We start from the raw sequence: 144179 nt of genomic DNA on the forward strand, positions 1-144179 counted from the left end.
GTGGGAAATTCAATGACAATACATATGATAGTGTGTGTATTAACAACGTGATTTAAAACAGAACTGGTTCAGACGTGACACACATCAGCCTACAGGATAACGTTCACAGTTGTATAGACGTAATAATTGTAATAATCTACTCAATCGACGTTCAGGACAATTGATTAAAAAGTTACCTGTATTGTGAACAACTTAGAGTGACGTGCTATAACCTGAATGGAGAACAATACACTTAGCGAGTTCGCTTACTTTTATCCGCATCGAGTCCAGCTCAGGAACGACGGCTTTTGTGAGTGTGACATCTAATTTGATAGTGAGACTGTGAACAACCGTGACGTATATAACAAACACGGGTGTGAATGACATGTCTGGCGTGATCAATAGAAAAATGTCACGATTTATTGCTACTATAGGTTAATTTCGCATACATTTACTATACACGTTCAATAGCACTTGTTTACGATTCTCTTACAAATTAAAAATGTTATGATAATTTGGTATAGTTTCAGTAGGGATGGTATGACTTATACAAGTGGATGAAAATATTTCATCTTAAGTTTTTAATCCACACTGTCCTTTAAGTGGCTCCGTTCCTTTGACAAGATGATTTGAATTAATCCCACAAATCTGTACACAGTAGTTTAAGCTATAAACTGTTTTGTTTTGTTTCAATATTTATGAAATATGACACAAACTATTAACCGCGAGGCCCGATATAGGATATTTCAGGATGTAATATTAATATATATATTATATATCTTTGGTTTAACATTTCATTTGTTTTTGTTTTGTTGAGTGTATTGTTATATAAATGTTTATATATATTCGATATCATAATGCGATATCCCGTATAAAGCACATGGCAGGTTGATTACATTATACGGGCACTAATGCATCAAAGACCTGTGGTATATACATATCTGTGTTTGTGATTGCATACACACATATATTTCTATAATAATACGTATTTGTACACGGTTGGGGCCTTTTGTTCACTGTACATGTATAATGTGTGTTCTTTATCGTCATTTTTAAATGGAGAACATTTAATCACAATACTCACGGAATATCTTAGTCAACATGTCTATGGAATTGGATTAATATGTGTAATACACTTCTTTCCCCGTTTAGTATGTTACAGTATGTTCGATCAAATGAATAAATGAATGGTTGTAGTTTCGTTGTCTAATTTAACAATTAATATAAAATGAAAAAAGTGTCAAATCTGACAAAAATGAAACAAAAAGCAAAAAAAAAACAAAAAAAAATAAAATGCATTCATGTCCTTGCTGGGATTCGAACCGGTTTTCATCGGATGTAGGCAATGATGGATCCCTTTCTCAATCAATGAATGCTCCCCGTTGACGTCAACGGATGTTAGCCGTTGTACCACTTCCTTTTAGTAAGTGAACGGTACACAAACAAGTCTAAAATGTTCCAGGTTACCATCAATAAATAACATCGTTTGGTTGATCATTTTTGGAAGATTCAATTGAAAATATGGTTTTGCTTTCGGATCAAAATTGATTCATTGTTTGAAAACTGCAATTATTTGTTCTTATAAAACAACACCGTGCAAATAATATCTCTGCGCCACAAAAACATAATTTACATATTCATTAGAAAGATGGATGGAAGAAAATAGCAGACGGATACTGAAATATTTTACCCGTTTACATAGCCTGCAACAAAAATGGACATAGCAAAATCCGTTTTCGGTAGCAGAAATGCTGAAGGATACAGCAGCAAAGCAATGACAGGTAATAACAAATGCGGACTGGTCTTTGATAATTCTGTCAAGCATGGCGTATGCCACATTGACAAGCCGAGGTGTTGTATTGTCGGATGCCTATTGCCGACAATATTTTAACACCATTCTTGTGATATTGATCAAACTCTTTTGTTAAAACGTAAAGGAAACATTTCTTGTTTCGAACAGTATAAAATAATGAATTTCGTAGAAAAAATAAGATAAGATATCAATATGAAACTATTTGTTTATAAAAATATGTATCGCACAGAAGCCTCACCACCATGCAGTAGACAATTCAATAAAAAAAAATCGAATCAGAGTTGTACATGTCAGCGTGGACATATTATAGTTATCAGCTCACAAGACTGCCTTTGAAATATGGAATATAATTTATTGTTGCAAGACAGTACATTCGTAAAAGTATTAGAGTACAGGTCTCTCATAAAAAATAGCTCGGACCTGTTTGTTATTGCACACAAAGCGGTTCTCGGGTACTTTTGAATGTAATATTTCAGCAACTTGCAAGTACATTCAGGCCTCAAAATATTCTGTCGGAGCTTCTCAGAAACTAAAAGTGTAGTCAGTATGTCCGTCACTATTTCATAACTGAACAACCCGGTCAAACTGATTTAAAAAAAAAGTGTGGCAAGTGCTGAATATCATTCTTTATTGAACATCATGGTGTCCGAATGTTTGGAGAAAATATCAATTAAATTTGGTATTATGATGAAAAATTACTTGGAAACATGAGATGTTTTCATATAAAAGTGATCAGTGTATATTTGTAGCTACCATTTGATGATAATTTCCCTTATGTAAACATAGATATTTAAGATTAACTGTTTTGTTCAGATGGCAGTACTTTGTTAAGTAAGTCATTATCATGGGCAAGCTAGTTTTTTGTTACCCCTATATCCTTTTATACATGTATAACATGGCAAACACAATTACAATGATAGTCTAATTTTTTTTCATCAATATTTTGCATAGACCTCAGTTTTCAGTCTAGAGAATGTAAAAAAACTTTCATGCAGTTATTATAATAATTAAAACCTTCCCAATACCAATTCTTATTATTCTTGCAATTATGAACCAGAATTGTTGCTTACTACAGGCAGTACTGTTTCAGTGTCTGTAAGAACGTGACTTCACATTATGAATACAGTGCAACTTTCCCAAACCAGTCCTTTTCAGTACCAATTACTGCAGGAAACCAAATGGAATGGCCATGTAGGGAATGATATCGTCATTATAGTAATTAAAACATTCCCAGTACCGATTCTTCTCAATGTCAATTACCTAAACAATTTTATGTAAAAATTATTGAAATTTACTGAAAGTAAATTCTGAAAAACTGGCCTAACCTACACAATCTGATCTGTTGTTTTCAATAACAAACTGAAACCATATTACATTATTTCAGAAAGAAATAGCTACAGGTAAAGTAACAATAAGTATTGATACAGAGTTAGAATGCTGCAATTTTGCATCTAAATTGTGAATAATTGAATAATGTTATTGTAACACATACATAATGGAAATATTGACTGAGTGTTATTTTAGAAGATAAGCTTGTATATTGATCAACTAAAACACATACGGGTATTCATCAAATATATTGGTTGGTAACACCTTTGGATGAGCTGACAAGCTGACTACGGCTACGTCAGGCCATATGAATTGTTGTTTCCAAGATCGCCAGGCAATGTGTAGATTTCTTTTCAACTAAAGCCACATATAGTATACAGGTATCACTCTTTTTTCTGTTTACTGAACTATTTTATTTTATAAAAAAAATTCTGTATTCATTTGGACATGTGCAGTGTAAATGCTGAAAGCAAACAGAATGGTTAATGTAATGTACAGAATGTAATTAGTTAAATTATATCAAAGTCCATACTGACTTGAATCACTTCTACAAACTGAACCCTCCATAAACCGGCCAAATATCTGTGTCCCATGCATGGTTGATTGGGAGAAGTTCCCCTGTATTTGATTATGACTATGTTTAGAGTAAAAAATAATTGATCAAAATAGATGTCTATGAACTCTCCTCATTTTTGTCACAATCAGTTTGTCAACATTACAAGATGTTGCAAATTCAATTCAGTAACTTCACACAATCCAAGCTGATTAAGTTATGATTCTCCAGCTGTGTCCTGGGGTGATCTCTGTAGTGTGTATTGTCAATCTTGATGACACTATGTTACTTGATGGAAAAAGCATTTAGAATCTTACATTGTTACTCCATTACTGTTCAGTGTTCACTGTGTTACTTGAAATAGTCAACCAAGCATCACATTGATAAATATAGAAATGTTGCGGTTTTAGGCAAATAAATTTATACCAATTTATGTTATTTCTCTAACCAGGACATACCTTAATTAACACTTTGGTTGTGTAATATAGGACATGCATCATGATGTTTAGCACATATTAATTGAAATATACATATCCCACATATTATTTATCCTGCAGTGGGGCTATCACATTACCTGATCATATATGTATGGGTTGATTTATTTCCAGGCATGATGAGATATATACTGTTCTGTAAAAATTAAAAATGTTGTTTCCATGTATAGATATTTGTCAGTACAACCTGTAGTATTTGAATACTGATAATGGAATTGTTTGTATGGCCAGTGGACACCTTGTCTGAGGATGAAGATGAAATTGTTGGTGCCAGTGGTGAAGGAGTTAGTGTATCATCTACAAACTACATGTCCAATAGCAGTCTGGATTTCACTCCTACCCCAGGTGGACCCTTCTCAGCCCTTACACCTTCTATGTGGCCAGAAGACATCTTATCCAAACTAAGAAATCAGGTAATAAAAGCAGCTACTTTTGAAGTCATTCAATTTTGTTATCTCCAGTTTGATATTGTAAACACTGTTTCATTATATCTAGTATTGTCAATTTGATGAACTTCTGTTTATTTGACATGTGTTTTGGATGGATCCATGGGAAAGGCAGTTTTATTTGTTTTTTTTTCTCTCCTAAATTACAATTTGTGATTTAAGAGAATTGCAATGATACAAAATTGTTTGTCAGTGGTATATGCCCTTGTTGATTTTGGGACAGCAGATCGTGTGTAGTAATCAATAATATTTCTGTTATATGGATATGTTGACAATTCTGTTACATCTGTAAGAATATATAGAATAGTATCTCCATATGCAATGTACCACTGTATACCTAATTCACATGTAATGTTTGTAGTCCTGAAAGTAGAAGTGGTAGCTGTCTTCAATAGATTATGAAATTCCTGCTTAGTTCATTATAGGTTTTTAGCTCATCTGGTCCAAAAGGGTGGGGCCCAAAACAGGAAATTTTGCAAGTTGTGTAAAATTCTACTCCACCTGTAGGAATGAATAGATATTGCCCAAATTTTGTGTGAAGCATTCATGTGTGAAAAGGAATCATCAGTTTTATATGAACAGTAGGTTTCAGCCCCTTTGAGGGGAGGAGTGGGATATAATAGGGGAAATAGAAGTTTGAGAAATACAAATAATTTTTATTCTTTAAAAATGCTTGGGTGTTGTCCAATCTTGGTCTGAAACATCCTTGACTAATGAAAGTCAACTTTATAAACTGTGAGTCTTTGCCCCATGGGAGTTGGAGAGGTGTGGCCCAATAGGGTAAATAGAGATGTCTGTATTGGATCTAAAGTCTGGTTGGGTGAAAGGGAAACAGTTCAATGGGTCTTGAGCCTGGGCCCCCACACCACCCCCAATCCTGGAATTGAAAGGCCAGGCTCAATAGGGGAAATAGTGCAAATTTTTTAAAATTCCTTTTCTTCTGTAGAAATATCAGGATTCTTAAATAATTTGGTCTGAAGTGTACATGTACTTTGGTGTTTCGGGTGGGGCCAAACAGTGGATATAGAGGAAATTCTCTAAAATCCATCTTTTATGAGAATGCATTGATTCTGTTCCAATTTGGTCTGAAGAATTCCTCGTTAAAAAGGAACCTGATTTTTTATTCTATATCAACCAGGAGTCTAACATATCAGAGATGTGGGACCCTATACGGGAAATGTAAGTTCTTAAAAATCCTTCTGTTGTAGAAGGATATTGTCAAAGTTAGGTCTGAAGCAATTCATATATAAGATGATATGACCACTGTTTTGACGAAAAGACTTTGACCCAATAGGGGCATTATTTCAGAAGTTACTTGACGTAAATTTGAAATTTTTGGTTGAATGACTGAACAGCTGAATTAGCCAGGTGAGCAATGCAGATCTCTTGGGCCTCTTGTTTTCATATTAACTAAATATAAGGCCTGTTGATTGTTTAAACTTAAGATAAAGGTGTGTGTTTAGAGTGATTTCCTGTGATGTAAATTCAGCAATGTTTTGGAGATAGTTGCTGTATTTAACTAAAGAGAATAATCAATACTTCATCTTAGTTATCTCAATTGTAAAGTGTTGTTTAAAATCTTCCAGTGATGTACATGTTACCAGATTTCCTAATTGTAGTGTTAAGGTTTGGGATGTTGTTGTATCATTATAAATTATGAACTATGATTTCATTCTTTTAATTTGAAGCATTGATTTTATGAGCACTATATGAAATATTTCACTTTTGGTTATAAATGTGAGTGGCTCCATATAATACCAAGTGCTTTGTCAGTGGGTGTGCTGTTAAACGAATTCTTCTACTGAATGTGTTATAACAATTTTGTTCTATTGTCATCAGCCTGAATAAAATGTTCTGAAATACCATGAATGAAGATATACATTGATATGTAGAAAACAGTTATAATAACAGTCCCTTTCTATTGTTAAGCCTGAAGATCCAAATGGCCAACTAGACTACAGATATGATGAATTTGGCTTCAAAGTTGAAGAAGAAGGTAAGAATGATAAAATACAAGTGTTATGAATTTTGACAGATTAGAACATTCTAAGTGGAAGTAAGAATGGAAAACATGACATTTTGAGATTGAACAGAAGAACAAAAGAAAAGTTTATGAGACAGGGATAAGAAATACCTTATTTCATATGACTATTGTAATTTTTTATGGTATAGTATATCATGGGATAAATTGTACTTACAGTGGACACCCAAAGTCCCTTTATGACCACTTGTATTAGAGAGGACACTATTTATTTGAAGGGCAATTAGTGATAATTTAGATACTTGTAATTGAATATGGTGAGATAGCATTATATACATGTATCATCAGTATTAGCCACTGCTTTATATTTAAACTTTGATAGGAATACTTTTTAGTGTCATGCTGGTATGAAAGAGAATCAATTTGCAAACTAAATGAATACACATGGGGTATTTATAAGTTTCCAAAAAGGTTTGTCTTACATACCAGCATGAAACTAATAAATATTCCTATCAAAGCTTGAAATTAATTTTTTAGATAGGTTTCATGAATCAATTAAATAACACATAAATGAATAAATTTGATACCAGTAATTTAATGAAGGATTATTTGATAGTAAATCACTACACTAATTGCTTCCAAAAGGAAATGTGTTAAAATATATAACATATTTTCCCCCTGATAAATCAGTTCTATATTCGTTGTTTATTGTTTGTGTACATTTTAAGATATTTGAATATTTTATGATGTTGTAGTCCAATTTTTGTTCACATTATTGAATGACAACAATCCACACACCAGATGAATGTGAAAACAGATATTCCATTCATACAAAAAAAAGTTCCAACAGACCTGCCATAATGTGGCATGTTGCCATTGACTCCTCAAATCATTATCAAGTTGCAATTTTTGCTTTTTTTTTTACCAAGAGGAAAAAGCAACAATATTGATAAATCAGAGAGCAGAATTTTGAGTACAAACAAAGAAAACTAATACTCTTTAGTTTGAAAGAAGCATAACACGATTTATATAACTCATATGTGCCAGTATATTCACCTTATATGAAATTAATGTATATCAATGAAAAACATAATACAGGCATTATGTAAGTTGGAATCTGATTATAGTTGTTTTCAGTTTGATCTGTATTCATTCTAGATGGTCCTGAAGAGAACTCAAGTAAGTTGCTCAGTACACCATTTATAGAGGATGCCCAACATCGCTTGAAATGGACAGCTTATTTAGAGTTTACACACAACAATGAAGTGGGTGACCTGACCTGGGATAAGGTAATGGAAATTAACAAAATTTATTTTGACTAGATATTTATGTATTAAAAAGAATGTGACTGGTAAGTTACGTATATGTATAGTTTTATTGTCATTAGATATAAGTTATATATAGAGTACTTTTCACTGTTTTATGTCATTCTTTCAGTGATTATTTTTTTCTGTATTTTATTTAATTTTTGAAAATTGATGTACATGTAATAACTTTCCAGTTATGGTCTTGACAAATAAGTGTTTAAGGTATCTTAACAGTAAGATCCAATCATCTTCAAACTGGACGAAAAAAATAACGTTTTACAAATGTATAATTTTTAAAATTATTCTCTTGACAACTTTTAGAAGATTTAAGAGAGAGAATGAAAAAAAAATGCTTGGTAAAGAATGACATCTATTTCCCAATCATGAATCATAAGTGCATGTCTTAAATGGGAATATAGTACATTTTATTACAATTGGAAAAGAAAATGAATCATTTCGTAGTTGCCACATGTGCATTTTGAAATTACATATTAGAAGTTGGTGTTCCAGGTTGAGCCACGCCTGCCACGCTCAGAAAAGCTGAGACTAATGGTGCGACAGGGAATCCCACACTCTCTGAGAAACCAGATTTGGATGAGGCTTTCAGGAGCTCTAGAGAAAAAACAAAAATCAGATCTTACATACAAGGATATTGTAAAGGCCAGTTCAAATGATCATCTCATGACATCAAAACAGATTGAAAAAGTAGGTCTTTCTAGGAAGTTTTACATAAGCTGTTGATAAAGGTACAAAATTGGACTTATATCAATGTAATAGCATAACATTGCTAATTGTTTAAAAAAAGGTTTGGATGATAGGATTCTACAGTACTTCATAGTCCATATTGAAAAGACTACGTAATTGACATCTCCCATGAAACAATTATTGAAGATTAACTTTTTTTTTGTTTAGGTGATCAGAGAATAGGACTTAAGTACTTGAAGCTGGTTGTAGTTATCCCCAATAACCTAGCCATAAATAGAAAGTTAATCCCTATGTTTACAGTTTTTCTTCATAAAGGACAGTTTCCCTTTTATCCATTCCAATGTTTTACACACACAAAATGACAAAAATACTCTGTTTTCCGGCTGAAGAACTACCATTATGGAATAGTCTACTTTCAGTCATTCTGATACCACAATAACTAAACTATCAAAATATATTCATATATGATTTGCGAGATACAAAATTCCAACATTTCTTCTACTGAGATTCTGTGAAAAAAAAACAACTCAAAAGTTTTATAAAGATTGACGTAAGGACCGTATCTCAAACTGACTTTATTTCATGGAGGCATTTTTTTTATAAAACATGCAGAATTTCAGCACATGGTGTGATATGATGATATCACCAGGAGTCCTTCATTCATGACGTCATATTATTAAGCATGTCAAAGAGACTATCATTATCTATGTATAAGTTATAGTGTCATTTACAAACTGTAAATATAAACAAATAATGTGGAGATGTTAAAAGAGCTAAGATTTCATGGCTTTTTGGATTGAAAAAAGAGGAAAGAAATCCTGATGTGATTATATCCTTGAAAGGTTGTATGCATTACTTGTTGGATCACTCTGGTAAACATCTGTGCATGTACCCTTGTGGATTATGCATCATGTCAGTGCGTACATTTTTTCCTTGAAATTTATTTTGTGGTTTTAGAATTCAAATTTATTTAGATATGGAGTTAAATGCAGACCCAAACATTAGACCATTTAAGTTATCATTTGTTTAATTATGTGTATTAATGACATTCCAAATGATAGAACTGATTGTCATGGACTTTAGCTACTGTCTGTACTATGGGCTTTTACAACTTCATTAAGCATGATAAATGTATATACTTCTGTTACCTAAGTGATTTCCAAGGTTTTAGTCATCCCATTTATTGATTTCACAGTTACTTATTTGCAATAGTGGTAACAAAGATACTGTGTAAATGTTCCCAGGATCTTCTGCGGACTATGCCAAGCAATGCCTGCTTCTGTAATGTACACAGTACAGGGATACCACGTTTACGTCGAGTTCTACGGGGTCTTGCCTGGCTCTATCCAGACATTGGGTACTGTCAGGGAACTGGTGTGGTAAGTATTTAAAGAAATATTCCAGGGCAAAAAAGAAGACATGACTTGATAGGTCTGCTTAATATGCAGTTCTCCACCAGCTTTGAGCTCGCCTCTTGACGAGAGGGGTAGCTTATGTTGTCACCTGGTCCAAAGGACTGGTGAGATTAAGCAATGGCACGATGTCTGGCATCTGTCAACTTTTTACTAATAATTGCTACTAGTCATGAACGACTAAACAGATATTGCCCAAATTTCATCTGAAGCATTCTTTGGTGAAAGGGAATCAATATTGTATAAAAGTTAGACCTTGGCCCTCTGGAGCAGAAGGAATGAGGCCAAATGGGGATCCTACTCCTCTTACAGGAATGAATCAGTATTGCCCAAATTTGGTCTGCTACATTTGAAGTGAAGAGGAATCAGTCATATATGAATATTAGGTCTCTGCCCTCTGGGGTAGGAAGGGCAGGGCCCAAGAGGAGAAATAGAATAAATTATTCTAAAACTTATTTTCCTCCCGAAGGAAAGATTGGATTTTGCCTAAATTTGTTTTGAAGTATTTATAGGTCAAGGGGAATATCAGTTTTGTATAATTGGCAAATCTTGACCCCCTTGTGAGGGATGTGTTGGGCCAAATAGGGGAAAATAGCGCAAATGCTTTAAAATTCTACTTTGCCAGTAGGAATGGTTGGATTTTGCCTAAATTTTGTCTGAAGTATTCTTGTTTTTGTTTTTGTCAAATACTTTGGACCCCTCCCCCCTCCATCTTCTCTAGGCTATGATATTTTCTTGGGTCTCATTTTCTCCACTAAGGAAGGATAAGTTTTACTATAGTGAATGGTTTTTATGAAAATAAAGATAGAAAAAAGATGCAGATCCAACCCACGATCCAGAAAGGCTGGGCTCAAAGGAGGAAATTTTGCTTAAATTTCAAGATTTTTTCTAGATTGATACTTTAAGAGTCAAAAACTCCATAGATTAACAGGTACTAAGTTACTTTATTAAAAAAGCAAGAGTGTAAAGTTTGATTACACTTGGGTTTCCCATATCCTTCTAGTGAGGGGGTAAATTTTACTGTAGATTTTAGTTTGATTTTGGTATGAAAACTAAGATGACAATGCTATATGATTAGATATATTGCATGTATAAACCTTGCTTAAATTGCCCTGCAATGTGTACAATGGAATTTAATACTTACAGATAGCCTCATCTCTGCTCTTGTTTATGGAGGAGGAGGATGCCTTCTGGATGATGTGTGCTATAATAGAGGACCTGTTACCAGCCTCCTATTACAGTAGCACTCTTATTGGGATACAGGTGTGTAAAATACAATGATTGCAGACATTGGAAAATCTTTTGCATATACATGGTAATACAAAAAAAATGGAACTCCTATTCATTGTAATATGATTTGGAGCTCCAGGACACCCTATGTAAAAATACTGAATTGTTAATGATTAGTGATTTTACTTCTACAATGAAATTAACAGGAGCATATTGAAATCATCCAATGTGACAGTCTCTCAGTTATATGTTGTGAAATGTATCATATAAGGTACTGATGCCTTTCAAACTGAGTAAGGTCAGTTCCAGTGTTTCATTATGTGGCTTTGCTTTTTGTCAAATTTGGAAAGAAGAAAATCTCAAGACCAATGGCTAATGTGAAAAATTATCCTATACATGTGTTTATACTCTGTCACTATTTTGCAGACTTACACAATGTGTTAAAACTAGTGATTTTCAAGTTTATACCAATTCAGTTTGAGTTATTTCCCTTTGTGGTTTTATTTAAGCCTAGCTACTATCATCTCATTTCAGTGATTGTGTAGAGTTTTGTCATTTTGGAAATGATAATGCATTTGATCTATCTAATCAAAAAAGAAACATCAAATGCTATTTATGATAGTCAAACATGATTATTGTGTTTTTAAGATTATTTATTGATTGAGTCTTATTTCTATTCTACAGGCAGATCAAAGAGTGATGCGACAGTTAATCATCAGTTATCTCCCTGATACAGACCTTGTAATGAAGGAGCATGATATAGGTACAGCTTTTATATACTGCACTGTAATTTAATTAAGATTATAGAGTGCAGGAAATACACATGTATTGTTTTGGGTCTGAAAATATCCACTACAGTACATTATACTCAGTTTTACAAACTGGTGGCATGTGTCTCTGACAGCAGAAGATGGAGTTTACAGTTGTTGATTGTGGAAAACAATTAATTTGGAAACAGATATAGAATTAAATGTTTAATTTTCTGTTTTTATTGGCAATGAACAACTGTTGATTCTAAACTATGATCATGGTTATTGATCTGATTGCATCCAGTTTTTTTTTCAGTGTACAAGATACCTGTTCAATGAAAAGATAATACATGTTTATTGTTTGTTTTAACTCCTGTCCTTGTTTTAACTCCTTGTTGTTTTTAAGATACTAAATATTTTAGTATCTAACATGCATGTTGATTTGCTGAGATGCATTTTGGTGAATACTAACAAATGTGTTGATTGGCCTGCTGCGTTACAGAACTATCCCTGATTAGTCTACACTGGTTCCTTACCCTATTTGCAAGTGTGGTACACATGAAGGTCCTGCTGAGAGTGTGGGACCTCTTCTTCTACGAGGGCTCCACTATCTTATTCCAGATGACCATGGGCATGCTCAAAATGAAGGTCTGTATCTACATGTAGTTTACCCATTTTGAGAACTTCACTACATGCATGCACAGTCTTGCCAGTATTCTTGCTATATTTCAATATTTATTGATGTAGATACCTTTTGCTTCCTATTTTATGTTTCAAGATTCTTTTAGAAGAATTTCTGTACAAAAACTCCAGATAGATGTAGCCTATGTTGTTTTGTTATCTTGTTGTACAAGAGGATCTGAGGTATGTTTTGTAGTATCAAGTATTTGTATGGTTATTGGTGCACGGGATAATGGCATTGCTGCGTGTGTCCATCAGTGCATTATAGATTTTTAATGAGACTTCAAATATTTGTTCCTTACATAAGGCTTCAGATATTTTTTTAAGTGTCAAGGTCAAATAAACTGAATGTTTAGTGTATGTTACATAGGGTCTGCAAGGCTTTTGAAAACCTACTCAATTTTTTAGAGACATTTCTGGTAGTGTGGTGTAGTGCCCTCTGTCTACTAAGTTGATCCATCTGAAACTATATATAACTAGGTATGCATGATTGTCTTGGTCTATACTTTGCCTGAACCCATTTGAAATGGATGCAAAAAGCAATATGGCTGACCATCTCAATTTCTACTAGTTGTGCATGCTTTAGATCCAATAGACTTGAAAACAAAACCCCAAAATATCTCTACAGAGTGTTATCAATGCATATGTGTTCCATGTAAAGTGCATTTGTATACTTTATCTGAAGGAAAATATTGGATCATGATAAAATTTGGTATATTGAATGCCTTTGTCCTGTACATGCTTCATTTTTATTTGTTATGACTATCTGCCACAGAACAAGGGCCTCAAAACCTGGAATTTGAATTGCATAATCACTATTAAGTCTGAATGAGCTTGTGAATGGAAAAACTAAGTTGAGAAGAGAACAGCATGATATTCATCTCACTCTCTTACAGTAATATCAAAAGAGATTGAAATTGGCATTACAATTGTATTTAGCTCAAAAGTTTTAATTTAAGATAATTGTGGCATTGATCTAAAGTATAATTTTTTATAAAAAGATTTTTGATGGAATTGACTTTAAAATAAGCCAAAGAAACTCTAGAGTAAGCATTACGTTGTAAAACAGACTTTGATACCAGTGGTAGAAATTATCAGTAGTAGAAGAATATGGACTAGAAGGGTGAATAAGACACCAGTATGTGATTTTTGACGGTGTAAGTTCCAAAGTACCACATTTGATATACTTTTAAACTCATTGCAATGTTGCCGAAAGTAAACTTATGTTAATTTAATGATTGTCAGAGTAATGATTTCACAACATTTATCTTGTTTTGTTTAATTACCACTGCATTGTCAACATGAAGTATATATAGGTATACATATGTAGTTACTGTATCCTTTCAGGTAAAGGTCAAGAGTTTAAACAAGCTGTATATGTATATTTTTAATAATTGTTCTAATAGACTCAATTGTGGTAAAAAAGAGGATCATGTAGAGAAATCGGACAGGTTAACCAATGTATGTTGATAGAATAGATAAATTATAACCAGTCATCACATGGTATCTATTTAACCTATGCTACAAAGAAAGAAAGAAATCTAGGATTGTCAGGCCCGTTACTTCATAATACTGAATGATGTTGTACAACTAGGTTTTTAACTCCTAGTATATGTTAACACGCTTGGAGTTTTGGGTTTGGAGTGATGTGTGTCTTGTTAAAGCAGAAAAAAAAGGATTGAAATACCCAGAATGACATGAGTTCAGTGTACTGTAACTTGACATTTCAGATTTGGACAGAATGGATAAACCTCTGCTACAATGATATGTATTAAGTCCCATGACATCAACTCACATCACTATTCAACTATTACTATGAAAATCCAAAACCACAACCCGTGCACTATACATTAGCACTGTACTATAAATAAAATAATCTCACGAAGGAAAACCTAAATAGGGAAATCTCACCTGTCCCATCATCTAGTGTGAAACATAACACATCATATCACAACACAACACAACACTCAAGACATTGGTAAGAGTGGTATTTTTCTATCTGTTTATACACTGCACAACAAGCATTTAGAATCTAATAACACACATACTAAGCATGCCACAGAAAATATGAAATTGAATATTTGTCAGTGTGTTGTCTTCCTGACCGAGATAAATGGGTATTGCTGTATTTACCATTACTGATCGCTCTTCCTGAGCCATGTCAAGATGTCACAGATATACAAGTATAAAGAATAACACATCAAATCAATACAGAATATGAATACCTCAATATAATTGTATCTTGCTTTTGAACAAAGACAAACACAACAAAAAAGGATACACGATAGAAGATTCTGAAATTATTGATTACTAAATAATTGAAGTAATTGAATACTCAGTTGTAAACCATTAGCATTAGATTGAACAATTAATTTGAAAGCTTTATTTTCTATAACAGGAACATGAACTGAAGACTCTTGATAATTCAGCCCAGATTTTCAATGCCCTTTCTGATGTACCAGGTGATGTACAGGATGTTGAAGACTTAATAGATGTGAGTATATGCCTTTATAAATAGATACATCAGAAAGTGAACATGTACCACACTTAGGTGTTGTTGAAGGATTGAGTTCTGTTAAAGAAGATTTTGTGACAATCTTTTTTATATTTCAGATATCCTTTCGTACATGTGGATCACTGACGGATATGGTGATAGAATCTCATAGAAGGAAACACCTGGCATATCTTATGGCAGATCAGGGGGTCATTGTCAACCCAGACTCCACAAAGAACCTTCCCAAACAGGTACATTTTCTCTTACAGTAGGTATTGTATATAAAATATTTAAATGAAATAATGAATATATTTGCACATTTAAAAACATATTGTGCTATTCAACCGTAATAAAACCTTCTGCTTAAACACTTCTGAAAAATGTGTAAACCTCCAACTGTCTGCAACGAAAGTGTCCATGTTTACTGTGACTTCTAGGTAAAGACCTAGGTGATATTTTTTAAGATTCTCAAGTGTGATGAAAGATTTCTATATTTGAACTTAACAGGACAATCTCAAAAACATATAATGTATTTGTAAACCTTCATTTTGTTTTAAGATCATGTAACACATCAGAATATATCACATTCAGAACATACAGTTAATTAATGTAGAAAGAAAACTTAAATATTTCTACCTTGAAAATAGCTGTGGTGACATGATTAGCAATTCATGTACAGAGACCTCTTTGTTCTTTATAAGAGTACACCGAGACCAGAGGCGAAGTAAATTCCAATGTCAAATTATGAAAATCACTATGAAGTGTTTTTCTTCATTTTAAAAATTTGGGTATTGAAATTAATAGCATTGCCAAATTAATGAAACATATCTGTTGTAAAGATAGCATTTTGATGCGGTGCTAATTAAATCAGGCATAACTTGTCTCATATTACAGTAACCTGCTAAAAGGAAACTTTCTTTCTAAAAGAAAATTTATTTTAATCAAAATGGTGTCGTTTTTCAGCAACTCAACAAACGTCACATACGTCGATCAAGAAGTTTGGTGTCAATGTTGCTATGGGGTGATCAAGAAGATGATGATTTTGGAAAGGCCAAAAACATTCGTCAGACAGAGCTGCTTGTGGACATGAGAGAGGCCATTTTACAGTTAGCACGGCATTTTCAGTCACTTGACCCAAAGAACAATAAAGTGGTTAGTAATAATCTATTAGGAAGAGTAAAGGTGAATAGCAAAATACTTAGAGTTATCTTTCTTGGGCCATTCGTTGTACCACCCCTTATCGACAGTGCCAGTAGAATTGTTTTGTGGTGCCCTATACTTCAGGATATTGATGCAACTGAAATTGTTTTGTTGATTGCAACATTTTGTTAGTGCTAGGATTAGTGTCACTTTTCTCTAATTATAGATACCTTTTTCATTTATAACTTACTAGATAATTTCCTTTCTGCTTTGTGTTGAGTGTTCATTAATTGGAAGAAAACATGGTTCTATTAGTCGTTAAATTTGGTACTTACTGTCTGGTTGACATTTAGCTTTAAATTGTGATGATGATTGATAAGTCAGCTTTCAGTATATTTTGGTGGAGTTTTATACTACTATGTAAATATTATGATTTGAGAAGTCACTTTAAAATGAACCTCAGATGTTGACTTTGTGTTCATCTACTGTTTCAACCAAACAAGATAAACAAGAAAACTTGGGTTTTCACAAAATCCTCATAACGTTGACACGAATCCTATGTTTTCAACTGACTTTCTTCTATTCAACAACACATCATTGTCATCACATGGAAAATATTATCATTACAATGAAATATTTTAAGGATTATTAATTTGTTGGAAGTGATTGATAGTTAACAGTCAGATTTGCTTCAGGTGTGCTGTGCCAATGAAAGTGTGGTCTTCATATTATCTCCCAGGAGATCATCCATGTAGATAATTATAAACTTTCTTATCAGGTTGTGAGATATAATGTGTATCTTTCACTTGGCTTGGTGTCATCCTTATCTTGGTATGAAAGACAAATGAGATCAGCATCAAATTACATGATGGTTTAAAAATTACAAAGAATTTTTTTCAATTAAATGTCCTGATCTTCACATATTTTAAAGTTACAAATTTTGTTGTGGTTATTTTTAAATTCTTTAAAAATTCCAATCATTAAAACGAATAATTGTTTTATTTTGATGAAACAGAATCTGATAGCAGATTACACAATGGATAGTCATGCCAGGGACTTGGAAAATTATGTGAACGTGGCCAGGAACAAGCGGAGAAGAGCAAAAGCATTACTAGACTTTGAACGACACGATGATGATGAGCTAGGTTTCAGAAAAAATGATGTGATAACAGTAAGTGTATTTAATCAATACTGGTCTATACATCCTCTGGTCAGTTTATAATTTTGTTCTATATTTTGAAAAGTACTTGGTCATTTTATATGAACTTTGACAAAAGGTTAAAACTGGTTATTTCTGTGAGAAATCACAATTAAACATCTGAATTACTAGTTAGGGAAAAGGTGGATGAATTTTCATCCTACATACGATCTGTATGGTGTTATCATTTTATTCCACCACTAAACCTTTTGTATATTTGTGAATGAATTGGTTTCTTCCATTTTTTTTTCAAGATCATTTCACAGAAGGATGAGCACTGCTGGGTGGGGGAACTCAATGGTCTCCGGGGCTGGTTCCCTGCCAAGTTTGTGGAGCTCCTTGATGAGAGAAGTAAGCACTACTGTTCTGCTGGAGATGACTCGGTCACAGAAAACATCACAGATCTTGTTAGGGGCACGTAAGTATTTTTACTAGTCTATCTCATTAAATAAATGATTTTCACTTTGTAAAAAAGAATTGATGATCATCTGTAATGGCTTTGTGTCATTGGTCTATAAGTTTTTAAGGTCACCTTGTCCAAAGGACTGTGAACCTATATGATGGCATATGTTATTAATTGTATGTTTATCTGCCACCTTTTCTTTAATTGTTACTCCACCTAAACACAATGGCAATAATTAACCCTATCTGTCCAAAACATTCTTACAGAAAGGCAAGCTTATTGTGCATCAATTAGTTTTTGGCTCATATTTTGCAGAAAAAAGTGAGGCCAATAGGCTGAATTTTAGATTTCTCTTCAAAATGCAATCCCTCTTTTTCAATGGTTGAAATTTTACTGTTTTTGTTATAGATTATGCCCAGCATTGAAAGCAATATTTGACCATGGTCTGAAGCGGTCCTCCATACTGGGCACCACTTGTCATCCATGGCTGTTTGTAGAAGAGGTAGGAGAAACAAACTTTACCTTTCTTTCACTCACTGTTTTCAGATATTGGGCCTTTCTAATCACTTCTCATCCTCGGTCCTTCCAAGTATTCTACATCAGTTTTTTTTTTTTTTTTTTTTAACATGGAAAAAAAACCTGCTGGGATGAGTTTATTTTTTAAGCATGATCAGTATTCAAGAAAGACACTGAATATTTTTTTGATTTAACTAGTTTTGGAGGAGTTATTGCCCTTCATTCTGTTTAGCTTTTTGATCTGGAAGTTAGATCTTCTATCTCAGTATCCAATTAGTTTCTTTCAAACTTCATTGGATTTAATCTATTTATGTGAAAAAGGAAGGTTGGGAGGGGGGGATGACTTTCATTTTGACAAAATGCTTATTAATTTTAATTGACTCATGCACAAACCCTGTACATGGCTTGATTCCGGTGGGTGTGTCTGTTTCCCTAAACAGAAAAAGTCTGTTGGTGTAAGGTTATCAGATCTTGTTTATCACATGTTAAGTTAATATATGAAAACCATATTTTATTGTAAGTTTGTCTTAAAAAATTAGTTTCTGCACAATAACATGAGCTCCCTTAGGTTTGTGAAAATAGGACTTCTGCACAATAATATGAGCTCCCATAGATCTACGAAACTAGGACTTCTGCACAATAACAGGAGTTCCCATAGAGCTGTGAAACTAGGACTTCTACACAATAACATGAGCTTCCATAGGTATGTGAAACTAGGACTCATGCTCAGTAACATGAGCTTCCATAGATCTGTGTCATAGATCTGTGAAACAAGGACTCATGCTCAGTAACATGAGCTTCCATAGATCTGTGAAAGTAGGACTTCTGCACAATAACATGAGCTTCCATAGATCTGTGAAACTAGGACTTCTACACAATAACATGAGCTTCCATAGGTATGTGAAACTAGGACTCATGCTCAGTAACATGAGCTTCCATAGGTCTTTGTCATAGATCTGTGAAACTAGGACTCATGCTCAGTAACATGAACTTCCATAGGTCTGTGAAACTAGGACTTCCTAAAAATGCTTTGTTACCAGATATAGAAAATCAGCTTTTGCAAAATAATTCAAGTTCAGCTTCTTTACTTAAAGTGCTAGTTTCAGTACAACTACATCAATAGGTTTTGATCAGTGAAACTTCATTAAGAGCTTGTTTGCTACATATTGTTACAGATTTCTATTAGCTATGTCTCATTTTACATTTCAATATTTTTGCTGTGAATCTCTTTGATGTTACCCCTATGATTGCTTCACTTCTTTAAATCAAGATTTGACATAAACCTTGCTTGGACCAGGTCAGGTTGTGTGAAATTTATGTGAAATATTAGAAATACAGTGATTACTAAGTTTAAGTTAACATTGACAAAACCCAAAGTTAATGAGTTGCAAGTAGGGCAGGTTTACAGGTCCTAATTTTACCTCTCCTCACCCCTTGGGTATGGGGTACATGATAAGTATATCATTATAGAGATAAATTTGTCTATGCTTGCATGAATTGTGTGATAAAATTGTATACAAGATATCTCATGAAGTCATGGACAAATTTAGTTCATATTAACCCCACAAAGGTCCTCATCTGATCTAGATTTTGGTGGTCATTGGCCAAGGGGTACATTTGATCATTTCTCAAATAAAGATTTTTCGTAGTGAGCCCCTGCTCACTCTGTTTTTGTTAATCATGTCCAAGCAAATATTTATTTTCATATGGCAGATTTCAAATGTTTAAAAAATATGGCAATAATTAAGTTTGATGGCAGGCATGATGAGTATAAATCTGTCTTCGTTTTGGTACCATCAGAATATGATTAGGAGAGAAAGGCACAAAAGCAGCAGTATAAAAGGGAAGAAGTTATATACTAAGCCCTTAGTTGAAGGACAATTTCCATGATCATGATATGATGAAGAGTCTGACAAGATGTTTTGTGAACCAAGGAAAACCAAAACCTAAAGCTAATTGAACTTTTCCTATCTGTGCTCTTGTTTTAAAGATAATATATCAGACAAGTCAAAATAACATTTAGGCAGGTAAATTTGGATGATCACATGTTTGACTCTCTAGGCAGGAGCATGTACACTTAAAAAACAGTTTAAATGTCGATCCCTGTGTAAATACAAGGGTGGTTGAATTCTTTTGAGAAATATGTTTTCTGGTATCAGTTGATTACCAGCTGAAGTTTTATTTTAACCTTGATATGAAATTCAGTATGGCCTTGAAAGGTTGTGATTATTCTCTTATTTGTGTTTGTTTTCTTCGTTTGAACGTGCATAATTTTTTTTTCTGCATAATCCAATTACATTTTTATCATAGCTGTAGGCAATTCAGACAATTTATCAACTTCTACAGAATATTCTTTCTCACTTCAATCATTGCACAATTTTGTTTGTCTTGAAGTTTCTTTCATATCAGAATGATGCAGTGCTTATATAGTTCAGGATTACCTGTCAAATTTTAAATTAATTGACATCTTTGAATAGACATCCAGTTCTTAGAGGAGATTCATTCATATTATTGTCTGAACATTGGCTATTATTATGTACATATGTTTTGATAAAACCTGAGATTTTCTTAATAGATATTCTTTGAAGAGAAATTTTTCACTAATGTTGAAATAAGAAATCTTTAGTTGAGGAAAGTTTGGGTCTGAAGTTGTTTAATATAGAAGAGAAGCCAGAAGATTAGGATTTATTTGTGGTAAAGGATATAATTCTGCCAGTAAGTAATTATGGCTTTGTTGGACAGTCATTTCAATCTGCATCATACAATGCCTTCAATTTAAAGTATATGTTAATATAATATGGTACAATGCTTAAATATCTTGATAGCTTAACTTGTTTACATGGCATTAAAAGTGCACACATTTTCCAGTGTATTGGCGTCATGCCTAGAATTAACTTCTGCAGGTGTTCAATGAGTAAGGGTTGTTGTGAACAGGCATTGTGAATCTCCACAATCTCATATTCCACATGTCTATAGAATAGCCCAAAGTTTATCTTAAGTGTTTAGGGGCACATTCCAAAGCCTTGTATGTGCTTCAGGTCAACATCATGAACATAAAATCTGCACTAGGTTTTCTTGAAGAAGAAGTATCTTGTCATCTTAATGAAAACTGAATTTTGAAAAATGAGTTTGGCTTGGTAAATTAAAATGGTGACAATGTTTCTAGGTTGGACAAAACCCTTAGGAGACTAGATCAAAATGAGATTCAAATATCTATTTCATCGTATAAATATTGGTATCACTACATGCTCTGTTCTAATAAAATGTGACATATGCAGCTGACTATGCACAAATTTAAGTACACGAGTGGTTCTTAGCTAGCAGTGGCATCACCTTTAGGATACAGCACAATGACACAACCTGTGGTTAATTATCAGGATCTGCTGAAAAATCAGTGGGAACCTCGTGCTGTTTCACCTGTTGGTAAAAATACAGTGTTGAAAGGTCATCACCTCTATGTTACACCAATAGTGTCGTAACAGTAGGAATTTCATTAGCCTTGTTAATATTGGAGCTTACACCCAGTGGGTGTATTATATCAGAAAAGGTATTGCCTTACCCATACAACAGCTAGTGGCAGTCTGGTCATCTTGCATGTTCAAGAGACTCCAGGATGCAGTCAGGTTTAATGAGTTACAGTAATGTTATTCTATGCATTAAGGATATGACATTATGAATGTACTTAAGAAACCTATACTGCATCACATAGTTAGTTCAACCAATCAAGTATGATTTGGGATCCAAGAAGTTCTTGTTAATTTATCATAAAGTTAACAGTGTGTTAGGGCTGCAGGTAAAAAAGCCAGATGGCTGCAGCTAGAAAAGTCTCATAAGAATGAACTTTGTAGTCTGTCATTTGCCTTCATTGACAGGGTGCAGGTGTGTAACTGAAATTCACTCAAGATTTATAATTTGCATAAAAAAACTGCTGCATATATTGTTATTGTTTAGCACATGTTTCTCAGGTTTTCTTAGAGAGGAAGAACAGTGTATAAAACTGACAAGTACTTAACATTGTATACCATTCAAAATAAACAATTTTTACAACTAAATGGAGATTTCTATAATTTTCAATTTGATATGAGGGCAGTGTCATTATAAATGAAAACTGTATTTCCCATGATGTGCTGCATGTAAAGCATTCAAGTTGAATTTAATAAAATATTGTACTACAGGATGTAGTATTTTGAAGATGGGAGATATTGATCAGGAGAAGTTTTTTCATATTGGACTCTTTAATATTGAGTTACCATGGCCATTTAGGTGTAAAACAACCAGAACCTGCTAATCCGTGCTGTACCTAATATAAATATTTTTTGATGGCTTAAGTAACAGTGTTGTCAATGCCTTGGAATGAAATATCTGTCATCACCACTAACACAAGGGAAAAAGGGTCGCGATAAGGGTCAGGTGTGTAACAAACTTTTTCGCCTCAATTTCATGGCAGTTTTTTCATTCAAACATGGAGCATAAAAGATCTCGACAAATAATTAAACCGCTTTATATTGAAAGTACTTACATACAATACTTAATTCATTACATCTTTATAAATTTTCTACATAATTATTGTAGCTGTAAATGACAGCTTTGGCTGCTAGTAACTCTGTGGATGTTTTGTTATCCTAGGAAGTATTAAAACAGACACAAGTCATTGTTCCAATCTCTAAGCTTCTCTACCTAAATTTCTATTTAATGTATTGTTCTCTCCTTTTTGCACTCCTTCCCAAGGCGACATGTAGGCATTACTATGTCAGCGGTGGCTGATCAAGCTCAAACTTCATACAGTGCTTCCTTACCAAAAGTACTTCCTTGGGATTGCTTTTGAGGTTTGAAGGTTAAGGACAGACTTACCATATATAGGAGATTGGTTTTCATGCATTAACTTGAGTTTTCTTTCTATAATTACTCTCAAACCTATGCAGTGCTTCCTTACCAAAGGGGCATGCTCTTTTGGGATTGCTTTTCAGGTTTTAAGGTCAAAGGTCAAGGCCACTTACTATAGATATAAAAAATTGTTTTCATACAATAACCTTACCACAGGTACTTGCTTGGGATTGCCTTTCAGGTTAAAAGGTTAAAGGTCAATGTCATTGTAGCTGTAAAAAGACAATTGGTTTTGTGTGATTACTTGAGTTTTCTTTGGACAATTAGACTCAAACTCTATACAATGCTTCTTAATCAAAGGCGCTTGTTTGAGATTGCCTTTCAGGTGGGTCATCCCTGTTCCTGTGAAAATGTTTTTCAAACTAAAGATAAACGATACTGAATATTTCTTGAGGAAAATGTTCAAAATATTTTGTGAATATTGTCCCAATTAGATGATTGTTGAAATTTTTATAGGAATATTTTTTAAGTTTCATGCTGGTATGAAAGAAAACATATTTTCATACTCTTTGCTTTAGTTTGCAAATCAGATTTTCTTTCATACCATCAAGGAACTTGAAAAATATTCCTATCAAAGCTTAAATGGTACTCTACAGGGTCAGTATTTATAAAATTAATATATTTCTTAGTGGTATCTTACAGGGTTGGTGGTGACAGAAATATATACATGTCAAGGTTGTAAACCTTACATTTTTGGTATAACCTGTCAGTAGTACCCTACTGGGTGTATTGTTCACCTGTCAGTGCTTCCCTTCTACACTGATGTTGACAGTACTTTTTACCTGCCAGTGGTATAGTGCCCAACTGGGAGGATGTTAACAGTTCTGTATACCTGTCAGTGGTATCCGACTTAGATGATGTTGACAGTTCTGTATACCTGTCAGTGGTATCCTGCTAAAATGATGTTGACAGTACAGTTTACCTGTCAGTGGTACCCTGCTAAAATGATGTTGACAGTACAGTTTACCTGTCAGTGGTACCTTGCTGGGATGATGTTGACAGTACAGTTTACCAGTCAGTGGTACCCTGCTGGGATGATGTTGACAGTTCTGTATACCTGTCAGTGGTATCCTGCTAGAATGATGTTGACATTAAAGTATACCTGTCAGTGGTACCCTACTTGGATGATGTTGACAGTTCTGTATACCTGTCAGTGGTACCCTGCTAAAATGATGTTGACATTAAAGTTTACCTGTGGGTGGTACCCTGCTGGGATGATGTTGACAGCTCTGTATACCTGTCAGTAGTACCTTACTGGGATGATGTTGACAGTACAGTTTACCTGTCAGTGGTACCTTACTGGGATGATGTTGACAGTACAGTTTACCTGTCAGTGGTACCCTGCTGGGATGATGTTGACAGTACAGTATACCTGTCAGTGGTACCTTACTGGGATGATGTTGACAGTAAAGTTTACCTGTCAGTGGTACACTGCTGGGATGATGTTGACAGTACAGTATACCTGTCAGTAGTACCTTGCTGGGATGATGTTGACAGTACAGTTTACCTGTCAGTGGTACCTTACTGGGATGATGTTGACAGTACAGTTTACCTGTCAGTGGTACCTTACTGGGATGATGTTGACAGTACAGTATACCTGTCAGTGGTACCTTACTGGGATGATGTTGACAGTAAAGTTTACCTGTCAGTAGTACACTGCTGGGATGATGTTGACAGTACAGTATACCTGTCAGTAGTACCTTGCTGGGATGATGTTGACAGTACAGTTTACCTGTCAGTGGTACCTTACTGGGATGATGTTGACAGTACAGTTTACCTGTCAGTGGTACCTTACTGGGATGATGTTGACAGTACAGTATACCTGTCATGTTGACAGTACAGTATACCTGTCAGTGGATGATGTTGACAGTACAGTTTACCTGTCAGTAGTACCTTGCTGGGATGATGTTGACAGTACAGTATACCTGTCAGTGGTACTATGCTGGGATGATGTTGACAGTACAGTATACCTGTCAGTGGTATCCTGCTGGTATGATGTTGACAGTACAGTATACCTGTCAGTGGTGCCTTACTGGGATGATGTTGACAGTACAGTTTACCTGTTAGTGGTACCATGCTGGGATGATATTGACAGTACAGTATACCTGTCAGTGGTACCTTACTTGGATGATGTTGACAGTACAGTATACCTGTCAGTAGTACCTTGCTGGGATGATGTTGACAGTACAGTATACCTGTCAGTGGTACTATGCTGGGATGATGTTGACATTAAAGTATACCTGTCAGTGGTATCCTGCTGGTATGATGTTGACAGTACAGTATACTTGTCAGTGGTACCTTACTGGGATGATGTTGACAGTACAGTTTACCTGTTAGTGGTACCATGCTGGGATGATGTTGACAGTACAGTATACCTGTCAGTGGTACCTTACTTGGATGATGTTGACAGTACAGTATACCTGTCAGTGGTACCTTACTTGGATGATGTTGACAGTACAGTATACCTGTTAGTGGTACCCTGCTGGGATGATGTTGACAGTTCTGTATACCTGTCTGTGGTATCTACTGGGATGATGTTGACAGTACAGTATACCTGTTAGTGGTACCGTGCTGGGATGATGTTGACAGTACAGTTTACCTGTCAGTGGTACCTTACTGGGAGGATGTTGACATTAAAGGATACCTGTCAGTGGTATCCTGCTGGGATGTTGACAGTACAGTATACCTGTCAGTGGTACCTTACTGGGATGATGTTGACAGTACAGTATACCTGTCAGTAGTACCTTGCTGGGATGATGTTGACAGTACAGTATACCTGTTAGTGGTACCCTGCTGGGATGATGTTGACAGTTCTGTATACCTGTCAGTGGTACCTTACTGTCAGTAGTACCTTACTGGGATGATGTTGACAGTACAGTTTACCTTCAAAGGATACCTGTCAGTGGTATCCATTAAAGGATACCTGTCAGTGGTATCCTGCTGGGATGTTGACAGTACAGTATACCTGTCAGTGGTACCTTACTGGGATGATGTTGACAGTACAGTATACCTGTCAGTAGTACCTTGCTGGGATGATGTTGACAGTACAGTATACCTGTTAGTGGTACCCTGCTGGGATGATGTTGACAGTTCTGTATACCTGTCTGTGGTATCTAGAGTGTTGAAGTTGACAGTACAGTATACCTGTCAGTAGTACCTTACTGGGATGATGTTGACAGTACAGTTTACCTGTTAGTGGTACCGTGCTGGGATGATGTTGACAGTACAGTTTACCTGTCAGTGGTACCTTACTGGGAGGATGTTGACATTAAAGGATACCTGTCAGTGGTATCCTGCTGGGATGATGTTGACAGTACAGTTTACCTGTCAGTAGTACCTTACTGGGATGATGTTGACAGTACAGTATACCTGTCAGTAGTACCTTACTGGGATGATGTTGACAGTACAGTATACCTGTCAGTAGTACCTTACTGGGATGATGTTGACAGTACAGTATACCTGTCAGTGGTACCTTACTTGGATGATGTTGACAGTACAGTATACCTGTCAGTAGTACCTTGCTGGGATGATGTTGACAGTACAGTTTACCTGTCAGTTGTACCTTACTTGGATGATGTTGACAGTACAGTATACCTTTTAGTGGTACCCTGCTGGGATGAAGTTGACAGTATTGTTTACCTGTACAGTTTACCTGTCAGTGGTATCTAGAGTGTTGAAGTTGACAGTACTCTTAACTTGTCAGAGGTACCATACAGGGATGATGATGTCATACACTTAAGTTCTCTTCTCAAAAGGGCCCTACATTTATGATGCAGGTACCTGATAGTAATCAGGTCTGTTTGTGTATCTGTCTGTCCATTTTTTATATTTCAGCTTGCACAATGTGTCAAGTTCTGTTGGATCAATTGCAGTGGTAGATGATTGTATATATAAAGAAATACACAAGAATTTAACACGCAGGTTTAGAATCAAGTGTCATTTGCTGTGCATATTATCCCACCCTAAGTTGTCATGTTACCTAGAGCTCAAATTTACATGGATACCCATTTTAATAAACATAGTCAGCTTTTTACATATGTAGCCGGTCGGTTGGTTGGAAGGATGCATAGGGTATCTAAATTCTCTGCTAGCATTGTGATTATTTTGTTTCTCTTTCACCAGTCATTGTTTAACCTTTCTGACATCTGTATATTTGCAGTAGTTAAAGGTCATACCTGAAAATATCCTCACTACCTGCAGTGACATTATGTTAGCATTGTTCCTGTAAGTGGATATAGCAAACCTTTTTTATTTTGTATCTAAAATAACTCCACCTGACCTGCTGGTGTTTTAGCATGAGAGCATTGGTCTTGTTTCTCTGTCCACCAGTAAAAGTATTCCTATGTTTCTAGAGATCAAACTAAGACTGACCAAAAATGTCACTATTTTCTGTATAAATCTGATTATAGATAGCAGCTTTGATACCTTGCACAAATCATTACAATAGTGGATAGATGTAGAGTTAATTTATGTAAGAACACTTATCGTTTTGAGTACTCTAGCTCCTTCGTTCCCTGAGGAATTTTGATCAAACTTCACACAATATTAAAGGGTCATTGGATGAGTTTGAATTTCAGGCTTCTAGGTCATTATTACTAATTATATAGATTGTGTGTCAATGCTTGAGTGGCTTCATTTCTGAACAGATTTTCATCAGGCACTTATAAAGGACCATAATACCTGGACAAGTTCTAGTTTCAGGATTGTACAGTCAACATCACTTTTACTTTCTTTTTTTGAAAAAAAAAAATCTTTACGTCTGGAGAGATTTTGTTAAAACTTTACACGCTTATGAAGGATTATAATATCTGCAGTAAGTTTGAGTTTCAGAGTTGTAGGGTCAAAGTCAAGGTCATTGTTACTTGTTTCAAGAAAATCTTTGCCAGCATGTATTGGCTTCATTCCTTTAGGTATTTTTATAAGATTTCAAATTCATTAGAAAGACCATATTAGCAGACAAGTTTCCAGGTAAAGGCCATCATTACTGTTGTTCAAAAATCCTTGTCAGAACTCTGACATCTTCCTTCGTTGAGGAATTTGATTTAAAAAAAAACCCTTCACATTCATAGAAGTACCATAATATCACAGTCAAGTTTGAGTTTCCGAGTTGTAGGGTATTGGCAACCAGGTTACTATTTTCAGAAAACACTTGTCACTGGCATTCTAGTGACTTTTAGTGACTGAAGGGATGTCAGTCAACCTCACATTCATATAAAGGACCATGATATCAATGATATAATATCACAGACAAGTCTGAGTTTCAGGGTTGTAGGATGAAGGTCACTGTTACAAGATTTAGAAAATCTGTGTTGGACAAGAAGACCATACATTTCATGATGTAATAAAAATGTTTTGATTCTTCTTGTATCATGTCAGTTGACCTTTCTGGTGCATGCTGTTTGTGTATTAACACCACAGTCTGTTTAAACAGGTTTATTTAAAGGAGAAATGCCCCTCCTCCTAATCCATGTTGCTTTCATCACAACATTCCTGGTGTAACAAAGTTAAGGTCGCCTAAATCACATACCTGGTGGCTACATCTGTTTCTCATGCATGCTGACTTCCACTCATTATGGCACATTGCCTCCTGTAATATACTTAAGATACATTCTTAAAACAATTCAGTTCTAAAGACCATAAAGAAAATAAATAATTTTGGTCTCTGGGATTAAAGTGAGTCTCTGTAATAATCAAATGAATGAGCATCTTTTTAGTCTACTATCATTAGATGGTGGGCTTATCTGTCCCTGACATTTGTGGACTCTCTATAAACAATCCTGGTATTACTTTTTCTTGTGCTGAAATGGAGAGATATTTTTCCAGCTTCAAATGTAGGTTCTTCATGGCATCTAGTTGTGCGTAATTCATTATATTGATCAGAAAAGCAAAATGGCAGAAAGGTGAATTTGCCAGCTAATGATTAGAAATTTTCAAATTTCATATTATTATGAGCAGAAGAGAAAAGAAGGCAAAACATCCAATTTTTAAAGAACAAATGAGGATCAAACAATGGTGGATGACAAGATCCTTCTGAGATCTCTTGTCTGACATAAACAATTGATATGCTGAAGTTTGAGAAGCATTTAGTTGAATTCTTGCAATGAGTCAGAAAAAAACTAGAATTTTGGAAAGAAGTTCATGGTCATGACAGTGCCATCAAGATCTCAAAGTGTGATAAAGTCTTAACAAATATTGTAGTTCATACTTAGTATCAAGCTGCTTTATTAGGTAAGGTTGGGCTAGAGGAGATGCTAACAAAATCTAAATAATGGAAATGACATTCTGTTTCTGACTAACTCTAAAAACCATTTACTGTACATGTATTATAATTTTTTATTACTCTTGTATTTAAGTTAAGCAGCCAAAAAGAAATTTGTTGATTTTGGTTTCAATCCTGAAGTTTTCTATTATATTTCATTACACGAATGTGTCTATGAGTAATGCTTTTCCAGATGGACTTGTATTTATACACCAATAATTGAAAACAAGTATAAACCAAAATTAGCTCATCAACAACTTCTTTTTTCAAATTCTGACCTTTTGGATTTTGATGTGAAAAAAAGCAAAAATAGGTCACTGGCACACTTATCTTGACCACTGGTATTACAAATATGGATGTCACACTTTTTATATCAGTACATCTTACATATAAAAAGATGCTGTATCATGGGACTAATGTAGGTATTCTCAGTGATGGTATCAGAGTTCAATTGGTGGGTGTATGGTTACAGTAGTATAGATTTACATGTAGGAGTTGTAAAAAGGTAAAATTTGCCTCCATTGATATTTTCACCTTTGATCTCAAATGAGTGACCAAATAATAAATATACTGATTGGTCAACAGATACTGAAACCAGGTAACATCAGTTTTTTTATTAATCAGATATTTTAATAATATAGTGTTAATTATTTGTTTTTAATTACTCCCAGGCATTTTCTGATGGGTAGTTTGATAGTGTGAATATGGATACAAGTTCATGTCCAACTGGCAGTGTTGATCTAGTCAAAGTCATAGGCTAATGAATCCTGCAAGGTGAAGAATTTTGAATGAGTCCTACTTGAGTAGGAAAATCAAAGCTATGGTGTTATTTATGTTAAATATCATCTTGTTACCTTGAACTGCTCTGCTTGACTAATTGAAAGTTTTATTTGTAGGCAGCGACACGAGAAGTTGAGAAGGACTTCCAGTCAGTGTATTCCAGACTTGTGTTGTGTAAGACCTACAGGTATGTTAATTACATTTTATCATGGGATGAGACAACAACAATTAACTTTTAGATCTTCATAACCCTTTTTCAGCAAGAATTTTTTTGCAGAGTACCCACATCATTTCCTTCAAATTAGAATCTCTTTTAAAATATGTACTTATTTCTAATTTTTTCATCAATACCTCATTTATCAAGGAATTTTGGTACAAGATAAAAGATCAATCTTTTTATCTCAGTATTGATTATGATCATACTTTAACCCTTCCTGATCAGCTGTTTGGCTGTTACTTTCCATGGTTTATTATCCAGCCAATGGTTGTCTCTATAGTATTTGTCATTACCTTGCTTAAGTTAATGTACCAGCTTCTAATTATCCCTTGCGAAACATGTTTGCGGGAGATATTAATTTAGGCTCCGTCCATATTTGTCATCCGTCTATCTTAGAGCTTTTCTGGCATATAATTTCAAAACCATTTCACTCAACTCCACAAAAATTTCTGTATATATTAGTTTAATGTCCTAGTTGTGCCTTTTGCTAAGAAACAATAGAAAATTACAAATGGAAATCACACTTGTTGTAATATTAACATATATATATGATTGTGTGTCTTTCTTTTAAACCATGGCAGTGAGGGATAATGTCATGCTTTGTGTTATCTTGTGTTAATGTTGCTGTTTGTATCCAATCAGTGTTGTTACGTTGTTTTGTTTGTGCCTTATAAAGTGTAATGTTGTTCTGTTTGTCTTATCAAGTGTTGTAATGTTGTTATATTTGTGTCTTATCAAATATTGCTCTCTTAAGTTAGTGTCTTTTCAAGTTTTGTGATGTTATCTCTGTGTCTTATTAAGTGTTTTAATGTGTTTTATATTCATGTCTTATCAAGTTTTGTAATTTTATCTTATTATTTAATCTTGTAATGTTTTTATGTTTGTGTCTTATCAAGTGTTGTAATGCTATATTTATGTTATATCAAATATAGCAATGTTATGTTTGTGTCTTATCATGGTTTGTCATGTTTGTGTCTTATCAGAAGTTGTAATGTTATGGGTATGTCTTATCAAGTATGATAATGTTATGTTTTGTGTCTTACCAAATGTTATGATGTTATTATTTTCTCTTCACAGATTGGATCAGGATGGGAAAGTGTTGACACCTGAAGAAATCTTGTATCGGGTTTGTATAATTTAGTTGTAGTGTTGTTCTTAATTTTTTATCCAGATAAATTATTTTGTTATCCTGATTCCTTAAAATGTAGTGGATTTTTCAGGAGGGAAATGTTGATGATACACTGACAAACATCTGATTTTTAGTTCACTAGATGATGGAGATGTTATTATATGGCTAATTAAATGTATTTCTGTTTTGGAAATGTCTGCATATATATAAAAAGTACTTTTGTGTATTGTTCCACAGGCAGTTCAAGCTGTCAACATATCCCATGACACATGCCATGCACAAATGGATGTCAAGTTCAGATCACTGATCTGCTGTGGGCTAAAGTAAGTAAAATTTTAAGAATATCTTTATGAAATTTATTGTCACTTTCCTTTACTGGAAGTTTCAATCTTGTACCTACATTTCAACACAATACCTCCTTGCAACGAAGTTGAGGGTAGGAGGTGGGGGAGTGGGGGATGGGGGTTGTGGTTACTAGAATCACCTTGTCTGTTTGTAGAAAATTTGGTACTGGGATGTTGGCCAATGAAACAATGGTTCATTGAAATTTAACAGTGCTACAGGAAGTAGAGGGGAATTAGTTGCCCATCCTAAACTTTGATTACTTTCTAGGTCTGTATAAAATCATATCCAATTTCAGTTAATTTCTCATAATAATGTTTATGATTTTCTTGTTTTGTATTTTATTAGGTGCAAGTTTTGTAATATTTTATATACAACCTTTGTGTAATGATAGTTAAGACTCATTTTTTTCTTGCTCTTTAAGTGAACAAGTATTGCACCTTTGGCTGGAGACGCTGTGTTCATGTGTGGAGGTCATCAGTAAATGGTATCACCCTTGGTCCTTCATGAGAAGTCCAGGTTGGGTTCAGATCAAGTGTGAACTCAGGTAATTTTTTATGACCATTTACTGTTGTTGGTATTGCTCTTACCTGTCATAAGTGTTGTAATTACCTTCTTAGTTCATTCTGTTTGTTGTGCTTTTTGATATGCATGTGCTTAATATTTCACTTAGTTTTGCATGTCTCTGTTAATCTCCTTTGGTTTCAGTGGTCTGGCCTGGTCACAGAATTGATATTTTGATATATCCCAAAGAATAACATCATCAAAATGCTTTGGTTGAAAATTATGGATGTTGGAAACATGAAGCATGAATTGGAATTATTTGGAAAGAATTTGATGGTTATGAAGATTTATGATAAAAAAAGGTGTATTTTACATGCACAAAAAAAATCATATTTCCTAAAATCAGTACATTAATTCTGATTTTATAAAAGCATAATTCTTATGCTCTCGAAAAATTTTCAGGGGAGCATGTAGTGGCCGCTGCCATTTCATTTGTCTTTCCATCCCTCCTTCAGCATAACGTTGCCCACAGTTAAGCAAGGATCATGAAACTTGGTGTATACATTAGTCTTACTAAGATGATGTGCAATGTACCAAATTTAGTGCCCTCGACCCCTCAATTACTTGGTATTGCCATTATTTCGAATTTCTTTTCGAAAGCATATCTTTGCTTACAATTAAACTAGAATAATGAATCTTGATGTATACATTGGTAATACTTATATAAAATGCAGTGTACCAAATTCAAAGCACACAACCCCTTTATTACAGAGATATTGCCCTTTGTATCCAGAGCACAACTTTGAATTGCTTGCATTTAAACTAAGATGATGAAACATGGTGTATGCATTGATCATACAAAGATGATGTGCAGTACACCAAATCCAGGGCCCTCAACCCAGTCAGTTACAGAGTTATTGCAATTTGTTAATAAATTCATTGTCTTGAGCATAACTTTGCCAGGATTAAAATCAGGATAATAAAACTTGGTTTATATATTGATCATATTAAGAGAATATGCAGTGCACAAATTCAGGGCCTGCAACCCTTTTATTACAGAGTTATTGCCCTTTACTGAATTCTTATTATCTGGAACAAAACTTTTTCAGCATTTAAAGTAGGATAATGAAATGTGATATATACATCAGTCAAAAGCAAAGTGCAGTGCAGCAGTATCAGGGCCTGTGAACCCTCAATTACAGAGTTATTGCCCTTCACTAAAATTTTAGTGTCATGGGTATAACTTTGCTTGCATTAAAACTAGGATAACGAGACTTTGTGTATACATATTAAAAACAAGTTGCATTATACCAAATTCAGAGCTTGCAACCCCTTAATTACAAAGTTATTGCCCTTTTGTTAAAATTTTATGTCCTTAGCATAACTTTGCTTTCATTTAAATAAGGATAATAAAACTTGGTAGATACATTGGTCATACTAAGAGGAGGTACAGTATACCAAGTATAATGCCTGAAACCCCTTAATTTCTGAATAATTTTCCTTTATTAGAATTTTGTGTAAATGAGTTCTTTTTTGGGGCGCATTCAGCAGTTTCACCGATACCTTTTTTGAAAAAGATATGTTTAAAATCCTGCTGAATTACTGGCACTAGATAAATTTTGGAAATGTCAAGGGCAAAACAAATCAGTGGAGAAGATAAATATTTCCATACATGAGGAATGTGAATACCTTTGCGATGCGCAGAAACAAATATCTTAGTACGACATATTATAAGAACCTGCAAGGATGAAAATTGGATATCTTTTGACTTTTGTAATCATTTTCATCAGAAGCAAAATGTAAGAAATGCTGCCAATTTTATGAATTTATGTAATATTTACTCATTTGTTGAGATTTTTATAGCATTCTTTCATGTGGTGAAGAATGTACAGTAGGTGTTGGAGGGGGATACCTCCATCATGTGATGTGAATTACAGACCTGTTACTTTATTGACACCTGTATGTGCTGTGTTATGCGGAATCGGCCCATTTTGTTTGATGTAGGTTTGGTGGTGTTTTAACAGGCTGGCAGCCTGCAGTCAGAACTAACACAGTTAAGACAGAGGACTAGGAGAGGCAAGGGCATGCTTGCTTTTTAAGAAACTTTGATTAATTATTGTCTTTTTTTAGCTGAAACTAATTATGTAAGAATGTGATGAAAACTCCAATGTACTTAATCAATGGTGTAAGCTAGTAACTTTAAGTAGATTTTGGGAGTTTTATTATAATAATGTTAGTTAGGAGAGATTATTGTCTACTGCTATTTCTTTAGAACATCATTATACAAGTTAAAACAAATGTATTCAAATGATTGCTAACGAGTATGATATCAAGGTGAACCTGTATTTTTTGTCAAAACATAAAGAAGCAGAAGTGAAACTAGCATCATTATCCAGATAGTTTAAATAGTAGAATGCACTAATTCAGATTCAGTGGAACTTCTCCAAACCGGCCTTACATGGGACATTTGGTCAGTTTATGGAGGGTTCAGTTGACCTGTCCAAATGTGATTCTGTAATGTACAGTAATATCAATTTATCCATGTTTAACATTTGTTTGATCATTTATACTCCACATATCCTAATGACATGAAACTTTGTTATATAGAGTGAAAACATTTTATTTTGATCGAGTGAAAAAAATATAGGTTATACAACATGTGATTTCACATTGAAAGGGAGAAATGATTACACACACCTGGCCACCTTTGGTTGGTCTGTCTGGAAGTGGTTTGACCTGATAAATTTGATGTTTCATTGATCAGTACATCCAAATTATTTTTCAAAACATCATTTCATTAACATTTCAACTTTGTGTGACTTAAAATAATGTGTTCTGTAACGCACACAAATAAGATAACATACAAGGGCTTTCTAGCGGTGCATGATTTGCCCTCAAATCAAAATGTCTGTAGCCCTTCAGTGAAACAATAACTTAAGCTTATGGCTTTCATCACAAGTGTTGATTTCACAGCCTGCTCAGTTTTCAGAAGTAATTTTCAATATATTTGAATCATTTCGGACACAAAATCAGATTGGTATTCAAAATTGAAAGAGAACTGTACTGGGAAGTTTTTAAATGCTGTAGTAAAAAGAACACCATTTTGTACAATGCTATTTTATTTGATTTTAACAGGTGATTGGTTTTTAGAAGGATCAGTTTAGAGATGTTATACTGTATAGAGATTTGTAATACTTTGATCTGATTTCAGTAGGTTTTAGAATGAATAAATACTTAATATTTTAGATTTTTTGATTGTCTTTAAATGTTGTACCTACCCTCAGTATAAATATATGTTAGCATATGTATCTGGTGTTCACTAATATTCAACCAAATGGAAATTTCTTAATACCTATGAAACCATTTTCATGGTATTGTATTTTTGCATACATCTTGCTATTATACCTCATGATTAATTAGGCAATAACATAATAAGTTCTTGACTAGAGTTATTATACTTAGCTGGTATTACACATGTCAGCACAAGGAGTATATTTATTAGCCCTCATCACCAGATGGGTGGCTGTTTAAATAACCCTTCATCTATCTGTTCTTCATACATTCATAAATCCATAAACAATTGTTAACACTATTTCTGATGATGCACTGGATGGATCATTCTCAAATTTCAAATAACAGTTTGCTTTGGCCTATTGCTGTGCCTTTTACATTTTGGGACTGATCAGAAAAACAAAATGGCTAATAGGGGGCCATATTTGAATTACAAAATACAAAACATAAAAAACGAAAGCATAGGGTTGGTGGTTCTCAAGCTTCATACATAGGTACACCTGGGTCCTTTTTAGACTAATCAGGATAACCAGGCAGTTGACATGTTACCATCTTTTGGGGTTTTTATTAATTAAAATCACTTTTTCTGAAGAAGAATTTTATTTTCAAATTTTGTTTAGTTAAGAGCAATTACAAATTAAAACTTCAAAATTTTTAAAGAACAGATAAACAAAGGTTGGTGCCAAGGTCGTAGAGAGATTGTTAGTTATGGACATATATACTATTTTGTTTCTTTTTACTAATTTTACCTCATAGTTTTTAGTTGAGGAATATCATACTGTTTGCCACTTACATATATATATATATATATATGATAGTTGCTAAAAGTTTTTCTAAAAATTATGAGCAATGGATCACATAAGAGATTGGCTGTGCTGATGAGGCTGTATGCTCCTAAAGCTGTCCAGGATGACAAAGTGTAATATGTTTTAGTGTTAATACCCATATGGTAAAAGTATTAGTGAGGTACAATATTAAAACCAAATGAGGATGCTAGCTCTACATGATTCTCTGGAGGAAGTATAGGTATGTTCCTGCCAACTTAATCTTTATGAAGGTATGCTGATGAAACACCAATAACCAAACAGCCTTCTTTGATTAAGGGAAGGTAAAGTGTGCAGCCTTTAGTCTCACTGGGCATGTAGTGCTATTTGTACCGTTCAGTACCTTGAGCGATGCACCAAAAGGCTGATTTATACCTTTTATAAATTCCCTGTACTCCCACCACAGGAGATGATGTAAACCTGTGTCTTATCTATTATTCATACAAAATTTGTTTGGTGAGAAAGACAACACGATTATATGAAAGATGTACTTCTGAAGAGTCTTTCTTCAAGGTTCTTGTCTGGCATTTATTATCAATCATGGTCAGGCATACTCTATGTGGTATAAATTTGGTTTCCCTTAGATATAGAGACTGTTGATGACCTTGATCAAAGTTCACTTTTACTGCATTTTTTCCTCTCATGATACCTTTTGGCATTCTCTTTGCTATTTAGTCATGTGATCATCACATGGACAGTGAGTGATTGGGTGTTTATTATAACAGTGCTATGTTGTTTTCATTAAAAACATATTACAGGTGATCAGATATTATGATTGAAGCAAGCCATGCCAAAGATGTCTGGCCTCCTGTTGATTTTGTACAAAAAAATTCTGTTAGTTTTATGTAATATAGCTTTATATATTTCCTTTACACTTGGAGTCTCTTAAATTGAATGAAATATATATATACATTTCTTCCAAGCTTAATTTGATCTTGTTAAAAAGTTGTTGGCAGTAGCTGGTAAAAGTTGTCTCTTATGGTAGCCAGCCGTTACATACTGGCAACTGTTAAAGTCTACATCTATGTCATATGGTGACTATTTAGTTAAATACTTGCACACATTATTGTCTAGTAACTTGTCATGGTAATTAGTTGCTGATATCTCTAATGGAAACAGGAATATTTTACCTATTACAGTTTCTAGTCGTTGAATACTTATTTGTAAGTGCACAAAAGTTGTCTAGTTTTCTAATGCAAATTTAAGAATATTTTGGAGATTGTATATAAAGATTTCATTTCAGTATATTTTTTATTTCACTTACGATATACAAATTTAGATATCTTATGTAAGTTTACTGTTTAAAAAACTGATAGAACAAAGTGTTTGAGATATGGGACTAGTGTCAATTCCAAAGGAGCCCAGATTGTGTCAGTGAAATTTATGTGTTGTTGAGTAGTTGGCCAAAGAGGTACAATGTATGTTATGTGGAATTTGGCTGGAGGAGTCACTAGTGGCAGCATTCTGTTCATCTCTCACATCGTTATGTCTAAGGGGTGACATGTAAGTTACGCTGATTATCCTCCACTAATCCACTGGTATTAGTGTTGGGAGTGAGGTGATTAGGTAGCATTTGACATGACCTCTACAGCACCCACATCAACAGTGTCAAGGACATCACATTGTTGGCATTTATGCTCTTGTTTACCATAAATATATTATAATACATAATATATATGATATATTTTCACATGAAAGGCGATATGAATGTAAGAATTCTTATTAAAATGTCTCAAAATGTTAGAACAAAAGATTTCTTTTAAATAGGGGCATATGCACCCTAAATTTTGTGACGTTATGTACAACACTAGGGTTCTTTCAGATTTAAGATAACAATTTTCTGCTTTACAGTAAAGAGTTGATGAAATGTTGTGATTGGAAATATGATGATTCAGCACTTTAAATAAAAAAAATAGTTGTAGGTTACAAAAAATACACCACAGTTATAGATAAACAGATACAACTATTCATTGGATATTTCCCAATTTCTAAAGCTCCAATAGGAGGTGATATTGTAGCTATGAAAATATTTATTGTATGCTGTACTGTTATGATAGGAAACAGAACATAAGTATTTATGATGTTCCAACAATAGCCCCTATCATGTAACTCTTTTACATAAACAACTTTTTAAATTCATGTATGATAATGTTTGTCAATGGTGCCTTTATGTTTTAGGATAGTGGTCTAGATTTTCACACAGTAGTGTAAAACTTGTGAATGTCAAGCCTTCCGGTTTCTCTGACATTTACTGTCTTTTAGAATCCCAAGGTGATGGATAATTGTCACACAACACTTGTCGGTAGTCAGAAAATGCCACTTATCAACGTGCTTGAATTTATTGGAGGCATACCACATCTGATTCAAATGCATTAAAACTGCCTGATTTCATCTATGTGAAATTAGGAAGGTGTCAGAGTACACAGGAGTCACTAGGGAGACTTGTAGATGTATAGAGATAGGTGACACAACAGTTTCTTACAGGAACAGCTGCCAACATATCTAGGCAGGCAAGCTGTCACAAGGTGTTCAGAAAAATCATGGTAGGGCAATGAATTTGAAATTGGTCAGATTTCATATTCCATTCATAACATTGTCATAGTCCATTTCATGTGATAAGATAATTAAACTAAAGTATTTTGGGTGTGTGTAATTTGTGTCATGTTTGCTATGAATTCTAGCTAGAATTACAGGAGGAATTAGAAGTAAGAATTGACTTTCACTACTGAATGTGTGTTATGTCAGTAATCACCACTGAAAACCTGTTATTTTAGTTAAGCGGTAAATAGTATTCATATTTTGTGTGTATTCAAATAGAAATGAAAATATTCAGTGGCAAAACACTTCTTGTTTATAAGAAAAATAATGATTATAAAACAAGTTTTCATAGTAATTAGATAAATTGTGATTCAATTCATCACAAATTACGTCATATGATGTAAAATATTAATTACAATGTTTGAAAGCAAGTTATGCAGGAAACGGGACCAGATGAAAGAGTCTGAATATTGTAAACAGGAATAAGATTTTTGCTCGCTATGAGCATTGTGTTGGCAAACATCTCGCCAATAAATGATAATTATGACAGCATGTCAGTGTATACAATGAATGACATTAGCATCAGTGGTCAGTACCTTATTCCTACACACCATTTCACAGATGTAAGGTATTATCAGTACTCTAGTTCTATACATAGATTTGGTGACTACTTTAAAGTCAAGCCTTCAACAGATTCAGTTCATATTCACATCATTGTAAAGTTTTACCCCTAGTTAGGTTTTGAAGTTCATTAGTCAAGTTTAAGAGTCAAAGTTCATACCAAACTACATTTGAAATGAAAGTTAATGTACAAGACATCTAATAAACCCACAGCATATTTAGTGTTTGTTTACAGTTTAGAATTTTGATATCTACATCTCATTTAATTTAGGTGGTGATTTATAATCAGTAAAGGTTGCAAATTATTCTTTATTGATAAACTTTATTTTAAGGCTATCATAGTCTATAATTTCTACTGAATTTTATCAGAGGATTCTCCAAGGGTCACAATTTTCAGTATCAGGAGTGTCTGATTGCCCATTTTTTTTGTGTTCCTTCATAAGTGAATTGCTCAATGAAATTCCAAATTTGTCTTAACAGAAATAAATTGATGAGTTACAAGATTGAGTTGAAAATTTCCCATTGCAGACAGTTCAGGAGTAATTATCTTTTCACGGCCTACAATAAAAAAAATCCTGCATCCTGATTCCTAATTACTAGTGTTCTTACTGCTGTAAGCAGGCTTGGTGCCAACACAAGATACATGCCAAAGTCCAAATAATGTCCTTCCCTGTCAGATTCTGTAATATGCTGCAATATTTTTGGTAAGAAGTTGTTTGAAGGGAAAGAAATATAAGTATGACATTTTATAATTGGCATTTGGTTGGGTTTTACCTACAATGTGATACTGATTGACGCCAGAGGTCATTACAGAGCAATAGGAAGGCCATTTTTTAGTAGAATCTGTGCCAAGTGTCAGCCAAGGCAATGGATTAGTGGGAGCCGTTTTCTGACGTTGGTATCACACATTGTTACAGTATAAGCATGCCACATTCATCAATCCAAGCACAAGTAACACATTAGAGATATGCCATACCTTGTTTTTATGACTGCTAATCATTAAAGCACACCAATGGATTATGCAGAAAGCTGATTATTTTCATTGTAGATATCAGCAGGCCTCAAGTTATCTACAACGATAAAAGAAATGGTGGTATGGGATTAGGCTAGTTTCCTGGTTATAAATAACCTGTTGTTGCTTGTATAATACTGGAATGTCAAAAGCAGAACATATGAAGCAGAATACTGCATCATGGGTAAATATTTCCACCAGGATATTTTTTAATGTTGATGCAACAAGTGGTTGGTTTGAATTTCTACAATTCCTAGCCCATCTGTAATGCATTTGTGTTGGAAATGAGAACATGATGTCTATAATACACTTTCCATCTAATTATTCATTAAACAGCTGTTTACATGTAGTTTCCATTAAAGAAATTCCTGAAGAAATCTTTTTATATCAATTCTTAGGAGAACAACATAGTACAAAATCACAAACTATTAAGGATGGGAGGGGGGTGGGGTGTTTCCCTTAGGTGATTCCTTTATAGAAATTCCTTTTGTGCTTAAAGGATTACTAACTACATATACATTAATATCAATGGAACAACCTGAAGTGTATATGGTCACATAATCTGTCTTATCATATTAGTTTTTGTCCACCAGGCTCTGACTTTTTAACTGCCAAGTGTTATGGGTTGGAATTTCTGATACAAATACATGCTAATCATGATGTGTCATACATATATATGGCACACCAAAATGTTTGCTTTTCAAGGTCAAATTCACAGTAAGAAAGCAGAGGCAAAATCACTTAAAACTATTGCTTACCAAATGAAACGTATAAGTCATAACAAGGAGAAGCATGTGTTTGAACCATTGAAGATTGTGCATATCATACCATACCGATCCTTTTCCAACAAATATCAAGTTTATAGCACGGTTTAAAGGTCACTATGATTGTCTGGATACATATTTGGTGCTGAAACCTAACTGTTACTCAAAAGCCTCTTCAGCCAAGGTCAAGGCATTCATTACTGCTTAAGAAGCACTGATCATGTTACTGTATCCTAGAGGTAAAACTTATAGTGTTACATTATTTCACAAACTTCCCTGTAAATGAAATTTGTTTCAGTGATTATGAACTTTGTTGGCATTAACTGAATGATTTTTTCATTATTAACTTAGCTGTTGGTAAGAGGTTATTGATAGGTAGGTAAGTTAATTGTAGGTGAAAACTTTTACATTAGGTTCAAGATATAACAAATGAAGGTGAAAGTATTTACAACACTGCATGGAAAAACAATGAAGCATTGGTAATACATTGGCTATATTTCTAGTGAAACACATGGAAATGTACAAGGTGGAATATAACTGATGAAGTAAACATGACAAATCTAGATTAAATCTAAGTATTAAAGGCAGAACCATGGTAGTAATACAAAAAACACAGAAAATAGAAAGTTTGTAGATTATAACATCATGATTATAATGATACAACCTGTCTGGCACCATACCTGAAATCAATTTTATTAGGTTTACAGATCAATACTATACAGTAGAACAGAAATTACAATATTCAAAGTAAGTGTGAGGTCTGATGATTCAATCAGTAAGCTGGATTATTACTATCAAAAATGGAAAAGTTTACAATTGGACAATAGCATTTATCAAAGCAATCATACAGCTTTAAATCAAGCCATCTATTTTGTCTTTCTTTTTTTTAAGTGAAAACTGAGTCTACCCAAGAATAATTACCAATATACAATGTGGTTAATTCTTTGAATTTACTAGATAGACTTTTCCTATCTCTACTCTAGGACTGCTCTTTCAGGTTTCACCATTGTGTGCTAATAAAGTGCATTACAGAAGAGTTCTAAACTTACATGTAATTTCTCTGATTTTCAGTTCTGCTGTGGTATGCACAATTAGTACATCATTAAATCTAATTGTATTTGGTTAAAGTTTGAGATGAAAGTAGGCCTTGATGTTCAGGCTAGAGTAGGTGTTAATACAATGGGGTTTATTTTTGCTGCAGAATTCTAGCAAGGTATGCCTTCAACCTTAACATCGACTGGGAATTGGACAAGAGGTTACCTCCTAAACCTGTACGGGACATCACAGAATCTGTATCAGATATTCTTGTCAAACACCACCTGTTCAGCTGGGAACTCTAAACTTTTTCTTGAGGACATCAGTTGGAGATGGCTTCATTTTATAGAGTTTCTCTTTAAATTTGATACTTGAATGTACTTTAATACTAGTACACTATCCTGAAAACAAAGTAACTAATCTCTGCACCAAACCAGAGAGTTTGTTATAGTTTTGTCTACTAATTCAAATTCTGTAACAAGTGAGGGTGTTTTCTTGTCATTCTGTCATGTAATTCAAAGGCTTCCTGAAACTTATTTGTTTCTGTAGAGTTTCTAGTTTGTATTTACCTTATATTGTTTTTTGTCATTTTTCTTCAAAGATATGTCACTATTAATGATAAAAATAAAAATCCAGTCTGATAATAATGAAATTTTGTCTGTTTTAGTTGTAGTTAAATGTTTATTTATATACTGAAATATGCATGTACATTTATTTATTTGCTGGATTTGGGGAAAATGCACACAGATCTCTTGCTGTAATACTCTCTCATGAAATATGTATTGTCTGCATTGTATTAATGCATGCCTTTTTTATATCAATTTATATACAAATTTTTGTAGTGGTATGTACAAGGTGTGAGTTTGTTTCACACATTTTTTACTGAAAATTTATTGAAGAGATGACCTTTCATGGTTTTGAAAAGATTTATGTTCACAAGTTATCCTATTTGTAGATTTAAGGAAACATTGCCGCTTTTATTTTTGTTTTCTGATTTGACAGAGTGTTAGCGCAGCTCTCATTCAAGCTGTCCATGGAACGGGAATTACCAGCTAGGAAAAAACATTGTGATCACAATCTGAAAGAGAGCGTCCGCGACATGCTCTTAAAGCACCATCTCTTTAGCTGGAACCTTTAAAATTAATATTGCATTGCCATCACATAGCCATGCAAGAATAAAAACATCACTTGAAAAAGACAATCACATGAAAATTTTGAGTTGTTATCTAAAAGCAATTTGCTTTCCATGATGTTCAGTTTGCATATTTTCACGTTTTATATAGTAAAGGATTTTTCCCTTTCAAATTATGAGAATCTGTTAATTTTGTTAACTTCAAATTAGAAATGGTTGATATATGTTTTTCTATTGTAAAGTACATTGTTATCAATTTCACATGCCCCTTTTATGGCTAGCACGCTATATGCCTTAATTTTATAGAAAAGGATATTTTGTCTTTGAACAATGGTATTATTAGTATGTTTTTCATTTACCTGTTCTGGGAGGAGTGCTTTACATTGAAATCCACTGTTACAATGGTATTTTCCTGTTTATTAATATTTTTTTCATTATATTCTTGTTATATAGTGCTTTTATTGAATATTTACTAAATATTTATTTACATCATAGGTAGACATTTTAATTGTTTTGATTATTATATGTCCATATGTCATAATGAACATATGTGAAATTCCTTGTTAATTAACTTGTAGTTTGATTGCTTTTTACTATTATGATATTATTTACAGTGTTAAATAAAACTACAATAATACTCTGTAACCTCACTCTGCCATTTTACTCTATGTAATGCCTATAAAAAAAGTCCCATCTGTCGGCTCAAGGCACATGTATGTTTACTGATATTGGTATGTACGTTATAAATCTACTAATATTGAATAGGATAATCAATTATGGTAAATTATAATCTACTTTAAAAAGTAGAAAAACCAGATTCAGTTTCATAACAACTGATTTAAAATTACACAATTAACATACAGATCAAACGAGACCAGTGGTGCTACATATAATTACTATTGATTTTTTATATGAGTTAGAAATAACATACTTGAAAGGAACTTTTTACCAAAATTGGCCTGTACCACTTGATATTTGTCATGTTTGTCTTGGTTAAGAATTTTTGTTGTTGCATGTTTGTTACAAAGTAAAGTAGTCTTTATGTGTCTAGTTACATGTAGTAAAACTCTGATCTTTGGTGTTGTGATTTCATTATAGATATAGAAAACAAACCACCTTCCCCATTTTCTGTTAAAGGTTGCTTGGCTGTGTGTGAACCCATCGTTTTAGTTGTGGCCTTCAATAGTGTTGTGATGGCCTTTACTTATTACATTTTTGTTGAGTGCAGTTTTGGTGTTGGTGTTTAGATATATAATGTTTTATGTTGTAATTTGGTATTTCAAAGAAATTTCCAACAGCAGATTGATTTGGCTTTTTTAGCCTATGTCTTTGTATTGTCTATTGTTACATTTTGCCTTTTTATAATGTAAAGATATATGCTTGTGATTGTACATAATTTCATACATGATATTTTGATCCCAAGACACCATTGTATATTTGATGTCCTTATTAGGAAAATATGGTGACCTTGACTATTCCTGAAAGGTTAATAGTTAACATTTATGATTGCAGTTATTGCTTTAAATAATTTTAGTTCAGAATTTGTTACAACATATATGAGATTCTTGTTCTTATTGAATATAAGAATGTAATTTTGCTCATTATTATCATATCAGCATCATGGATCTGGTTATTATTTCTACATCTCTCTCAACTCCTGTGATTTTGACACGGTTGATTACAAGTTATTTAAACAAGTTTCTCAACTTCCTGTGTAATTTCTATATGCACTTGTATGTATGAGGTGTAGGGATTAAATCTTGATTCTCTGATTATTTTCATTATGTTGTTAGTCAGGTTTTCCTACTCCATGCATGACTTCCTGTCACGAAGTAAGACAATACCTAGCGAAAGGAAGAGTCATGGAGATGGCAAACCTCTGGCTAAGTTACTATGCTAATGAATATTTCAGTGTATTTTCTATATGTGCCTTTCCATGTTAACACGGTGGAGGGATGGAATCTTGCTTCTTTAAATATCTTTATTCTTTTACTAATGCTTGCTAACCTACTCTTTGCAGACTCTTGTCCCAGTTTTCTTTCAATTTGTCCAAGGATTGGGAAATCCCCAAACAGACGACAGAATCTTACAAGCCCCTGAAGGAAGGGGTAAAAGACATGCTGGTCAAACATCATTTGTTCAGCTGGGATATATAGTCCTGGTGTGACATCAGCTGGAGACATCACCACTAACACATTAACACTACTTCTAGTTCTCAGGCCAAGTAGTCACACATCATTCTTTAGAATGTATTACCCCGTGTGAGAGTGACCCTTATCCATATAACTTTTTTGATGAAAATTATATCATTTTTGCCAAGCATGTACAATAGACATCCAATTGTTACATGAGATGTATGTTGGCAAAGACATGTGGATTCAGAACCAAGAAACCCATCGTGTTAATAGCATTTTGATTCAAACACAAATTCAATGAAAGTATGTGCAAGACTCCTGTAAAGGTACCAGGAGAATAAAACCAGCTGTTTCAGAAGAATTAGAATCTTCTATTTCATCGACAACACCTGCCATGTAAATCTTGGTATCTAAGTAAGTAATGTCACATTCCATGATGAACAGAAGTTAAACAACATCGCAACCACCTGGCACAATAACAAGCTTGAAACATGAATTGATGATGAGAGTCATAGAATGCCTTGTAATCCTGTGTTGAGTGATTATGTGTGATACTTTACCAACAACACAACTGGACATTTGTCATTTCATTGAAATTAAGAGATACAATTTGTAATTAATTTTGCTTTTGGGAGTAGAGTGTGGGGTATATAGAATACAAAAATATATCATAAAGAATTGAAATTTTGAATAAGATCTATGTGATACAAGTACAAATAAGTCAAATGTTGGTCGGTATAAATGGCATGTGTGCAAAGGCATCCTATAGTTTATGTTCTGTGAAATCCTTTGAATCTCAGCTTAATGTACTTGTACAACACAGCTGTACAATTTGTTATTTTCATTTACGTTTTAGAAAGTAAGTGAACAATTATGAAAATGACAAACAAAAAGATGACGAATCACTACAAGGGTTAACTTTCCCCTTGTAATAAGGATATAGGTTTGGTTTTCAACAAAACTATTCATTTTTCTCCCTAACTTTATTTATTGTTTCGTTGAATGTTTTAATCCTTTTGCTCACGATTGAATTTGTCAGTGTGAATGGTATGCAATGTCATTCATTGTTAACATAGAGCCAAATTGACACCATCTAATTTATGGGAGAGTGATATTGATATAAACCAGTTAATCAAAATCATCCTTGTTTTAATGATCTTTCTGTAGTGGCAATTATCGCAAATGTCTCTCAGGTCAGCATCAACTTGCTGTTTGAATTCTAATATGAACATATCTGTCCTGGGCGAGTGGAATGTAACCTTCCTATACACTCATGAAATCCTTACTCTAATAATAATTAAAAGTCCCTCATATATGTCTTTGTGCACTTACTAACTTGCTAATATTTCAAATATGAAATATTAAATGGTTGTCATCGCATGCTTGCCAATTATAATTATAATTTTTTGACTTTGCTTTTCTGTCAAGTTTTATGTACACTTCATCAGCTTCATCTTAATGAAGTTTTGAAAATGCTTTAAATCATTTTCGATATTTTCTTTTATTTTTCTTTATAAATAATATTGTCATGTATTATTAATTTTACTTTTGTTATAGTTTATTCTTGTAGTGTACCCTTTTGACCTAGTTATCAAGTATTTGCCAAAACATGTCACAGAATGGTTTTCATGCCATTGGAAACATTTTTAAAAATGTGTATCGGTGATGCATGTAGATGTGTGTGAGATTTGTTTTGTATCAGGAGATAAAATATTTTCACATCATTGTCATATGATGTTTGAAATGTATTACAATTTATAAATACCATATATACAGCAGTCATTTTTGCATTTAATGTAATACATCTTAAAAGATCAAAGTCTTACCACTACCAAACATTGTTTTAGTGTTTAATATCCATGAAAATTTCTAAAGAAAATGTTCAAATATTTACTCATTATCTTCTTCGTGGACCATTTGATTTCCATTTTCAATATTATTGACATTGATAAAGGTTGCTTTCTCATAGAAAAGCATTGTGATGCTGAAATATCAAATGCTTCACAGTTGACCATTGAATATAATCATTCAGCATTGAGATTTCAGATACGATAGGATGAAAAAGTTGTGTGGAGAAGAAAGACTACATGTATTGGTAGAGAGTGATGGAAGAATGTGAGTATATGAATGGTTTTACAGCACACAAATGATTGCATGTATGTTACACGGATGTTTTCTGGAATTATATAAAACTATATAATATTTTACAAAGAAAGGCACCATGGTTGCCATTGGTGATAAAGAATTACTTCTTGTGAGCTTTCATCTTTTTATGATGTACTCTTCTAAGTTGTTGATTCAAAGCATGGTTTGCTACTAAACACTGTTAGTGTCAGGTTAGTTGAATACAGTCCTGATTTTAAAGTGGCAGACATTTTCAGTTTTACTACAAAAAGTTATGCATGTCTTGCATTTTATATTTGTTCACAGACAGTTTATGATATCTAGATTGCATTCTATTACATTGCTACTGCTAGTGCCTGGACGTGATTGAGAACATTTATCAAACAATTTTGAAAAGTACTGTTCAATAAGTTATCTGAAAATGGAATCTCAAAAACTTACAATTATTAAATGATTTTAACAAACAATAATGATTGCCTATGTTTAGGAAGAAACTGAATAGTTATAAAATCTTCTCATTTGTTCATATCTAGAGACAATGCTATTATTTGGCAATTTTCCATACTGGCAACTGTTTCTGTGTCAGTTTTTCATGTCCAATAGGCTGCAATACATAAGCCAAACAATAAGAGGCGAGTGATAATGGTGACAAATACCTTGGCAGACATGATTGTTGTTGAGTTGTCTATGTCTGTCTTGTCTATCACATCATCTCTGGTACCCAATATGTTTTACTGGCTCGTAAACAGGAGATGGCAGATAACGGCCTCTGTAGATAATAAAACATGTTACCAACTAATTAATTTGAGTGCAGGAATACAAAGTGAACAGTAATAAAGCTGATGTTATCGTAAAGAGCGCTAAACTGTCGGAAAAGTCGTGCTGTTTGGCAAGCAACTTTATTAGTTAAGGGCTAGTTACCAGCTATATCCTAAATCACAAAATGGGAATTGAAGCTAAACATTATAAATAATTGTCGGTAAAATGGTTTTGGACCTTTCGAAGTTGAGATCGGTTTTTGATACAAATCATGCAAGATTGGCATGGTTTGAAATTCTGTCTCTTTTCACTGCTGGATATGATTTTCCCATACTTCTTTAATGTTCTTAACATGCATTAATGCACATCTAGTTTGAGAAGAGCTTTGAAATTAGTCAAATGTGCTTTGGATACGAATTGTAATGGTAATCATGGTTCAATACTGCTTATGCCTTCTGTTTCATAATGTATAACAACACTGCTACATATGTTTTACAGTGGTTTATGGTGTTGTTTACGGGCACGAAATACAATTTATTGTAAATATTGTGCAGAAGTGTTTCTCCGATTATTAATGTTGTGTTGGCAACGAAGTATGCTGGAGTCGTTGATGGATTGCGTAAGTTTATGAGTATATTGAAGGTGAGAGTTGAAACGTCAGTACTGAAGACGTTGTATGTGTATATTATACACTGACATAGATTTTATCAATAGTAGTAGACGGGATGCTGCCTTTTGTCTGTTGTCATTTGTTTAACTGATAGGAGTTATCTCCCATTAAAGGATAAAAAGTCAACATGATCAGTTGAAGTCCCTGATTAAGTTCGAGGATGGTGTGGGATGAAGGATTATACATGCATATATACTTGCATCATAAGCTATGATCAAATGTTTTTGACAAGTGACTGAGACCCAGCATCGTTTGATTTGGGTCTATCTATTCCAAATATGAGTATAAGGCTTAGATTTCTATATGGCTATATGCTAGGTCTCTGGTCCTATATGGCTCTATGCTAGGTCTCTGGTCAGTCTGGTTAATGTTATGGAAAAGATGTGTGCACAAAAATTGTTTCTGTTTTGTTATGTTAGCCGACATTGTTATTTCTAATATGTAGTCCACCGAATGATAGTTAATCAAATGTGATTGTTCCCAACCCTCTGTAATGATAGTTCTGATGACTATTGATACACATCACACACAGGGGTTTGTGATTTTATGTTAGTAGGTGACTGGGATGAATTATGCAGACTGTTGTTTGTAAAGCTTCTTCACTTTCATAATTATTATTAATATTTGTTTAGTATTTAGTAATTACCCTTATAATTGTTTGTGTTGATTTGTTGGGCTGTTTCTGTAAGGAAATTCATTTCACATACAGTATATAGTTTAATTAAATGGTACTGTAATACCTGTAGGGCGGTTGGTTTGATACAATTGTATCATTAATATTCCTTAATAGGTTGTGGAAGTCATAAGAGGCCACTCGAAAAAGTTTAGTGTGTTAGCTGGATTAAAATCTGTGTCACATAAAACTGTGTTATATGCATGATTGGGTCAATGTAGTTCACTGGCGAAATGTTTGAGAAAGTAAGATGGTGTAAATAACTAAATTATAACAAAAAAGATGAATATTGATTTCTGTCAAAATGTATGGAATGGTCACATTATTCGGAGACATTGATAATATTCAAGTGTTTTGTTGATCTAGATTTTGTGAAAATTCAATATTTTGAAAAAAAAATTGGGAAAGGATAAAATATGAAGGTAATGAATTTTGCAGAAACGTTTATTTGAAAGTCCAAAGTGAAAAAAAAGGATTCCTTATTTTGCAGTTGATATAAATTATAGATGGAAATAGAATTAACAATAGCAAAGGTAAAAAAGCAAAATAAAATCTTAAAACTTGTAGCCCCGAAGGTCAATGAGCCTTGTCAAAGACACGGGAAATTGGAGACAGGTAATGTTATTTTGCAGTGTCATGGTACATGAGCCATCAGTGGTGTTTATGTTTGGGATACTCCTATGGCTTGAGTGGCTATCAGATGCTAGCTGAGCTGTTATTCCAACAGAACTTACGACACAAAGGGAGGCCTTTATTACACGGTTATTTCCGAACCCTCAATTACTGGCCATTACTACAACCCATGATTAGCACTAAGCCTTTTGTTGTCGCCACTTTACAGGCCTATCAGGGTGAGAAAAACAAACTTACTACAGGGGAGGGGCTGAAACCGTCAACTAGTGTACATCCAACTGTTGACTGTTATTACAGGCAGATGGAAGAACACATTAAGGAAACACACACAAGAGGTACTAAGTATCCTCAAGATTTGGGAGTGGTAGAGGGGAGACAAGATAATAGGCAGAAGAAACAGTTGTTGGCGGGTTTTGCCAGACTCAGGTCATGACTTTGCAAAATTTAACCAAACATTGACAGACTGCACAAAGTAATAGTAAACACTGTCCGCAAAATATAGTATAAGCTGTCACAAGATATCAGGATGATTATCTGTGATTATGTCGAGCTCAAACATAATTATATCATGATGTCTTGCACAAAGGTCAATGTTAAGGATACACATTTCTTGTGACTATCAGTTAATCTCGTCAATGGTGATGATAGGGTTTAACTGGGTCATTGTTTAGTTATGATGGTTTTAGCTGGGTCATTATATAATTAGTTACAAAGGCTTTAACTGGGTCTTTAGTTTCAAAACAAAAAGTAAGATTTAGGAGATATAAATGAAATATGAGTAAGAATTTTTGAAAAATTCTGTGTTCATATTTTTGTTTGGCTATTATATTTATAAATGAATGTATGCAACTTGGACCAAATTTATTTCTGTAATATCACAAACATTTTGTCGTTTTCCATGTGTTTGATAGATCGACAACATTATGGTTTAAGATGTCTCAAACTTATGTTCATATGTGTGAAATTATACTTGCTGGTTGGTGGGAATACTGTAGTATTATATATCATTCTTCTGGGCTTTGTAGATGATCTGTCTCCGTAAGATCTGTGTGATAACTGGCTAATTGTGTTCATCACAGCAGTATCACACAGGCCTATGGTGACGTGAGTGGTGATGCAGCCATCGACTAACACTAATATACAACAGTACTCTTCCATTCTGGTTGTATGTTATACTCTGTGCAATATTTCTTTGTTGTATTCTCGATTATATATGAAAGATATATGTATAAAACTAACTCAGAAATATCATGTTGAATTAAAATTAGTATGAAAAACAAAACAAAAGGTGTTGTTATTTATCTACCGCTCATGACTGGTAAAGAGAAATAGGAATCGTAACATTGCAGTTAAATATGTGCATTACGTTTTATTTGTTCCAGTTAAAAAGAACAAGAATTTTATGGTAATGTCAATGAAAAATTCAACAAAATGTAATGAAAAAATTAATTAGCAACACAATGGTTCTTATTGCATCACAATTTGCAACACACGTATAATGGCTCATTTTGTAACAACTGCAGAAAAATGTTGTAATACCAAAGATACCTGTAAGTACTTCAAAGTTACCAACTTCAAAGTTACCTGTAAGTACTTCAAAGATACATGTAAGTACATGTTACTAAGTAGCGTTACAATATCCTATTCTTTATTAAGCCCGAATGTGTAGATTTAGCAAAACAAATTCTCCGCAAAACGTTTTATGACCTCAAATGCATCATGATACTCTGGTGAGTGAAAAAGGTTTGGATGCTACAACATGCAATATTTCATCAAAGGTGTTGAGGTGTAATGAGGAAGTCGACCTGGACAGCTACATTTGTGTATGAAACAGAAATTGTTGATTTGTCGCCAACTTGTAATCTAAGCTATGCGACACTATTATCCAGAACACATGCAGGTGGATTCTCTCAATGCTTTTCCTAATAGTTTATACACATGGAATCAAAATATGCATACTATGCGATTAAAAATGATTGCTCACACCACTTAAATCATTGGTGCCCACGTGTTTGAATTGTTGAGTGGCCTATGCTAATGAAACTTGCTACCACGGTGTCCGCCCGATCACAGGGCGTGCTTAAGCCCTCTCGCCTTTCAATTGTAATTCCATCGATTACTGGCACCAATAAAAAAGCACCAGTTCGGGTGTAACGTTTACAACCATTATGATTGGTGGGCAGACCATCCATGAAGCAGCGGATGGGAAGGTTTTATTTGAAACTCAATCATTTCATAATGAGAGCTTAATAACTGCGCAGTTGACATCATTGTGACATCCACATGTGTTTATATATCCTGGCACGCATTTAGTGCTTGAATGACATTTTGTGAAAGCCGTCACATATATTCATACTTCCTTATTCGGAAATTCCAGCTCTAGTAATTACGTATAATTGCCTCTATATGGTATGCAAGGTAACCTTTCTGAAATATTGTGTCATCAATTAAACCAATACACTATGACATACATACTCCTGCTTTGTGTAACGAATTTTTTTTTCTATTTTACGTACCACCGGAAATACTTGGTTCACACTTCGAGCTCGATAAGTGACAATTAAGTAACTCTGTGATAAATGTTTCAAATGGAAATATTGGCTTAATTAGCGTAAACTGTGAATTACAGAAAATGGCGGTCATTTTATTTGACTTCAAATAAAGTTCAGATTCCTCTTTACTCTATGCCTGACGTGCAGTGCCCTTAGATTTTCTTTCAAAGTGTATTGTCACATGGGACGTAAAAAAGAAGCTTCTCGGTTTCTCAAAGTCACAGCATACAAAAACAAGACCGACCTGAAACTTCTCGTATAATAACCATCAATGGCAGGTCTATTCTTTTATCTACAACTAATACACACATTTCCTGGCATGTCTATTCTCATACACACCACTCCTGAAAGGTTTGTCGTCGTATACACCACTCCTGAAAGGCCTGTCCTCGCATACACAACACTCCTGAAAGGTCTGTCCTCGTATACACCACTCCTGAAAGGTCTGTCCTCATACACGCCACTCCTGAAAGGCATGTCCTCATACACACCACTCCTGAAAGGCTTGTCCTCATACACACCACTCCTGAAAGGTCTGTCCTCGTACACACCACTCCTGAAAGGCTTGTCCTCATACACACCACTCCTGAAAGGCCTGTCTCCGTATACACCATTCCTGACAGGTCTGTCCTCATACACACCACTCCTGAAAGGTCTATCCTCATACACACCACTCCTGAAAGGCTTGTCCTCATACACACCACTCCTGAAAGGTCTGTCCTCATACACACCACTCCTGAAAGGTCAGTCCTCATACACACCACTCATGACAGGCCTGTCCTCATACACACCACTCCAGAAAGGTCTATCCTCATACACACCACTCCTGAAAGGCTTGTCCTCATACACACCACGCCTGAAAGGCCTGTATTCGTACACAGCATTCCTGACAGGTCTGTCCTCATACACACCACTCCTGAAAGGTCTGTCCTCATACACACCACTCCTGAAAGGTATGTCCTCATACACACCACTCCTGACAGGCCTGTCCTCATACACACCACTCCTGAAAGGTCTGTCCTCATACACACCACTCCTGAAAGGCTTGTCCTCATACACACCACTCCTGAAAGGCCTGTATTCGTATACAGCATTCCTGACAGGTCTGTCCTCATACACACCACTCCTGAAAGGTCAGTCCTCATACACACCACTCCTGACAGGCCGGTCTTCATACACACCACTCCTGAAAGGCCTGTCTTCATACACACCACTCCTGACAGGCCTGTCCTCATACACACCACTCCTGAAAGGTCAGTCCTCATACACGCCACTCCTGAAAGGTCTGTCCTCGTACACGCCACTCCTGAAAGGCTTGTCCACATGCACACCACTCCTGAAAGGCCTGTCCTCGTACACACCAGACCTGACAGGTCTGTCCTAATAAATACACACCAGACCTGACAGGTCTGTCTTAATAAATACGCAACAGACCTGACAGGTCTGTCCCAATAAATACGCACCAGTGCTGACAGGTCTGTCCTAATAAATACACACCAGACCTCACAGGTCTGTCCTAATAGATACATACCAGACCTGACAGGTCTGTCCTAATAATTACACAGCAGTCCTGACAGGTCTGTCCTGATAAATACACACCAGCCCCGACATGTCTGTCCTTATTAATGTAACCAGCCCTGACAGGTCTATCCTAATAAATACACACCAGACCTGACAGGTCTGTCCTGATAAATCCGCACCAGTCCTGACAGGTCTGTCCTAATAAATACACACCAGACCTCACAGGTCTGTCCAAATAAATACACACCAGTCCTGACAGGTCTGTCCTGACAGGTCTGTCCTAATATATACACACCAGACCTGACAAGTCTGTCCTTATTAATGTAACCAGCCCTGACAGATCTATTGTTTATGACTTGTGATAATGTAAATTATCTGCTTTGATTCTACATCCGATGGTTTAATTAGTATCAATGTTTTACTCTGTTGTGATAAAAGACGAATCCGACTTTGGATTCCGAATACTGTTGATGTTTTGTTCTGTAAAATTATAACTGTATCTCTCGATAAAGGTTGGCTGAAGAATGCGTCTGTCACTGTATCTGACGTTTAGTATATCCCAAGATACATGTACACGCAATGTCTATGTAAGGTCATCATTTCTGTGACGTTTTGTCAATATATACACACCAATTAAATAATTCACTGCCCACTAGTTTTCAAAATGTATGATCGTCAGCCAGACATCTGACAGACTCTCCCCCGCACATAGACAGTACAAACACTCCTTCCAAAATTCTCATCAAAACTTATTATTTCTTCTGACAGTTCATTCTAAAAACTCAATCATCTTTGAATCCCACGCGAGCGTTCGATGGTTCCGTTTATATTATATCTTTAAGGCTCACACACTTATGTATCATACGTGTCGATCAAAGTGGCGTTCTAATGCATTGTTGTTGTGTCTGAAGCATTTGCTACTGACCAATAAACGCATTGGGAATACCTTACAGAAATGTCTACCTAATCTTACCATTTCTTCGTAAATTTACACAATGTGTATTCAATTATTGTATTTGGAGGAACGATTCTATCACAATAATAAAAGTTAATCATGTTGTGTTTCATAAGGCCACCGCGCACCGGTGTAAACTTGGAGTGAATGTCCTGATTAATTCACTACGTTTAAGCCTCTGTTTCCCTTCAATTGATTGTATACACTTTAAATAAACTGTGAGAGTCGGTCAAAAAGTTCAGTACCAATATTATTTCCATCGCGCATTCGTTTGGAGTCATTATTTCTCCTATTAAATAACCCGGATTTGTAAACCGAGTCTGTTGGTACCCCATTTCATCCATGATATCGTAGTAAACCCTAACGGGATTTTTTTGCATGTTAGTATTACCCAGTATAACTTTCGTATAGAGCTGGTGATACCTCCTGATCAGACTGTTGACACTTTCGTTTACCAGATAAACCTACACGATTTCTGACAGTAAAAACACACATTTAACACCGGAAATCTATTCCTTATCATCCAAATGGCGTTGAGGAAACACAATATATATAGCATCCAGTCACAACCAAATCAACTTTGCAATGAGAAATTAAAAGTTAATCTCCTTGGTAGGTAGATTCCGGTGCGAATCGGTATAAACATCTAGATGAATCATTTTAAAGTCTTTTCAAGGGGATACCACCGACATGATGGAGGTTACTAATGTACTGACTGACCGCTAGGGGCAAGTCTGTTCCGGCACCTCGCTTATCTCTACATTGAGAAACACGATCAAGCACTCTCTGAATGAAATTCGCCTTATTAATTTGTAAACATATTTCTTACTTTTAATTTAAAATTCCAATAATTATAGCGTTACATATTGTATTTAGATAATTACTAACCAATGTTAAATCTAATACTAGTGATACAGCATTCATCTAGCAATCGTCGGCCATGAACACCTCATACGAAGACATGTTCGATAGGAAATTGGTAGAATGAACGAGAAACTATCGGAAAAATAAAGAAGACATGTATCCTAAGTGCTGTCATGAGTTCATCTGATCACGTTTGGTCTCTTTAATGTTCATTAAGACACATATAAGTAACGCTCCAGAAAGGAGCACATTAGTCGCTTCTCACGAATACATCAATGGGGTGCGGCAGAAAATCCTACTACTAATCTCCTGGAGTGCTCTGGGTTGTACTTACTGGCAATGGTTACCTGAAACTCACGTTTACTTTACATATTAGAACGGGTCGTTGAACAGAAGTTCTTACAACACAACTAGTTAGAACGTTGCCAGGAGAAAAAAAGGTATCGGACCATCCCTGTTTGCCGTGCATCCTCGATATTCCAGGGGTTACGATCACTGCAACCCTGGCAAAAAAGAAGGTTCCACGTGCGCCAGCGTATGAACAAGACGATAAGACTAGTTTGATACTTTGTTGTACATCAAACGAATCTCGTTGTCGCATTAGGGTATATCGTAATAGGTTTGAAGATAGGTGTCGCTCCTTTGTAATCTTCAAACTACTTGGCTTGTGCCTTTAATTTTGCTATCAAGGATGGTTGGCGTGGTGATCTGTAGTCTGTGTATACTGTCACAAACATTTATATGACCTTTTAGGTTGTCTCTTGGTGAAGACATGGACAATATTTCTGGTAATTCCGTAACAGCGGACCATTGCTCTTTAGGATGTACTATTTAGAACAAAGCATGAAGGCCACTCCGAGAACGGATATCTTAGAACAAAGACTGTGACGCGAATAGTAAACGCTGAATAAATGCCTGGATTATGTTGGTAGATATATCACATGTATATTTATATATAAATAAATGTCAGTGATTTAGATAATTTGTTACGGAGTAAGAAATCTTAATAATTACGACATGATGTTTATCTTGTCGAAGGTCTGGGCATATCTGTGTTCAATTTGTAATTGTGGTGATGGACTGAAATGTGACTGAGCTATCGTACTAAGCAGTATGAAGATGTTTCAGACAACTGTACAGATCAATAGGACTCAACATGGAGACGGTGTTTATGTGTGTATTAAACATAGGATGAAAAGATAACACATATATAAAGATATAATTAATTTTGAAATGGCAATAAAAGAAAAGGTAAACGACCGAGGCAGAGACATTCTGCCACCATACAGATGTATACACATATGACAGGTTTTCCCTTATCAGTAGTCACGTGGAATTGTATAGGATTAGGTCACTGACAGACAGTAGTTCCGGTATTTCCGTCAGTAAAACAAAGTTTGAGGAATTACCTGTGACTCACGTGCACACGTTTGCTGACATCACCTCTGAGAGTATATCTGTGTCGAGTTTAATGCACATGATAAGCATGTTAGATTGTGGACCAGCCACCGTGAACAGACACATCAAATGGTGATCTGGTATAAAACTGATTCATGCTATTAAACGACCTTCTATACATGTGCTGTTACCATTATCATTTCGTCCTTGATCTCGGGTTCCTTGAGTTCAACACACGCTGAAATACCAGCATCAATACAGAGGTTTTATTGGTGATGTTTCTAAGTACCAAAGGAGATTGGTGAGAAGTAATATGGTTTGTTATGTAAGACTGACATATAAATAAATATCATGACACGTATTCCTGATGACTAAACTGTTCAAACAGATCAAAAAAAGCTGACGGTCGTTGACTCACTGCAATCAAGGTATAGATAGTTATGGGTGACCCTGCTGATTGTTATCGTAACCAATGACTTTAACACGCCACTCGGAACATTTTGTTATTAATTCTTTAAAATGTATCTGATGTCATCGCTTCCGTATAACATGAATCATACTTTGACAAAGCTGCACGGCCATGGTGACGTCACTTCCTGAATGGTATTTACCTGGAATTATCGGAGTGTTTGTGTGATGATATATACACGACAATTGAGTATCACAAGGTGTTTGTAGGTCAATGACAAATCCACATATGAAAGTCAGTTCGTAAATTGAGATAGGAAGAAGAGCCAAGACCTTCAATAGGAATATCTTACACCAAACAATGGTTCCATTGGACCATAATTTCCCAGACCCCAATTGAAGGTACCTTATCTAAATGTAAGCCCGGAATGGTGACACCCAGAGGTGCAGAGTAGCAGGTTGTTTTAAATACTATTTTTTTAACTCCGTTACAAATCGATCTCTGAGGATCTAAACAACACTAATTATAACTGACACTGAAATCGATCAACATGATAAAATCGGTAATATTATTTTCTGAGGCGTACGCACAGGTAAACATTCTATAATGAAATGTCACGTGTCTACCATGTGATGAAATGTCACGTCTACCATGTGATGAAATGTCATGTATCTACCATGTGATGAAATGTCACATGTCTACCATGTGATGAAATGTCACATATCTACCATGAGATGAAATGTCACTTATCTACCATGTGATGAAATGTCACATATCTTCCATGTGATGAAATGTCACATATCTACCATGTGTTGCAATTTCACATATCTACCATGTGATGAAATGTCACATATCTACCTTGTGATGAAATGTCACTTATCCACCATGTGATGAAATGTCACATATCTACCTTGTGATGAAATGTCACTTATCCACCATGTGATGAAATGTCACATGTCTACCATGTGATGAAATGTCACATATCTACCTTGTGATGAAATGTCACATATCTACCATGTGATGAAATGTCACATATCTACCTTGTGATGAAATGTCACTTATCCACCATGTGATGAAATGTCACATATCTACCTTGTGATGAAATGTCACTTATCCACCATGTGATGAAATGTCACATATCTACCTTGTGATGAAATGTCACATATCTACCATGTGATGAAATGTCACATATCTACCTTGTGATGAAATGTCACTTATCCACCATGTGATGAAATGTCACATATCTACCTTGTGATGAAATGTCACTTATCCACCATGTGATGAAATGTCACATATCTACCATGTGATGAAATGTCACGTCTACCATGTGATGAAATGTCACATATCTACCTTGTGATGAAATGTCACTTATCCACCATGTGATGAAATGTCACATATCTACCTTGTGATGAAATGTCACTTATCCACCATGTGATGAAATGTCACATGTCTACCATGTGATGAAATGTCACATATCTACCTTGTGATGAAATGTCACATATCTACCATGTGATGAAATGTCACATATCTACCTTGTGATGAAATGTCACTTATCCACCATGTGATGAAATGTCACATGTCTACCATGTGATGAAATGTCACATATCTACCTTGTGATGAAATGTCACATATCTACCATGTGATGAAATGTCACATATCTACCTTGTGATGAAATGTCACATATCCACCATGTGATGAAATGTCACATGTCTACCTTGTGATGAAATGTCACTTATCCACCATGTGATGAAATGTCACATGTCTACCATGTGATGAAATGTCACATATCTACCTTGTGATGAAATGTCACATATCTACCATGTGATGAAATGTCACATATCTACCTTGTGATGAAATGTCACTTATCCACCATGTGATGAAATGTCACATGTCTACCATGTGATGAAATGTCACATATCTACCTTGTGATGGAATGTCACATATCTATCATGTGATGAAATGTCACATGTCTACCATGTGATGAAATGTCACATGTCTACCATGTAATGAAATGTCACATATCGACCATGTGATGAAATGCCACGTCTACCATGTGATGAAATGTCACTTATCTACCAAGTGAAGGAATGTCACATATCTACCTTGTGATGAAATGTCACTTATCCACCATGTGATGAAATGTCACATATCTACCTTGTGATGAAATGTCACTTATCCACCATGTGATGAAATGTCACATGTCTACCATGTGATGAAATGTCACATATCTACCTTGTGATGAAATGTCACGTATCTTTCATGTGATGAAAGGTCACGTATCTACCATGTGATGAAATGTCACATATCTACAATGTAATGAAATGTCACATATCTACCATGTGATGAAATGTCACTTATCTACCATGTGATAAAATGTCACATATCTACCTTGTGATGAAATGTCACATATCGACCATGTGATGAAATGTCACGTCTACCTTGTGATGGAATGTCACATATCTACCTTGTGATGAAATGTCACTTATCTACCATGTGATGAAATGTCACGTCTACCATGTGATGAAATGTCACGTCTACCATGTGATGAAATGTCACATATCTACCATGTGATAAAATGTCACATATCTACCTTGTGATGAAATGTCACTTATCTACCATGTGATGAAATGTCACATGTCTACCGTGTGATGAAATGTTACATATTTACCATGTTATGAAATGTCACATATCTACCATGTGATGAAATGTCACGTCTACCATGTGATGAAATGTCAGATATCTACCATGTGATGAAATGTCACACATCTACCACTTTTGATGAGTCGCTCATGGCATTGAGACATTTTCTGCGGTGATTGCAAGATTTGTATAGTGAATAAGATACATAGTAATTTTACGTAGATTTTAAAAACAAACGAGCTGATTAAAAACACATATTACGTAACACACGTTATTTCATATTATGTAGATAGAGGATTTTTCATTAGGGTCGATGTAACATAGAATGCATCAAACGAGTTCAAAGATCTGATATGTCACGAGCCGTTAGTAACGTATCAATTATTGAACGAGCGTAATTAATCACATATTACATCGACACAGATGTAAATATAGGAAAATAAGCGAAAACTCTCAAATCAATTTCTCTGTAGGACAGACTCGTTGCTACTCCGACTGTGCGTTGTTCACTACGTAGACAATAATTTGACGTCATCAAGGCGTCACTTACTTGTATTTATGATGTAACAATAACGTTATCCTACACGTGTCTTTGGCATACGATATTTATGATTTGGGCTGTAATAATATGACACCATGGGCAAGTTATGAGATAAAATGAAGATACCGCAAAAATTAGATAGCAGGTTTGATACTATAAACTTCCTACTTTTAACCGAACGAATGTTTATATAGCAATGCTTCACAGCAACGTAAGGTTAAAAGGTGAAACATGACTGGTTTTCATAATAAATAACGAGATTTGATAAACGTTCGCCTTAGATTGCCGCTCAGGGGATTGTACAAAATATTCAAAAACACAGACTTTGATGCGGTATAGGCAAATCATGACCTAAACTGCATTCTAAGCTGTTTCGTCCTTCAAGCGGTCGTTAGTGATACTAAGGGTCTAATTACTGAAACCTAAGAGATGACTGACGAAAACAAATAATGGTGGAAATACACAATGCTTTGATGTAACTTTCTTTTTTCTACCTTTCATTAATTGTCATTCGAGAGTAAATTCTGGTTATACTTTATTGGTTTAAAAGACATTTTAGTGTTCCAGTGGATATCCATGTTTAAATATTACATATAGCGCTTTGTCACGTGAGGTTATTGTGTGTCGCGGGGTTTACATATACACATTGTGTCTATATGTATGGAAACTCATTCCACGCTACATAAACCTTGCGAGACTTCGACGTAACAAATTAAAACCTCACGAGACGTGTAAATGTACTTATTGCGAAACTAGCCAGACGAGGCGTTATATTCCAACGAAACATACACAGACTTTAAACTTTAGTTATAATGAAACAAAATAAAATCTCGTTAAAGAAACAGATCGGGCTGTTTATCTGTTGACAATGTTAAAGAACTTTTACTAGAAACTTTTTTATGATTATGTTGAACTGTTGTTTTACATGCCAATCCATGAAATGTTTGCCTTTCCGTTGTATCAAAACTAATTATGTGTTGACCGTAGCCAATATGGTGCACGACCCTGCCCTACCTCAATCTTGTCTGCAATTACGTGTTGGACGTGATCACATACGCGTGCACAATTAGTCATTAAGGAAACTACTGTCTGCTGCACTTGAGGCCTATAGTGTGTTTAATAAGTCAACCTCAAATATGATTATGTAGAACTCCAATAATCTACTCCTAATTCTGTGTACGTGCAACATCATCATAAAGCATCTCGATTTAAGCGTTTTCCAAATCCTAACAAATCTCACCATTGTAGCATTTATCTTGTACAATGTCAAGTTATCTCTGTTTATACTCCTGTGAAGAGCGTTAAGTGTTTGTTGATTGTTTTCGTATCGCCTCGTTTTCGACTTTCATCACAATTATCTTTTTCAATCATGAAATATGTTTTCCGGTGATACGTTTCTGTATGTTTATCAGATCACCAGGAGGCACCGAGTTCAGACACGGATTATCACTCACGACCCTTTAAATCTACATCACGTAGTCGGGTTTAACGCACCTGCAATGTACGTGCATGGTCGAACATCGTGACTTCTCGAAATCTATTTTTCGGAAATGACGTCATTACAGCTGTGAAAAGCTTTATTGCAGGGTTGTTTTGACCGTGAGACGATGGACGATAACAGTTACCGGGAACTTCAGCTGGAATAGGATCAGGGTACCAACATCAGACACCGAAAAAGGGTTGTACAAAGCAGTGTATAGTGTTTAAGGGCAATAGTACTGGGAAATTATCAGAGATCAATAGTTTTCCCAACAGATAGCGTTTGGTCATCTGCCATTAATGTACTTGGGATCTACTTTAGAAGTATCTGTAATCATATGCATTACTATCGTTTAATGAACTAAGATAGAGTCTTAAATGAGTTTTCATTTCAGACGATGTTTTACGAAAGAAGCATTAAAGATTTTTACTTTTGCGAGCTTTTGAGCAAATTTCAAGACGAGCTTCATAAAAAAATTTCTAACGATTTGAAAACAAATTGAAGATACGTGTGTGATGCCTCTATATATGCCTGGTGGTTCCGTAGCTTGTCTTGTTCTCATTTGGGACATGGCATTACTTACTTAGATTGACCAAGACGAAGTTAAATGATGGGTATCGTTGGTGCAGCAGTAGACGCTTACTCTCCTGGAACACATGGTCTTATTCGCCTTGTACCTTTTCAGAATTTTCCATATAAACATTTCTTTTGTTCATACTTCAGCATCGTTTCATTGAATATGAGTTCGAATTAACATTTTGTTGATATGTCGGTGCTTTTGATCATATCATTATGAAAAGTGAAAATGTAGAAGACTAGATCAAACGAACACAGCAGTCCTGCTGGGCCATCTTCATTTAATGACGTAACGTTAGTTTCGTATCGTAACATCACAAGTGATAGCATGTACGTACGATGAAATGGTGCCTGTCATGTGACGTAGATATGATAACATGGACGTACGATGAAATGGTGCCTGTCATGTGACGTAGATATGATAACATGGACGTACGACGAAAGGGTACCTGTCATGTGACGTAGATATGATAACATGGACGTACGATGAGGTGGTACTTGTTGTGTGACGTAGATATGATAACATGGACGTACGATGAAGTGGTACCTGTTGTGTGACGTAGATATGATAACATGGACGTACGATGGAATGGTACCTGTCATGTGACGTAGATATGATAACATGGACGTACGATGAGGTGGTACTTGTTGTGTGACGTAGATATGATAACATGGACGTACGATGAGGTGGTACTTGTTGTGTGACGTAGATATGATAACATGGACGTACGATGGAATGGTACCTGTCATGTGACGTAGATATGATAACATGGACGTACGATGAGGTGGTACTTGTTGTGTGACGTAGATATGATAACATGGACGTACGATGGAATGGTACCTGTCATGTGACGTAGATATGATAACATGGACGTACGATGGAATGGTACCTGTCATGTGACGTAGATATGATAACATGGACGTACGATGGAATGGTACCTGTTGTGTGACGTAGATATGATAACATGGACGTACGATGAAATGGTGCCTGTCATGTGACGTAGATATGATAACATGGACGTACGACGAAAGGGTACCTGTCATGTGACGTAGATATGATAACATGGACGTACGATGAGGTGGTACTTGTTGTGTGACGTAGATATGATAACATGGACGTACGATGGAATGGTACCTGTTGTGTGACGTAGATATGATAACATGGACGTACGATGAAATGGTACCTGTTGTGTGACGTAGATATGATAACATGGACGTACGATGAAATGGTACCTGTTATATGACGTAGATATGATAACATATATTTGATTACGTACGGTTAAATCGCTTTCTATCGATGTATATAAGGTAATCTATCCTTATAAGAAATCTTTCTGCTTCAGTGATTTGTCTCCCTCTATCAATTTTTTTATTATCATTCTCTGTTACATACAACACTGTAATATTACATACTTATGAAGGAAATGTAATATAATGCAGGTATGATTACACACATGTATATATTTATTTTGGCTCTACCTGTTGACAGCAGTGTTAGTGTTTTAGCCAGACGATGACACTGTACTTGTTTATTTTTATGATAGTTTCGCCAGTTTGTCTGTTGTTTGTTACTAATCTGATTTTCTGTCCTAATTCTGGTATCGGAGTGGCCTCATATTTGACCAAGCATTCCTACATGTATTATCGTCAGTAAACATGTATACTGGGGTCTTCAGGCTGATAATCATCTGTATAGTTTAGATATCACGACAGTAAACATTACATTGTAATGTCAGTATTGTATTTCACATTCATCACACCTATATCCAACAATAAATGTACTGTATGTTCTTGTCCTATTTCCGTTAGATTTTTTTTTTCATTTCTTGATAATAAAGTGGACGGGCGAATCGCGAACTTATCAACTTTTGTGAAAATTCAATGGCTTCAACGGTCTTTTTTTGGGGAAATGGTATGCTTCCGTTTGCGATGTTTGCCTGGCAGTTTAGTTGTTGTTTGCCTTGTTCTCAATTTGAGAACGTGACATTACTTAGACTGAGCAGTATCTACATGGCGGTTGTCGTCGATGAAGCAATTGACTCTTACTCTTCCAGGTCAAGTGGTCTTATTTTCCTGGTATCAGTGTATATATCTTTTTTTTTTATTTTGTCCTCGTTTCTTGGATTGTGGATTTGGATTAAAATTTTGTTATATGTCAGTACTTTCTTGGGTTTTTTTTTTCAAAATCGATTATATGTAGAAATTTCTTCCCTTTAAAATCAGCACCATTTCTTTTAAGAAAATTGGTTCCAAAAAACTTCTTATGAGCAATGAAAGTGAACTTCATTTATCTATTTAATGATAACATGGTCAATTTTTTTTAAAATAATAAAAGAAATAAAAAAAAAAAAAAAAAAAACACAGTCTGTCACTGAATGAATATAAAATATATCTCGGACTATCACAAATATGAAAAAAGATGATAAAATTCCAAAACTAACACAAACGTGATTAAATATCACAGACTATCACCAATATGATGAAATATCAGACTATCAGAAATGCATATAATTTATTTATATGTATGTACATTGTATAACAAAACGCAAAGACTATCACAAGCAGTAAAAGCACAGACTCATCACCAATACAAAAATATCACAATGTTCTTCGAAAACATCACAATTATTTTCTCACCGGCCCGAAGGACGTCCTTTGTCCGTCAGTCAACTTTTTTTTACAAAGCGCTAGTAATCATGAACGACTGAGGGGATTTTGACCTATTTTGATCAGAAGCGTCCTTGGAGGAAAAGGAACATATTTTATCAACTGGTGTGTCCCGGTCCCTAGGGCCTGAGGGGTGGGGCCCAATAGGGGGATTTTACAAGTTCTTCAAAATCCTACTCCTGTAGAATTTATTGGATTTTGCTCCAAGTTTGTCTGAAGCATATTTGGGTAAAGAGGGAATCAATTTTATATAATTGTTGGGTCTCAACCCCCTGGGGCAGGAGGGGCGAAACTTAACAGGGGAAATAGAGCATTTCTAAAAATCCTACAAATTTGGTCTGAAGGATGTTTGAGTGAAGTGAACTCAGGTTTGTATAAGCGATGCGTCTCGGCCCATTGGGGCGAGAGGGGCGGTACCCAATATGGGTAATAGACCAAAAAAATTTAAAATCCTACTCCTCTTGTAGGAATAATTGAATTTCGCCAAATTTAGTCTGAAGAATGTTTGGATGAAAGGGAATCAATTTTGTATAATAATTCGGGTGTTACCCACCTCTCGAGACCTAATTTCTGGGTCAAGTTTATGAACATATATACTCTAACTGGGCATCAAAAGAGAAAAACAGTCGTGTTATAAGAATTTGCCCATTGGTCTTGCCCTACCAATGAGGTTAAGTGACTGAGCTGCAATTTGTGAAAAATTTGAATTACCCAACTTTTAGGTATGCATTCCACTCCTAAGATTTAAAATCCAGGTGAGCGATACAGGCCCATGTGAGCCTCTTGAATCATTGATGTAAAAATGTCTCCAAGCGCCACGTTTGTTTCAGAAATTGTAAACAATTATATCAACATTTTTGTACAATTACGATCGCAAAATGCACCGATATGACAATCTTGGAGATGGTAAAATATGAATGAAAGCTATCAAAGTTATTAGAATTTAATCTGTGACAGTAAATTGTGTGATAGACATCTTGTAGAGGCAATATCCTCTGATTACATACCAAAGACCCTGACCAATACATTCTAAACTCTGCCAACGCTTTCATCATTTATCGGTAATGTACGACCTGATGTTTGAGAAAAAGTATTGAAAGTCAATTTGACGGGAAAAAATCCGCTGTTCTTAAACTACCACCGGATGTTGTACCTGGCGATTACATTTCATTATTGTGTTTTCTTTGTGACAAGATGGGTGTATTGAAGAATTGATCAAGATACAAATCTTTTATAGACAGAGCCATTGTAATAAAGATGTATAACGTGATACTGGATCGACTTGTCAAACATATATCCGTTCTATACCTACCTTATCAGAATAGATGGGATTTAATCCATTAAAAGCGGAAGTATTTTATATGCAAATTTCACGATAAAGTGTTAATCTTATGGGTGGGACATGATAAAATCTTATGGACGGTAGGTGACATTATAATACAAATCACAGCCAGTCTGAGGTAGCTAGGTTTCTACTGTGTAGGACATAATACATGATATTATGGACGGTAGGTGACATTATAATACAAATCACGGCCAGTCTGAGGTAGCTAGGTTTCTACTGTGTGGGACATAATACATAATATTATGGACGGTAGGTGACATTATAATACAAATCCCAGCCAGTCTAAGGTAGCTAGGTTTCTACTGTGTGGGACAAGATATATAATATTGTGGACGGAAGGTGATAACACACATCACAGCCAGTCTGAGGTAGCTAGGTTTCTACTGTGTGGGACAAGATATATAATATTGTGGACGGAAGGTGATAACACACATCACAGCCAGTCTGAGGTAGCTAGGTTTCTACTGTGTGGGACAAGATACATAATATTATGGACGGTAGGTGATAACACACATCACAGCCAGTCTAAGGTAGCTAGGTTTCTACTGTGTGGGACAAGATATATCATATTATGGACGGTAGGTGACATTATGATACAAATCCCAGCCAGCCTAAGGTAGCTAGGTTTCTACTGTGTGGGACAAGATATATGATATTATGGACGGTAGGTGACATTATGATACAAATCCCAGCCAGTCTACGGTAGCTAGGTTTCTACTATGTGGGACACAATACATAATATCATGGACGGTAGGTGACATTATAATACAAATCCCAGCCAGTCTGAGGTAGCTAGGTTTCTACTGTGTAGGACACAATACATAATATTATGGACGGTAGGTGATAACACACATCACAGCCAGTCTGAGGTAGCTAGGCTTCTACTGTGCATGACAAGATACATAATATCATGGACGGTAGGTGATAACACACATCACAGCCAGTCTGAGGTAGCTAGGTTTCTACTGTGTAGGACACAATATATAATATCATGGACGGTAGGTGATAATATAACACACATCACAGCCAGTCTGAGGTAGCTAGGTTTCTACTGTGTGGGACAAGATACATAATATCATGGACGGTAGGTGATAACACACATCACAGCCAGTCTGAGGTAGCTAGGTTTCTACTGTGTGGGACAAGATACATAATATCATGGACGGTAGGTGATAACACACATCACAGCCAGTCTGAGGTAGCTAGGTTTCTACTGTGTAGGACACAATATATAATATCATGGACGGTAGGTGATAATATAACACACATCACAGCCAGTCTGAGGTAGCTAGGCTTCTAATGTGCATGACAAGATACATAATATCATGGACGGTAGGTGATAACACACATCACAGCCAGTCTGAGGTAGCTAGGCTTCTACTGTGCATGGCAAGATACATAATATCATGGACGGTAGGTGATAATATAACACACATCACAGCCAGTCTGAGGTAGCTAGGTTTCTACTGTGTGGGACAAGATACATAATATCATGGACGGTAGGTGATAACACACATCACAGCCAGTCTGAGGTAGCTAGGTTTCTACTGTGTTGGACACAATATATAATATCATGGACGGTAGGTGATAACACACATCACAGCCAGTCTGAGGTAGCTAGGTTTCTACTGTGTGGGACACAATATATAATATCATGGACGGTAGGTGATAACACACATCACAGCCAGTCTGAGGTAGCTAGGTTTCTACTGTGTGGGACACAATATATAATATCATGGACGGTAGGTGATAACACACATCACAGCCAGTCTGAGGTAGCTAGGTTTCTACTGTGTGGGACACAATATATAATATCATGGACGGTAGGTGATAATATAACACACATCACAGCCAGTCTGAGGTAGCTAGGTTTCTACTGTGTGGGACACAATATATAATATCATGGACGGTAGGTGATAATATAACACACATCACAGCCAGTCTGAGGTAGCTAGGTTTCTTTCCTGATGATTCCGCTTCGTCTTGTTAACATTATTTCTAAGTCTATGAATACCAGTATAACAGATGTAGTTGTAGGATATTATTCAACATAAAACTTGATTATCACCATGTTTTCGGAATAAATCTAGTAACCTAAAACATAGTTACTTATACGGTACAAAACTTCCTAATCTAGATGATGTTGTTGAATGTGACTGTCCCCGTAACTTGCTATGGATACTTTTAATGATAAAATACTAATTTTGATTTCTTCGTACTAACAACAGCAACACTGAAAATAGCGACACGTAAGCATGATTTTAATTCGAACTCAACATAGATGAAACGGAGGTAAGATTTTCACGTGAAATCCTTGAAAAAGTACAGTGTTAATAAGACCACATGTTCCTAAAGGGTAAGGTTATTGAGCTTCCTCGACGATACAGACCAAGTAAGTAATGTCACGTTCCCAAATGTGAACAATGTTACCAACCATTTCACCACTAGGGTGGTCGGGTGTCCGGGTGGCCTTTCACCAAGCCGTCCGGGGTTCGATTCCCGGAAAAGGTATGGGGCCACTTGCCCTGGTGCGCTTCCATCCAGGCCAATAAGAGTGATTAATATACCAGTATAGTAACGAACATTGAATACTTTCAACTTCACATTAAGCAGGGCGGTAGAATACATGTAATTCTTGATTAGATCTTTTTCACGATCGTACAACCTGCCGTAGTCTCAAAATGTTCGTCTTTCAAAAAATGTGTTGTGAGTTTGTCGGTTGCCGATATCTTGCACGGAAAGCATTACATTGGAAACAAATAATTGAATATCGAATGAACTCTGACATGTAAGCGTCACATGGGCGAGAGACAATATCATTACCTTCTAGAGACGAAAAAAAAACACAAAATCGGAATAATCACTTATCCTACAGTTTGGTGGAGAGCTGTCCCTGTTGGTTTCGTTATTTAACAAAAAAAAACAAGAAAATACCAGCTTGTGAACATAATAACAATCCAAGCTTAATTTCAATAAAACTGGGCAAAATGTAAACACAAGAAAGACTTATACGTATACTCCTGAATATAGTACAACGAGAAAAGGAACAGGTGTTCCGGTGGAGCAAGCGTCTCATGCTTCGTCGAGATAACGGCTGAGTCCCAGAAGAGTCCTAGATTTTTAATTCTGGTGTGTGAATACGATAGACATGATTAATACATTGCTTATTGTATAAATACAAGATATCTGGAGGTATAATTGAAGGACTTAACAACATCTGTTTAAATAACCTGCTTGATAAATACATCCTCGTGTGAAACCAAAACAAATTATCGAAGGGACCGACGAAGTTTGCTTTCTTTGGCACGCAAACGGTCCCGTTCTAGCCACCCAACTCGTCAAAGATATTGTCAACCAGCATTTGTCAGTCATATCCACGATTTCCTGGGTACTTTATTTTATATTAAGGACGATAGGTTTAATATAACTAGTAATAAAACTATATTTAAGGTGACAAATGATTTCACCTATCATTCATCTTATCTTACAGATACATCATTATAGCTGTGACTTTCATAGTCAACGTTTTCATGTAAATACATTAAAATAACATAATATTTCCATCTTTCCTCAGAATACAGTACTTAAGTGAGAAAACTAACCATTTTCTTATCATTTTACCTGTGGTTTGACATATGTCAGTATAATGCTTTAATTCACATCTGTATTGGTAGATTTAACATTAGCCCATAATCCGTTGATAGTGTTGAACGAACTGTAATAGAAACGATAGTAAAACCTAGGATCATTTCACGTAACATACAAGGTACTCTCTGCACTCGCCAGGTGTGACTTGTACCACAGGCGACATGTACCATCTGATAACTGTACCGTATTGTCTAAAAACATGTTAGTTCTCAACTACCTTAACCTGTGCACGTGGTATCGCACCATCTTTTCGTTCTGGGATTTTCTTTAGTATGTGTTGCTTGTAGTAGTTTTCGGGGAACGCAGTGAATTTCATTTTTAAGGGAAATATTTGATCTAAGGAATCGTTCGTGTATTTCGATGTCGCTTGATTTGTTTGTTCTCGTATTAATTGATGTTATACGTAATTAAAAGAAAAATGAATTTTATTTCCGTTTGAAAAGTTTCTGTTGTCGCTTTTATACACTCTTGTATTATTTCTACAGAAATATGCTACTTATTCGAAGTATGCGCGATTTCGCATGTTTCTATGCTTTTAGTGGTGAATGACATGACCTTACGTATACCCTACGCATATTTACATGGTAAAGCCGCTATATATGTCAACCAAAAAACAAGTCAACATGTTCAATGAACAATTGTTTTAAATTGAAACCAAATTGTTATCGATATATGGCAGCTACTTAACTAGGGAATATAGATGTAAGCATTTGACTGTTTTGTTCCGACATTTATGTTCAGTACAAGTGACATTTATGGTAAATATGCCATATTGCGCTGACACATTACGATCTTTGCATGCAGAGCTATGTCACTTATATCATCGATAAATGCCATATCTCGACAGGTCAAGGGTTAGATGAAGCGCACGTACCAAAACAATCTCATTTGATATTTGATATTATCAGTAATATCATCCTCGATACTCGAGGGCGCTATATTTTACTTTCTGTATAATTTTATTATATCGATATCTCAATGTCAATTTATACAGCACGCTGTTTTCCAGTAGAAGGACGTGTGGCAGTAGGTGAAAGTAATAATCGGCTATAAACCTATTAGCCTTGACCTCTCTTTGGACGAGGAAGAGATTCAATACTTATGGCCCTATTGTGACCCTACCCTCGGTTCATTACCCGTAAAAAGTACACAAGTGTCGGCTCACCTTTCTTGTCCAGCTACATAGGTAACACGATTAACGTGTAGATATACTACTATAGCAGAACTCTATAAATAGACACACTTACATAACCTTGACACTGTCACGTTCAGAAATTTATTATGTATCATAGAGTTTCCAAACAACGTTGTATTTCTGCCAGGTTTTCGTCTTAGACCTATCTATACACTAGTGTAAGTATAGTCAGTGTTGATAACATTACATCTGTCTGATATGGTGGGTGCACTTTACTGTGTAGCATTGTAAAAAATGACAAAGTAGCTGGTATGCCATACAACAGATATTTACTTACAATCTTACCTCTGTAGGATTTACTATGTATGTCCTACAGCTGTCTACTTGTAATTTGCTGTGATCCAACAAGCTGTAAAACTTTTAGAATCAATTGACTTGAAATCGAACTTTATGGGGTACGAGATTATCTGGCAAGATTTTCCCAATCACCCGATATCGCACTTCTGTCAGGGGTCAGGGACTTTCAAAGGACAGTCCGTGTGGGGCATTGGTGATAATGTACTGGCATAACTATACACTCCTGAATGCGTACGATGATTGCATTTGGCCGAGGTGTCGAGCATAACGAGAAGTAAGAACTGACAAAATGGTACACAGAGGTCACATGAGCTTGTTTATATTTATATCTAAAACAAATGGAGATATGATAAGATTTATTATACATTGACGGATCGACACCATTCTTCACTTTATTGTTTAACCTTAATTTTCTCAAAACATTGACATGGCGATTCTGTTAAGATTCGATGTGTATTTATCTACTTTGTTTGTAAAATTTAATAACTTTTCAATAAAATGATATTCATTTTTGACCTCAAATGAAATCTTATATCATATAAACGATAAGTTGGAATGCATGGTGTACGAGTTGTCTTTGTGTGAAGATTACCCTATACTATACAGGCACCGACTACATTCAATAAAGCGCAGAGATAACATCAAATATTATTGGTGTCTAATCATGATGACGTCATTTTTTTGTTACCAGGTTACTATTATCAGTATGTCCAATTTATGACGTCATCATATTTTAAAGTTTATTATCAACTTTGTGAGGTTCAAGAATGTGTAGTTTTTACGACAGTTATGAGACAAGATAGTCCCTTTACCGATAACACAGGAAGCCAGCGACCATACCAATTCGACCCGTGAACTCCACAGCACTTTTTCTTTGATGAACCGTGTGATGTATGCTCACTGTTTAGATATCAAACATCATTATTAGATAGAACAAAGACAAAAGGAGAAATATTTCACGTTTTGTAACATACATTCCATTATTGTACTTACCGGACGATTTACATCGACACTGTATCACACGAACGCTAACTGGATTCGTTCGTTGTGATTGTAGTCAAACTGCTTGTTACATCGCACCAGCAACAGACAGTAAGTAACCTAACAGACAAATACAACGTTTCCCCAGAAATAACTAGAGTTGGGGAGTAGTTGTTACCTTCCATATCAACCGTGTCTTTCCATTAGTTCTCACTTACCCTCTGTATAAAGAAGGCGGGTCTTTACAGTATAAACTAGATCGGTCTTTACATTACAGGGATTGTCAAACCAGAAAACGTGTGATACTCTACACTAGATCGGTCTTTACATTACAGGGATTGTCAAACCAGAAAACGTGTAATACTCTACACTAGATCGGTCTTTACATTACAGAGAATGTCAAACCAGAAAACGTGTAATACTCTACACTAGATCGGTCTTTACATTACAGGGATTGTCAAACCAGAAAACGTGTAATACTCTACACTAGATCGGTCTTTACATTACAGAGAATGTCAAACCAGAAAACGTGTAATACTCTACACTAGATCGGTCTTTACATTACAGAGAATGTCAAACCAGAAAACGTGTAATACTCTACACTAGATCGGTCTTTACATTACAGAGATTGTCAAACCAGAAAACGTGTAATACTCTACACTAGATCGGTCTTTACATTACAGGGATTGTCAAACCAGAAAACGTGTAATACTCTACACTAGATCGGTCTTTACATTACAGGGATTGTCAAACCAGAAAACGTGTAATACTCTACATTAGATCGGTCTTTACAGGGATTGTCAAACCAGAAAACGTGTAATACTCTACACTAGATCGGTCTTTACATTACAGAGAATGTCAAACCAGAAAACGTGTAATACTCTACACTAGATCGGTCTTTACATTACAGAGAATGTCAAACCAGAAAACGTGTGATACTCTACACTAGATCGGTCTTTACATTACAGGGAATGTCAAACCAGAAAACGTGTAATACTCTACACTAGATCGGTCTTTACATTACCGAGATTGTCAAACCAGAAAACGTGTGATACTCTACACTAGATCGGTCTTTACATTACAGAGAATGTCAAACCAGAAAACGTGTAATACTCTACACTAGATCGGTCTTTACATTACAGAGATTGTCAAACCAGAAAACGTGTAATACTCTACACTAGATCGGTCTTTACATTACAGGGATTGTCAAACCAGAAAACGTGTAATACTCTACACTAGATCGGTCTTTACATTACAGAGAATGTCAAACCAGAAAACGTGTAATACTCTACACTACTAGATCAAACCAGAAAACGGTCTTACACTACAGGGATTGTCAAACCAGAAAACGTGTAATACTCTACACTAGATCGGTCTTTACATTACAGGGATTGTCAAACCAGAAAACGTGTAATACTCTACACTAGATCGGTCTTTACATTACAGAGAATGTCAAACCAGAAAACGTGTAATACTCTACACTAGATCGGTCTTTACATTACAGAAAATGTCAAACCAGAAAACGTGTAATACTCTACACTAGATCGGGCTTTACATTACAGAGAATGTCAAACCAGAAAACGTGTAATACTCTACACTAGATCGGATGTCAAACCAGAAAACGTGTAATACTCTACACTAGATCGGTCTTTACATTACAGAGAATGTCAAACCAGAAAACGTGTAATACTCTACACTAGATCGGTCTTTACATTACAGAGAATGTCAAACCAGAAAACGTGTAATACTCTACACTAGATCGGTCTTTACAGGGATTGTCAAACAGAAAACGTGTAATACTCTACACTAGATCGGTCTTTACAGAAAACGTGTAATACTAGATCGGATTGTACAGAAAACTCGGTCTTTACATTACAGATTGTCAAACCAGAAAACGTGTAATACTCTACACTAGATCGGTCTTTACATTACAGAGAATGTCAAACCAGAAAACGTGTAATACTCTACACTAGATCGGTCTTTACATTACAGAGAATGTCAAACCAGAAAACGTGTAATACTCTACACTAGATCGGTCTTTACATTACAGTGATTGTCAAACCAGAAAACGTGTAATACTCTACACTAGATCGGTCTTTACATTACAGAGAATGTCAAACCAGAAAACGTGTAATACTCTACACTAGATCGGTCTTTACAGGGATTGTCAAACCAGAAAACGTGTAATACTCTACACTAGATCGGTCTTTACATTACAGGGAATGTCAAACCAGAAAACGTGTAATACTCTACACTAGATCGGTCTTTACATGTCAAACCAGAAAACGTGTAATACTCTACACTAGATCGGTCTTTACAGAGATGTCAAACCAGAAAACGTGTAATACTCTACACTAGATCGGTCAAACCAGAAAACGTGTAATACTCTACACTAGATCGGGCTTTACATTACAGAGAATGTCAAACCAGAAAACGTGTAATACTCTACACTAGATCGGGCTTTACATTACAGAGAATGTCAAACCAGAAAACGTGTAATACTCTACACTAGATCGGTCTTTACATTACAGGGATTGTCAAACCAGAAAACGTGTAATACTCTACACTAGATCGGTCTTTACATTACAGGGATTGTCAAACCAGAAAACGTGTAATACTCTACACTAGATCGGTCTTTCAAACCAGAAAACATTACAGTCTTTACATTACAGAGATTGTCAAACCAGAAAACGTGTAATACTCTACACTAGATCGGTCTTTACAGGGATTGTCAAACCAGAAAACGTGTAATACTCTACACTAGATCGGTCTTTACAGGGACTGTCAAACCAGAAAACGTGTAATACTCTACACTAGATCGGTCTTTACATTACAGGGAATGTCAAACCAGAAAACGTGTAATACTCTACACTAGATCGGTCTTTACATTACAGGGACTGTCAAACCAGAAAACGTGTAATACTCTACACTAGATCGGTCTTTACATTACAGGGAATGTCAAACCAGAAAACGTGTAATACTCTACACTAGATCGGTCTTTACTTTACATTACACTAGAGAATGTCAAACCAGAAAACGTGTAATACTCTACACTAGATCGGTGTCAAACCAGAAAACGTGTAATACATTACTAGAGGGATTGTCAAACCAGAAAACGTGTAATACTCTACACTAGATCGGTCTTTACATTACAGGGAATGTCAAACCAGAAAACGTGTAATACTCTACACTAGATCGGTCTTTACATTACAGGGATTGTCAAACCAGAAAACGTGTAATACTCTACACTAGATCGGTCTTTACATTACAGAGAATGTCAAACCAGAAAACGTGTAATACTCTACACTAGATCGGTCTTTACATTACAGAGAATGTCAAACCAGAAAACGTGTAATACTCTACACTAGATCGGTCTTTACATTACAGAGAATGTCAAACCAGAAAACGTGTAATACTCTACACTAGATCGGTCTTTACAGGGATTGTCAAACCAGAAAACGTGTAATACTCTACACTAGATCGGTCTTTACAGGGATTGTCAAACCAGAAAACGTGTAATACTCTACACTAGATCGGTCTTTACATTACAGAGAATGTCAAACCAGAAAACGTGTAATACTCTACACTAGATCGGTCTTTACAGAGAATGTCAAACCAGAAAACGTGTAATACTCTACACTAGATCGGTCTTTACATTACAGGGATTGTCAAACCAGAAAACGTGTAATACTCTACACTAGATCGGTCTTTACATTACAGAGAATGTCAAACCAGAAAACGTGTAATACTCTACACTAGATCGGTCTTTTTACAGGGATTGTCAAACCAGAAAACGTGTAATACTCTACACAGAGAATGTCAAACCAGAAAACGTGTAATACTCTACACTAGATCGGGATTGTCAAACCAGAAAACGTGTAATACTCTACACTAGATCGGTCTTTACATTACAGAGAATGTCAAACCAGAAAACGTGTAATATTACAGGGATTGTCAAACCAGAAAACGTGTAATACACTAGATCGGTCTTTACATTACAGGGATTGTCAAACCAGAAAACGTGTAATACTCTACACTAGATCGGTCTTTACATTACAGAGAATGTCAAACCAGAAAACGTGTAATACTCTACACTAGATCGGTCTTTACATTACAGGGATTGTCAAACCAGAAAAGAAAACGTGTAATACTCTACACTAGATCGGTCTTTACATTACAGGGATTGTCAAACCAGAAAACGTGTAATACTCTACACTAGATCGGTCTTTACATTACAGGGATTGTCAAACCAGAAAACGTGTAATACTCTACACTAGATCGGTCTTTACAGGGATTGTCAAACCAGAAAACGTGTAATACTCTACACTAGATCGGTCTTTACATTACAGGGATTGTCAAACCAGAAAACGTGTAATACTCTACACTAGATCGGTCTTTACATTACAGAGAATGTCAAACCAGAAAAAGTGTAATACTCTACACTAGATCGGTCTTTACATTACAGAGAATGTCAAACCAGAAAACGTGTAATACTCTACACTAGATCGGTCTTTACAGGGACTGTCAAACCAGAAAAAGTGTAATACTCTACACTAGATCGGTCTTTACATTACAGGGATTGTCAAACCAGAAAACGTGTAATACTCTACACTAGATCGGTCTTTACATTACAGAGAATGTCAAACCAGAAAACGTGTGATACTCTACACTAGATCGGTCTTTACATTACAGAGAATGTCAAACCAGAAAACGTGTAATACTCTACACTAGATCGGTCTTTACATTACAGAGAATGTCAAACCAGAAAACGTGTAATACTCTACACTAGATCGGTCTTTACAGGGACTGTCAAACCAGAAAAAGTGTAATAATCTACACTAGATCGGTCTTTACATTACAGGGATTGTCAAACCAGAAAACGTGTAATACTCTACACTAGATCGGTCTTTACATTACAAAGAATGTCAAACCAGAAAACGTGTAATACTCTACACTAGATCGGTCTTTACATTACAGGGACTGTCAAACCAGAAAACGTGTAATACTCTACACTAGATCGGTCTTTACAGGGACTGTCAAACCAGAAAACGTGTAATACTCTACACTAGATCGGTCTTTACATTACAGGGATTGTCAAACCAGAAAAAGTGTAATACTCTACACTAGATCGGTCTTTACATTACAGGGATTGTCAAACCAGAAAAAGTGTAATACTCTACACCAGATCGGTCTTTACATTACAGGGACTGTCAAACCAGAAAACGTGTAATACTCTACACTAGATCGGTCTTTACATTACAGAGAATGTCAAACCAGAAAACGTGTAATACTCTACACTAGATCGGTCTTTACATTACAGAGAATGTCAAACCAGAAAACGTGTAATACTCTACACTAGATCGGTCTTTACATTACAGAGAATGTCAAACCAGAAAACGTGTAATACTCTACACTAGATCGGTCTTTACATTACAGAGAATGTCAAACCAGAAAACGTGTAATACTCTACACTAGATCGGTCTTTACAGGGACTGTCAAACCAGAAAACGTGTAATACTCTACACTAGATCGGTCTTTACATTACAGGGATTGTCAAACCAGAAAAAGTGTAATACTCTACACTAGATCGGTCTTTACATTACAGGGATTGTCAAACCAGAAAACGTGTGATACTCTACACTAGATCGGTCTTTACATTACAGAGAATGTCAAACCAGAAAAAGTGTAATACTCTACACCAGATCGGTCTTTACATTACAGAGACACTGACGTCCTTTATAAAATTGACCCATCTTGATATCACAGTGACCATCAAGGCAAAAATGATCATCACTCACAGCAGATCCAACCATCTACCTCACTTCTCTTACGACTGTTCGTTGGAATCGCCATTCTCAGGTACGGGGTCACCTTAACGATCGTTTTCGGGTAAAAATTGGAAGGCATGAATGTTTTAAAACGTGCGATGGTAACGTACCCAATATGGCTTCTTGTAAACGGCCCCACCAACAATATTAAATTTTCAGAAAAACATGTAATATATTTATCTGATTATGTATCAGCTGTAATCGTTATTTTGTCAAGGATCAAAAATGATTACTTGTTGATGCCAAGCGGACCATTTGATTGGTCAACAGCAGCTCATATTTTATTGTTATAAAAGGTCATCGTCGGAACGGAAATTCCGAACAGGCTCCTTCAGATCATCATGAATAGACGCACAGAAAACTTGGTGAAATTAGACCCCTGGTTTTAGTTATATTTATATAGATGCGCAAGGGTAAACAGAAGAAAATGGGTCGCCATTTGATTATATAAAATGTTAGTCTGACTCTCAGCCCCTAAGTTTGTTGTAAAGAACTATTCAGCCTCATTATTACATAAGCTTATCTCCCCTTGGTAAAACTGAGGAATAGGCATTATTCAAGAGTTCCAAATTTTTAGTCGTATTTTATCTTTATAAATTCAAAATTCTAGTTGATTCAAAAGTTAGATATCATCTATACCTCGTTATTTATTGATAAATTATCATTATTCTTCCTTTGATTTAGAACAAAATATATTTATTTAGGCCCCCAGCATCGCTAACGAGTCTTTCGTTTTCTGTTCATTCAATAAATATACTTCCTTTACGAGTCATACATTGACTTCTCACAGCGCACGCGGCCGACTTACTGTTAGCTGTGAAATAGCACGTGTGTTTGGGTGAGTTCAAAGTAATGAGTGTCGCAACAAAGTCTAAATTAAGAACACTGAGATAGGATATCTTTAGAAACACATGTTTTCTGGCCTGTTTGACGACGTGCATGGTTCTGAGCATACTAATTTTCACTAGCATGCCGTACCCCTCGTCTCCAGCCAGCGTGTTACGTACTTTTATAGAGATATAATTTCCTTTCTCGATAACTTTAAAGAAAAGAAAACAGACGACACTAAAACAAATGCAACACTTAGATATTTCATTAACGCCTGCTTAATGTTGCACGAGAAAAACACTTTGTATCACTATAGCAAATAGGTATGACAAAGTATGGAATTGCCTTCAATCGGCAACACAAATTACAATCATTGTGAAAATCTGAACGGCAAAATAGATCGCACATGTACCTGATGTTTCTAGTATTTGATATTTAATTCGAATAACAGATGAAGATCTGTACCAGAGATGGTTTCCTAGGTGACTGATGTTCACTTACCGTCATATGCTGCTGTGCCGGTGTCTTTTGGCGAGAGACCTACCGCTGTGGAGAGCGCGCGACTGGCATCCTGTATGGTGTTCGGTGAAGTAGACACCAGGCGACTCTGCCACAAACGACACTGCTAGCTAACGGATGATAGAGCATACAAAGGAAATAACAACATAATTATATGTGAAATGCTGTTAACGAGGAAGAAAACGTTTAAACGTTTAACCTAGACCTTGGTTCGGCAATGGCGCCTACTACTATAATACGATCTAAAGCCGGGCTACTATCGTTACATGCCTCATGCCACTTTTCTTATAATCCTGGATATTTATTATATAGAACTTTTTGCAAACAATAATTATTGATAAAGGAAACTATTTATTTAAATGATTTGAAAAAAAACATGTAGTGAACACAAACATGACCAACATATTGTTGGGTAAATATAATGGCTTGTTTCCTATCGGTATAAGTCGGTCAGGAGTAATTCTGGTGTTCAATCAAACAGTTGGAGGTTTTTTTCTGTGATGTCGTACCGCACTGATCGTACTACACACAATGTTGCTGTGTTGTTATTGCTGGCGTTGTGCGCACCCTCCCCTACTGACCGAATTCTAAACCTGTGGAAAACTACCGTCCTCTTGTTCTCTGGTTTGTTTATATATCTATAGAGCTATCTATATAGGTCTATCGAAATTCGGGATAGATGCTCCCTGTCAAATTCTCGCTCATCAGTCATACAGCGCAGAGTTGTCATCGTGTTGTAGAACGATTTTCTTTTTTCTCATAAAATCAAAACTAACGAGAAAATTACAATATTTTACAGAGCACGTGGCCGATAACTGGTCGCACTTTTGTTGTTGTAGTGAAGTTCAAAACATTTATACTTTTGAGTACATGGTAACCTAGTTGTACTTGTTTGCATACAAACGCTTTACCGTATGTTTGTTACGATTTGTCAAAACACGCAATCTTTATCAATTTCCATTCTTAAAGATTAACAACCATTCTCACACGAAAGGTATCTTTAAGTACTGTACTGTTATATTCAGTTGTTACATATTGTTTCTAAATTTAAAAAGAAAAAAAAACATGAGTAAGAGTGCGAAACATGTGGCTAGGGACTTGTTTAAATCTAGTGCTTCACCTATAGACTAGAGTTCCCTTAACACCATATCAAACTATAAATGTCAACATCCATAGCGATCGTTAATGTACATAAATACAAACCCCAGCTTCCATTCCTTTGTACGCTGGAGAGATAAGTCATTGTCTTCTTGTGTTTGTGTGTTAATATATATATAATTTGTAACTGGTCAGCAAGTTTGCAAGTTTTCATTTTCACACCTACAACACCAATAAATGTTATAAATATATATGTGGTGACAAAGTTTACACAGCAAATTACCGTTCTTACGGTTATAGGGATATGTTTTCTTCAGATACAATTTCTTATTACAATTAAAAGAGTATATATGAATGACAGTTCAGATAAGATATAGAAAACATTCAGTCATTCACACAAGAAAATATTTTTTCTCTGGAGAAACATAATTCGTTTCTCAGCACCTGCGTCATTCCTAGTGTGTTTACACTGCTGACATTGTGTCAACGGGTGCAAATGGGAACAAACCCTCGCGTGAAAGTTGTAAACAAACCCAGGTGTCCTTGAGCACTTCTATTTCCCGGAAATGGGTCAGTGTGTAAATGAATTACAATTTTCATAGCGTTTTTTTATAACACCCTTAACCGATATCTGTTGGTAGCTAACGCAGGAGTTCGGAGGAAAACGACAGACGGTTTGAAATAAATGAAGATAGAGTAGATTTTCAAGCTGGCTAGTTTTACCATTAAATGAAGATAACGAGAGGATGTCGATTGTGAAATAAAAATGACTGTGTCAGCATCTCTGAATGTTTACACATCATATCTATGTTAGGATGTTCTCTGAAGTACATCCTAGATTGATAACGTTACCATATTGAGTGGCATTATCTATGCTGAAGTTGATTGGGGTTCAACTGAATGTCCGTGATTTACAAGCAGTAACTAGGGAGCGCTCTCATTTCATATTTACATAAATTTCACCACTGGCATTTGTGCCGAGAGTTACATGTGGTGACGGGAGACATTGCGACGAGTGTTACATGTGGTGACGGGATAAATTGTGACAAGTGTTACATGTGGTGACGGGAGACATTGTGACAAGTGTTACTGTTACATGTGGTGACGGCAGACATCGTGACTAGTGTTACATGTGGTGACGCGAGGCATTGTGACAAGTGTTACTGTTACATGTGGTGACGGGAGACATTGTGACGAGTGTTACATGTGGTGACGAGATACATTGTGACGAGTGTTACATGTGGTGACGGGAGACATTGTGACGAGTGTTACATGTGGTGACGGGAGACATTGTGACGAGTGTTACATGTGGTGACGGGAGACATTGTGACGAGTGTTACATGTGGTGACGGGATACATTGTGACGAGTGTTACATGTGGTGACGGGAGACATTGTGACGAGTGTTACATGTGGTGACGGGAGACATTGTGACGAGTGTTACATGTGGTGACGGGAGACATTGTGACGAGTGTTACATGTGGTGACGGGAGGCATTGTGACGAGTGTTACATGTGGTGACGGGATACATTGTGACGAGTGTTACATGTGGTGACGGGAGACATTGTGACGAGTGTTACATGTGGTGACGGGAGACATTGTGACGAGTGTTACTTGTGGTGACGGGAGACATTGTGACAAGTGTTACATGTGGTGACTGGAGACATTGTAACGATTACCACATGTAGTGGCGAATGACATTGTAACGGTTTCCGTATGTAATGACGGAAGACTTTGTAGCGACCGCCTCATATGGTGACGGGAGACATGGTGACGACTGCCACTTACGGTGGCAGACACGGTGACGCATTCAAAACATCATTACTCCTTCGGAACACTTCAAAATTGGCGATATGATTGAACGTTTGAATGTATGTTTACGTTCAGTTGTTTTTTTATTTTCTTTATCAGTATTACCATTCAATAAATCTTAAAGGCACATGTTTATACACGAGATTCCACGCTTAGACTGTTGGTTTTATACAAATAGTTTTTGTGAAACAATCAATAACAAGGTCGAATTAATAGCACACGTGCAATCACCACGTGACTATATAGAAATCCAAATTTAAAACGTGAGCATGCTGTTGTTATTATATATACGTATCTTCTATGAACAGGTATATCTACATTGGTGTAAAGAGATTACCGGACCCCGACGTGTCGGAATTATGTGATCGGGGTATTTATCTAGAGCACACACACTTCACTGTGGATGATAATACCTATAGATTTATAAAAGTAGTTTGACCTAATTACTGTACGCTTAGCTGTGGATGAAACGATACCGGACAAAAATATTTTCTGATATGAGCTCCAGCTCAAGATAACATTACTTCATAAATGTTTATTTTTTTACTCGTGAATGTACATCAATCCCACCGCGAGAACATGATTAAATTAGGTTATACACTACTCCGCGCCGACATTAAACAGTAAGAAAAAGGGTACTAAAATACAGCCGGTATCGAACGGGATACGGGACAAGTATTTAGTATAAATCAATAACTATTATCATTATCAGTAATGATGTCACGATAGACATAATGATACATTATATAATTTATGGCGTCATATAATAACATTCCTTGTCTTAACATGGTGTCCGTGCTAGTTTGAACGTAGATCGGTTTTGTTCTACGAAGTCAAGTCAGCTACACATTAAAAAAAATATATCAGAATTTTTCTCTACAATACAACTATTATAAACAAAAAAAAACATCCTCATATCATCAAGAAGTGCGCAATCTTCTAAACTTAGAGGTTTTATATAGCACGCACCTAGTAGTTGTAAAAACTAGTGTAAATAACTTCTAAATGATTATAGTGATGATAAAAACACGCATATAAGACTACTAAAACTGACAAATTAAAAATTGAAATGTATCTATAAGGTATGACTATTTCATGTCTGTTACATTAGACATCTTAAGTAAATATTTATTATGTGACTTATAACGATATCAACTTTATTTCAATTTATACAAAAGATGATTGATCGCCAAAAAATAAGTGTATATACATGTATATTTATTTATAAATTGTCTGTGTTATTTCACTTTATTGTGCTCGACGTTCAGGTATCATGAATCCGGAGATAGCGGATAAGCACTGCCTACACACTACCTATTCAATACGTAGACGAACGTAATTGTGGACCGGGTTACTGAAAAAAAATATGCCTGAAATTTGGTAGATGGTAACTTATCCTCATCTGGTTACCTTTAATATGTTAGAGGTTTAATGAATAGTTTAAGATATTGATGTTTATATGTTGTGATAATATATCTTTTTATTCATAACGCTCTATTGATGTCCACCGTTCATCTTTCATGGAAAAGAAACTACTGTAACAAAAGCGTAGGTGTAGAGAGAGGATATATCAAATGTTTTTATAGAAGAAATGCTTTTATAAGAGGGTGTTGAAGATTGATTAAAAGCTTTTTGGAATTCTTTAAAGCTCACATCCTATTAATTCCACTTTTATGTACACACTATCACAGTAAGACTGTAACCTTAATTAGATCGCTTTAAGAATGGTATAAAGAAGCTTTGACAAAGGTTTGTTTGAACAACAAGACAAGCCGGCAATGAAATTATGTTCATATGGAGTCCTTTGAAGTTTCTGAATCCAATATAAACGAGGCAGGTACGTATTCTTATCATCAATAGGCAATGTAAATTTTTGTAATACTTAAGCATGATGAGGAAATATTTCTGCTTTGGAAAGACTGCATAATGTGTAATTAAGATGTCATTCGTTATCAGGTAAGCCTTGTTCATCAACGAATGCTATGGATATCACTTAAAACACTCACACACGCTCACACACCCGTTTTGTGTTATATAAATATTTTGTAGAGAGTCATATGTCTACCTGTATTTATATTATCCCATGGGCCTGATCAAAAGTGACCTATCCTTTCAAAAAGTGATCTACTTGAAATAGTTTCATACTTGAAATGTCATGATGTTCCTATTTGCCAAACAGTTTGAATTCCAGTCATTTACCTTTGATGAAACAAGCTGAATGATATGCATGCACTTAAGTAAAACTGTTTTACTAACTAACTGACTGACTGAAGGACGGACGGACGACAGTACGGACATGTGAATTGTCAAAATTTCGAGGCAACCTGACCCTTTATCAAGACAGATATATTACATAAATTACATCACATACATAGAACATAAAACAAATACAAAGTTTTCAAGTTAAATCGAGAGCGATGGTGTAAATAAGGTGTCTCGATAATCCCTTCGGCCGACGGACACCGAAGGCCCTTTATAACGGACAAAGAACCATCCTAAGTTGTTGTATGGAAGTCCGAAGATGGTGGTTAAAATACCAAAAATGTTTTATATATTTATATGTATACATAACTACTTAATCGTACTATCATGAAAGAATCTTCTAGTTTAATTTTAGACATGCATAAAGCATCTAAACCGAGACTAATACAATGTACATGTTGTGGCCTTCACCTCCCAATTTCCATCCTCTTTCATCTTAGGGCGTCTTAAAGCGACCAATTATGATATATGTATATATCATCATAAATCACAATTATAATGTACATTAAAGTGTACTTTACAATGTAAAGTACACTCCAAGGTCACCATTGATAACGTCGTTCCTGTGCCACAGTTTGATAATAAGGCCCTCGTCAGGAAGACTATTTGGGCTCGCTAATAACATGATTACTCTGCTTTTGTTTGGGTTTATTAATAGCATGTTATAAATTTTGCAGCCGTTTTACAATAGAAGGCCTAACCATCACCCACAGATACTCCTTTAGATGTTGCCATCAATGAGAGAGAAAGCCCATTGTGTTTGTTTTGAGATGTGTTTTATATGTCAGTTCAAAAGATAGACATGGCCTTCAGGAACGGAGGAAACGGATTGGGATTTTAGAGCGCTAACTGTTCAGTACTATCTTTTACGGCGTGTGTGAATCTGTGGCCTTTTCTATGTGAGCCAACCAATGTTAAGGTTGGATTTTCAACGAACCATCAAAAAGTTAGACTGCTAAACGAAAATATAAGGACATGCATGTGCATCATACATAAATATATTTCAATGGCCACGTGCACATTTTGAGTAGTAACCCATTGTATCAGCGATCACGGGTGTTTCATTCGATATGTAAGTCTCCCATTAAATTACAGATAAAATGGAAATGTGTTCTGCTTACAAGATAAAAATGCTGTAAAACATTGGTTGGAAACTGTTGACTCATAGGAACAAACCGGGCATCCAAGAGTGCAAAAAACTTCTGTATCCTGCTTCTGATAAAACAAAATATAACGATATACATGTACTTGAGTTACGTGTGTGAAATATATCATTTTACCCTCAAGGTCATCAATAGAGTCATCACTCCAGCAGATGGGATACAGAAGAGTCAAGTTTTATGATGAAACAAAAACGACTGTGAAGCGATGTCGCGATCTTTACAAATGATATCAAAGTGAGTAGCAGAAGATTGAATCTGATGACGTCAGTATGAACAATGTATATAACATAAACTTATGATGAGGTAAAATGGCGGCAATTTTGCGATGCGTAACAAACATCCAAAAGATGCCGATTTTTGTCACGTAACGCATAAGATCATTTAAGTTTCCAGATGTTTACGACAAAATATCTTTTTTTAAAACAGACATGTTCGTTAATTCTGATAAAGTGATGTGTTTCGGTTTCTTGTAAGTAAAGACCGTTACCTTATGTATTGCAGTATTTTGATAAAAAGCTGCTGACTAAGTTATGTATTGAATAAGTAAACAGATAATGACTAAGTCAGAAAATATTGGCTGTGTAAAGAATGGCTAAATAAGTATATATTGACAAACCAAGTAATTATTGAACACCTAAGTAAATTTTGACTAAGTAATTAAATGTTAAATAAGTATGTATGAGTTGACTAAGTAAAGAAATATTGACTAAATAAGTAAATATTGGACAAATAAGAAAATATTGACCACGTGAGTAAATATTGGTTAAGTAAGTAAATGTTAGATATGTAATTATTGACAATGTAAGTAACTTTTGACTAAGTAAGGAAATGATGAATTTGACTAAGTAAGTAAGTGTTTTAAATAAGTAATATATTGACTACCTTACGAAATATTGGCTAATACATGCTGAAGTAATGAATTGTAGTGCAAATTCGCAAGTTGCGAGAGCTTTTCTTTTCAAAATAATGTAAGGACGGTGCAAACTATACTCGAGTATTTTTATGAATATACAGAGATTGAAATCGTCAACATGGTCGATTTGATGGTTAAGAAAATCTTAGTGTCGAGATTAGTGGTAAGATTATGAGATCGGAAAATTTTGCATACTTATGAGAAAAAGCAATGCTCCTCTCTTGTTCTCTTGTTTTTGTTCTCATACAAAGCTGAATTTATCCGAGAATTTACCAAAACAGGTAACGAATACCTTGTAAATTTTATTTTAGTTTAATTGATCATGCGAAGAAATTAATTGACCAAATACCTCGTTTATCTCCACCAGCATTTGAAACCAGAGACATGACAGACCCTTTCTTACATCAGCCACTTAATATAGTGAGCCCACCATTAACCGCTTTTCACCAAGCTGTGTAAAAGGTGTGGTAATTTCGATTTATTTCGTGTGAATTTTTCATCTTAGATAACAACAAACCCACTTCTTTATCACATAATGTGTTTGCGTGTGTCGCAGTTTATTTAACATTCAATGGGAAGCTCCCCAAATCAACATTTCCGTTCAAGATGTTGGGAACTGGTAGATAAACTCACAGCATTGAGCTTCGATGCAGGTTGATAGCGATCATAGAGAAGTCTTATAATGGTAGTCAGAAGGTATCGTTGAAAAGCATATTACTTGTTTTTGCGATATGAAGTTAGATGCTCGTTAGCACGACTAGTGGATCCATTGACGCTAGTATATATTTTGCTTTAAAATGCTGCTTTTCGTTGCGTGGGTGGATTTCATTCAAATTTTGTCTGAAACACCATTAGGGACGGGCAATAAATTGTTAAATTCAGAAAGTTTAATTCAACCCATAGGGACTTAGAGGGCAGGGCACCAAAAGGGGAAGTAAGAAGTAATGTTTTTCTTTAAATTTCTACTTCTCCATAATGCCTGGGTAGATTTCAACCATATTTGGTCTGAAACATCATCTGAGTTGTGTTGGCGGATCAGTTTCTAAATTCAGAAAGTTTACTTGACCCCTAGGGACTTCAGAGCAGGGCCCTAAAATGAAATGTTAGGAAGTTGTTTGAAATGCTACTACTTCTTAATATCTGGGTAAATTTCAACAAAAGTTGAAGGATTTGCATGATGATTTCTCTTTCCCTATTGAGAATTTTCCATTTCTGGATAGCAACATCCCTGCATTCCCAAATTCAATATTCAATGACATGTTCCCATTATCAAGATTTTCGTGCAAAAAGTCGTCATTTGACGGACAAGCTCATAGCACAGGGTTTCAAAAGATGCAGATTGATGAAAATTATGGGGAAGTTTTATGGTTCTTATATTGATCTGATTAAAAAATATTCTATTTCTGTGTGCGGTATGAAGCTGGATGTTTTTGGTGCTCGTTAGTGTGCCAATTGGTTCCATTGTTGTGAATCTGTTCTCATTTGAGAACGTGACATTACTTACTCGGATTGATTGACTAAGATATAAATAGTGGGCGTCGTCGATGTAGCAGAAGATGCTTCCTCTTCCTGAAAACGTGGTCTTATTCTCCATGTACGTTTTTAGGACTCTCGTGTAAATCTTTATTAGTTCATATATTGTCCTAGTTTTAATTGAATTATTGAGGTTTTGATTATGATTCTGTTGACATGTCAGTTTTTTCTTGTTGTTGTCCTAGTCTTATTGAATTTGAGTTTTAATTATAATTATGTTGAAATAATGGTATTTTCTTGTTGTTTTTTGGACTGAGCCATAATTGCATTTTCTTAAATTCAGAAAGTTGATTAGATCCTCAGGAGCCTTGGGACGGGGCCCCAAAAGGTGATGGGAAATCATTTTGTTTACTTTATTTTGCTTTAAAACGCTACTCTTCCTAGTTGCCGAGGTAGATTTTAAATAAGTTTGGTCTGAAACATTACTGCGGATGATGAATCATTTTTTAAATTCAGAAAGTTGATTAGACCGAGGACGGGGTCCCAAAAGGGGGAGTCATTCAATATTTTTGCTCTAAAACGCTACTCTTCCTTGTTGCCTGGGTAGATTTTAAACAGATTTAGGTTTAGACTTTTTAGACAGATGCGGGGTCTCAAACGGGAAGTTAGACACTATTTTGCTTTAAAACGCTATTCCTTGTTAATTTCTTGGTGCATTTCAGCCAAATTTGGCCTGAAACGTTATAAAGGAGTTGCAATGATATCAAACGTCCAGCATAACACATCTTTAACTAATAGCCTAAAATACTTCTCGAGTTTCATTCGCAACATTGAGAGAAATGCAGTGTTTAATTTCTTGAGGTGAAGAAACATGTTATGTTGTTATTCCCTTTAGCCCGGTAAAAAGTTCGACATGGAAGCTGCAGTAGCCATTTTGTAACATGTCTGCACAACGGTTTTTCATTGACAAAACCAATGGTTTATGGGTTTCTGATGCTTTCTAAGAATGTCCAAACTTTGAATTTATCAAATTTGTTAGACTACAACCATCAGCAAATTCTGAAGTCTGTTTGTCCATCCGTCGATTGTCAGATGACCGTTAAGGGCCATAGCTCTGTTGTTAGGAATGCTAACAAGTCTTGTGGACGGAGATAATTTTAAACTCATAAACCTGGTCTGCATTTATTTCCAAATTTTCTCAGAAATTCAGTACTAGCTTGAACATAGTGCCACATAAAAATGACATCGACATCATGATTGTATGTTTAAATTATTTATTCGAAGTCCCTGTTATTATCATAAATATGTTCATATTCGTGTTGATTCGAGCTAGAAGAAAACTGTGAACGTCTAGGACAATCATCAGACCATTGTTTATAATACGGCCTAATCGATCTTAGTCAATAAGTATGAAATATCTAGGACAGAATATATAATCATAAGATTATTGCTCATGATACGACATACCCAAGATGAAGGAAGAATTTTGTATCCACTTCTCATCAGCCAAGCCACTTCATATACTATATATTGAATTCTATTGATCCGATGAAAAGCAACCAAATAATAGCTTTAGTTAAATTAAAATGTTTCGAAACTAAGGCTAGTGTTATATAAATAAAGAAAAGCATCAGCAAATCCTTTGAAGAAGTTCAAAAATTAAAAACAAATTCAGTGAAACATGAGGCAGTGATGGCGACCCAAGATCTGCATGTCTCATTAAATCCGGGTGTTATAACATATGATATATTGTTAGAAGAGTCAAGTGATGAATAAATCTGCATCATACATCAATTTCACCCCATCCAAGACTCGTCAGTGATGCTAAGGACATAGAAGCCTAGAAGGCAAAATAGAAAAATCCAAAGTTACCGAAAAAAATGCCGAAGTCTATATAGGGAGGTTGAAGTAGCCTATTAATTTATTCAATACATTTATTAGCTTAATCCATATGTCTCATACTTTCATAAGAACGGTCGAGAGTACATGTGTACATTCTGAACCGCGCCTGTATATGAATGAATTAAGAAAAGTCCACAATCAGTGTCTACTGCCTTCTGTTTCGGAAATTGTACACAGAAGTGACTCGCACCTTTAAACATAATACAGAATTGGACACAGTAGTGTCAAATAATGAATTAAATTGTAGTACACAGCTGTTTCCTCCTCCAAGGACTCTTCCTAGATATTAAGGCCCTAAATTTGGAAACCTGTGAGGTGACTGAGGAAAATTCAAAGAGATCAAGAAAAATGTCAAAATCTAGATTGAGAGATGCACTTGTCTGCTATCTAGAAGATTATGCAAAAGTCGCAAAAGTGAGTAGTACCTTTTAACACAATTTAGAATTCGATGTAGTAGATTCAAATAATGGATTTAACTTCAATATACAGCTGTTTCGTCCTTCTCGGACTCGTCAGTGGAAAACAGGAGGTGATCGACGAAAATTCCAGCGTGGCATGCAGGCTACCGCAAACCTCCATCACTTAAGTTTCACCAGCAGTGTCTACCACCCGCTATCTACAAACTAGAAGTAGCCTCACCGACCATGATTTAATAATGTTGGAAGTTTAGTAGGGTTTATACGATTATCTCTGATTTAGAATTGAATAACTCCTTATTTGGTATCTTGATGTTCACGTCGGAAAATCTAGGTCACAGTATGTGTATTTCAACAGGATATCGTATTACCAAACTCGGCAAAGATGTTTACACTAGAATTGATATTCTTGGTTTATTCTTCAGAATTTTAACATCTGTTCATTTGTAATAGCCTTCACAACTTTACTCAATCGATTTTTCATATTTCTATTTAAAGTACACAATGTCGCGAAGACTTGTAAATGAAACAAAATGAATTTTTTAAACTTGTTTTCACAGATAAAATGTTGACCAAAGTAAATAATGCAGAGTGCATTATTTACCTTGATATAAAAAAAAGATTGCTATCTGAAGTTATCATGGATTAATGACCTATAAATAATGATTATCAGTGAAGGTCTTGTAACTCGGTCGTGATAACACAAACAGCTGTAAATCATCGAGAGACGTTACCCACGGTAGGACATATGAATTGATACATTACTGATTGTAGTTATCCTTGTTCCTTAAGTATGATAAAACAATAACAAAGTTATCTCATTTAATATTTGATTAAATTTTATGATAAATCAATTTTGACCCTTAAAACTTGACACACAGTAAGTGCAAAACGGTCACAATACAATAATAAAATCCAGATGTAGATATACTTCACCAATCGTCATAGACAGTTTTCATCAAAGAATATCGTACAGGGCCATAATACTCCACATCATCCAGCGAGTAACTAAAAACAATTGTGAGAGTGTATAATACTTTATATACTCAATACCGCAAGTTCATGGTAGTAATAGTAGTCGTCCTCAATACTATCTTCATACTATTGTATACATATTGTAGTAATAGTAGATAGGACATGTAGACATTTGTTGTGTACACGAAGGTTGGACATATAGACATTTGTTGTGTACAAGAAGGCTGGACATATAGACATTTGTTGTGTACAAGAAGGCTGGACATATAGACATTTGTTGTGTACAATAAGGCTGGACATGTAGACATTTGTTGTGTACACGATGACTGACAGACATTTGTTGTATACAAGACGGCTGGACATATAGACATTTGTTGTGTACAAGAAGGCTGGACATATAGACATTTGTTGTGTACAAGAAGGCTGGACATATAGACATTTGTTGTGTACAAGAAGGCTGGATATATAGACTTTTGTTGTCTACAAGAAGGCTGGACATATAGACATTTGTTGTGTACAAGAAGGCTGGACATATAGACATTTGTTGTATACAAGAAGGCTGGACATATAGACATTTGTTGTGTACAAGAAGGCTGGATATATAGACATTTGTTGTGCACAAGAAGGCTGGATATATAGACTTTTGTTGTCTACAAGAAGGCTGGACATATAGACATTTGTTGTGTACACGATGACCGACAGACATTTGTTGTGTACAAGACGGCTGGACATATAGACATTTGTTGTGTACAAGAAGGCTGGACATATAGACATTTGTTGTGCACAAGAAGGCTGGACATATAGACATTTGTTGTATACAAGAAGGCTGGACATATAGACATTTGTTGTGTACAAGAAGGCTGGATATATAGACTTTTGTTGTCTACAAGAAGGCTGGACATATAGACATTTGTTGTGTACACGATGACTGACAGACATTTGTTGTATACAAGACGGCTGGACATATAGACATTTGTTGTGTACATGAAGGCTGGACAATGACATTTGTTTGGTACACGAAGGCTGGGCAATGACATTTGTTTGGTACACGAAGGCAAGAGGCAGACATTCGTGTAAAGATATCTATTGTGTACACGAATACCTCACATGTTGTGTAGAAAGGCTTAATAAAGACGTTTACTGTGTATACAAAGGCTTCATATACACATTTGTTGTGTACAGGAAGCTTGAGGTAGATATTTGTGTTAACAAAGGCTGGACAAGACATATGTTGTGTACACGAAGACGGGGTACATACCTCTGTTGTGTACACAAAGACTGGAACTATACATTCGCTGTGTACACGAAGGCTTCACATACCCATTTGTGTATTAGTTGTGTACACGATGGCTGGACAGACATTTGTTGTGTATATAAAGTTGTGGCGTAGAAAGTTTTGTGTACATGAAGGCTGTATGCAGACATTTGAAGTGTAAACGAATTTGAACAAAGACATATATGGTGTACACGGATTTTCAAACGATGTCATTCAATTTTTTCGTCCTTCTTGGACTCGTCAGTGACGACTACACGTTCTCGTGTTCGCGAGACATCGATACATACCCCGATTAGTACTTGCAGCATTTCGTGTTTCTCACCGTTTTTGTATCTCGATATAATCGTCCGATGATGAAATTGCGTAAAAGATGCCGAGGCTAACCAACAATGAACATGGCAGTGTAGTTACTGTTGGCTGAAAACACCCATAACGCCTTGGCAAGGGCTCTTAACGTCTTCAAAAGCATAATATCTTGTCTTTTCCGCCGTCTTAGACTAATTGTACAATTGCCGACCGACCGCGATGAGGTCGAACGAAGATTATCGCACCTCATCATGATCGATTCAAGAGGCTGCAGCACTTGAACAACTGCTTTAGAACTTCTTAAAAAACATCTACAAATAATTCAAGAATAAGCTGAGATGCTGAACTGAGGTGTATCCGCTCCTACAGGATCAAGCCGCATCGCGTTTCAGTGGGAATTCCCCTTAATAGACGTGACGTCAGACACTAATGGCTACATCGTCAACGTGCACGTGTGTTTCCTTTGCAAAGGTGACGCCTGACAACCTTTCTTGACGGTCAGAATTCACACTGTACCGTTAATGTGGTTTTCAGTGTGTTTTTCGACGTTTTAGTGAACGATGGAACTTGACAGGTTTTGTGGTGATAGGGTTATATATTTGGGTGACAGCTCAACGATACATTGAACACTGTTCTGCATCCTGTTCATTGTCATGTAGCGCGACCTGCTATGGAATATCTTCAACAAAACGTCACTTTGGCCCCATACATTCTCGATCCCTCGCAAATAGAGAATGTATGAAACATGTAAGATGGACGCATTCAAATGCGCCGAAATCCACCAGAGGCTCTACACGATCTGCATCAAGTACTTCTGAAAGATTAGCAGAACATTCCTATAGCATTGATAAATCGTGTAGGAAACGTTATGTATAAGACAAATATCAAATAACAACAAAAGCTTACAGTGGGGATACTCCACACTGAAGTCAGAAAATTTCAATGACTACGTCCTCTTCTGTCTTGACAAATCTAAATTCATAAATATGTATCTTCCTTTAGTTGTAGAAGTTAAAGATACATTGAGATAAAATGATAAAGGTATTACCAAAAAATGGAGGTTTCTTTTGTGTGTATACATCATTTTTCACCTGGTAAAAGCCAAAAGGTAGAAATCCTACTTATTACAGTGAATCACTTCAGAAGCATATCAAAATCACAGCCTTCATCATCCTTCAACCCTTCATAATCTTGTAATCTTTCTTCTATCACTTAAAAAACAAACAAAAAACCCCACAATCATCACCTCAACATCAGCCCTCAACCCTTTTTTATACAGCATTCTATTACCCCCCTCCCCCCAAGAAAAGCATATCAAAATCACGACCTTCGCTGGAAAAGGGGGCTTCAGTCTCCTGTAAACACTCTTTGCATCACCATACCCCTTTCTAAACTAATAGAGCTTTGCTTTCTCTTGTTACGAGAGCTTTTTCCAAGAAACGTGAACGGCGGTACACGTGCTGAAGTGTATTTCGTGAATATACGGAGGACGAAATCATGAGAAATATCGAGATGCTGATTGATAACATCGTTGTAGTGTTTGGTGATCAAATCTACCAATCTACCAATTCCCTTGGGACGTAACTATGCACTGCTTATGGCTGACGTATGTAAGGATAAAGTTATGAAGAGCTTATCAAAACAAGTCGCAAATCCTTACAAAGTCCTTCAAGTTCACTTTCTCATATATTGATGATTAATTGACCACGCTCATGGTATTACCAACCAGATTTGGAAATTAAGGACATGACTGACTCTAATTTCGATATTTTCCTGCAACGAAACCAACATGGACAGCTTCCCACTAAGCTGTGTGATGAGCGTGATAATTTATTCCAATTCAGTTGTAAATTTTCCATTTCGAAGCAACATTCCCACATCCCCAACCATTGGTGTTTCGTGGTCGTCATAGCTATCTCATTGAGAGATATTCTATTTCTCTGTGCGCTATGAAGATAGACGTGTTTGATGCTCGTTCGTTTGCAGGTCTTTTCCGTTGTTGTAAACCTTGTTCTCATTTGTGAACGTGACAGTACTTACTCGGTTTGACCACGATTTACATGGTGGGTGTCGTCGATGAAGCTGAAGACACTTACTATTCTCTTGGTCTTATTTTCCTTGTACTCTTTCAGGGGTGTCCGTGTAAATCTTTCTTTTGTTCATATTTTGCTCTAGTTTTATTGAATTAGAGTTTGGATTATCCATCATTCTATCACCTCAGAAAAAAAAAGAAGACCATCACCCACACAGCGTCCATCTCTCTATCAATTCAGAGACAAACCTAAACCACTACCATCACCAAAACAGAAAGCTTCAACCCTTTATCATTCAGCATTCGTCCTTCTATCACCCCAGAAAAAACGAATCACGACCATAGCGTATGTAGCCACCTCCGTCCTTCTATCATCACACTTGAAGGCCGTCGTGTCAACTAAGCTGTATATAATAGGATGCATTTTCTGCCAGGTAGGTTATTTTGAAGTTTTAATATTCCTTTCTGCACATTTCACTTTGCTTCCGTTGATAGCTGATTGTGGGCGTTCTGTGTAATTACAAATCATAACTACAAAGAGCTATTTCAGTTACGTTGATACTTCCAAGGTTGCATACACAGCCCGCGTAATCCTTTCAAGGTTACCCATATCAATCACACCGATGGCAACCTTCAGTAACAACAAAATCAAATCAGCCATGCTGTTTGTTTTTCCGTCACATGTTCGTCTCCTTGTTGTTAAATATACCTTTAATGACAGTTATATCCCCGCATCCCATGGCAATCTTAAAACTACAATCCTACCCGATAATAACACCAGGCTTTATTTATCGGTCACCCAGGTGGTTTTATATAGTGACTTGGCTGTGAACCTTTACTTCAGTGATTATGTTGTCGTTTTCTGCTCGAGATCCCGTGCTTTATGTTTCTAAGTAGCTGTGACCTTGGAGGGGTACAAACGAAATCGTATCCGAGCCGAACTCTGACACGGGAAGGTGGATTTATAAAGGGGAGGAAAACACTATCACTCTAGAAAGGTAGACGTTAGTATATTTACTAAGTGTTACATTTGATGTGTGTAAGGTTAGAGAAATAGTTTTAGCTACATTATATAAGAAGCGTCTGTAGAAGTATTTGATTTTTAAAACTAGCCGTAATAACTTCGTCCAAGAAAATAAAAGTGGTGTTTTCACAGATGGTACATACGATTTATAACTATGAATATATAAAGCTGATTACGTACACAGGTCCGTAAACACTAGCGCCATACGCCGGATCGGCTTACTTTCAAAGGGGTCTGATTTTTATTAATGGCTAGGCACGCGTTCAGAGGTCTATTTTAAAGTGTTCTCTTTCCAGAACGGTACACATCGTTAATTACACTTGCTCTGATTGGCTGAGTGATTTTGATTGACATACTATCATGCGTTTATCTGTAACATAGAGAAAGTCCACATTTTATAGTATATATATAGCCCAACACAACATCAGTTTTATACTTGACTTCGACGCGCTTCCTTCGAGGTTCAAAAAACTTGGCAAAACTGTTTGGTATAGCGCAATCAGCTGGGAGCTGTTTACATGTGTATGTAGGTGTGTACGCGTAGTGTTAACCCACCTTACTACGAGGTAACACACTAAAGACGCTAACTTACTACACATTACTACACCGTCGTGTAGAGCACAAACACTTATTGTACAAACTTGTGACTGAAAAACGGAGACTTCATAAAAATTGTAAAAATGGACGTTAAAATTGTTTTCTGGATCGGCTTCCTGTCCACATGCATGGTAACGTCAACAGGTAAATATTTACGTTTACATATCTCGCCAAACAATCATTTTAAGTCATTAAAAGTTATTCAGTTGAGCAGTGAAAATGACGAAACGCATTTCAAAAGATCTTCATAGGTTAGATGAACTTATCTCTAAATGAGTTCCAAACGAATGGTAATACTTTGTAATGCGTGTCCAGAAACTGTGTTGTGAAAGCTGCTTGAAAGGTGACAGATAAATCGGACAATAGCCGTACAGAGAGCGGTTAAGTAAACATCAACTATTTCATTCTTGTCATCATTGCTTCGAAAAGAATAGTCAGAATACAGAACTTCACATTAACATCAAATAACTCATGCTTATTGCTGCAAACTTGCGAATCTTGCTTGAGCACATCTTAAATTGGTAAAGGAGCACTGTGGTAATGTTATTTGCAAAAGATTGTACTGGACATCAAATCGTTGAACAAAGTTCTCCATGTCATAGATATTTATTGTTTTAGAAAAGAAATCGTGCATAAATAACGTATCTACGGTGTGTAGGGCCGAACATTGGCGAGAAATATTTGGCACTCTGTAAAGTAGCAGGTAGTTGTTGGCATGAATACCAACGTTCTGGTGTGTACTCTAGGCAAACGTTATGATGACCCATAAAATTGGATGTAGGAAGACTAGGAATAACACAACGCGTCACTGAAAACAATAACATTGTTTGGAATGTACTGGGAGATTATGTAACACACACGTTTTGTCATTAAGGCACATTACGCGCCCGAGAAAGTGGTGGTACTGGTGTATTAGGTCAGTGATGAGGACGCCGTAGCCTTCCTAGTAGGTCAGCGCTACTCCACGCGCCATACTAATCCAATTACTGACACTAATTAAGCATGTGGCAGTATGTATATATATATTTAGTATGCGTGATTGTAGTAGGGTCGTGTTTACCTTCGCACACGTGGCGATATCTGCAGCGTACCAATAATTCACGGTTGGTAACCGTTTTAATTACAATGATCAATTACACTACGTCATGAGTCGTATTGGAATCACGTGAGCCACGCGTACGAACACCTGATTTTTTTCATTCAATAGGTATGATATTCTATCCGTGGCGCCATAGAACAGACATGGTACGATCCATTCACAATTAACTGCAATCAAAGTGTATACGAACATTCCATTGGTCAAGTGATATCAAAACATGCTCGGACCATAAACACGCTGATGTTGTTTTCATTGGCCATTTTTTTCATGTAAGGCCAACATCCGATTGTACGTTCTAAACATTGAAACCTGAAAAAATGTGATGGAAAGTTTCGATTAAAGTTCACAACACTAAAGCTTATCGTAACATTGTAAGCCAAACATGTCAGCGTACCTGGGCCATCGTGACGTAAACATAGTACGATCTCAATCAAGCAAAACCGCTTACGACTTGACTCGTGAAATCGCAGAGCACATTAGACTAGCTTCTATTTTTAGAGTATTTTTGGCACACGCGTTAAAATACATATATACTGACACCAGAGTTGACTGAAGGTTGCTCGCTGTGTTTGATCAGGCTGTAAGGCGAGGTGACCCCTCTATTTAATCTGGTGTTACTAGATAGAAGGCAGGACATTACCACACTAATTTACCATAACTTCCAAAGGAGAAACAGCTGGGGAACCGAATGGTATATGGGACCTTTAATCTCTGCTGTACCATCCTTACTGATATCTATCAACTAAATTATAAATATAGATCAACATATTTCCATTCGCTATATACAATATCGTTCGTTACCTTTCTTTATTTTATTGTTTTCATCTCTGATTGTCTCCTTACTGAATCAGAATGGGGAGAAAACCTATATTCGAAGCGACAGCTTATCGTGGCGTCAAATCTAGCTGGACTTTTAAAGTCCCGTACCACGTTAATCTTTACCACTGTGACCTAACCACGGTATATACCATGTATCTATCTATAACTACATCCGTGGGGAGTTAAGTCCCGTACCACGTAAATCTGTATTACTCTAACTTACAGTCTCTCTATCATTATAACTACATCCGTGGGGAGTTAAGTCCCGTACCACGTAAATCTGTATTACTCTAACTTACAGTCTCTCTATCATTATAACTACATCCGTGGGGAGTTAAGTCCCGTACCACGTAAATCTGTATTACTCTAACTTACAGTCTCTCTATCATTATAACTACATCCGTGTAGAGTTAAGCCCCGTACCACGTAAATCTGTATTACTCTAACTTACAGTCTCTCTATCATTATAACTACATCCTTGGGGAGTTAAGTCCCGTACCACGTAAATCTGTATTACTCTAACTTACAGCCTCTCTATCATTATAACTACATCCTTGGGGAGTTAAGTCCCGTACCACGTAAATCTGTATTACTCTAACTTACAGTCTCTCTATCATTATAACTACATCCGTGGGGAGTTAAGTCCCGTACCACGTAAATCTGTATTACTCTAACTTACAGTCTCTCTATCATTGTAACTACATCCGTGAAGAGTTAAGCCCCATGACACGTAAACCTGTATTACTCTAACTTACAGTCTCTCTATCATTATAACTACATCCGTGGGGAGTTAAGTCCCGTACCACGTAAATCTGTATTACTCTAACTTACAGTCTCTCTATCATTATAACTACATCCTTGGGGAGTTAAGTCCCGTACCACGTAAATCTGTATTACTCTAACTTACAGTCTCTCTATCATTATAACTACATCCGTGGGGAGTTAAGTCCCGTACCACGTAAATCTGTATTACTCTCACTTACAGTCTCTCTATCATTATAACTACATCCGTGTAGAGTTAAGCCCCGTACCACGTAAACCTGTATTGCTCTAACTTACAGTCTCTCTATCATTATAACTACATCCGTGTAGAGTTAAGCCCCGTACCACGTAAATCTGTATTACTCTAACTTACAGTCTCTCTATCATTATAACTACATCCGTGTAGAGTTAAGCCCCGTACCACGTAAACCTGTATTGCTCTAACTTACAGTCTCTCTATCATTATAACTACATCCGTGGGGAGTTAAGTCCCGTACCACGTAAATCTGTATTACTCTAACTTACAGTCTCTCTATCATTACAACTACATCCGTGGGGAGTAAAGCCCCATGACACGTAAACCTGTGTTACTCTAACTTACATTCTATCATTATAACAACACCAGTGGGGAGTTAAGTCCCGTACCATTTAAACCTGTATTAGTCTAACTTACAGTATTTTAACTATATATCTATCTACATGCGTGGGAAGTTTAAGTCTTGTCCAACATTAACGTTATCACAATAACTATATGCCTCCAATTGCTTTACACAGACGAAGCCAATAACGTGACGATTCTCGGGCTAAGATCACTCCTGTTGTTACCGGATGGAGTCTGGGATTGTTTGTTCCACTGACCTACTAGATGTTGTTCATTACCCCCATATGTGTCAAACATTACATAAATACACACGAAACGACACTTTCACATGAACTCTGCCTGAAATTCAGTAACAAATGTCAACAGTTGGTTAAAACGTGATTCACTTTGGGGATTGTTCTCATCACCATACACGCAGTAAACAACACAGTGGTAGGTTTGTTATCAGGAACAATAACCTGGAAATCAGGGTGGTATCGAGATATTGGACGATCTCATTAAGAGCGACGATCCAGTTATAAGGATTTTAACGATTTCACAATGAAAACGCGAGAAAATTTAAGAACACACGGCAAAATATTAAAGAAATTAATAAACAGTCCTGTTTTCTCAAAAATGGTAAACACGTGACAATTGGACCAATCGCATGGAAGAATAGATAAGTTTAGGTTGTGGTTAAAATAGAGGTAACATGACAGTTGTTTTACAATAGATCCACAATAATCCGGACGCCGAGAGTCCGCAAATCTGGACTGAATTATTGTGTTTCTTCCAGCCAAGTTCGTGTTTTTTCAAACAGTTAGAATGATGAATTGATGCAGCGGGAGTTTAAACATTTAGTCATTGTAGTAGAAACGTGGATATCATTAAGGTTGAGTTAATCTTGGCTGGTGACACGACAAGCATCCATAACTTCAATATAATATACTTTTTTTTTCTCTTCACAGTTGACTCCGTTATTCCAGACTACCTGCTTGAACGAGCGATTATTGAACCACGTCCTCGACGCAAGGTTTTCCGTGCCACACACAAGAAGTGCTGCAAAATCGGCGTCCGTACAGCGAAGAAAAAATTATCCTGTACAGTGGATTTAGCAGTAAGAAACAATAACTTTGTCATCACCCGTTTAAAAACATCAGGTTCAAATTCTGAAGTAAGGAAATATGGGCAGAATCTTACGAAAAAGATAAACTCATGCGGAGCAGCAGGTTTTGGTAAAGTTTTTGAAAAATGCTGTAAATATCGAGAAGACTACAGGAAGTCACTGCAAAGGTGCAAAGAGATATACCGGAAGCGAGCTGATAAGCGGAAGTGCAGACGGGACGTGAAACGACGCCACTTGAGTTACTTATGAGCGAACAAATGACGAATAGAATGAAAGCTCTCATGGGATATGCACAGCGCCTTGTCATCGGAGACAAGAGAGAATGAAGTATGTCCTAGATTAAAACTCGGCTGGTCGACAAAATGCAAAAGAACAATGATAGTCGCGCTCGGACGTGATATCGAAGCTCGGATATGGTCAGGACCAAAACCGTTTTGGAATGTTTGTGGGAACGTTTGTCTGGTCATATAATTTGAGGGTAGTTCTTTGCAGTGCGCTCTTGACAAAAGATAAAACGTTCCGAAACGTGTTTGCTCATGGGTGCAGCACTGATGTTATATACATGTTGTTAATCATTTCGTGTATTCTATATACATAGATCATTCGACCGTTAGGACGAGGCATGCTTTCTTAGTCGCCTATAGATATTGTGGGTCTTTGGTGTAAGCGTATAATACCATCCTACACCACGAGTGTTAGAAATATGCTGTTGACTCACATCTATCATGACAACTTGTGGAGGTGTGAGTGTTCTACTGACACTGTGACAATTCCTTGTCTGTGGGGTCACTAGAGTCGCCGATATTTGTAGAATTTTCAATGTTATCAGATTTTCCATCACAGATTGTTCAACTGGAACCCTATCATAGACCTGTACATGTTACTGACATGTACGGTCTCCGAATTACTAGTCTCTGGTGTCACAAAAGTTTCATTTTGTTAGTTTTGTGTCGACGGTTAATATCCAAGTGTCTTTAGAGGGCGGGGGTTACACTGTATATCCGAGTATCTTTCGGATATAGTTTTCTGACGTATGTTCTGGTGTCTTTGACGAGCGGGGTAAGTTTTCTTACATATGTTCAAGTGTCTTTGGGAGGCGGGTTTATTTTTCCTACATATGTCGAAGTGTCTTTGACGGACGGGGTTAAGTTTTCGTACATGTATTTAAGTGACTTTAACGGGCGGGGTTAGTTTTCTGATGTTTATCCAAGTTTCTTTGATGGGCGGGGCTATTTTCTTACTAATATACAGGTATCTTTGCTGGTTTGTGATAAATTTCTGACATAAATCCATGTGTATTTGATGGATGGAGTTAGTTATCTTACATGTGACCAAATGTCTGACGGACGAGGTAAGTTTCTCATACAGATCCACATGTCTTTGACATGCGAATTAGCTTTCCGACACACTACTATCTGTCTTTGACAGGCGAGTTTAGCTTTCCGACACACAACTATCTGTCTTTGACAGGCGAGTTTAGCTTTCCGACACACAACTATCTGTCTTTGACAGGCGACTTAGCTTTCCGACACACAACTATCTGTCTTTGACAGGCGACTTAGCTTTCCGACACACAACTATCTGTCTTTGACAGGCGAGTTTAGCTTTCCGACACACAACTATCTGTCTTTGACAGGTGAGCTTAGTTACATGACGTATTCTTGTTTCGTCGACGAACCGGATGTGAGTTAGTCTAAGGGGAATGCACGTGCGTTCGGAGAGCGAAGTGACAGATTCATGAATAGAATTTTCTGACCATTAACATGTATACATTGGTAAGTCTAAAGCTCTGCCTTCTCTGTTTGTCTCAAGTATTTTTGAAAAAAAATGAAGTATACTGTTAGTATGTACTGTCAAATGGAGCGGAAGATGAAGGTGGGTGGGAGGGGTTGGGGTGGGCGGGGCAGGCATACAGAGGAACTGTTCTTGACCTAATATTTTTATACCCACTCACCTTCTCACGGAGTGTAAGGAAAACGTATAACGGTATGTGTGAACGGACTTTTCATTATCATAACGGGCTGGTCATGAACGGTGAGAGTGAAATAATACACTGATGTCGTTTTCTGATCTCCACGCACAAAGAATTCCTGTTTATTTTTAGGAGATATTGAACTATTATATACATAATTATATAAGCATATTAATATGTATTATAAATCCGAGGCAAAGGTAGAATCTGTCATTGTGTTGTTAATCATTCAGACTATTATTTTTTTTCGTATTATGATATGCGTTTTATTTTTACAAATAAACAAATGAATTCCATTAAGAGAAACTGTCAATATGATGTTCGATTTAATTTTGTCAGATTTGTCGGATTTGTGAGCCTTTGTCACAGCGCCGCTTCCGTCGTACGTAAGCATCTTCTTATCCGAAGCGAGTAATCGAATCACAACCAAAACACGTATAATGTATCGTTTAGGTAGAAGAATCAAACCCAGTTTGTTGGACAAGGTATCTTATGGTAAGTAAAGGTCTGGTATAATCTAAATGGGGTCTATTAGAGGGATACATATATATTATCAAAACGACAAGCATATCAAAGGAGGTTGTGTGGCGCATAAAGACCAGAAACGCCCTAAACATAATAACAATCAATTCTTTTTTTGACAAATTAAAAAAAAAAAAGCGGCTCGAATTATAAATAATCTTTGATGTGAACTTAAATTTTGGTGTAGGCATGCACTGCCAAAAACTAGAAAAAAGAGTTGTACAAAATATCTGAACAAATAGCTGTATTCCGTGAAAAATGTTGGCATGTATAAATAGAACAGATTCCCATTGGCCATTCGTCTGATAAAGGTGACAATGTAGCTCTCGAAATGTCACACATTAATTTCTTCTCTGTAGTCTAGACGTAAGAATATTACTTAAGTCAGAACCACTAGCTGAGACGGTAAAATCACTATAATCAAATACACTGGCTGAGACGGCCAAATCATTACAACCAGCAACACGTCAGAGACGCTCCAAAATCACTATAATCAAAAACACTGGCTGAGACAGTAAAAATCACTTCAATCAGAAACACTTTCTGAGACGCTCCAAAATCACTATAAGTAGAATTACTGAGACGGTAAAATCGCTATAATCAGAAACACTGGATGAGACGGTAAAATACTATAATCAGAAATACTGAGTGAGACGGTAATATCACTACAACCAGCAGAATTGGCAGAGACGGTAGAATCAATGTAATCAACAACACTTGCTGAGACGCTCCAAATTCACTATAATCAGAAACATTGGTTGAGACAGTACCATCACTGTAATCAAAAACACTTGTTGAGACGGCAAAACCACTTAAATAAGAAACACTGGCTGAGACAGTAAAAATCACTATAATCAGAAACACTGACTGAGACAGTAAAAATTATTATAATCAAATCACTGACTGAGACAGTAAAAATTATTATAATCAAATCACTGACTGAGACAGTGAAAATTATTATAATCAGAATCACTGACTGAGACAGTAAAAATCACCATAACCAGAAACACTGGTTGACACAGTAAAATCACCATAACCAGAAACACTGGTTGAGACGGTAAACTACTATAATCAGAAATACAGAGTAAGACGGTGATATCACTACAACCAGCAGAATTGGCAGAGACGGTAGAATCACTGTAATCAGCAACACTTGCTTAGACGGTAAAAATCACTATAATCAAATCACTGACTGAGACAGTGAAAATTATTATAATCAGAAACACTGACTGAGACAGTGAAAATTACTATTATCAGAAACACTGACTGAGACAGTGAAAATTACACACTATAATCAAATCACTGACTGAGACAGTGAAAATTATTATAATCAGAAACACTGACTGAGACAGTGAAAATTATTATAATCAGAAACACTGGTTGAGACAGTGAAAATCACTATAATCAGAAACACTGACTGAGACAGTGAAAATTACTATAATCAAATCACTGACTGAGACAGTAAAAATCACTATAATCAAATCACTGACTGAGACAGTGAAAATTACTATAATCAGAAACACTGACTGAGACAGTGAAAATCACTATAATCAGAAACACTGACTGAGACAGTGAAAATTATTATAATCAGAAACACTGACTGAGACAGTGAATATTACTATAATCAAATCACTGCCTGAGACAGTGAAGATTATTATAATCAGAAACACTGACTGAGACAGTGAAAATTATTATAATCAGAAACACTGACTGAGACAGTGAAAATTACTATAATCAAATCACTGACTGAGACAGTGAAGATTATTATAATCAGAAACACTGACTGAGACAGTGAAAATTATTATAATCAGAAACACTGACTGAGACAGTAAAAATCACCATAACCAGAAACACTGGTTGACACAGTAAAATCACCATAACCAGAAACACTGGTTGAGACGGTAAACTACTATAATCAGAAATACAGAGTAAGACGGTGATATCACTACAACCAGCAGAATTGGCAGAGACGGTAGAATCACTGTAATCAGCAACACTTGCTTAGACGGTAAAAATCACTATAATCAAATCACTGACTGAGACAGTGAAAATTATTATAATCAGAAACACTGACTGAGACAGTGAAAATTACTATTATCAGAAACACTGACTAAGACAGTGAAAATTACACACTATAATCAAATCACTGACTGAGACAGTGAAAATTATTATAATCAGAAACACTGACTGAGACAGTGAAAATTATTATAATCAGAAACACTGACTGAGACAGTGAAAATTATTATAATCAGAAACACTGACTGAGACAGTGAAAATTATACACTATAATCAAATCACTGACTTAGACAGTGAAAATTATTATAATCAGAAACACTGACTGAGACAGTGAATATTACTATAATCAAATCACTGACTGAGACAGTGAAGATTATTATAATCAGAAACACTGACTGAGACAGTGAAAATAATTATAATCAGAAACACTGACTGAGACAGTGAATATTACTATAATCAAATCACTGACTGAGACAGTGAAGATTATTATAATCAGAAACACTGACTGAGACAGTAAAAATAATTAAAATCAGAAACACTGACTGAGACAGTGAATATTACTATAATCAAATCACTGACTGAGACAGTGAAAATTACTATAATCAGAAACACTGACTGAGACAGTGAAAATTATTATAATCAGAAACACTGACTGAGACAGTAAAAATCACCATAACCAGAAACACTGGTTGAGACAGTAAAAATTATTATAATCAGAAACACTGACTGAGACAGTGAATATTACTATAATCAAATCACTGACTGAGACAGTGAATATTACTATAATCAAATCACTGACTGAGACAGTGAAAATTATTATAATCAGAAACACTGACTGAGACAGTGAAAATTATTATAATCAGAAACACTGACTGAGACAGTGAAAATTATTATAATCAGAAACACTGACTGAGACAGTGAAAATTACTATCATCAGAAACACTGACTGAGACAGTGAAAATTACACACTATAATCAAATCACTGACTGAGACAGTGAAAATTATTAATATCAGAAACACTGACTGAGACAGTGAAAATTATTATAATCAGAAACACTGACTGAGACAGTGAATATTACTATAATCAAATCACTGACTGAGACAGTGAAGATTATTATAATCAGAAACACTGACTGAGACAGTGAAAATTATTATAATCAGAAACACTGACTGAGTGAAAATCACTATAACCAGAAACACTGACTGAGACAGTGAAAATTATTATAATCAGAAACACTGACTGAGACAGTGAATATTACTATAATCAAATCACTGACTGAGACAGTGAAGATTATTATAATCAGAAACACTGACTGAGACAGTGAAAATTATTATAATCAGAAACACTGACTGAGTGAATATTACTATAATCAAATCACTGACTGAGACAGTGAAAATTACTATAATCAGAAACACTGACTGAGAAAGTGAAAATTATTATAATCAGAAACACTGGCTGAGACAGTAAAAATCACTATAATCAGAAACACTGACTGAGACAGTGAAAATTACTATTATCAGAAACACTGACTGAGACAGTAAAAATTACTATTATCAGAAACACTGGCTGAGACAGTGAAAATTATTATAATCAGAAACACTGACTGAGACAGTAAAAATTATTATAATCAGAAACACTGACTGAGACAGTGAAAATTAATATAATCAGAAACACTGACTGAGACAGTAAAAATTACTATGATCAGAAACACTGACTGAGACAGTAAAAATTATTATAATCAGAAACACTGACTGAGACAGTAAAAATTATTATTATCAGAAACTCTGACTGAGACAGTGAAAATTACTATAATCAGAATCACTGGCTGAGACAGTGAAAATTATTATAATCAGAAACACTGACTGAGACAGTGAAAATTACTATAACCAGAAACACTGGTTGAGAGAGTAAAATCACTATAACCAGAAACACTGACTGAGACAGTAAAATCACCATAACCAGAAACACTGGTTGAGACAGTAAAATCACCATAACCAGAAACACTGACTGAGACAGTAATTTCACCATAACCAGAAACACTGGTTGAGACGGTAAACTACTAAGAAATACAGAGTAAGACGGTGATATCACTACAACCAGCAGAATTGGCAGAGACGGTAGAATCACTGTAATCAGCAACACTTGCTGAGACGGTGAAAATCACTAAAATTAGAAACATTGGTTGAGACAGTAAAAATCACTATAACCAGAAACACTTGCTTAGACAGTGAAGATTCCTTTAATCAGAATCATTGACTGAGACAGTGAAAATTATTATAATCAGAAACACTGACTGAGACAGTGAAAATTACTACAATCAAATCACTGACTGAGACAGTAAAAATCACTATAATCAAATCACTGACTGAGACTGTGAAAATTACTATAATCAGAAACACTGACTGAGACAGTGAATATTACTATAATCAAATCACTGACTGAGACAGTGAAGATTATTATAATCAGAAACACTGACTGAGACAGTGAAAATTACTACAATAAAATCACTGACTGAGACAGTAAAAATCACTATACTCAAATCACTGACTGAGACAGTGAAAATTATTATAATCAGAAACACTGACTGAGACAGTGAAAATTACTATAATCAGAAACACTGACTGAGAAAGTGAAAATTATTATAATCAGAAACACTGACTGAGACAGTGAATATTACTATAATCAAATCACTGACTGAGACAGTGAAGATTATTATAATCAGAAACACTGACTGAGACAGTGAAAATTATTATTATCAGAAACACTGACTGAGACAGTGAAAATTACACACTATAATCAAATCACTGACTGAGACAGTGAAAATTATTATAATCAGAAACACTGACTGAGACAGTGAAAATTATTATAATCAGAAACACTGACTGAGACAGTGAAAATTATTATAATCAGAATCACTGACTGAGACAGTGAAAATTATTATAATCAGAAACACTGACTGAGACAGTAAAAATTATTAAAATCAGAAACACTGAGTGAGACAGTAAAAATTACTATTATCAGAAACACTGACTGAGACAGTAAAAATTACTATTATCAGAAACACTGGCTGAGACCGTGAAAATTATTATAATCAGAAACACTGATTGAGACAGTAAAAATCACTATAATCAAATCACTGACTGAGACAGTGAAAATCACAATAATCAAATCACTGACTGAGACAGTGAAAATCACTATAATCAGAAACACTGGCTGAGACAGTAAAAACCGCTATAATCAGAAAAACTGGTTGAGACAGTAAAAATCACTATAACCAGAAACACTGGTTGAGACAGTAAAATTATAATCAGAAACACTTGCTGAGACAGTAAAAATCACTATAATCAGAAACACTGACTGAGACAGTAAAAATCACTATAATCAGAAACACTGGTTGAGACAGTAAAATTATAATCAGAAACACTGACTGAGACAGTAAAAATCACTATAATCAGAAACACTGACTGAGACAGTAAAAACCACTATAATCAGAAACACTGGTTGAGACAATAAAAATCACTATAACCAGAAACACTGGTTGAGACAGTAAAATTATAATCAGAAACACTGACTGAGACAGTAAAAATCACTATAATCAGAAACACTGACTGAGACAGTAAAAACCACCATAACCAGAAACACTGGTTGAGACAGTAAAAATTATTATAATCAGAAACACTGACTGAGACAGTGAATATTACTATAATCAAATCACTGACTGAGACAGTGAATATTACTATAATCAAATCACTGACTGAGACAGTGAAAATTATTATAATCAGAAACACTGACTGAGACAGTGAAAATTATTATAATCAGAAACACTGACTGAGACAGTGAAAATTATTATAATCAGAAACACTGACTGAGACAGTGAAAATTACTATCATCAGAAACACTGACTGAGACAGTGAAAATTACACACTATAATCAAATCACTGACTGAGACAGTGAAAATTATTATAATCAGAAACACTGACTGAGACAGTGAAAATTATTATAATCAGAAACACTGACTGAGACAGTGAATATTACTATAATCAAATCACTGACTGAGACAGTGAAGATTATTATAATCAGAAACACTGACTGAGACAGTGAAAATTATTATAATCAGAAACACTGACTGAGACAGTGAAAATCACTATAACCAGAAACACTGACTGAGACAGTGAAAATTATTATAATCAGAAACACTGACTGAGACAGTGAATATTACTATAATCAAATCACTGACTGAGACAGTGAAGATTATTATAATCAGAAACACTGACTGAGACAGTGAAAATTATTATAATCAGAAACACTGACTGAGTGAATATTACTATAATCAAATCACTGACTGAGACAGTGAAAATTACTATAATCAGAAACACTGACTGAGAAAGTGAAAATTATTATAATCAGAAACACTGACTGAGACAGTGAAAATTATTATAATCAGAAACACTGACTGAGACAGTGAAAATTACTATTATCAGAAACACTGACTGAGACAGTAAAAATTACTATTATCAGAAACACTGGCTGAGACAGTGAAAATTATTATAATCAGAAACACTGACTGAGACAGTAAAAATTATTATAATCAGAAACACTGACTGAGAAAGTGAAAATTAATATAATCAGAAACACTGACTGAGACAGTAAAAATTACTATGATCAGAAACACTGACTGAGACAGTGAAAATTATTATAATCAGAATCACTGACTGAGACAGTGAAAATTATTATAATCAGAAGCACTGACTGAGACAGTAAAAATTATTAAAATCAGAAACACTGACTGAGACAGTAAAAATTACTATTATCAGAAACACTGACTGAGACAGTAAAAATTACTATTATCAGAAACACTGACTGAGACAGTAAAAACCACTATAATCAGAAACACTGGTTGAGACAGTAAAAATCACTATAACCAGAAACACTGGTTGAGACAGTAAAATTATAATCAGAAACACTGACTGAGACAGTAAAAATCACTATAATCAGAAACACTGACTGAGACAGTAAAAACCACCATAACCAGAAACACTGGTTGAGACAGTAAAAATTATTATAATCAGAAACACTGACTGAGACAGTGAATATTACTATAATCAAATCACTGACTGAGACAGTGAATATTACTATAATCAAATCACTGACTGAGACAGTGAAAATTATTATAATCAGAAACACTGACTGAGACAGTGAAAATTATTATAATCAGAAACACTGACTGAGACAGTGAAAATTATTATAATCAGAAACACTGACTGAGACAGTGAAAATTACTATCATCAGAAACACTGACTGAGACAGTGAAAATTACACACTATAATCAAATTACTGACTGAGACAGTGAAAATTATTATAATCAGAAACACTGACTGAGACAGTGAAAATTATTATAATCAGAAACACTGACTGAGACAGTGAATATTACTATAATCAAATCACTGACTGAGACAGTGAAGATTATTATAATCAGAAACACTGACTGAGACAGTGAAAATTATTATAATCAGAAACACTGACTGAGACAGTGAAAATCACTATAACCAGAAACACTGACTGAGACAGTGAAAATTATTATAATCAGAAACACTGACTGAGACAGTGAATATTACTATAATCAAATCACTGACTGAGACAGTGAAGATTATTATAATCAGAAACACTGACTGAGACAGTGAAAATTATTATAATCAGAAACACTGACTGAGTGAATATTACTATAATCAAATCACTGACTGAGACAGTGAAAATTACTATAATCAGAAACACTGACTGAGAAAGTGAAAATTATTATAATCAGAAACACTGACTGAGACAGTGAAAATTATTATAATCAGAAACACTGACTGAGACAGTGAAAATTACTATTATCAGAAACACTGACTGAGACAGTAAAAATTACTATTATCAGAAACACTGGCTGAGACAGTGAAAATTATTATAATCAGAAACACTGACTGAGACAGTAAAAATTATTATAATCAGAAACACTGACTGAGAAAGTGAAAATTAATATAATCAGAAACACTGACTGAGACAGTAAAAATTACTATGATCAGAAACACTGACTGAGACAGTGAAAATTATTATAATCAGAATCACTGACTGAGACAGTGAAAATTATTATAATCAGAAGCACTGACTGAGACAGTAAAAATTATTAAAATCAGAAACACTGACTGAGACAGTAAAAATTACTATTATCAGAAACACTGACTGAGACAGTAAAAATTACTATTATCAGAAACACTGGCTGAGACAGTGAAAATTATTATAATCAGAAACACTGATTGAGACAGTAAAAATCACTATAATCAAATCACTGACTGAGACAGTGAAAATCACTATAATCAAATCACTGACTGAGACAGTGAAAATCACTATAATCAGAAACACTGGCTGAGACAGTAAAAACCACTATAATCAGAAACACTGGTTGAGACAGTAAAAATCACTATAACCAGAAACACTGGTTGAGACAGTAAAATTATAATCAGAAACACTTGCTGAGACAGTAAAAATCACTATAATCAGAAACACTGACTGAGACAGTAAAAATCACTATAATCAGAAACACTGGTTGAGACAGTAAAATTATAATCAGAAACACTGACTGAGACAGTAAAAATCACTATAATCAGAAACACTGACTGAGACAGTAAAAACCACTATAATCAGAAACACTGGTTGAGACAGTAAAATTATAATCAGAAACACTGACTGAGACAGTAAAAATCACTATAATCAGAAACACTGACTGAGACAGTAAAAACCACTATAATCAGAAACACTGGTTGAGACAGTAAAAATCACTATAACCAGAAACACTGGTTGAGACAGTAAAATTATAATCAGAAACACTGACTGAGACAGTAAAAATCACTATAATCAGAAACACTGACTGAGACAGTAAAAACCACTATAATCAGAAACACTGGTTGAGACAGTAAAAATCACTATACCCAGAGACACTGGTTGAGACAGTAAAATCTCTATAATCAGAAACACTTGCTGAGACAGTAAAAATCACTATAACCAGAGACACTGGTTGAGACAGTAAAAATCACTATAACCAGAAACACTGGCTGAGACAGTAAAAATCTCTATAACCAGAGACACTTGCTGAGATGGTTGAAGTTACTGTTTCGATGTTGTTTTATTAGTGTTTTTAGGCTTCTAACTGTATTTCTCAGCGTTTGTTCTACTTACAGAGTTACACTACCAGCCAGAGGATCATGTATAATACAAAACACTCTGTACATCATATCAGATCGATTCTAAGTCTTGACAGTAGTAAGCAGTATGTTATTGTATATCTATTCCCGTTTACAAAGGTGGTTGCTGCAATTTTCCAATTAAACGGACACAACAAAGAATATAATGACATGTCTCCAAACTCTATATCTCTGTATGTTTTTGAGGGCGAAACAAAAGCAATATATTTATCAATGACACCCCGAAAAACTACAAAGGGAATGAGATCAAATACTCCACAAGGGAAAACGTCTTCTGTTTCATCGATGACACCTGCCGTGCAAATCTGAGTAAATCTTAAGTAAGCAATGTCACGCTCCCAAATGAGAACAAAGTATTCAACATGGGAACCAACAGGCAAACTAACGAACATCGAACAGCTTTCTACCACATTAGATGAATGACAAGGGGAGGATAACTCTACTTTACAAAAGCAATTCGTTTGACCCTTTGACCCGGTAGTTTTAAATTTATAAACGCAAAGGTTACATGTTATATGTCGACCTTCACGTAACGATCTCTTATCCATTCAGAAAGAAGGAGAATTTTGACATATAGATATTTGTATGTTTTATGCTTATTTAATGTTTGACACAATTGTTTTGATGATTAAAACATCACCAGGTATTGCTTTCTATGTCCACTCTGACTTAATTAAATGCAGATGCATACCATTGTGTACAACGGAGAGTGTGACTTGGGAGACAAATCAGAACTATTTCTACCAACATGTAAATACATATGTATTGCGAGGTACATTGTAACTCCTCTTATCAAAAAATCAGTTACGTTAATATTTCAAAATCTATGTCGTTAACCTTCAACGTACATAACATAGTCTATCTGGCGGGACTGAACTGTTGGCCTGTATATTTTGGGGAGAGGGATTTCAGGATCATCAAACGTTCATGCATGTGCAGCTTGTAACTTGAAACATTCTAATCTCATTCTAAGTTTTATATTTACTTTTAATGCATTTTAGATTTCCTTTACCAAAGGTAAATGTCTGATAAAAAACTAAGCAGATACAAAAATAAAAAAATATTTATGACTTAATCCATCAGGGATGTCTCCGTGTTCCACATTTAGAACTGTTTTATGTGTTGTATTTTGTCCATCGCTGTTATTTGTGTATGTAATTGTTTAAGGAGAGTATGTATATTTTAAATTGAATATCATAATTTTGGGCATTGTAAAAAATTGTAAAAGATATCGTTTGAGTGTTTGAACAAACTTGACGACTGTGACTTTCAATATAGGCCAAGGTCATTTTTCCGGAAATTTGGGCGGGCTACCTCACAGGTAGTTTAACATATTTAGTATAATCATTCTTTCAAAAAATATGTACATATATGGAAGCGAAATGACGTACAGATGTACGTTTATTTTCAGTTAACACCAAAATGATCACAAATATATCACCCACAAGGAAATCTGGAGTGTCAAAAACCTTCTGCAGGACAACGTGTTCCAATCACTAATGATATCAGTTATAATTGTTTTGTCACAGGTGTAAAGAGGTCATTGATATTTTACTGTGATTTTCAACTGTCCATTATGTTAGATATGTCACATATCGAATACCTGTCTCGTGATTTTAATGAAATTGATGTAGTTTTAGTGATGGCATCTAATGCTGTATGGTGTTCACAGGAGTTATTAACACCACACCCAGAAATTGATCTTTTTAAAATATTTTTAACTGCGATTTTGAAACATACACCTGTCACAGTGGTCTAAAATTACGACAGGAAATGAGATGTGTTAGAAGTGAAGGTGTAACAGAGAGGTTAGAAACATCTGAAGTATTAGGGGCGGGGGCCAACTTAACACGACGTCCTTGAAGAATTTCCCAGTATACATGCAAACGCACCTGTCATTTCTACAAGCTCAAATACGTGGTCGTTACGAGTGACGGACCTGCGTTTTAATCATTTAAATTAATATTGTATACGCTGATTGCTTGCATTATTGAAGATTTTATGAGGGACAGATTTGGACAGTTGGTCAAATTATCCTACGTCTGGTCACTATTGTAAATGAACGGAAATCTCGAATTAATGGACAAATAGCATTAATTGACAGTGACATTTTTGTGCAAGTTCAGTGATCTTTTAACAAACAGCATTATACATTGTATGTGAATGGGCACAGTTCGATATGTTTCGTAGTTTTGTATCAACATTTTGATATAATCAATGTTTAAGATATGTTTACCGATATCTCAATAGTTCATTTATATGTTTACAGATATCTCCATATTTCATTTATATGTTTACCGATATCTCCTTATTTCATTTATATGTTTACAGATATCTCAATAGTTCATTTATATGTTTACTGATATCTCAATAGTTCATTTATATGTTTACCGATATCTCCATTTATATGTTTACAGATCTCCCTATTTCATTTATATGTTTACAGATATCTCCATATTTCATTTATATGTTTACTGATATCTCAATAGTTCATATATATATATTTACCTAAAAACCGATGTTTTAGATCATATTTGTTCACCATTATCTCTGGTTTTTAAAATCTCAATAGGTAAACCAGTTCCCAGTATCTCGATGTCTTAATTCATGTATTAACCGATATCCATTGAAGGAAATTACTAAAATTAAACTTCGATATTTAAGGATTTTGTGGCATATATCTTTATTTCGTGGAATTAAATCTATACTAGTACCTCGATATTTTCAAAGTTTGTTGTTTTTGGTAATTATTTCTGGTGTTCTGCTAATGTTGACCAACACTTTGCTTGGTATTATTATCCGATGTAGTAGGGAAAAAAAAACCCATCATATTTTGTCTTGAATTGAGTTTTCTCCAGTTAAGTTTTTTTATCAGTTTGTATAATTTTTGTTCCTCCGTAAACATTATAGGTGTGAGAAAATTTAGGACGGGGATATATCTTCACTTTACCTTGACCAATATGCCTGGGGTAGGGAACTTTAAGGTGGGGGATAGATCTTCACTTTACCTTGACCAATATGTCCTGGGTAGGGAACTTTAGGACGGGGATATATCTTCACGTTACCTTGACCAATATGCCTGGGGTAGGGAACTTTATGGTGGGGGAGTTATTTTAACATTACGGTAATGGTATAAAAAGACGTATTTCACTACTTACTAATTAACTGTTGTCAGTTTTATTTTAGATTATCTCGATCCGTTTCTTTAAAAAGATGAAAAACAAAAATATATTTCAGGTAGGAAATTTAAGGCAGGATAGGAACTTCACTTTTATCTTTATAAATGAATGATGCCCTCTGTCTCAACATAAGTGTCTTCACCTCAGACTTATTTTTGATTGTTAATGTGTTAAAGAAATGACGGTAATCTAAAGATTTGGTGAAAAGTTGATATGTAAGAATATACTAGAACACCCCGCCCCCTCCATGTCCATCCCTAAATCTCTAAATCTCTAGCCTCGTTATGTCTTTTATTTATCTTTTTGAAGGAACATATCAAAGGAAACTGATAAAAAAGTAAGTAAACAAACATCAATTGAAAACAAAATATAAAGTGGTTTCACGTAACCATACTACACCTTATAAAAGTACCAGGTATGCACACGACACAAATTGTTTAATAGGTAAAATAGCTCGATCTTATGATTGTTTTTCTGGTGTTTGTTACGGAAACAATGTTACGAGGCATAAGACATCAACACTTCATTATTGATAATTGTAAAGTTCAACAAAATATCCAGGGCAGTATACACAGCAGTTCCCGTGTTAAGCTTGAATCTCTAGGGTAAAGTGTCACATGTCTAAATTATGATAAAATGTGGTGATGATATTATCTGTTTTATGTTGTTATAAGATAGGCCGCGTCTCCAGTTATCAACTTGTAAATGACGAGCTGGCGTGCTTTCTAGTCATGTTGTCGGACGGATCTGCTCAAACAACAGTGTTACCCAAACGAGAAAGGTCACTTACAAAATGCCGACATGTCTCATATGAAGGGCGAAACAGAATTTATTGAATAGGATAACAAATATTTTAACATAATAAATGGCTATACAAAATAACGTTAATGTTTATGTCAGGTAATTCTTTACTTTATTTTTCGACAATTTTTAACATGAAGATTTTGACAGTGTTATCAGGAGATTAATCACAGCGTATCAACAGACACACATGGTAATCACGTTTATCCTACTATAATATACGGCCATTCCTAGACCGTTTTATGAATGAAATACTTTTTTCAGATGTTAAGTTCGCTGGCGTCACTTTTACTTTGTCCCATTCATTAGTGACTGGACTCGACTTCAAAATGGCGGGACTCGGTCACCGCCCTTGTCCTTGTGAAATAAAAGTAGATATCTAGCTTTACCGGTACCGTGTAATCTTAATTGTGAGATCACATTTTCAGAAACATAATTATTGTTTATTTAGATAAAGATTATAGTTCTTACTCTCTTGATGAACAGTTCTTGTGGAATTGATCATTGTTGATTTGATAGAGTTGACGTGGGACGTATAACATATGTCATATTTGTGATATTTCATACGTAGAGAAGCTACATTTGTGTACATATCTGTAAGAACATGTAGAGAGACTTTGTGTGGACATATGTAGAGAAGCTATGTGTGGGTATATGTAGAAAAGTTGTGTGTGGGTATATGTAGAGAATTTGTGTGTGGGTATATATAGAGAAGCTATGTATGGGTATATGTAGAGAAGCTTTGTGTGTAGCTATATGTAGAGAAGCTATGTTTGGGTATCTGTAAAGAAGTTATGTGTGAGTATATGTAGAGAAGATTTGTGTGGGTATATGTAGAGAAACTGTGTGTTGGTATATGTAGAGAAGATTTGTGTGGGTATATGTAGAGAAACTCTGTGTGGGTATATGTAAAGAGGCTGTGTGTGAGTATAGTGTGGGTATATGTAGATAAACTGTGTGTGGGTATATGTAGATAAACTGTGTGTGGGTATATGTAGAGAAACTGTGTGTGTGTATATGTAGAGAAACTGTATGTGGGTATAGTGTGGGTATATGTAGAGAAACTGTGTGTGGGTATATGTAGAGAAACTGCGTGTGGGTATATATAGAGAAGCTATGTGTGGGTATATATAGAGTAGTTATGTGTGGGTTTATATAGAGAAGCTATGTGTCAGTGACTTTAATCGTGCGATAATATGCATATCGATTGAAATGTTTCATATTTTCACCAGGTCTGATTTGCCCTGAACGTGTGTAGATATCAGAGTGTGCTGTTTGGGACACAGTAAAATCATTATGTAACATTCATCGTCAGATGCTCAATGAGTTTGTGTATATGTTGGATGTCGGCCATCACTCGAGTCCCGTTTTCGTCTCAACTGCCAATTTTTCTAAATGTCGAATATTTGTCATCTCGAATATCAAACGAAATGCAAAATAGCATAGCTATATGTGAGTACCTGGTTTATCCAATTCTCAACTTATATGGGCAGATCTCTGTCAAATTAAATGTGTCCGCCCTTCATTCATGAAATAAGGACAAGGCTTCAAATTACCCGGTAAGTAACCCAACTATAAATATGCCTGAAGAAAATCGAGCTTTTCGAAGACGGTGATGTATTTTTCTTATGTAATATTATCATCACAAATCTATTGGTGTGTCCTGGTTCTTCAACACACACTTGGCATAGTTCATTAGGATGGGCGAACGTTCGTATTGTAAGGGTAATCAAGAAACGTTCTAACTTAAGTGATTTAGTACCGTTCAAACACGAGACTGGTCTCAATCAGCTGTTTATAGTACCGCAAGGCTATACATCACACCGGGAGACAGAGGGAGATAGGAGGACGAAGAGTGTCTGTCATTCATGAACAATTGGAAGTAGTTTGATCGACACTTTCTTCTGGGAAACAACTTGTACAACAATTAAGCCTCTCTGCTAATCGTTATGGGTCGTGTCAATTCGTACAATATGACACTTAGTCTTGGCAACGTTATTTGGCAACGTCATGTAACCAACCATGCTCACATGACAATCAGAAGATTTGCGAGGGCGCGCACATGTTTATTAACTCACCTGGTCCAATTTGGACCGGTGCTCTCCTGCCATGGTGCAGCGTTCATTGTCCATACGACATCTGTCAACTTTCTTTATTACCAAAATCACCACTTGTAAGGAACGACTGAATGTATTTTGATCGAATTTGGTCAGAGGCATCCTTCGGGTAACAGGAACCAAATTTGTACCAATATCGGTTCGCGGTCTTCAGGGGCGTGAGGAACGGGTCTCAAAAGGAAAATTTTTGAAGCTCTTTGAAATTCTTCCTCTCCTGTAGAAAGTATTGGATTATAACTTAATTTGATCGGTAGCATTCTTCGGTGTAGGAGAATTAGTTTTGTATAAATAGTCGGGTCAGGTTTATGTCCCAATTTAGTCTGGAACATTATTAAATAAGAGAAAATCAATTCAATACTAACAGTGGGTCTTGACCCCAAGAGCGGGAATGACGGAACCCGATAGGGGATATATAGCAAATTCTCTAAATTCGTTATGCTGTAGAAACGACAGTATGTTGCACGTGCGTCTCGGAAGAAGGACAATTAGTATTGCAGAAAAGAAGCCATTTATAGACGAAAGATAATTTTGCTACTACAGGTTGGATTGCATAATCAGGCCAACAAGAGGTCGACCTCCGATTATTAGACTGATGGAGTCAGTATTCAGATCAGGTACATGGGTATCGGTTCCGTCAAAATTTGTCTCTGATAGACACGAGCAACGTTTATAAATCAGTAATATTAAGGTAAGGACAACAAAAACCTATTCCACAAAAAGAAAAAAATGTTAAAGATTGGGAGTAGAAACATGATGATGTGTGGAGGTGCCAATGTTATTGAAAATGTATAAGCTATGAAAGGTCTCCATTGTCCCGGACACGTGACCTGTTGGAAGTCCCCACTGTCCCGTACACATGAACTTTGGGAAGTCCCCACTATCGCGGATACATGACCTGATGGAAGTCCCCACTGTCCCGTATACATGACCTGTTGGAAGTCCCCACTGTCCCGTATACATGACCTGTTGGAAGTCCCCACTATCATATACACATGAACTTTGGGAAGTCCCCACTCTCCCGGATACATGACCTGTTGGAAGTCCCCACTCTCCCGGATACATGACCTGTTGGAAGTCACCACTGTCCCATATACATGAACTATGGGAAGTTCCAACTCTCCCGGACACATGACGTGTGACAAGTCCAATCTCCCGGTAAATAACATTTGGGAAGTCCCCTCTATCACTAAATCTTTAGGCAAGGAAAGAAAGTTGAAGATAGAATATCATGTACAGAACTTGACTGGAAAGTGTCCAGGCTAGGTATGTAAGGTGTGTATAGAATCTCCTGTATAAAACCTGACTGGTAAGTGTCCAGGTTAGGTAAGTAAGTATATAGAGAATCTCCTGTATAAAACTTGACTGGTAAGTGTCCAGGTTAGGTAAGTAAGGTATACATATAATCTCTGGTAAGTGTCTAGGTTAGGAAAGTAAGGTATATACATAATCTCCTGTATAAAACTTGACTGGTAAGTGTCCAGGTTAGGAAAGTAAGGTATATACATAATCTCCTGTATAAAACTTGACTGGTAAGTGTCCAGGTTAGGTAAGTAAGTATATAGAGAATCTCCTGTATAAAACTTGACTGGTAAGTGTCCAGGTTAGGTAAGTAAGTATATAGAGAATCTCCTGTATAAAACCTGACTGGTAAGTGTCCAGGTTAGGTAAGTAAGTATATAGAGAATCTCCTGTATAAAACCTGACTGGTAAGTGTCCAGGTTAGGTAAGTAAGTATATATAGAATCTCCTGTATAAAACTTGACTGGTAAGTGTCCAGGTTAGGTAAGTAAGTATATATAGAATCTCCTGTATAAAACTTGACTGGTAAGTGTCCAGGTTAGGTAAGTAAGTATATATAGAATCTCCTGTATAAAACTTGACTGGTAAGTGTCCAGGTTAGGTAAGTAAGTATATAGAGAATCTCCTGTATAAAACCTGACTGGTAAGTGTCCAGGTTAGGTAAGTAAGGTATATATATAATCTCCTGTATAAAACCTGACTTGTAAGTGTCCAGGTTAGGTAAGTAAGTATATATAGAATCTCCTGTATAAAACTTGACTGGTAAGTGTCCAGGTTAGGTAAGTAAGTATATAGAGAATCTCCTGTATAAAACTTGACTGGTAAGTGTCCAGGTTAGGTAAGTAAGGTATACATATAATCTCTGGTAAGTGTCTAGGTTAGGAAAGTAAGGTATATACATAATCTCCTGTATAAAACTTGACTGGTAAGTGTCCAGGTTAGGTAAGTAAGTATATAGAGAATCTCCTGTATAAAACTTGACTGGTAAGTGTCCAGGTTAGGTAAGTAAGTATATAGAGAATCTCCTGTATAAAACCTGACTGGTAAGTGTCCAGGTTAGGTAAGTAAGTATATATAGAATCTCCTGTATAAAACTTGACTGGTAAGTGTCCAGGTTAGGTAAGTAAGTATATATAGAATCTCCTGTATAAAACTTGACTGGTAAGTGTCCAGGTTAGGTAAGTAAGTATATATAGAATCTCCTGTATAAAACTTGACTGGTAAGTGTCCAGGTTAGGTAAGTAAGTATATATAGAATCTCCTGTATAAAACTTGACTGGTAAGTGTCCAGGTTAGGTAAGTAAGTATATATAGAATCTCCTGTATAAAACTTGACTGGTAAGTGTCCAGGTTAGGTAAGTAAGTATATATAGAATCTCCTGTATAAAACTTGACTGGTAAGTGTCCAGGTTAGGTAAGTAAGTATATATAGAATCTCCTGTATAAAACTTGACTGGTAAGTGTCCAGGTTAGGTAAGTAAGTATATATAGAATCTCCTGTATAAAACCTGACTGGTAAGTGTCCAGGTTAGGTAAGTAAGTATATATAGAATCTCCTGTATAAAACTTGACTGGTAAGTGTCCAGGTTAGGTAAGTAAGTATATATAGAATCTCCTGTATAAAACTTGACTGGTAAGTGTCCAGGTTAGGTAAGTAAGTATATATAGAATCTCCTGTATAAAACTTGACTGGTAAGTGTCCAGGTTAGGTAAGTAAGTATATATAGAATCTCCTGTATAAAACTTGACTGGTAAGTGTCCAGGTTAGGTAAGTAAGTATATATAGAATCTCCTGTATAAAACCTGACTGGTAAGTGTCCAGGTTAGGTAAGTAAGTATATACATAATCTCCTGTATAAAACTTGACTGGTAAGTGTCCAGGTTAGGTAAGTAAGTATCTTTAGAACCTCCTGGTTATAAGGGGGCAATGTGACCAGAAACACGTGCTCAGAATGTGACAAGTTTGACGAGTGTGTGAAATCAAACTCTGTATCGACTCTGCCGAGCTGTCACCGGCATTTGTGCAAGCCTTATGTAAATTGTTCTTCTTTCTTAGACACAAAAGGCGATATCGGACTCTAGTCCTAAGATAACAAATAAGAAATAGTGAAAAAAATCACAAGGAGACAGAAGGTCCAAGGGGTGAAACAGTATATAAGAAATCATCCAAAGTGTCAAGCACTAACAGTGATGTAGGAACACAAGTCCTCGAAGATTGTACAGAATATAGACATTAAAGTGAATAACACATTTTAATAATGAATTAGAATAGGATACAGCTGAACCAAACAAAGAAGTAAACTGCATCATACAGCTGTCCTTCTAGGGCTCGTCGATGATGTTAAGGGCCTAAATTTTGAAACCTAGGAGACAACTGAAAATCATTTAGTGTGATGGGAAGAAATGTCAATATCTAGATAGGAGCTGCACTAACCTTATTGTACTAGTAGTTAAATAATTTAATAATTAAAAAAAAACACCTTACGTAAACGGGAATATTGAGGATCAGAATAGTAGTAAGATTCAAATTCCCTGTGTCTGTATGACTACAGATTGAGGGTAAGAGAAAAGAGGACTTTACAAAAATTAAGGTCCTAAAAAATGTATGTGCCTTTTTAGGTACGAAAGATGGTGATGTAGACAACGCTATAAAAACAAACAAAATATGTCCATTGAAAATAACGCTGGACTGCAAGAGAGAAAGAAAACATGCTTTAGAAATCGCACAGACAAAAAACAAGCTCCTTGAGAGCTACAAAATGTAATCATCATTAAAGATCTTACGCCAAAACAGCCGAAAGAGAATAAAAAATTAGAGAAAGAGACAAACAAAATACCATCAGTCTTTAAACCCCTCACTTACATGTAACTACGACACAGACAGTGAGGAACCATATAGAATCAATTGTTATAACTTCAATAACACGACCATCGTTGAAAGAATGAACAGAAGGACCCGAAATATAGATAGGGCACGCCCTGTTCTGCTTTCTGCGTTACTTCAAGCAAGTGACATTCTGATGAAGATTCTCTCTATTTAATGAGCTTTCCTTGTGAATTGAGGAAGCTTTTCATAAGTTTTAACCTTGATGTGAATACGGTCACCCATGAAACAGACTGTATCCTTGACCACTTCAAAGTCTTGTATATCAACAAAGACTTATAATGAGAGTCGTTGATGGAATTTAAAAAACTACGACATCATTGCCACCACAGAAATGTTACTAAAATAGATCTGATAATATACAGCTATTGGAATATAACACCCAAAACTACAAACTATGCACTGAGGAGACAGGGGATATATAGCGTTTGTATCAAAGACTTCCGTATGACTTTGTCAGTGTAACTGAGGTTTAATATCATACATTTGAACATGTAGAGTACACAACAGTAGAAACAAAATCAAAATACAAATTGGCTGTTTTTCAAATGCATGAAGAAGTTCAAGCTCAGCCAACAGTTCAATTTCGGAGAAAAACAACCTCGTATATCATTTAGAAACCGTAAGTATACCTATATATATATATTGGAGATTTCAATCGAAAACATTTTATGTAGAGGATTTTATAAGTACCACAGAGAGCATGCCATCATTCCAGTTTCGTGAAAGAGTGAAGGGTTATTTTCTCGTCCAGCACATCTTTACGCGAATAAGTGGAAATGAATAATATATTTTGGATTTACTTCTTTCACAATGACGACTTAGAAATCAGCGCACAAATTGGTAACAGTGATCACATAATAGTAACACGTGACCTAGAATTGTATAGATATCTAGTCGTGACAGGCCCAAGACAATACCTGTAACTTCAGAAGGGGCATATATCGCTTTACCGATAAAATCAAACAAGAAATTAAAAAAGACAGTAAGTAAAGTACCTCGTAAACCGTCGTAAACCCAACTGGATGAACGGTAGTGCCCGTCAGTCAAGCGAGAAAAAAAATGGGGAAAAGAACACAAGAGTTTACGGCATATTAAATGGATGAAATAGTCAACAACGAGGTGAGAAAAACTTAGGACGATAATGAAAAATAACCAGCAGAAAACATCAAGCCAAGGTCATTCTGAAGATATGTAAAATCAAGAATCAAAATAAAAGATACAATTAAAGCAAGAACGATTTCTTTATTTAAACTGTTTTTTATTGCAACGCAAATAGTAAAGAGATTAGGCACCAGTTATCATATACTTTCCTATTAACATTGCACACAAAATACACATGTAGTTAAATTTCAAGATGGCAGCAAGAAATTCTATCTCAGTTTCAAGCAAATGATATTTTCACAGCTGAAAACATCGTCAACAGTTCAGGACCCTGACAACATCCATTCTAAAATACAAAAATGCATTTAAACTGCTGAAGGCATCTCAAAACCATTGACTGAAATATTCCAAAAATCTATTGAATAACATCAAGTCGCTGATGTATGAATGGTAGTTAATGTCAGTGCTATACACAAAAAGGGACCAAAAGAGACACCTTACAAGTAGCACACAGTGAGCCTTACATCAGAGTGACATGTAAAATTTTGGAAAAGATCTTGTGGAACCGTATCAAGAATCACATGGAATCAAGTCAGCTCTTCAACTAACATCGGCTAAGGTCATTCATGTGTGACGCTGCTTATCGATGTTACCGGAAAACTGAACTTGGATACGGAATATAGTGTCGATCGACGTCCTGTATTTAGATTTTCAAAAAATCTTTTGACACGGTGCCTCACAAAAGATAGTTAAGAAGGTAATGAACGGCAATGAAGAGTTATGGAATAACCGGAAAGGATCTGAGTTGGATCAAGGACTTTCTACATAACCGGAAACAGAGAATAGGACTGAATTGTGAATACTCACCTCCACAACCACACACCGTGGGAGCGTACTAGGGCCAACAATACTATTTGTAATACCTTTCCATGAGTTGTTTAAAACGATGTTAAGATCTTCGCGGACGGTACGAATTCATACGCATTCCATACAAGAAGAGGAAAATTACGGAAGTTGAATACATAATCCAGCACAATGGTCAAAAGTCTGACAACTTCAGTTCGTCGTAGGAAATGGAAAACATCTCCATTTGGGATCATTTATAGATACGACTGATACCCGAACACTTATCAACGAAGTAAACATAAAAAAAACTTGCCTTTTTCATGGACACATTAAAATATCCGTCAAAAAGGCAAAGTCTCTTTAATTTTTACAAGGCATTGATGCTACCGCACGTGAAATATGCCTCACCAGTATGGTCTTGGAATAAGCTACACTTGATAGTGGGTACGTAATGGCCTCTCAATATAATATACATTTTAAGAGCAGGACAGAATGTCTATATTTTTCGCACGAGTGAAAAATAAAGGTAAACTGTCATATGAGTAATATCTAATGAGGATCCATAAAGTTTTCTTTTTTTAACAGTTAAAGAAAGAAAAATGCCCAAACATGTTGGATAGAGTTTGTTATATAGCTATGTAAGAAAATTCTACCTTACATAGGATTTCACGTGCGCGGAGTAATCTGCGTTTAGGGGAGACAACTCTTAAAACAGCGTCTGCTTGTTTACATTGATCGGTCAGCTGTCATTTGCCATCGTCATGTCAACAAAATTACAACATTCAGCCAAGATGAAAGATTCGATAAGCTAAACTCCCCCTCCCCATCAAACTCCCGAAAGACACCCCATGTCCCTGTACGGTTTCTATGAAGCAAAACGCCCACAAGACTGCTATAAGTTAAATGACCCGTTCAATTTGGCGGCAGCTACAAATGCCGAAATCGCTAAAAAATCAAAATGTTAAAATCAAATGTTATTTATTTGCCTATGTGTAAAAGTGTAAGCTCGACAATATGATGAGTGTGATGGAGTGATGTACCCGATACCCTGTAGGTTTATGTCACGGACTAGAAAACATTGTCTCTGAACAATCACAGGACAATGCCTGAAAGACCAAAGTGTATGATGTCAAACACTTAAAACACTAATTTGGTTCCATTAACCCGAAAAGTATCCTGTCTCCTCGTCAAGTTCAACTTTTTCATTTGATGCACCTTCGCTTCACAATAAGAAAACCCGGTTTACACCTACAATCCTTTATCACAGCAGCGATCAGAAATTCGCACCGACTCCCTGCTTGCTGGTTCTCACATAAACAGTTGCCTAATTACATCTGATATTACCACAAATTAACCAACTCCGAAATGTCGTATCATGGAGAGCTACTCGGAATAGAGATATTGTGTGACGTCACGTCTCAGAACTTATAAATGAAATTCCCTTGGCTGTGATGACGAAACGTTGGTGTCGCAGAGTATTGAAAAAGTGATAAAACAGTAAAAAAGTCAATGAAATTCTAAAAATGAGCAAATACGTGATATTGAGAATGAAATTATTTGTTGAGTTGGAAAAATCAGTTCCTGTTTTGAATATTTGACGGAACCTCTTTTTTTCCGCAGATGTTTGATTAACAATGCTACATACAGTGTAATAACACACATGCTATTTCGTCAGCGTATGATATATTTATTTTAAAAGACCCTCGAGATCACAAATTGCGGTTAAACCGTCGACAGAGCCTCGGGTTTCCCCATATTTTGTGAGCCTCGTGTGGAATATCCCGATTCTAAAGACCCACACATGAGTCCTATGATGTGTGTGTGTGTACTGCTTGTCTTTCATCTAACTGACAGTTAGGTTTTATACCTCGTCAAGTAGTGTTGGAATACGATGGCAACATTTAAAAGTCTACAAAATCACATTGCTGCCAATCAGAGAAAAGCTTCGGCTGTCTGATAGAGCTGTGATATTTGGTGTACTACTTTACAGTCATGAACTTTCTGCACTCTCCATCAACTACGGCGGTCGATGAGGAACATATTATTCTAAATGAAAAGATATTGCTAGAAACAAAACATTACATCTTTGGCTCTTTGACTGTGTCATAGCTAAACCTAGAATATGGTAGGTTCTGTAAATTAAAAGATTTGTCTAAATTAGATTTGTAAACCAGACATCAATTACCTTGTTTAAAATTACCATATGAAATTGTTTTGATGAATTTTAAAAGTAATTTTTATTCTAGCAAGCCTTGATAAAACAAGACAAAAAGAAATGCGACAACTTTAATCAAATCGAATTCTTTCGAAGCAGATACTGAAAATCCTTATGATCACGTGATAAAATCTGTTTTCTGAGTGTTGTAGAAGAAACAATATGATGTTCTTTGGGTTCTTGACTCTTTGTACATGTAATTATATTGTCTGCATTATGACGTCATAATAAAATCGTCAAATGTCTGACGTCATTTAATTATCTTTTTATGACGTCACAGTTAAAATGTAACATGTTTCCAAAATGCTGGATGTAAGCTTAATATTATGTATTTTTTAAAAGGTTTATTATCATATATTCCTGCTAAATATAACGGTGACTGATTAAGATGGCTACGTACATGTAGATTAATCAAACTCCCACAAGAAATGGATAAAAGCCACTAGATTGCTGAGGAATGTGGGTGTTACGTACGTGCAGAATAAGTCCCTACATTCTCTCCCACTAAGTGGCGAGTCCTATTTCCAATCGTTTGCCACCATGTTGAATATATTTCTTAAATTCATAGTTTCGATCTCTTGTATCCACATTTAAGAGAACTTGATTAAGGGATATTCGTTTGGATCATATCATTTTACGGGAGGTTGTCCGCTTCGTCCCATCGCGACGCGTTCTGTCGCGTTCTGTCGCGTCCAGTTTAGGTACACGTACGTTTTATACAAATGCTGATACGTTTTTAATCTGAGGTCATTATTGAAAATTAATTAGTTAGGTCTTTTCTTCTTCAATTATGATGTTTCTTTTTATTTTCATCTCGTAACTTGTAATTCTGTTTATATTTTTGAAACATAGTGTCTTGTATTTACAAGCATCAGATTGACAATCCATTTCCATTTAATTCAGTTTGTTTAAATCACTATAAATAGAGGTGTATCTATCCGTTTTCGGTATCCGCCTGACATTGTATCAATCATCTTGGTATCACCTGCAAATAGTTTTGTGGTTGTATTTGATGTTATTACAGGACTATATGCTTTCCAGTTCTTTCAAATTTCCAAAAGTCGGGTTCGACTAGCTGAATGCTAGATTCCTGTTGATTTTCTACTTCCTGTCTTGTTGATGAATGTGATTTTTGTACTTTTTCGCTGGGTTGGTAATTTCCTCACATCAAAAGGGAAATGATGGTGCTAATGGTAAGTACGCATCTGACACTACATCTCTACACTGTTTTTTTAATGTGTCGGGATCGCACTTAAGATATATGTACATCTGTTTTGTAATCTATATATTGGAGGTAATGACGATAAAGAATGGGGTTGACGGCGACGTTTGGAAAATATGATTAAGATTTTAGTTCACAGCAAATTACAGTGATTATTAGGTCACTGAATGAACACTTTCTCCGTTTTAATTCTGTATTTATTGTAAAGTTTGTCGTTATGTAAACTATCCGACCCTGTACAGAGATTCAAAATGCAACAAGTAAGTTATACTGACTTTCATCTCTGAAGAGACATTACAGTGAAGCCGTACCTAAAGAAATTGTTTACATCCTCAAAAAAAATCGTGATACTATAGCACTACTCATAGTCCAGTTTGATCACTGAAAGCCCTCTCAAATATATATCACGCTGGTAATAGCACATATTAAATTTCAAAACGAGGCTGTCACATTTTAAACGACGTCAGAACACAATGACAAAAAAACCCATTTATGATTTGATGGTAAAAAAACGTGCCATTTTTTTTTTACTAAAGTTTAAACTTCAGCTACGATTTTTTTAAAATGTCATTTCACCATAACGATGTTTAAGCTGAAATCGACCACGTACGCCAGCAATATTTACAATGGCTGGACACCAGATGAGTTTGGTCGCACGCAAATTTAACCGATCATCATCAGATGTTGTCCTGTTCAAATCTCTCCGCCGTTTGTCCGTCCTTAAACAATTCTTGTTATCGCTATGAGGGATACTGAATGTATTGATTAGGAAAACAAAAAGGCTGACAGACATCCATCTTTGGCTATGAAAGTTCGTTATCGCTATTTCTGGAGAAGAATTCGATGGGACATTCTCATAATTCATATGTAGAGTTTCCTTGGTAACTAGGTCTGCAATTGTTCATTTCGGGACTGACCATAGAACAAACTGACCGAGATGCGATAGAATAGTTGTTCTTATTACACAACTAGTATAAGATTAGAGAGTGATGTTTCGATGAATACACGGTCACCTTTATCAGACAAATGACTGTTGCAATGTACGAGATGGTAAGGAATCGACAGACTTTTTCGACTGTACTGTAACACTATGTACACAAAGTCGAAAACAAAACAAAAGATAGTACCGTTTACTATAGTCAAGTCGGCTACGCTTTCGGCTGCGACATTGCCGAGGGCAGCCATCTTGAATTTTGACAATTGTTGTTTGTTATGACTTTTTCTTGAGAAGTACTAGATGGATCATTCTCAAATTTCGTGTGTAGTTTCACGTGTTTTATATTTGTGGTTTGTACATGGACTGTTCGTAAATATAAACTAGTCAACAGGCGTCGATTATTTAATTTGACCATTACACCTTGTTAATGCTATTTCTTGAAGTACTGGAGGGATCCTTGTCCGTGTTTGTAAGGTTCCTCATGTGACTTATCGCCAATGTCTAGTTTGGTCGAAATAGCGAAACGGCAAATAAATAACCATCTTGATATTAGTTATTTTTGCTATTTTTCGGAAAGTACTGGATGGAATATTATAAAACTTCATCTAGATGTTACCCAGGTCCTGAGGTGTACGCGTTCAATCTTATGACATATTTCTTTGTCTTATAGGACTGTCATTTTGTTCTCAGATGGATAGTCGCTCTCGTTTACCCGCGTTCTCTTATAAACGTATCACCAAGGGGAAATAAAAGGAGAGAAGGGAAAAGATGAGAAAACAATAAATAAAAAAACCGACAAAGATCATAACTACTGTGGGCGTCACTTCCAGATCTCGTTTATATTACAAATCCTTGCTTGAGTTATAAACGACCCTGTATCATAAAAATGTTTTTAAATATAATATATTTAAAAAAGAAAAGAAAAAACGATGGTTACATGCAAATTTCTAGGTACTCCTTGAACACGGTCATTTTACACCTCGATAAGGCAATCGTATCATTGTTTGAAATGTTGTATACTGAAGTGTCTAAGGTAAAGTATCAATGCATTTTCTACACAAAATGCTGCTGGTTTATAAATGCTTCGCTCTTTTCTTGCTTTTCCAATACTATGCTGTGCTATATACTAAATACACATTACTTGGTAGGCGTGTGCTTTAGATCGGAATAAAGTAATATTGCAAACTTATAAAATGACCTATAGATCAAACATCGACATTTTTGTGTGAGCTAATTAAGATATGTGCGCACGAACCGTGGTTCCCTGTCTTGTATTTGGCGCCAAATATACTGATATCATGGGCAAGCACATGGAGGTGGTCTCACGCGACCGGAAGCACGCGCCGATTTTCCCTGAACATATCATCAAAATGAGGAAACTTGTCAATTTCACTATGCGTCACGGAAGAATAATCAAACAAATGTAGATTTATGATTTTAGATTTGTCCACCGCAAGCTTTTAAGATAATTATTTCGTGGGCGGTTTTGATGATGAAATTTATTACATTGAGCCCTGATACTATATATGGGTTGAGTTCACACTGTTCAATGGTTCAAATCACTGGAGGCATTCCGGTCACTTGTTTGTATGTGAAAACCCTCGATATCATCGATAACATAACAAGGTACTATTTCAGAAAGACTGTGTAGGTGTAGATCTGGTGATTAGTAGTCAGCAATCAAGCTTATATCGTTAACCTGTCTAATGAAAGTCTGAAACAAAATATAGTCTGCCGCAATAAAATATATTAAACATAGACAGATTAATCCTGGTCCACAAGTATCAACTTAAATATCAACAGTAAAATACGTAGTGCTTGTATTGTATTGTGGCAAACATGCTTATTGCTCGACGTAACCTGTTTTTATTTGGTTTGAGGAAAGTGACCAATTTGATGACTGAACATAAGATTTTGAATTCTATCTTCATAAAAATGTCGAAAAGTAATTATGTTTGGTAACGAATTCGGGAGCGGGAGCTCCTTCTCTTTCTCCCGCTGAATTTGCGTGTCTTTGAAGGGCGCCTCGGATTTCGGCCTGATAAGTAATGGAGTACAAGCGTTATTGCCAACCTAATCATCCTAATGCATGTTTTATATTTATCATTGATGCACCAATTGTTTTCTAATATATGAAATACCAAAGCACGAATTAAGACAAACAACATTATTATTGTTTGTAATAAATCAAACTGATATAAGGCGAATTACTGGAACTACGTTACCCTAGCAACCAATCGTACCGTAGTTACTCTCTACTTAGTATCATCATTGTGGCATATCACAAAGAATGATTTGGGTTTTCGATCATGTCGCCTTTGGGATAAAGGATCCTATCACGTTTAAGTGGATATGTAGACCTGCAGTTTTAGCTATCTGCATCAACCTAATTATCTGAACATCCTACTTCTTCCCCTTCAAAAATACCGTTCGTGAGACAGATTTATCATAGGTATCTCATATGTTTTTGTACGGTAAACGAAAAATAACATCCTACATACAAAACTGCGAAATCCTGCTAGTACATTAGGAAAACTAGAGTCGATATTGTCACTGACCCTTGTTGTCTCTGTGACTTGTCTGTAATACTTTATTCTGCACAAATAATGACACTCTTCTCTCAACTTAATACATATACTTCTCTCAATACGGATACACTTTTTTGGAGACAAATCTTGCAGAGCAAACCAAAAAAAAAAAAAAAAAACCGAATTGTTTTTATGTACTTTCATCAATTTATTCACGACTTTAACAGATACAGATTTGAACACTCTCTGTCTATTGCATGTTTGTGTGTTTATAAGTGTAATGTGGTGTAGTAAATATGCCGCCTTGAGTTTTGTTAATACCTATTTAACTACTTTATTGTAGGAAAAGGACTAAGTTGTACAACTTTTGCCTTATCTCGTTGTAATAAATAGACCTATTTAGTATCTGACGAAATAACAAAAAATAATTAAACAAAAGAGAAAATGGTACAATACGTCACATATATAGTTCTTTAACCATTGCATTCAAGCCACAGTTAAAATACCAGAAATCGCAGTTCGATTCTTATATATTTTAAGATTTCATCACAAGAACGATTTTATCTTTAGCCAATCAAAATGGCGCTTTGTATTCACTGCACTGTTTGTTTAGTGGCAAGTGAAGCGAAGGTTTAATAAGTGGATGATCACTAAATCTTCGCTGTAGTTTATGACAGTGTCGCGAATCCTAACATAGAAAGTATCACTGCAGTAGGACAGTGTGTGTAGGGGCTGATACATTTGTTTTATGTTTGGATCAAAGTTTTCCTACTTTTCCCATTAAAATCTAATAATTTTAATTGTTAAATAACATAAACATTTCAAACACATGACAGAATTATTTCGATATTTTGCTCCCGAGTCGTGAAAAATATCTCTATATATTTTTATTCTCTTGAAATACATATGATATTAAAGGGACACCATTTCAAACATCTCTTTTTTCAAACTGGTTGACATTTTATTACATTTCAGGAACAAAAATATTCTTATTTCACACCACTTTTTGGTGGTCACACTGTGTGTATTTTTTTTAGAAAAAGGTTGTCTGAAACTGATCCTGAATGTTTGTGACTACGTAAGTTAGATTCGTTATTATTCCACGATTACTTCTGGTTTGTAGATATCTAGGGAGATTCATACAAGAAAATAGATACATTCTTCGGTAAAATCACGAAGGCTCCAGACAACGTAACATAAACAAAAGCTTTGTTATTGTTGTAAAGAAACAACCAACGAGATGGCATCATCAAAACAGCCTGTTTTTCTACGGAATCAACTTTAGCGCCTATTGCATTTTGCTAATTACTGTGCTTCAAGAGGTCCTAATGAAATAAATTACCCATACAGCCTAATGGGGCTCTGATGGGAAAATACATGCTAATGCAGTTATGTAATCGTGTGGTTCATCAAAGCAATGTGATTTGTCTTATATTTTTTTCTGTTTATAAATGTTTCTTGTTATTAAGCGCCAGTCTCTACTTTTTGAGTTAATATATTGGTAAATGAAATGGTTGTCGCATAAACCCCGTCCCACCACTAGTAATATACCACACATAGCCTAGGAGGAACTTCACATAACTTGTCACCATTATATTTAATATGTTCTTTCTTGGTGTAACTCTAGTAACGAGACTTTTATTTCAACTTACACGTTGTGTACCAAGGTTAAGCAAATAACTGCCATCCATACGTAAATCATACGCAAAAGGTCGTATTCATGAGATGGCAAGAATAAGAAAACAATCAAAGAACATAGAAACTCATGTAAGCAGAACGTCAGACTGCAAAAGCATAACATAGAGAAACAAACAAAATATCATGGACAGACTGCAAAACCACAGAGAAACAAAGTACCATCGTCAGACTGCAAAAACACACAGAAATAAACAAAGAACCATCGACAGACAGCAAAAACACAGAGAAACAAACAAGGTACCATCGACAGACTGCAAAAACACAGAGAAACAAACAAAGAACCATCGTCAGACTGCAAAAACACAGAGAAACAAACAAAGAACCATCGTCAGACTGCAAAAACACAGAGAAACAAACAAGGTACCATCGACAGACTGCAAAAACACAGAGAAACAAACAAGGTACCATCGACAGACTGCAAAAACACAGAGAAACAAACAAGGTGCCATCGACAGACTGCAAAAACACAGAGAAACAAACAAGGTGCCATCGACAGACTGCAAAAACACAGAGAAACAAACAAAGAACCATCGTCAGACTGCAAAAACACAGAGAAACAAACAAGGTACCATCGACAGACTGCAAAAACACAGAGAAACAAACAAAGTACCATCGACAGACTGCAAAAACACAGAGAAACAAACAAAGTACAATCGACAGACTGCAAAAACACAGAGAAACTAGCAAGGTACCATCGTCAGACTGCAAAAACACAGAGAAACAAACACAAAACCATCGACAGACTGCAAAAACACAGAGAAACAAACAAAGAACCATCGACAGACTGCAAAAACACAGAGAAACAAACAAGGTGCCATCGACAGACTGCAAAAACACAGAGAAAAATAACAAGGTACCATCGACAGACTGCAAAAACACAGAGAAACAAACACAAAACCATCGACAGACTGCAAAAACACAGAGAAACAAACACAAAACCATCGTCAGACTGCAAAAACACAGAGAAACAAACAAGGTACCATCGTCAGATTGAAAAACCACAGAGAAACAAACAAGGTACCATCGACAGACTGACAAAACACAGAGAAACAAACAAAGAACCATCGTCAGATTGAAAAAACACACAGAAACAAACAAAGAAACATCGTCAGACTGAAAAAACACAGAGAAACAAACAAGGAACCATCGTCAGACTGCAAAAATACACAGAAACAAACAAGGTACCATCGTCAGATTGAAAAAACACACAGAAACAAACAAAGAAACATCGTCAGACTGAAAAAACACAGAGAAACAAACAAGGAACCATCGTCAGACTGCAAAAAACACAGAGATACAAACAAGGTACCATCGTCAGATTGAAAAAACACACAGAAACAAACAAAGAAACATCGTCAGACTGAAAAAACACAGAGAAACAAACAAGGAACCATCGTCAGACTGCAAAAAACACAGAGATACAAACACAAAACCATCGTCAGACTGCAAAAACATAGAGAAACAAACAAGGTACCATCGTCAGATTGAAAAAACACACAGAAACAAACAAAGAAACATCGTCAGACTGAAAAAACACAGAGAAACAAACAAGGAACCATCGTCAGACTGCAAAAAACACAGAGATACAAACATCGTCAGACTGCAAAAACACAGACAAACAAACAAAGAACCGTCGTCAGACTGCAAAAACACAGAGAAACAAACAAAGTACCATCGTCAGACTGCAAAAACACACAGAAACAAACAAAGAACCATCGTCAGACTGCAAAAACACAGAGAAACAAACAAGGAACCATCGTCAGACTGCAAAAAACACAGAGATACAAACACAAAACCATCGTCAGACTGCAAAAACACAGAGAAACAAACACAAAACCATCGTCAGACTGCAAAAACACAGAGAAACAAACAAGGTACCATCGTCAGATTGAAAAAACACAGAGAAACAAACAAGGTACCATCGTCAGATTGAAAAAACACACAGAAACAAACAAAGAAACATCGTCAGACTGAAAAAACACAGAGAAACAAACAAGGAACCATCGTCAGACTGCAAAAACACAGAGAAACAAACAAGGTACCATCGACAGACTGCAAAAACACAGAGAAACAAACAAGGTACCATCGACAGACTGCAAAAACACAGAGAAACAAACAAGGTACCATCGACAGACTGCAAAAACACAGAGAAACAAACAAAGAAACATCGTCAGACTGCAAAAACACAGAGAAACAAACAAAGAACCATCGACAGACTGCAAAAACACAGAGAAACAAACAAAGAACCATCGACAGACAGCAAAAACACAGAGAAACAAACAAAGAACCATCGACAGACAGCAAAAACACAGAGAAACAAACAAGGTACCATCGACAGACTGCAAAAACATAAATCAACAAACAAAGAACCATCGACAGACCGCAAAATCATAATGATGATTTGACAACGGACGCGATAACTCGGCAAACGGTGAAATTACAGCCATTCTACAATATACCAGTGTTAATGTTGCTGAAGCGATTTAATTAGTGACCAATATAATAAGTAAGCTAGAGGTATGAATTATATCATATGTAACAGAACACACAAAAAAAAAACTTGTTCCTGTCGAGTGCCCCGTCATGAATCGAACCCGGGTCTCTGGTGTGATAAACTGCGGCTATGCCAACTAAGCATGCTCTATCTTCTGAGTGACAGGCAGTATTTAACATAGACAACACCAACCCTCTTCTTTGACACTACTTCCCCATTTAACCTTGAGGTCTCTTAAATCTCAACTCCAAATTCATAGACAGCACATTGTGAAAGAAAAGAGAAAACACATTCTTGCCTAGTGCCTCAACAGTAAATTAATCCGGATCTCTCACGTGGTAAAGAAACATGCCCTGACAGGCGCGTGAGAGACAACGTATTTAATACTAAGTACAAGCCATGCCTATTCGGTTCTTTTACAAAATTATATTTTTTGCTCAATAACATACTAAGGACACGGCAGATTCTACATTAACCGCTTATTTCGATCTTTTCCTCCAACGAAACCAACATGGACAGCTTTCCACCAAGCTGTATGTTGAACGTGAGGATTTCAATTTCCCTATCGTGAAATTTTCCATTTCTGGATAACAACATGCCTGCATCTCCAACCTATAATGTTCACATGCTGCAGTTGATTCGATATTAAATATCCTGCTTCTATCATCATGATTTTCGTGCAAGAAGCCGACAACTGAAGTACATGCAGGTTTATGAAAATTATAGGGAAGTTTTACGGCCATCATAGTGATTTCAATGAGGAAAAAATCCATTTCTTTGTGCGATATGAAGCTGTTTGATGCTCGTAAGGTTGCCTGTTGGTTCGATTGCTGTATACTTTGTTCTCATTAAAGAAAGTGACATTACTTATTTGGATTAACCAAGGTTTACATGACGGTTGATGTCGATGATTCAGAAGGCGCTCACTCTTCCGCAACACCTGGTCTAAATATCTTTTTACTTTTTCAGGAAATGGAAATGATTTTATGCTGTAAAATCATGATATATCATCTGTAAAATTGTCGTTTTTATAGTATCAACGACCCCTACTGATCCTGACACATATTGAACATGACGCCATAAACAGTGGTATATCAAGAATAGGTATATGAATTCCGCTTCCCTTTGAATGTTATGTACATCACAACTCCTTTGCCCCGATCGACACATATCTTCGGAAAAAAAAGAACTATTGTGTTTTAGTCATCTAAATGTGGACGAATAAGAAACCTACGGTATATCAGATTTATGCTTGCTTTATGTTTGATTCGTATGTTTATGACCATTTACCTGTTTTCTCGTCTCACATTAGGGTTGAGAAGGAGGAGGGACTCTTCGAATCTCGTATTTGCCGGACTAATAATCTTTCCCTTCGGGTTGAGACGCCCCTATTTTACAGGTGAACGATTCGCATTAAGTACTTACTACTAACTATTAACCATATAACAAGGGATAGGGAAGACAGATAACACACGCTATGAAGCCGCTGACAAAGGGATAACGTCATCCGTTTATGTAAAGTTACAACAACGTACAATTCGTCACTGTACATGTATGAGAAAACAATCAAAAATGTGATCAGACAAAGATTCTATAGGCATCATCTCTGGATTAAGAGTCCCTTTCCATGATAATCACGTGACGTCATGATGCTAGGCAGTGAGATAACGAAACAGGGCAAACAGGGCGAGATGGAGAATTGAATTTCAATCCTTGGTTAAAAATTATCGTGTTTACCAGTATAATAACTTCCCTCCTGGGGTTGTGTATCCTCACTTTTCTGAGATTAACTTGTCTTACCCGGGGCTTACACTAGGGAGTTCTCAAAACATGTCTATGACGTCATGACAACGACAAGCGGACAACAAAACGAAACATTTGAAAAGGCTAGAGGATCATGAGAAAGATAACCATTTATTCCTTGTAGGTGAGAAAGGAGGATCTCGGCCCCCAGGAAATTTTTTATTAAGTTTTTATTCATCCTTTCCTTCTAGTTGAGATCCTTCTACCTCATCTCACTAGGGTTAAGGTATTTTTGTACTATCACGACCCAAGGTCTTAAAGATTCTTTTAATATCATTCCCAAAGAGGACAAAGATTCTTGTAACATTACTCCTAAATAGGATAAATATCCTGGACATATCTCTCTCAAAGTGGATAAAGATCCTAGTTATATCACTCTCGAAAGGGATAATTGTTCTTTTGGTGTTACTTTGGCCGCCATTAATGATCTTCATGTCTGAGGGAAAGAACATACATAGTTAACAAATACTATTTACTATGGTCGTTAAATGCACCATACCAAAATGTTGTTTATATGACACCCGACAACACTAGATATTAGTACATATGCTTTCCCATAGTCTAAAGAGGACAGCATTGTCATGCATGCTGTTAACACGATTTCGAAGACACCTGGTAGTATGGAATAAATAGTTGAAGGCGATGCTGAATGCACATAACGTTACGATATAAGCCCCTCTACTATGTCAACACCACACGCTGTGCAGTAAATGGAAACTTACCCAGGAATATAACCTCCCATACAGGAACAAACCTTAAGCTGTCTCGATTGTTTTACATAACTAAATTGGTGTGGTAATTGCCATTCTGTAAATCCTTTATTACCCTTATCTTGCCTATAACAAACATAAATGATCTGTGTGCCACCATTAAGACACTGGTCTAATGGAACTTAGCCTTATATGATAATTTGTTAATAAATCCAGTGCATTGAAATATCTCAAACAAAGGCTTTTCTCGCATATTAATTACATGTGTAATTTTATTTAACCAACATCCGCAGTGGTATTAAATAGGCTAATATGTACATGCTGTTTTGTCGGTACACTTAGAGAAATCGAATTTTTGCTGTTGAGTAAAACGCCATATACCTAGTATAGCCATACTACAATTGAAACGCTTTTGAAAAGAATGCAGTTGTTAAAAGAAGAGATAAGAAATTACTTTATCAGTAATTGAAACTCCGCCCCTCTTAACTTCTGTCTGTATCATTACTTCATCGGTAATTGAAACTGCCCCGCTAAACTTCCGACTGTGACATAACTTCATCAATACTTGTGACTCTGTCCTACTAAACTACTTTCTGCAAAAATCCTTCATCAATTTTTAAATTTTCCCTACTAATCTTCTCTCTGTGAAAATAATTCATCAGTAATTCCAATACAAATTCCATTTAACTGCCGTTTATAACATTACTTAACGATACTACAAGTCTGATAACGTGTAAACGTCAACTACGGTCTGTAGCAGATCTCGAGTGCCGCAGCCTAGCGCTGCTCTTCAATGAGTGGGAATTGGTACATTATACAGAATAGACCACTATACCATGTATGTTAACAATGACAATCAGATGTCATTTAACCGGAAACAGTTCTTCAGTGAAGAAAAATCTCTCTCAACCTTTATATAGAGATCAGTGACTGGTTAACCGAGATTAACATTACCTCCCTTATCATTCTCTCCCAAATGATTTAAACAGTTTTAGTAATTAAAAAGCTACGCTCGTTTTCGGCTTTGCCTTATATATTCATTAATTGGCAGTTTGATTCCACCAATATTTGCAACGTTATACAAGTTCTTCAAAGATGGCTGAATTGTAGCTAGTTATGGTGAAGTGTCATTGTCTGTCCTTGTCGGCTATTATGTAAATGATGTAAACCTTTGAATCACTTTATCCTTATATTAAGTTCTTTGTTTTTGTTTTTCTTTGATGCGACCCCCATCAACCCTTTATATGATTTTTACATTTGATCCCCCTGACCAGTTTGATTTTACATTTGATCCCCCTGACCAGTTTGATTTTACATTTGACCCCCCTGACCAGTTTGATGTTACATGTGATCCCCCTGACCAGTTTGATTTTACATTTGATCCTCCTGACCAGTTTGATTTTACATTTGATCCGCCTGACAAGTTTGATTTTACATGTGATCCTCCTGACCAGTTTGATTTTACATTTGATCCCCCTGACCAGTTTGATTTTACATTTGACCCCCCTGACCAGTTTGATGTTACATGTGATCCTCCTGACCAGTTTGATTTTGCATTTGATCCCCCTGACCAGTTTGATGTTACATGTGATCCTCCTGACCAGTTTGATTTTGCATTTGATCCCCCTGACCAGTTTGATTTTACATTTGATCCCCCTGACCAGTTTGATGTTACATGTGATCCTCCTGACCAGTTTGATTTTGCATTTGATCCCCCTGACCAGTTTGATGTTACATGTGATCCCCCTGACCAGTTTGATTTTACATTTGATCCTCCTGACCAGTTTGATTTTACATTTGATCCACCTGACAAGTTTGATTTTACATTTGATCCGCCTGACCAGTCTGATTTTACATGTGATGACCCTGACCAGTTTGATTTTACATTTGATCCCCCTGACCAGTTTGATGTTACATGTGATCCTCCTGACCAGTTTGATTTTACATTTGATCCCCCTGACCAGTTTGATGTTACATGTGATCCTCCTGACCAGTTTGATTTTACATTTGATCCCCCTGACCAGTTTGATTTTACATTTGATCCCCCTGACCAGTTTGATTTTACATTTGATCCCCCTGACCAGTTTGATGTTACATGTGATGACCCTGACCAGTTTGATTTTACATTTGATCCCCCTGACCAGTTTGATTTTACATTTGATCCCCCTGACCAGTTTGATTTTACATTTGATCCTCCTGACCAGTTTGATTTTACATTTGATCCTCCTGACCAGTTTGATTCTACATTTGATCCGCCTGACCAGTTTGATTTTACATTTGATCCCCCTGACCAGTTTGATTTTACATTTGATCCCCCTGACCAGTTTGATGTTACATGTGATGACCCTGACCAGTCTGATTTTACATGTGATGACCCTGATCAGTTTGATTTTACACTTGATCCCCCTGACAAGTTTGATGTTACATGTGATCCTCCTGACCAGTTTGATTTTACATTTGATCCCCCTGACCAGTTTGATGTTACATGTGATGACCCTGACCAGTCTGATTTTACATGTGATGACCCTGATCAGTTTGATTTTACACTTGATCCCCCTGACCAGTTTGATGATGCTTGTACCTTGAAATGTGTGGTCCAAATCACATTTAGAAAAATACATTTTTAAATCTATCACAGACATGAGTCGATGAATACACCCTTTTTGTCCATTTTCTGAAACAATAAGGTTCAAATAAAATGTAACCATACATGCTGAAATATTACAATTTTAACAGTTGAAAACTGCCAAAGTGAATACTTCTAAATTATACGTCGCCTCTTTACCCAAATACGTCATATCACACCAGCCTAATAATGCAAAACGGATGAGTGAAAATCCTTTCTTCTGTGTTGAATAAACGTCTGTATCAGCAAAAGCTGTTATAGCTGGAAAAATGAAGATATTTGTGATAAACGTGATCTCAGCAGGTACCTATCATTAAGATCTATTTACCAAACAATGGCCACTGGGATGGATCGCTTTAACAGATTTATAAAACAATGGGTGAAACAATGGCTCGTGGATTAATGTGCTGAACTACAGCAATATCTAGGCGAGATAATCACAGATTCTAGTGGTGAGTGGATTAAAGGTCTTACCTTGGACGAAGAATTCAGAGAATGAGTCTGACTTCAAAGAATGCACCAGGTCTGTGACGGAGATAAGAAACATATGATTACAGATACGATAGGAAATTAATTTTTTCGTTTATAAATAGCCTAGTTAATGGTCTTTATATCAGGCGGGAGGGCCAAAAATGTTCAAGTGTTGTTCAAAAGTATGTAGTGTATGATGTTGTTACAGCGGGTCATTAATCAGCTCTGACGGGATTTTCTAAATCTCACTTAGTCATAATCCAAGTACATTTGTACTTGTGCCATCAGACAATGAAATTAGAAAACGGTGTATTAAATTAATCAATGTAGAGAGGGGTAAGGTGGTGATTATGGACGGAAGAAAGAAATCTATAATTAACTAAGGATTTCTGAAATAAGATGTATTAATTTGGTATAATCTTTCCTATGTTGTATGATAAAAAACATTCATTTATGCAACGAGTGTAAACATTTTCCGTTATAAAGAAATCAAAATATTTAATAGACAGCTACATGTGATCAATCGCCAAGAGCAACTTCGATACCCGGGAGAGGAACGCGTTCATAGTTTTGAACTAAGCTGCAGATTTTCTCTCATAAACTCCTCCAAATTCTAAATAAAGTGATCGATTTTGACTGGTCAACTATGTATTTTTTATATTACGTGGTAATATGTTCCAATAAAAGCGGAAAACAAAGGTCATTGTATTAAGATGGGGACACCAAACCTTGTACCTCCTTTTGTTGAAATCTTCGGTGGTATATGTTGTATAGCTATGTAGTCCTCCCGGTATAAAACTTATGATAGGCTTGTAGTAAACAAGACTTCCGTGGTAACGTTTCATCAGTATAATCGATATCAT

At 35.7% G+C, this 144179-nt stretch overlaps 4 protein-coding genes and 1 long non-coding RNA gene across 5 annotated transcripts; 4 read left to right on the forward strand and 1 right to left on the reverse strand.

Moving 5' to 3' along the window:
- The first annotated feature begins 1687 nt into the window (after positions 1 to 1687).
- LOC132551262 (small G protein signaling modulator 3 homolog) lies at positions 1688 to 42935 on the forward strand. The gene is made up of 20 exons (XM_060215385.1): positions 1688 to 1760; positions 4400 to 4581; positions 6544 to 6610; positions 7754 to 7884; positions 8413 to 8607; positions 9852 to 9986; positions 11166 to 11282; positions 11934 to 12012; positions 12501 to 12646; positions 15078 to 15173; positions 15293 to 15424; positions 16137 to 16325; positions 17329 to 17484; positions 17766 to 17929; positions 18323 to 18416; positions 30470 to 30540; positions 31648 to 31696; positions 31937 to 32022; positions 32466 to 32588; positions 42797 to 42935. The coding sequence occupies exons 1-20, from the start codon at positions 1694 to 1696 to the stop codon at positions 42933 to 42935; spliced, it is 2418 nt and encodes an 805-aa protein (XP_060071368.1). The 5' UTR covers positions 1688 to 1693.
- Positions 8443 to 48785, reverse strand: LOC132551263 (uncharacterized). The gene is made up of 3 exons (XR_009554241.1): positions 48678 to 48785; positions 40796 to 40889; positions 8443 to 8514 (listed from the first exon to the last, which is right to left on the reverse strand). It is a non-coding gene; the product is annotated as an uncharacterized LOC132551263 (long non-coding RNA).
- Positions 48786 to 53627: 4842 nt separating this feature from the next.
- Positions 53628 to 54692, forward strand: LOC132551272 (adhesive plaque matrix protein-like). The gene has a single exon (XM_060215397.1). It carries the CDS (start codon positions 53628 to 53630, stop codon positions 54690 to 54692), a length of 1065 nt encoding a protein of 354 aa, XP_060071380.1.
- A 43387-nt stretch (positions 54693 to 98079) lies between these two features.
- Positions 98080 to 104499, forward strand: LOC132551251 (uncharacterized). Its single transcript, XM_060215365.1, has 2 exons — positions 98080 to 98391; positions 102476 to 104499. The coding sequence occupies exons 1-2, from the start codon at positions 98331 to 98333 to the stop codon at positions 102880 to 102882; spliced, it is 468 nt and encodes a 155-aa protein (XP_060071348.1). The 5' UTR covers positions 98080 to 98330; the 3' UTR covers positions 102883 to 104499.
- A 36940-nt stretch (positions 104500 to 141439) lies between these two features.
- Positions 141440 to 142846, forward strand: LOC132551273 (uncharacterized). The gene has a single exon (XM_060215398.1). It carries the CDS (start codon positions 141440 to 141442, stop codon positions 142844 to 142846), a length of 1407 nt encoding a protein of 468 aa, XP_060071381.1.
- The last annotated feature ends 1333 nt before the right edge of the window (positions 142847 to 144179 follow it).

Source organism: Ylistrum balloti, unplaced genomic scaffold (genome assembly GCF_031769215.1).
Source record: "Ylistrum balloti isolate Yb309-2 unplaced genomic scaffold, AGI_CSIRO_Ybal_v1 Utg370190, whole genome shotgun sequence".
NCBI lineage: Eukaryota > Metazoa > Mollusca > Bivalvia > Pectinida > Pectinidae > Ylistrum > Ylistrum balloti.

Bases quoted from the DNA above. Each gene is read 5' to 3' on its own strand.
- LOC132551273 (XM_060215398.1), top strand. From the start codon at position 141,440: ATGCGACCCCCATCAACCCTTTATATGATTTTTACATTTGATCCCCCT.
- LOC132551272 (XM_060215397.1), top strand. From the start codon at position 53,628: ATGTCTATTCTCATACACACCACTCCTGAAAGGTTTGTCGTCGTATAC.
- LOC132551251 (XM_060215365.1), top strand. From the start codon at position 98,331: ATGGACGTTAAAATTGTTTTCTGGATCGGCTTCCTGTCCACATGCATG. The intron at 98,392-102,475 runs GTAAATATTTAC...TTCTCTTCACAG, and splicing joins ATGCATGGTAACGTCAACAG to TTGACTCCGTTATTCCAGAC.
- LOC132551262 (XM_060215385.1), top strand. From the start codon at position 1,694: ATGGACATAGCAAAATCCGTTTTCGGTAGCAGAAATGCTGAAGGATAC. The intron at 7,885-8,412 runs GTAATGGAAATT...TTGGTGTTCCAG, and splicing joins GTGACCTGACCTGGGATAAG to GTTGAGCCACGCCTGCCACG. The intron at 30,541-31,647 runs GTATGTTAATTA...TTCTCTTCACAG, and splicing joins GTGTTGTGTAAGACCTACAG to ATTGGATCAGGATGGGAAAG.